A 121,896-nucleotide genomic window follows, 5' to 3' on the forward strand; every position below is an offset into this window, starting at 1 on the left:
AACTGAGAAAGCAAAGAAGGAGTTGCAGGCACAACGCGAAGCGCGAAAAGCCCTTCAAACATGATTTATTCACCATACAACAGAGCCTCTCATAACTTATTTGCTTATTTTAATGCTCCTTACCTGATCAAATGAATTACTGGATGATCGATCAGACGCTGTGGAGGCCGTAGCCTTGTTTTAAATGCGAGCGGAAACAGTTAAGCAGCGCAGTCAAGTTCAGAAACATGTCAGAATATCCCTACACGCGGGTTACTGTGCAAGCCACACCGAATTAACATTAATCGGTTAAACAGCAACACCTAGCCTAGCACACCCAAGTACCGGTAATAAGGAGCGAGAGGACGCGGAAGATAAAATGTCACACATAAAAGTTAGCCTATTGTCAATTTTCGTATTAAAAAATACAAATGTGACGCAAAATATAACGTTACTGTTGCTCATCACTGCTGTTGTTCATTCAGTTGTCCGAGTGAAAATAAAGAAATGCTTGTGAAAAACATTGTCGAATACTTATATGTCGAAAAAGACAACCTGTCTAGAAATACACGACAACCTAGTAAATTAGGCTACTGAACGCTGCAAAACTGTTCTAAAATACAGTGACATGGACCCTAACATTAGCTAAACATATATGAACGAGAAATAATAATAAATATATAATATAAAACATTTAGAAGACAATTAACTTTAAACATACCTGCTTGTGTGGATGATATCCGCTTCCTCAGAAACGATCCCTCATAAACGACCCCTGAAATGGCGGGAGTTACGCGCATGCGCATTGATGAATCCTTAGCCAATACTCTTCTGTAATATATCTGTCTAGAAAATATCGAACTAAATATAACAAAATAATTTGACATTCACTCGTCTGACCAAAAATGTTAAAGTACATCGAAAAATATTTCGAAATGACACCATTTTGGTTTGTTCAGGTGCGCTGAACTCTACAACGTTTTTTTACGTTCTTATAAATACTTGAGTAATCAGTGTTAATGCAACAAACATTACATCTTAGTATTTATTTATCTTAATCAATACATGCACGACATAAACACCATTGTAGGTTTTACTCAACATTTTAAAGTTCACACATCAACTAACTTTTTTTATGTAGAAATACTTTAGTTTTTTAAATAAAGTCTACTACCCCAAAAAATCATTTTTATCAGTGCAGGAGAAGCTGACATTAGATATTATTTACTAGAATAATTGGATTTATTATATAACACACCATGTAGTGTGTTTTACCCTTTCTTGGGTTTTTTGTTTTTCCCCTGTAAAGCTGCTTTGGAACAATGCAAATTGTGAAAAGCGCTATATAAATAAAATTGAATGAATTGAATGAATGAATTAATCTACTTTCTCTCTTTAATCTGCCTTCCTCGATTTCCATCTTGACTATTAGCTTTAGTGCACGGTTGTGAGTTGGATACCATCTGCTTTACTGGCACTTGAATGAGAAAGTTCAGCTCTGTCACACTTTAACAGACACAAAGATGACTCTCTTCACCGTGGTAAGATTACTATCAAGTACCCTGGCTTCAGTATTTCCAGGTGCCAGGTATTTACATCCCCTGCTGGCTTTGTGCCAGACAGTGCCACAGAAGTACAAGATATGATTGACCTTTTCCTACTTGATCTCAGCTTCTCAATGGATTTAAGGATCTGGCATCCAACAACACAACTTGCCCTTTTAACTGGGATTTGGGTTCAGCTCTGGTTTAACGCCAAATTCAGAAGATGCATCCAGATGTAGTTTAAATGTAATCATAAAGAAGGAAAAAAAACAAAGCGTTTCTCCTAGACAGCATAACCCCAAAATAATCTCAGCAATAATTGTTACTCTTTATTTGAACAAATATAAATTCATCTATGCTGGGTTGTTGTACCCAACCATGGGTAGAAAAAAAGGTCTGTTTTTATTATCTCCTAGGGATTATTAGGTGAAATACACTTAAGAAATAGTTCATTCGATCTATAAAAACGCAATGTCTATGCTAAGTTTTCCAATATCCATGTCTGGCATGGTTGATCCAGTAGCATGTTCTGCTCTTTAACATCACAGTCACTCCGGAAAATGTTTCCGATGTTTGTGCTTGCTTGTTTCTGACCTCATCCTCAGTTCTCTACATGACACAAATTCCATGTCATAATTTTAAAATAGTCTTGAGCATATGGTAATGATGTGATCTATTCTTTACTACGAAGAACTGATTGGGGCTTGACACTCGTCACTAAGGGCCTGAAATAGCACACTGATCTTCTTTCTGCAATTCACAAGAGACTCTTCAGACATGTAAACGTCTTTGTGCGTGTCACGGCGAACAATGGATGGAGGGGGTTGGTATGTGGATAGGTTGGGCAATAAATAAAAAAGATCCACCCACTTGCTGTCCACAGTACCATAGCAACCAACCTGTGGATTTTAGTGGCAGATGGCTATAAGGCGATTTAATCCAATGTTTCTAACCCATTATGTGAGCAGAGCTGTAATTGCTCAGGGTGCTGCCAAACATGAAAGATGTAATCAAAGCCAATACTCCCCTTAAAGATGGATCAGGGGTCAATGCAACAATTTTTAATGCTTTCAGACGGTTTTAACACTTGGTTTGATTGCTCCGTCTGAACCCAAGTTTGATCTAGCGCCCTTTCGCCTGCTCTTGCTACGAGATCGTTAGAAGGCGTTGCTAGCTTTGGTGGCTCTAGTAGCTTTTATAAACCAATTCTGCAGTAACTGACGAGAGACGGATGACGCCCCCAAAAGTCACTCATCATTTGCATAAAGTTGAGCAAATCTCAACTTTGTTGCGTCACTAGACACGCCCACTTCCTGTCGCCAAGGGTCACTGTCGCTCATGTCGCCCGAAGTCACCAGCTCTCCATTGAAATGAATGACATCGCCTCGTTTTGTTGCGGTCTGAACGGGACGTAATACCAGTGTTATTTATTGCAGCATCCAAAACACATTTTAACTATATGGAAAATAAAACATTAGAAAACTAAATAATTTAAAGCTGCAATTCACAACTTTTGCCTCTCTATCGCCATCCTAGTTTAAAACATAAAACAGCGGTACTTGACGTACTTAATTGAAATTTCACAAAATTGTACCATACAGCTCAAGTCTACAGTTGTGAATCGGGGTAAGGTAAGGAGACAGTTTGAACAATTGTTTATGTACTTGAACTTACTTTTTAAACCAAAAGTGGTTCAACGCGCTACAACCGAGTCGTAAAACTGCTTTCTCACCACCCAAACAACCCAAATTCTTCTTCTAAAAAACTCTTTTGAATTCAAAGCTGGTTAAATCTATGCTGGTGATTTGAAAGTGTAAGCAGGAATTTTTAGAGAGAGTTATTAATAGACGTAATGACTGTGGTGCAGATGCTGAGCAGAGGCGTGAGATTCATACTTTTCTGGGTGATTTGTGACATATTGTCAGAGTATTAGTTAGCGAGCTGCGTGGTGAGCAATAGGTTCTAGGCAGCCCTGGCCGTATTATGTCACCTGCCTGGTCTCAACAGCACCAGTGTGGTTCTGTATGACATGTCCATCTGCAGAGGAAACAACAACCTGAATGAAACCATCTGAGGAAAGAAATGACAGAGTGAGGTGTGCTGTTGGGGAATTCATCTGTCACTGGACCTGCTGGCCAGCTGCTGTAAGTTGTATTAGTTGCTATGGTTTCCAAAGCTCATTATTATTTCAGAACACTGTATGTATTTAGATTTTTGGAAGGATCAAAGGGTCAGTAAACAGAGGTCAAGGAGTAACTGATTATAAAGACACTATTTTATATTTTATAATATAATAAATTATAATATTATCATTATAAAATATTGAATGAAAAGTTGAACTAAAATATTTACTTTTTAAATACATTTTACTTTTAGAATTTTAGCTTTTGGAAAAACCACCATTTGCTTTAATGATGACATACACTTACGCTGGCATGAATTCAACATGTTTGTACAAAACCTAGCATGATTTGATAGTTTTCTGAAGAGCATCGAAAAATGAAACTCTGACCTTTCATAGAAAGATGTTTGCTTGGCGAGTGTAAGACATTTGAATAGCTACCATAATTTTACCGGTTTTCGGTCTCAGGACTATAAAATAACGTTTCTGCACAGTTTCAGTGGATGACGAAATGTACACTTATGCATTTGGCTAATGCTTTTATCCAAAGCGATTTACATTGCATTATATTATACATTTGGTTCTCAGTATGTGCAATCCATTGGATCGAACCCCGAACCTTGCCATTGCTAGCGCCATGCTCTAACCACTGAGCTACAAGAAATGAGCTTATTACGTATCCAGCGGTTTGGATTTCAGATCATGCCTGATTATATTATTTACAAAGTAGTGGTGTTGAATTATATTATAACAGGGCAAAACGAGAATTCACTCAAACAGAAAAGGTTTTGCACTGATACACCATGAACTACAGATGATTCGGTGCTAATCCATATTCATGACATTTTGCATTCCATTAGCATGATTTAAAAGGCAAATCTCTTTTAAGTGAACCAAAAACAAAGCCCTGTAAAAATCTGTTTTGAACAGACCTTTTTTATTTAGTCGTATTTAAGCCTCACAGGAGATAATTACAATAACCAAAAAGTAGGCAAATACAATTCTAAAAACAAAAATATAGTAAAAGTGCTTATGAAAAAGTATTTCCTCTTACCTGCACTCAAATGCAGTGACTCAAAACCACCCCGGGAAAAACATCAGAAATCCATTAGAGTTCATCCATCCTAAAGGAGTCAACACAAAGGTCAAAACGCTGTCTGTGTCAGCCTCCAATTGTCAGAGCTTTTATGTTATTTTCCAAAAGAAAATGTTGTCTTCTTTTTTCTATGTATCACCTAATAACAATCCCTGGTGGACTAATACTTCTCAGAAAGTTTCCAAAGGTAGCGGAAATCTGGTTTTATATCGGCAGTCTCTCTCTCTCTTTGTCTCTCTCTCTCTCTCTCTCTCTCTCTCTCAGTTCATTAGCTGCTGTCTGTGGATTGGACGAGAGTACGTTTCCATTCGAGGCATTTCTGTCTGCATGCTATGTTCTCTCTTTCCATTACTCTCTCTCTCTCTCTCTCTCTCTCTCTCTCTCTTCTCACCTCTCTCTCTTCCCTCCTTTATACCTTGTGACTTCTCTCTTGGTCTATTTATGTTCTCCTGCTAACTCGGTTTCTCTTTATACATGTCTATCTGCCTGTCTGTCTCACCCTTACTTGTCCACTCTCTCTCCCATGTTTAATTGGCTGTGGTTCACCTGTGCCAGCCGTGATTGGTTGATACACGAGTGACTTAGACTCCCTCACTGTGATGCGTGTCAGGACAGCTGTTGACCAATCACTGACCCAGAATCAGTTTCTGGTTCCGACACGCAAAACTGCGGGTCTCAATCATGTCCTTCATGTTTCACTGGTCGCTTTCAAAGAGAGAAAACGGGGGCTGCTCTTTTGACTCCCCCGTTCAGTTGCATTATTTATCTGATAAGAACCAATTATGTCTTGTGTGCTGTGGTCGTGGCCGCTAGCCCTGTGGTGCCCCTTTATGTCTGTTTTATTTATCTCTGCTTTGAGCTTTTAGAACAGTAAATGTTTTTGAACTTGAAGTACAACCAGTAATTCAAACAAAATTGGCCTTATTTTCCCTTGAGTGCATTTTTTAGGAGATAAAAATGTGTGTACAGGTATGTGTGTGCACGGCTTGTTGCATAAATGAGCTTGACAGAGAAACATTGTTTGCAGAAACTAAATGGGTGGCTGGAACCTATTATCCTCCAGCCAATGTATACACAAATACAAAGACATCATAAGACATGGACACAGTCCACTAAATGGAAGAAATCATAATACTCAATATTTTAATATTATGATACACTACAAACTAGTTACTTAATGAAAAGAGCTGCGAATGGCACAATGGTTGAGCTGGAAAAAAGGCTTAGGATACCCAATTGTGCAAACAAAATTCAATCCACTATGTCTGCTGTAATATGAACAAGACAATTCGAGAGCGAGTTAGTAAATGGGGGGATCAATCCCAAACACTGACTAAACGCAGCTAGTCTCCTTTGTGTCGCCTCTGGGTTGTTTCCGTTGACATGTTCACAAAGTGGAGATTTAATTAAGGTTATCTGGAACACCCTGTCTAGCATTAAATATCAATCCGGTCGTCCTCAATTGATCAGGCTGTATATTTGCGCTCAAAAAACGTGAGTGGAAAAGGCTGTGTAGTTTGTGTAATTGGCTTCTCTCTTTAGAGACAGCTTCCAAGTTCAGTAAGGCCGTTGCAATAAGTAACTTGTGTAAATCCTGAAACTGTAATTACCCACTAATTACACTGATTGGATGAGCACTCCTTCGAAAACATGGCACACAACACCAGTAGTGAATGGGAAAGAGATACACCACGTCCTTAGCAAATGATGTGATTAAGTTACAAAAAAGTTCAAACAAACTGTTCAAAAGTTGTCTTTTAAAATGTGAGCAATGTTGATGGAACATTTTGTCATTTATTGCATCACATTGAAAAACCTCATCGACCCAAAATTACACCATATGTTAAAAAGAAGGTCAGTTTGATTGGCTGTGATTGTCACGTCACATAGCAGCCTCGTTTTATCTAAGAAATTTTTCTAAATGTACATCTGCCATTTCTGTTACTCTGTGATTTCAACCAGCATAGAGGTATCTCGTGTGTGATGTTTGATCTTTGGCACAAGTTTCTTTCTTTTATTCTGTTTGTCTTTCTTTCATGTTTTTGTGCAATTTAAGGGCCATACTGTCTGGCTAGAGTGACTCATGCTTGTTTTAGCATCTTAAAGCCTGAAATCAGCGGCCGACGGCCCTTCTGCACACACACCTAAGAGCTACTTTTATCTAACCTCTCTCAGCTTGCTCTCAGTCTCTCTCTCTCACACTTTTCCCATATCTCCTCTCTCGTGAAAAATTAATTGAGTTTTCTTGAGGTTTTGACGCTGTTGCCATTTCAGTATGTGTGAAATAGAGAGAGTGTGGGTCCTGTGTGAAGGTGTTCATAACCTGAGTATATTTTTTTGTTAACTGCACATAAAAACTGTGCTTGTGTCTACATTCTCCTGAAGAAGAGAAATTGTTCATAATTAAATTTCCAGTTCAGTTATTTTTGTTGGTAATCTCTGTTATGAGATGTGTGTGTTCGTCTTTCTTAACCTCACCCATGCAGATGCAATGGTGCAAAGATGCATAAAGAGAGAAGCATTCATTTTGTAGAAGGGCTAAAAGACAAAAGCCAGCTTAGTGTTATGGCAACATCAGCTCCAGGAAGGTGAGGAAACTAAGAAAGGGATAAAGAGAGTAAAAGGGAAAACAAGTCAAGAAATTACGAGAGTTACGGAGCGAAGAGGGCAAAAAAAGAGGGATGAAGAAAGTAACATGGAGGAGAGTAAAGAAGATGGTGGATGAAGAGGGTAAAAGAGAATGAAATTGAAGAGTAATAGGATGGAGAGGAGAGTTGGAAAAAACAGGGATGAAGAAAGTAAAAGGTAGGAAAGAAGAGTAAAAAAAGGAAGAATATGAGAAGGAGGAGAGGTGAATGAGTCTGTGACGCTCCTCTTTCAGCAAAGCACTCAGCCCCGTTTCCACAGAGATCAGTCTTCATTTGTCCTTTCTCTGCCCCTTTATTTTTCACTCTTTTACCACTTACATTGAATATGGCAGGGACCCAAAAAAAGAGCATTGAATTCATCCATCTCTCCCTCTCTGTCTTTCACGTTGCCACACACAGCAGTATCTAACACAAGTGACATACACAGACCCACAGCCGACCTTAATTGGGTGACTATGTTGAAAGCCCTGAAGTCCGACTGCACTTCAGGGGAGAGTGATGGTACATTTTACTCACTTAGATCACGCGCCCCTTCATTTGGAAAGACAACAGTGGACATACATGAATGTGTGTGTGTCTGTGTATGACTGTGTTGCAAGGATTGTGGTTGAATTTAAACAGTGAGTAGAGGGGGGATAAAAATGTGCTCCTGTTGTTTATTACAGGCACTGTGGTTTTCCGCATGGAGATTTGGTATTGCTATTTTGGTTTTGATTTTTAAATATTCTTCTTTAAATCTTCTTTCTCCCTCAAGCATCACCAAATATTTCTCATATATTCATGTGTTTCTCATGTAGGTCAGTGTTTGAGCACACAAAGCACACAAAAACTTTTAATAATACAGAAGAAGTAGTAAATATAGTAGTAACATGAATCCAATCGTTTCTGCCACATACTTCCAGCAAGACGGTGGCAGAGATAGAGAAACGATCAGTTTAAAGAGAGAAAAATAAGAGCTACAGGCACATATATTCTTCAATTTCTGTTGCCTCACTTTGTTTATAACCATAGCGTAGCAGTGTTAATAAAAGTGAGAGTTATGAGCTACATAAAATGTATAGATTATATATACTATATTTAGTGAGATACATTTAGATTTATTGCTTTTATCCAAAGCTACAAGTAGGAGAGCATATAAATATTTTGTCACCACGCTAAACAGTACCTTCAGTTTACAAGGCCATGCTACTAGGAGGATTAAAGCTGGAGTGAGCAAGTGAGATAATTAACTAGATGTATTTTATACACAAAACATACAGTTATTGGTTAGTCAAATAAATATGGAACAGGTATGTTTTGAGCTGGAAGGGATGTTGATCTGGAGCAGTGAGTTAAGGTAAAGGGGCAAATTTGCCATTATCCTTCTGAAGTCCAGTTTTAGCAATTTAAACTTGATGCAGGCAGCAACTGGCGGCAAAAGTGATGTGAAATCAGGAGAGTTATTTTAGGTTAATTGAAAACTAGACATTCAGCTGCATTCTGGATCATTTGAAATGTAAATCATTTAAAGGAGCTTGAATGCATTGGTTGGAAGGCCGGCCAGTAGAGAACTGCAGTAGGCCAGTCTTGATATGACCAAAGCTTGGTTTAGTAGCTGAGAGACATGCTCCGACAGGAGTGACCTGATTTTCCTGGTGTTGTACCTGCAAGTTTGAGGGGTTGCTGCGATGTGAGAGGTGAATTTCAGCTGGTCGTCGAACATCAACCCAAGGTTCCTAGCAGACTTGGTGGGTGTTGTGAGTTATTATGAGTTGAGGATCAGAGCTGAATGGTAAGGTGATGTTCAATTGATGGGTGGGCTGGTATAACCAGGAGTTCTGTCTCTGAGTGGTTGAGTTGAATGTGATGCTGTTTTATCAAAGCTGAGATGTCCAGAAGGTAGAAAGAGACAGGCAGAGATGGTTGGTTCATCTGGCTGAAAGAGAAATAAAGCTGCATATCATCTGCATAAAAATGGTATGAGAACCCATGTGCCTAACTATTTGGACACAGGGAGGTGGTCTAAATAGAAAAAAGGAGAGGAGCAAGAACTGATCTCTGAGGAACTTCAGTTGTCAGCTGGTGAGATCTGGATGTCTCACCTCTCCAGGATATCTTAAAGCATCTGACTGTGAGATAAGACTCAAACCAGTTGAGTGAAGTTCCAGAGATGCCCAGTTTGGAGAAAGTGGAGAGCAGGATCTGGTGGTTCACAGTATCAAATGCAGCAGAGAGATCAAGCAGGATAAGGACAGATGACAAGGATTTAGCCCGTGCATGCCGTAGGTTTTTCGACGACAGACAGGAGGGCGGTCTCCATAGAATGTCCTTTTTTGAATACGGTTTGTTGACGGTCCAGAAGGTCATGCTGTGAGAGATAGGCAGAGATTTGGTTAAAAAACACCCTTTTGAGGTTCTTGGAAAGGAAAGGCAGGAGTGAGATTGGTCTGTAGTAACTGAGTGGTCGAGTGTTGGTTTCTTGACTAAAGGTGTTACAAGGGCTTGTTTAAATGAGGTTGGGACAGTACCAGGGGTGATGGAGGTGTTTATAATGTGTGCGAGTTGAGGCAGTAGAGATAGAGAGATAGCCTGTAGCAGGTGGGAAGGGATCGGGTCGGGTCAGTCAGTGCCAGAACATTGAGATTAGACTGACTGGCGAAGACCTGGATGAAGTCTGCCTTGTTGACAGATGACTGCCAGTTCCAGAGCCCAACATACAGACTGTGGAGGGCTAGTGCAGAATGACCGAAGATGGTACTGAGGTCTCTGCTGTGTATGTTTGTAAGTGCATCTATGGTGACCACCCTGAATGTACTGGAAACACATGTGAGCAGCAAAAAATTTATAAAAAATATACTATATTAAAGTTAGGGAAATGTTTTTTTTATAAAAGCTTAGCATGGCGTGCCCTGCCAGTGTTGCTGCTCGGTGGAGTTGCGCAGGTAGAGTCGCAGGTCTTTACCTCGTCTTCACACGAGGAGAGCTGCCACATCAAAAATCAGTGCTAATATGATACATGCTCCATGATTCCTTAATGGGTCAGTGACTGCTTCAGAGCTGAGCCCACCTACTCAGTTAACAGCTCAAGGCGTCAAAGTGACTAAACGTGCTAGGAGAAAAGTAACTCAAGCTAAATGGCTACGTGCTAACAACAGTTACTAAACAAACAACAGTTTACCTTAAAAGCAGTGCAGGAAGTTCAATAGTCCTTTGCTAACAAACAGCTACTTGTCTAGTTCAAGCAAACGCAGCAAGCTCGCTACAGCTACAGCTAGCTAGGCAGACAAAATTAGGTCCAGTACATATTATAAATCCAGTGTAAAGATTTGTTAATGATCTGAATTATCATTTAATTTATGTGCCTGAACTAAGATTTTAATGTCACTGTAATGAGATCCATAAAGGGGAAAGAAGGAGGCGGGAACCGGCGAACGTATAACAAACTTTAATAAAAATAAACAAACAATAAACACGGAAGTAAAAGGCCATAAAACAGAAACACAAACTTAACACATGTCCGGGCCCGGTCCTCTCTCGTCAACAGTCCTGCCGCTTGTCCTCTTAAGCTCCGGATCTCTTCCGTGAGATGCGGGACTGGTGCACTCACAGCTGATTCCAACTATAACTCACGCCACCGACCCCGCCTCACGGCTCTAGTCCCGCCTTCCTCACCACAGTCACCAAACACATTTTTATTTTAATATAACAGTTTAGCAAATTACGTCTATATGGTATTACTCAACTCTCAGTAACGTATACAAAAACCCTTTTTGCAGTTTTTAAGCCTGTCATACATAAATCCGGCGTTGCTGTGTTTAAAAATGTTCACTCTGTCGGAGATGACCCTAAAACACACACCTGCTTTTACTGATGAGAAGACCATTAAAGGACACAATAGACAGGGAGAGGTCAAAGACGCAAAAAGCACACCTGGGTGTTTGTCATCCCTCACTTAATCCCCATATCTGAAGGACATTACAGATAAACCGCATCTCTGTTTTCCTGATTGCCATGTGTGTGTTCGACCTCCATCTGCCTATTGTGTTTCGATCGCTGCCCCTGTTGACGCCAGCTTCACTTTGCTGACGTGGACACCTTCATCAAACCATCTGGAAATGACACCGTTTCATTTGCCACGTCACTCAAAAACTGTCCGTTTCAATCCCATATTCCAGCATGTGATACGAGCTCAGCGTGAGGATATGTGGCTTTTCACTCCCCGTACGGTTTCATAAAGACATGTCGAGTTCCTTGTTGACATGCTGAGAGCGTTTGGAAGGCACGTGTGGCAGAGAGTGCTTAATGCCATTTAAGTGGCATCTATTTCAGCCATACTGAGAGATTAAAAACACACATGGTCCTTCTTTACACAGTAGGTCACAAATTCACTCACAAGGCTGCCAAGATGAAATGAACATGGTATAGTTATAGCGACTATGTCATGCACATACACACACAAAAACACTAATATTACACACATATACTGCATACACAAATTATTTTCAACTGGAAAGAGAACATGCAGTTGTGGCTTTTATACCAGTGTGTGGCCACTTAACCAAACAGGAAGTGCAGCCCATCTGTTTAGCCATGTCCATCTGATTGTCCTAATTCAATATTCCACAGCGAAACCCAGCAAAGCTAAAGGTTAAAACCTTAATGCCATTTTCATAGGAGGATAGTGACCTAATACAGGCCAGAGGCACACAAGCTGCTCCGATATCTGCTTCATGTAGAGCCTGGTTTGCTTTAGAAAGAAAGAAAAGACCGCTTTGGGCACTAAAAGGCATGAGGGTGGTTTTATGTTTCTTAGAACAAATCCGGCTTGTCCAGTAGATGGTCTGCTTGCGCGCTTTAAACTCTCGTACGAGCAGACACGTTTCCTTTCTGGAGAAGTGTCTGCTCTTCTGAATTCCGCTGTGTAAATAGCAAATACGCCATGGTGCGAGCGCAACTGGCTCTTAAAGGGAATGGAAGATAACACTCTGATTGGTTTATTGCACGTTACGGCCAAAACGTTAATCATTAAGAGAATCGGGACAACCCATTTAGACCATGCGTGCCGACCTTTTTCTCGCTGTTATTCTTTCAGAGATAAAGGGCTCTATCGTACATCCAGCACAATGCGGTGCAAGGCGCAGAGAAAGTGTTGCTAGTTTCAGCCCGACGCAGATCAAAATTTTCTGTCCTGCGCCACCTTGTTTAAATAGCAAATGTAATTGCCCTAATTTGTGCGGCCATGGCCATGTTGGTCTAAAAAAGAGGTGTGCTCAGGCGCATTGTTGGCGCATAGCTATTTTGAGCAATGCGGCTGTCGGCACTAAAACCACGGGCACACGCGGGAAAGTGGCCACTGTCATAACACAGTTTCTCTACTGTCGAATACCGCTACAGTCATTATGGAGGTTACTAATGCTACATTGAGTAACTTAATTGGAATTATCCAACCGTACATGTTTGAGCCTCCTGAGCCAGAATCCAGTTCAGAGGACATAGACCTGCTACACGAAATTTAACCTTGTCCCTCTTGGTCTGCTACAGAATGGTTATTGTTTTCTTCTTTTCCTGCAAGTTAGCAATATGTAACTAGCATAACCTTAGCAAAATAAGGTTATCAACCCTGATGTCCCGAGCCGATTGCAAAGATCGGGATTAGGGGGCGATCAAGGCATTTTCAACCTGATCGGTATCAGCTATTTCACAAGATATCGGCTAATTCATAAACGAGAGCGCCAGCTGTGACAGCTGTGTTTCCAATGTGTAAATACAAGAGGAACAGCGGGACAGACACTTGTAATGACTGCAGCGCGAGCATTCCACGAGACATTAGCAACGGAACTTCGTTCAATAATAACAATTTAATACGAAAATCATAAAAAATGGACGGATTACAACAAGTTCACTCAGCTCTGTGACGCTGTGATAGAGAACACAGGTTAGCGTTTGGTTTCTTTATTCATAAAGCATTTTACCAGAGCTTTACAACTAAATTAATGACACAGATGAATAGTTATACATGTCAATAGCACAGAATGAATTTGAAGAATTGTGTTGAGTGTTTTAGTTTTGAGGCAGTGTTGAATGAAGCTCTGTTATTCTGTCTCCTCATGAGTACTAACTCCAGTCCAGCTCCGATAAAAGCAAGGAAGGCATAAAGTAGCTAGGTAGCAAAATGTAGACTGTACGAACGGTGACTATAACTCGAAATTGACAGCGAGAACCACTGACCGTTGATGCTAATACTCAATAGTTACTTTACTCTTAGGGGCGGGGCCATGCATGCTCGGACGCCCGTTTCGTCATCGAGTAACCGTTTCAGGTCTGTCCAGAATATCTCGAGAATATAGAGACCTGCTAATATTAAGCAAGCAACTCTTAACCACTTCAGCAACGGCATAGCAATGCACTTGAAATGATTCAGAACACATTAGCCATGCTCTTGCAACCACTCTACACTGAAAAATGGTGACAAACACCATTCATATTTCCTTCAAAAAACATTAAAATCTAAAAAAAAAAAAAGAGTAATTATGTCAGACTGAAGAGCTGTGACAATTTTCTTGATGATTCTATTGATTTTTTCTATTCGTACACACATTCCTGTTCTATATGGCTATTTTGAGAGATCAATGACGATTTGTTGCGAACATAATTTCCTATGGGATTTTCCAAAGCTCTATCTGTATGTTCCTTCACATTTCGATTCCCTGAGCACCGACCCATCACACAGTTCAGCTATTACGATTTTCACATCCCACAGGTAGCAGAGCCGTAAGCTGCAGCAAATCCTTTACAAGAACTCCACATTAACAATACCTTCTTCAGTAATAAAGTAATTATTGCACTGCAATATCAATGCCATACCAATTGAGCAACATTAATAACTTTATTTGAACAGCATGGTATAACAAACATAAAAGGTACTAGAGGAATAGATTCAAATGAAGCCAAAAAACAATCCAGGAATTAGGTGGCATGTTACGCTGATGTTGCGTTTTATTTAGAGCTATGATTCAAGGAATACATATGACAGAGGCCCGCTTATGTTTTATCAATTTTAAAAAACGACAGGTAAAAAAAGAACATTTGCACAAGTGTATTTTCCTAATATCGCCGCTGTCCTTCTGAAACCTCACATATCCATATTTCGCTGGTCACCCTTTATGTTTATCACAGGGTTTTGCAAATATCTAACCAATAAAAAGTATTAAAAGGTTTTTGTCAACTTTGACAACACAGTATGCAGTCATGTAAAAGTAAATTTTCTGAAAAACAGCAAATTTGGACATACAAGGTTTCAGAAGGACAGTGACAATATACTTTACATGTATATGAAAGCTATCCATCCAGCCGTTCAATAAACTATAAAAATAATAATTTGAGTTCAACCATTTTTAAAGAGGTTGTCATAAGTCGAGCCAAAAATAACCCAGGATTTTCTTTGTAATCTTCTTCTGAGGTCTTATCATACTCAACAGTGGTCATGCAGCGCGAGGTCGGGGTTTAGGGCTTTTGAGGATGTGACAAGTGCTCATGTAACACTGCATTTAGGATAGAGTGTGTCTCTCAAAGTTCCAAAAACGAATAGAAGAAAAGTGAGAGAGAGAATTAATAGACTTACACTGCAACATCTGTTTTGTCCAGCCTGACAGATGAGTGCATTACATCATTCCTTTTTATAAAATGCTATTTGTGGCCTTTTTGTCAGTTTATTCATAGGAGCAATGGGACAGGAAATGAAAGGAAAAAGTCAGACTCAAGGTTGCGTTACTAGGGATTGTCATCACATTGTATACCTGTCTTTTTGGTGAAATAAACCAAAATTGTGAATATGAATATTCTTTCTTTTTTTAACAATTTTAAAACAGTATAAAACTGTTTATAGGCTTTTTAGCATCTCTGATTTACAATTAAATTAAGGCATTTAGCAGACGCTTTTATCCAAAGCAAATTACAGGAAACATAAGGAGGCAATAATAATCTAAAAGATGCTGGGTTATTTTCAACCCAGCGTTGGTTCAAAAAGGGACAAACCTTGCTGTTGGGTAAAATTAACCCAGAAAATGGTTAACAATTGGTTAAAACAATCAACATTTTTGGAAGAAACAACCCAGCATAGGTACATTTACATCCCATTGGTCAGGTTTGTCCCTTTTTGACCCAACGCTGGGTTGAAGATAAACCATCATTTATGGGGTTAAACCTATTTCTGTGGAAAATACACATCCAAACGTATGTTAAATATATTATTATTATATTATTATTTTTATAGACAACTATTATTAGTTCATAATTATTAATTTGAGAAAACAGATATAAACTCCACAGAAATAGACCCTATCGCCAATCTGAGCTCAACCAAATGCAATGTGTTGAAGCATGTGACTGAACCCTCAGGTCCCATTTCTCTTCGATTTGATTTCTCTTGTTATCAGTTGAAGTTCTGGACTGTATGTGATAGCAAGTCACGCTCGCGCTTTTAACAAGATGAGCATCAATGATTCGCAGCAATGTATCTCCAACAGCTGCTCTCTCTCTCTTGCGCGCAAAAACAGATTCATGCCGTCTTTGTTTCTGACAAAGCTTCGGATGTGAGAGTCTAAACTTTAGATGAGAGAGTTAAAAATAGGATTGCTAATGAAGGCATCTATGCAAAGCCTGAATGAAATCACGCAGTGTGATTCAGTGGTGGCGGGGCCTGCGTGCTTTAGTATGAAGTTACAAACTTTTCTCACACATAAATTTCACTCCTGATGGTAGTGATGCTGAGCACTGTGCAGTTATTACCTCATCACTTTAACACTTTCAGGGCTCCATACTGCGACCTTTCATTTAACATTGTAAACAATTAAATATATACTTTTTGGCAAACACAATTTCTGTTGGTTCAAATGAATTGATAAAGTCTCTTTATTTAGCACCAATCAATAACAAAGCTTCTCTGTAGGTTCTGCCTCGTTTTAGATAAGCAGAACCAAATTTCGTCGGGCAAATGTGAATAATTGCATTGCATGTTGAATTAAGATGTTAGTTCAGTCGGGGTCTACAGTGCTCCTAGTAAAAAAAGTTATATTTTAATATCCCTGTTGTAAAGCCTATTTTGTAAAACAACACAGACTGTGAAGACATTGTGAATACAGACAAACATATGAATGGGTCCTTTCAGTAAAATTAGCCTTTTGCCTCAGACAAAGTATAGAACAGAAAGATGAAGGCTATAGCTGTGATTTAGTCCAAAAAAATTGATAAGATAAAAAGGTCTAGCGTTAAGTAGAGGTTAATACATATACAATGGCCAAGGTTATAAAATCACTGTTTGCCACATACAGAGTCGCCTACATTAGCTGACGGCCCCTCATCACCATGTCTGACATTCATCTAAATTATATAATTCAAGGCGCCTGTGTCTGGATTTATGGCTCTCAAGTCTGAGCTAGAGTACATGACAATATATAAATTCACCAGGAACTTTATCACTCAATATTAACCCGAGACTCACAAGTGCTACACACACTAATGTCAACACATAATATTAAAATAATTGGATCATGTAAGCTTAGTTAGTTTATCTTAAGGAACATATCCAAATTTCTTAACACTTTATGACAACATGCAGACCTCTTCAACACTGTCATAATAAACCGCTTGTACAAATGACTTATGGGGTTCCGTATAGGAGGAAAACAGTCTCAAATATCTATAATTCCACAAAGCCACAGTACAATATGACAATACCAAATTAAACAAAAATATGATCCTCTTATTTAAAAAAAGAATTCATTCAAATATCTTGCAAATTGGTACATTCAAATTTCCACTAGCATTTGGTTCCTTTGTCAGTTTAGACTCTGCTTTCCATTATCTCCTCAAAACAGACATTTTGAAGGACTGTTTTTACTGAAGATATATTGTTATACTGTATGATGTTTTCTGAATAAGTCTTGAGTGTGTGACTGCAGCAATAAAACAAAGACACACAACCATCCACAACATTGAAAAACATTTCCCAGAATAGAACGTACCCAAAGGAAGCCATTGAAACACACCCTCCAAACACCAGTAAATGATGTTGGCTTCCGGCACAAAAAGGGTTCCGAATTCATATCTATACTTCCAAGGAACACATGGCGGAAGAAAATGAAGAGGTGAGAGGAGGTGAGTGGAGGATCCGCCCTCGTATTCCATGTTGATTTCTGACATGACACCTGTCTCTTACATTTTTACTGCAAGCTACAAGATAATATGAGGGTTTCAGATGTAATTAGGACCATTCCCAATGGCTCTGTCTGCTTTTACGAGCGGCTGTATAACAACATCGGTAAACAACTATAAAACCGCCTTCAATTTTATTGGGCAATAAATTAAATATATTGACTGTTTTGATGGATTCATTAAATCGTCATTCAGGGTGCATGAGCTTTCGAAGCATGTGTGCTCTGTAAAAAAGATCCCTTGACATTAACACATCTGCTCTTAAAAATAGCGAGAAGTCCCTTGACACAGATAATTGCTTAATAAGGTTTATCAGGCTTATATACAGCACATTACATTCACATACAGTGACATGATGGTAATCAGATAATGTATGTGACTAAACAATGATAATAAGTGTTATAATGAATCTTAATCTTTAATAATGTTCAAACATAAAATTTGTTTGCTTGCCGTGTATATGTTTGCAGAAGGTGTCTGCACTTGATTACAGGTACTAAATTTTTTATTTAGAATTACCATTTCGGAGAAAAATAAATGCTGTTTATTCAGGGATAAGGAATAATCAATAAAAACTACTAAGTCTTTAAATACCTTGGCTGCCAAGGTTCAAAACAGACGGTAAGTTTGTGAAGTTGTTTTGTGATCCATGGAGAGGTTGTGACATTTCTCTATTAACCTCACTTGATCCTTTTCACCTTCACCCGAGACGTTTTTAATGTCACACCTATTTTGGATGATGGCATTTCGCGTTCCTCTCACATCTCAAGCGCTGCGCTCGAAAGCTTGCTAATTATTTCTGTAGCGCAGCTCTTCCCTTGTTGAAGAATCAAATAAACACATTTTAGCTTCCCATCTGTGGGAAAGGTATTTTGCTTAAGCAATATAGTTCGATCTAACATAAAAAATACTCCTGCTATGTGTAATATTAAAATTAATAGTTTACTCTTCGACATAACTTAATCCATTTGTGTTGAGACAACATAATTCGTTATCAATAAAAAAACAAACAGAGCCAGGATGTGCAGGGAGAGAAAGTTGTGATGTTTCTTTGTGAATCGCCAGCACTATTACTCATAAATGTTTCAAACCTTTATGACTTTAGGAAAATTAGACCTTTGCTGTCCGAGCAAGCCGCAAGTCCTAGTCCAGGCTCTTGTCCTGTCCAGATTGGACTATTGCAATGCACTACCGAAACCAACCACATCTAAACCTCTACAGATTATGCAGAATATCAGCAATAGTGGTCTTCAATGACCCGAAGAGAGCACACGTCACTCCTCTCTAAATTAAGTTACATTGGCTCCCTATAGTCGCTCCATGAACGTACCCACGTACGTACATAATGTATGTACCCACCAGATCCCTACGCTCTCCCAAAAAAGGAAATAAATCACTCTCACGTACCTTCTCTGGATCTGTCCCACATTTGTGGAATGATCTGCCCGCTGCTACAAGATCAGCAGATTTTACTCTTTCTATCCTTAAAAAAAACGTAGCTTTGTATACTGTGGTAGGCTATATGAGACCAGTTTTACTGCACTTATGTTTTTTGTTGTCCTTATGTTGTTCCAATTGCTTCCATTGTTTACCTCATTTGTAAGTCACATTGGATAAAAGCGTCTGATAAAGGAGTAAATGTAAATGTTATGAATTTCAAAGTTCTTTCTACTTAAAAAACATAGTTCTGTAGTAGTTCTAAACTCTATTTACATTAATTATAAATTATGAGCTTTTTATTACTGTTCTGAAAATGAAGAAAAAATATTTGGAACCACATAATTGTAAATAAAAATTTATATTTAGGATTTGTATTTTGGGGTTAATTATCCTGTTAAATGAAGCATCATGACTTTACATATCGAACCATAACCAAATCTGAATATCAAACATCTTAGTAAAATTGAAAATATGTCATGTTTTCTGGAATAGTGTACTGAATTGTGGGTCTCGGGCAAAGTGTCTTGTGATAACGCTTGAAAATGTTTACTTTATTTTCCTTATCTCTTACCTGCCTCTCTGTCATCTGTGACCCTTCAGTGTCTTTCTCCTCGTTTGGCCTTCGTCATTTAACACACGTTGTGTATCCATCTATAAAAAAAGCAAGCATGAATGTTTTTGTGAGGTCTACCTGTTTTGCATTCAATTATATGTCGGCCGTTATATTATCCAATACTATTGTTTGATAACTTAAGACATAAACATTGACTTCGTTTTCAAGAAACGTGTCATGCATGGCTGTAAATAAAAACGCAATTACTTCAGTTAGCAAGCACGAGCAAACAATCTTGAACAATAAACGGTCACAAATAACGTTAATAACCGCTAGCTTATTCGACGCGGTATATGAGACTTTAAATGCATTTACGCACGCTTGCAAAGAAGTATAATCAAATACCTTATATATTACGAGCGTATTCGTTAGATATTTATAAAACAGTGCTTTGAGTTTACCGCCTCCGTCTGACGTGCGCAGCAGCACTGCGTGCGTGCTTCTGACTGGCACCTGGCAGCGATCACGAAGGGTACCACGCATGCGCAATCGTGGGTGTTTGTTTGAAAAGAAGTAAATTGCACCCCTAGCTAATCCACATCCTCCAAATCATTCACATTTATAATGTATTAATGTAGAAAAGACATTGGAATCAATTCATTATGAGAAATATAGGAAGCACTGACCATTACAGAGACCTCACTAAATTATTAATGCTTGCTCTGTTTGATTTGAACCTACACCACTGTTCTCTATAAAGAAGGCTTGAAATTTCAACGATCCACGGCCAGCATGCATTGCATTAAAAACATTTTGAGATTTGATATCGTGTTAGAGTTAAAGAAAATCACATTAACAACAAAAATATGGAACGTTAACATGTAAAAATCATGTTTGTTTAACAATTATAAAGTAAATTGAACTTTATTATGTACATCTGATCCAACAGATTGTGTTTCAGTGTGGGATGAGAATGTGTGTAGACAGAGAAGGGTCTTGCAATTGAACAGGCATATTTTTTCTGCGTATTGATGATGGCTGTTAAAGCCATTGGTTTCGTGTGGCTGGAGTTCAATGCCAGATGTTCCTACGAAATGATGAGCAGAGTGGCAACCTGTTTAGGTCTGAATGCACATCTTGCCTGTGTACGTTTATGGCTTTTTTGTGTGTGTGTTTCTCAAACTTGGCAAAAGCCGTTTTCTGAAATGCCAGAACCACCTGCTTCTCCGCTTACCCCTATCTGTGCTGATAGTCTTGGCTGAATGTGCTGAAGGGATAAGTACATCTCTCATCTCCCAGCCGTTTTAATCTCTCCATTTACTCTCTCAATTTCACACCATCACAGGTGCTGCATCTGTCCAAAATGTGCCGTTTGGATGGCGAGCAGCGGGTGGTCAGTGCCACAGGATACTTTATTACTAGCTTCTTTACTAAATCTAGAATCTTTTTGTTTAGAAGATATCAAACAAAGTTTGTGTGAGGAGTTTATCGAGCAGTGTCGGTCAGTCAGTGTCCTGAGAGGTAACAAATCGTAAATGAGACCACTTTAATATTTTATTTGTTTATTTTTATTTTGGCCGCAATGAGATTAAGAGCAAATGGAGAATTAAGTGTTCTCCATGTCTTTAGAATTTAGTTTAGAATTTAGGTTTTTAGAGGATATGCTTCGCTGTAACAGGATTTGGTCTGGATTTGCAATTGTCTTTATTTTTAGCCATATAGCTGAACTGAGAAAATGGCAATGCTATGGGTTCGATTCTCGAGGAACTAAATAATTGAAAAAAATATTGTATAGGTTGTATAGAAATGTATAGGTTTATTCAATTCAGCATTGCTTTGGATAAAAGCGTCTGCCAAATGTGAATGCCACACATTCTTTAAATTTTAGTTTAAAACCTGATGGTCAGATCATAATTGTCTACTCTATTTAGTCTCCTGTGAGAGAATTTCCTCTCTGGTGGTATTAAAGAGGTTTATAATGAAGAAATTACATCATATGATGTTTTCGGACAAACAATAAGTGCCAGACGCTAAACCCCATTTGTTCCCAAGAATACTTTGAAATTCACAACAAATCAATTACCCTTTTCCTTTTATTCTGGAATCAACATGACTGACCTTCACATATGAGCCACGTACTCCACGCAGACGATATCAAAGAAAACAATTTGCCTGCTTTGCAGTCTTTCCAGAAGAGCATTAGTTTTAGTGGTGTTTTTAAGATCAAAGCAAAAGAAACTGATATCTTGCAGAGTGCTTCATGACTGCTCTGTGATGTTCTGGAGGGCTTTTAGTTTCGGATCACCCAGGGAGACAAATCTTCTTCTCGAATCATCTTCATTTTGGGGAAACGTGAAGAGCTCTCAGGCTCCAAGACTGAAGTGGAGAGGCCTATTGGAGAAGATGTGAAGGAAAGTAACGTAATTACGATTGAATGTTTTCAGAAATGACACATGCTTTCTTATTATCTTAATGTTTGTGTGAGTTGTTGTGTAACCTTTTGTCTCTCATGGTTGCAGTAAATCTTTGAAATGACCATTGACTTTGTGTCAAGTGACCCTATAGATAGGTAAACGGCTTTAATGTTTCTCTTAAGTTTCTCAGTAAGAAAGACACAGTCCATTGAAGACACTATGAATTTTAAGATGAACATAGAGTTGTCACGGATAGGAAGATACAGCGCCGCCGCTCCCACAAGGCGCATCACGCGCTGTGCGTAGGGCACCAGGTGCTGAGGGGGCACCAAAAATAGCCTGATAAAATGTATTTTTTTAATCTAATATTATATCATTAGGCTATAGAAAAATGATTAGGCAGGCACATTTTAGCCATGTATATGTAAAAAAATGGTCGAACAAATGTGTAGTGTGTGTTGGGTATTCTACATATGTTTTATACTGTGATGCTGCTATTGTGTTATTGGTATTGAGTTATATGTTTGGTAATAAAAAGTTAAACTGGCAAAAATATATATTTTTTCAGGGTGGGGGGGTGCATCATAATGGGATTATGTTAAGGGGGACCAAAATAGCTAGCAGCGGCATTGGGAAGATATATTTATATTATTTATTCATAAGAGCAGATCCACCAAACCTCTCCTTTGAGAAGTGAAAATGATTTGTATTCCATTTCCGTCTTTTTCCCAAAATGTAAAGCCCTTTTGATGATGTATTTTGCTGTTTAATAAAACGTTGTTCTTATCATCAGATTAGATTGCTTCAGGTGATCCTATCAGACTGTACAGGTCAGTTCTGATGTTAGATCATGAGTCATAATAAATACCTGGAGTTATGGAGTGTGCAGGTGTATTAGAGGCAATACAATTCTGCCATGGCTTACAGAACTACCATAAACATGTCCTGGCATTAAACTAAATTGTTTTTCAACAAAACGGCTTTGAGTAGTTGTTTAGAAACAAATAAACAAATATTTACGCATTGTAGTATTTATTTGAAAACATTTTCTCTCTGTGGTGTAAATAATTTTTCCAAATTGTATTCCTGGTCTAATTCAGCATTTTTCATCATTGTTTTCCCCGTTAAATTCTATTCTGCTTCTACTTTTATATGAAATCTGTTTCTAGTGGATTAAATTAAGTTCCGCCCTGCATCTTTCTTATCAAATTTCCGATTTCACTCAGCAATGTTTCAGATTATGCTTTGCGAACATTTAATGCTAACTTTACAAAGAAGCAAAAGTGAATTGGAGCTGTAGTGCCAATGTAGTACTATGGTACTATGATGTCTGTGATGCGAGACGGAATATGCAAATAATTGAACAGAATTTTTGTATAATGCAGAATGATATGGAATCTGGAATAAATTTCGAATTTCTTTTTTAGAAAGTGGATAGAAAGCTAATAAAATTCAAACTGCTGTCACTTTATTTGAGAAAAGCTAGTCAAACACAGTGAAAGGGACTTTGCGTCGACCCATCATGAATCCGAAAGTCAGGTTAATTTAAACAAATCATGACACGCCCACATTACAAAAACTGTAATATACTATATTATTTACTTTAGTAAATTAAAGTAAATGTTTAAAATTATAAAATATATGACCAATAACAGGTTTAATAGAACAGTACACTATGCCCTATCTGTTTAAAAAAATTCTGTAAGGTTAAAAAACGGAAAACAGTCTAGACAAAATCTAGAAAAAACAGTGTTCCTACCTACAGTCTGTCTCATTGAGTTGTGCTGCTCATACAAGCAATGTTTGAGTTTGGCTCAAAATATTTCCCAACTCGGTTTCCTCCTCTCCCTCCTCATCATTAACAATGAATAAAAAATGTTGAAAAGGGGTCAATAAGTACAAACAGAGAAAGAGCTGGTGAACAGATGCCAGTCTGGCTATGGAAACTAAATCCTGGAGCAGATTGGATCATAGAGCCATTAGCTGTCATGGTGTCCAAGTCTCAGAAAATTTCAAAGCCAGCAGGAGGAGCTATGATAAGCTTGACTGAATGAATCACATCTGGACAATTTAGCAATCATCGCCACATAAACATAACATGCATGCTCAGCTAATGACCACACATTGCATACAATGCATCTCCCTACAGTATTTGCACACAGATGCTGATTTTTGCATGTATTCTGCACACATTGTCAGATCGTGTCATTACAAATTTGTCCTGTAAATATATTTAAAAACTAATTCACATTTTGTGTTATTTGCAAATGATAAAATATTTTGTGGCCATGGAGTTACAATTACAATTGTAATGAAATCTACTTTTTCACAATTGGTATTCCACAATAATTCTAATAAGGGTTTGATGACCCTTGATGCCTCGAAGGGTTTAGCAGTTGGTCCATTCATACTAGCACAAAAACTCGCCGTCAATCGCAGCAGGTTTGTCATTTATGTGCAATCATTTTCTGCCAGAGTTTCTTTCATGAGCTTCCAAATTCTGGTCACACCGCAGCACGTCCATTATTCGTCCTCCTGTGGTGGCATTATTGACAGCCATTTAAAAATCCCCTTGTGTCAGTCAATGGTTTCCCCAGCAAATCCATTTAGCAGTGATTGATGGTCATACACGTTTCCTTTCATTTATTAGCAGTGAGACAGACAGCAAATTGGTCTCTCTGTACCAATGTTGGAGAAGTTGCTGTGAAACTGCAGTTTCAGAGTCTCTGTTACCTATCAGTCAATAAAGTAAGCTAACTTTCCGGGGAAGTATGTGCTACATAGAAAACAAGCACTGTTTTTGTTGTTGTTACAATGCCCCTGTGCAGAAAGCACGATTTGTATCCTTCATTTTTATTCATACATAAAATTAGCAGATTGAAGTGTCATGATTCTGCCTTCCTAGCAGCTGTATCTCTTGTTCTAGCCGACAGCATCATGACAGACCCATTTTCCGTGCACGTGGCCATTGTGCCTCCTTCCCGTCCTGCGTCTTAGCCCTGCCCCCTCATTTTCTTATTCATTATCAGTTCACGCCCTTCACCTGTTGCCCTCCTAATGCTTCTTTCGTTCCTCTTCTATTTAATGCCCTTGTGTAAACTGTCCTGTGTTGGATACTTTGTCTTCATCCCTGTCTTGTCCTGTTGCCATTAGGCTGTCTTTAAGTTTTGTTTTGTTAAAGTATATTGTTCTTGTTTTCCTGCTCAAGGGTTTTTGAGTCATGTCCTATGTTAAATAAAATGTCTTTGGTTGAGAGCTGTCAGTTTCATGACATTAAGTCCACCGAACCCATGAACATCTAGTGTGATGATACAATTTTCCGGTCTATCAAAAATCACCTAGAAAATATATATTTGTGGATTTCTGGTCAAAGTCAATTGTCACTTGCTACCTAATATAAAAATATTCATATTATTTAGCACAATCTCAGTAAACAATTTGAATCACTTTCATATTTTTTTTCACATTTAAGAATAATAGCAAATACATAAATATGTAACAACTTCTCTTTGCACCTAACGTTGTTTTGTTTGTATTTGGTGTCTACAGTAGATGTTGTGTGTGTTCAAATCACACTTTCCTGCTTGTTTGCCTTCCATTTGGGTCCTAATCCAACAACTCTTTACATCACTCTGCCAGTTGGACGTAGTTCCCTGTGCAGTGATGCAGCGAATGTTCAGTCCAGGCCATGTTCACAACTCCCCATGGAAGTGTCTTCCTCGCACCTGCTGCCGTCTCCCCCTCAGGCACGGCTGATTGCTCCTGGAGCTTCCAGCTCCTGCAGATAATCATCTAATCAGCCAGCCACGGTGGGCTGTGATTGCTTTTCCAATCAGTTAACCCTGTTTCACCCTGGTTCACTCTCGGTTCTCCTGGTACCCAGAGCAGCTGCCATCGGCACCACAAATTAAAGCAGGAACACCATGACAGAGCACGAGAAGAGATTAGATGCCTGGCAAGTGCTATCATATTGGAAAATTGCTAATTAAAAGATTGTATTATTTGTGTATGTGTGCGTTTAATTGACATGCAGGTACGGCCTATGGTACTTTCCACATACATTGTATGCTGTTTTGGGATACAACGTTATAGCAAAACATATTAAAACCATCCTATATCCTGTAAGATAACTTTTTTACAAGGTGGCTGATTCGTATGTCTTCGTATGATCTCATTGGTGCGCTTTAGTATGAGGTTCAGGGGTGGGGCTTTATCATTGTTTTTATTGTTCAATACGTTTTTTAAATGATTTTACAAATTGATGTGTCTGATGCACCCCTTGTGTCTGATGCACAGAAAATAAACAGCAAGATCATTTTTACAATGTAATTTTGACAAACATAAGACGAATGAACAAATTCAGAAACTGCAAGCTGGGTCAACCACAAATAAATTGTTTTGGGAAAAATATATTTTTTGATATTTTTTCAATTGAACTGAAGTCATCATTTTTATACAGGTCGCATTAATATACATTTATTTAAAAGGACTACATATAGCCTACATGATATGTTATATACATGTGTTGTTGAATTACATAATGACCTAATATGTTATTGATCCATCTACATAAAATATTGACGCTAATAGTTCTAAAGTCAAAATGTTCTTAATTGCACTTTCTGTTGTTCACATTTGTTTAAAAGGCAAAAATATGTTGGAAAGTTCTCTTCAAGTTCCAAAGTTATCTTTGGAAAGTTGATACAATATGTATTATACAGAATACAGATAATTTCACTGAATGAAAAAACTTTACAAGACATTTGACAGTTTTCTTGACATTTGGATAGATAAACTGCTTCCATTCATCGCCTCTACCTCTGGAGGTCTGTCAGAGGATGTGACATGCGAACAGGACCCTCTGTTACGGCACGTCCGTAGGCGGGACCGCAGACACCTGAGGAGGGACAGATATCTGGCTGACAGTTGTTTTGGCAGAGCAGAGTGACGGTAGTAGTTTTTTTCCCCGAAGTAGGACTCATCCAACAGAGCTGAGAGGCAACACCTTGACATTTCACACAGGGACATCACACAAAAGATGGAGAATGAGAATGAAAGGCCATGGATTCAGCATGGGGATAGGAAAGCAGATTAATGAATAACCAAACAACAGATGAATAGGAGTAAAATAAATGTAGAGAAGCAGGACAGATTGAAGAAGAGATTGATGCTCATTAAAATACATATACGTTTAATTATCAAGGTTTTGCAGATGTACGTACAAGTCCATTTTCTGGATCATTATTAGTCTTTTTAACTTACTTATACTGAAGAAGACTATAACACCCCAATGTCTGTGGGCATATGACTGTCTTCTCTGTCGCTGTAGAATGTTTTCCGTATTTCATATGTGGGAGAGAGATGGAGTCTCACTTGGCATGGACGTGCGTGTAGGGTGTGTGAAGGCATTTGGCCGTTTGATTGCGAGCCGTGCAAAATCATTGCCAGGGTGGCCGACAGCCAGCTGCTTGTGAGATTCATTTTCAAAAATAAGCTATAATTTGTTTCCATCTCTCGCACAATTACCCTGCTGATAGTCCAGGTTTTGCATAAGACAGACCACAGGGTTTGAATGCAATTAAAGTCGTGAAGATGGGATGAAATGTGATGAGTTGAGATGAGATGATGAGATGAGTTGCTCTAAATAGAGCTGAGTTTAATTGGGAAGAGATTGAATGCAATGAGATAAATTAAGGTAAGATTTTAGATTTCGTCTGAGTTGCATTGAATTGAGTTAGGATAAAACTGAATGATATGAGATGAATGAAGGTAAGATTATTTAAAGCAGGGGTCTCCAACCTTTTTGTAAGCGAGGGCTACCAAAATATCTAAAAGGGCTACTTGTTGTTAACATGCGTTCAAACTTTAAACATGTGATGCCTTATTTTTACACTCACAGCACCAAATTGAGTTTTCTTTCAGATATTTTTGCACTTGAATATATTAAAGCTTAACTTTCATGACGGCGTAGCACTTGGCAGATCAGTAGTCACAGATTTGTCAACTGTCTTGAGCATTATTGGTGAGCCCTGTGTTTAGCGGGCACCTTACAGAGTTCATGCGGGCTACTAGATGCCCACGGGCACCACGTTGGAGACCCCTGATTTAAAGCATTGAACTGAATTTAGATTAAGTTTTAGAATTAAGTTAAAATGAGTTGAGTGGAGCTGATGTCTTTTTATTTATGACTATTTAGGAAAAAATTGATTGACGTAACAAAAATACAGGTAAGAGAAGTTACAGTAAGTTTAAAGTTGAGTTGGCGCTAATTTTAATCAGGAATATGAATTATTATATGTGATAAGATAAATTAAGGTAATCAAAGTTACAAAATGTTTAGAGTTGAATTGAGGTAAACTGAGATGAATTAGGTTTAATCATGAAAAATGATATCTTTCAGGTCTCGGGTCTAGCGCCTGTGGGTTTTTTTTCCACTTATGTCTTGATGTTTTTTCTGCCATTCACCCACTCACCTCGTTACCTTGATTGCTCCTTCATTATTAGTTTACACACTTAACCTGGGTTTTTCTGATTTTCCCGCTCTTTGGCATCGTCTTGGCATCGTCTTGTCTTGGCTCCAGAGCTGTTAGTCTACACCAGATATCTATCTCTGCCTTGCTCCCTGTTTAATCTGGAGTCCCCGACTGCCATTATCTCTGCTCGAGGGACCTCGTTGCTACCTCCAGATGCCCGTGGAATCTGCTGGTTTGCCACACAGAATCACACCAGTAGATACGCCGTCCTCAAGTGGATTTGTCCGTGGCCCTCGCTGGGTGGAATTACGTTGCTTTGCCTTGCTTTCAGCAGGTGGATTTTCCTTTGACCACTCTAGGCGGACTTTTTTTGCGTTGACCTGCATTTAGGTCATGATTATTTTCCCCCCTACTGGAATACGCACCTCTTGGTGTAGTCTCCTGGCCGAGCGCTCGAGCCTAATTGACTGTTGCTATTTTTGACTTTCACCCTTACTGTCTGTGTCAATTATTCACTGTGCGGGCTTTCTGTGCTGGTTTAATAAAGTCTCAATTCTCCTGCATTTGACTCTTGAGTCGTTCATAACAGATATCAGATCCTTTGAATTAATGTAATACAAATTACAGTATGTTTAGAATTGTTTCGAGCTAAGTGGAATTAAATTTTGTTTGGTTAAACTGAGTTGAAATGAGTAAATTAAATTTAATCAGGAAGAAATTATATGAGATTAAGGTTAGAATATTTACAGTACATCTCGAGCCGAGTCGAGTCAAGCTGAGATGGGTTGGGTTTAGCTGAATTGAGTTGAAATAAGATTTATACCATATAGATAAAATGTTCATCTTATGCTATTAAAAGCACAAAAATTTGATTGGAGATGATCTCTATTGTACTCAAACAGCTAAACCTTATGTTGCTCAATGAGACTTTCAATGTAGTAAGTTAGTACACAATAAGTCAGATCGGATGGGAAACCATCCGCTCCATGACAAATAATACAGCATCTGTAATGTAATGACAGGATCTCGCACAGAGGGTTGGCCTATTCTTCACACAATGTAGAGGGATTCAATGAATCAGGGTGGATAGAGGCACATCAGTGGCTTTGAGCGGAGACAGGAGGTGATGCTGAAACACTCTCATTATATAAGCCCTAAAGATCAGCCTACATCGACAGCTCATTCAGCCAGTGAGCGATGAAGATAAGAAGAGAAGGATGGATTGATAGAGCAGGGTACGCCAATGATGAGGATCATCGACCCCCCAGGATTTATGTTTAAACATGGTGGAAGATCTTGGGTAACTCAAGTGATTGCCCAAGAAGTATCAAATAGTGATACGAAATGAACTAGTCTTGATTACAAAAAAACTTATGGAGAAATGGTGTGTGGGGGAGGATGGGTTGTTGGTGGGTGGTAAAGCCTTTTTTTGCAGTTTTCAGTGAGCTTATGGGGACATTTTTTGGTCCGCATGAGGAAAACATCTTTTGTGTGGGTATGTGTGTGGCAGAAGTCCACGTTCACGGCACAGCATGAGGTTTCCTCTTTGATTTTATCCACTTTGCAGTAACCTCACCACTGTCAGAAAAGCTGTTGTTTGCAGCAGAGCAAACCATTAAAACCTGACAGACAACCGTAATGTTTACTGAAAGAAAGGCAGTGACATAAAGAACATAACAAGTGTAGTGAAAAAAGTAGAAGACATAAAATCCTTCAAACAAAGTTCATCTACCTGCTGTTAAAAGTTAACAGTCTCCCAGTGAAGGGTCGCCACTAGGAGACCAGTTAAACCCAGTAAAACAAGGAAAAGTCAAGCAAACGACTTTAGGCTAAGCGTATTTATGTCAGCACGGCAATTTTCACAATTGTCAGAGGACAGGTGCAAAGAGAGAGGACAGGTGCAGTGGTTACTTCTCATAACTCAAATTGCATGTGTTCTCAGTTATGTTCAATGTGTCAACAAACTTTACATTAAGTGAAATAAAACATAAATTTGACAAAAAATGTTGCTCCCTTTAGTCAAAATAAGAAATAAGTTTTAAATTGAATTCTCTGTGTTCCCAAGGCAAATTTTAGGTGTTAAACAATTTGTGAGATTCTGTTAAGATGCTGATTAATAGATTAAGAGACACATTAGAAAAGCTGAACATCTGAAGACTCCCCTTGGTCTCCATGTATTATCTTCATTTATTATAAAAAGTTGGTTTGTTGGTCTCTTTTTTTCAAAGCGGTAATAAAATGTATTTAATATCTCATTGTAATCTTACTTGCCTTATGCCTCCAACAAACACAACACCTAGCATCTTCACCAAAAGCTACTGCATCACTGTCTTTATGACCGACTCGCCCTTTGCAGAGGACGAACAGGTGGGTGGAGTAGTTAGCAGTCTTCCCTCGACCCACAGAAATCATTAAAGGCTTATTTTGTTTCCTTAAGAGGGCGGTTAATGGCACGACATGACACGCCACGTTCCAGATTGATTGACGAGTGGATGTGATGATGGAGAACCTTTGATTAACGTGAAGTCATAACAGATAAAAGTATCTTTCTTCTCTGACAACACAATATTCTCTAAAGCTGCTGGCCTCGCGAGCTTGTGAGTTGCAGTGGAATTACTGGACTCGTTCGGAAGGTTGGAAAGGGGTGGAAGTGGAACTAATAGGCCAGAACTAATTCTTCCACGGCGCTCATCCTCGTCAGTCTGGAGTCCAGTGCAGGGCTTCAAAAATATTGTGATCTCGGCTGTGATTGAGACAAAATAAAGGACAGTTAAAGGCCATTGTATATTTATTTTTGAATCTGCATCATAACATCAGATTAAGTTGAAGTTTATTGTTAACAATATTAGCTGTTTATATGTTTTACATTTTCTTTGGATTTGTAAAATAAATAAAAACATTACACATGTATATAGTATGGTAGTTTTGAATTGATTATTGTGTTTTAAGAAGTAATAAATGGACACATGCGTTTGGCATGGCTCTAAACGTTTCAACGGTCACGCCCTCCTAAAGAACTGGCGCATCGGGATTTGCGCTTATTCTGAAATTACAGTCTGAAAGACAGAATCGTTCAGTAGGACTATGTGTTATAGTTACAATATTTCAGCACAGTTTAATTGCCCAATAAGACATTTCCTACACTATAAGCGTGACAGAGGAGCAGTCAAGAATATGGGGGGAAAGGAGGTCCGAGGCTTCAATGGGTTCGTCAGGTGGGCATCCTCTGTGTTTGGGGAAATATTACTATAAGCACATAATATATTTATAAACATACATAACTTATATGATCTACCTGTGTCTTAGGATGATGTAGAGGTAATTGCTGCTGCTTTCTGAGTGGACGTTTGCCTACTTTGTAGATATTAAGCTTTTGTGCGCAAGCTGAAATAGCACTGCGCAGGACCTACAATGAGTCTGCGTGGCCGCTCAAGCGTGCAGCTTCAGATGGAACATTTCCCTCCATCAATGTGCATTCGAGATCGAGCAATGGTTGGGGTTTCGGGGGAACCGTCGCGTCCCACTGTAGTACCTCTGCACCTCCCTGGTCGAGAACCATCTCAAAAAAGTAGTTTTGTAGACACTTTTCTATGTGGAAACAGGATTTTTGTCAATTTTTATTATAAGTTTCACTTTAATATTTCTTACAGGGTTGAAATGGAAATTTGGCATTACATTTTGGTGTAAAACACTGTCACACTGTTTGCTTGTACATTTTTCTCATACTATAGTAAAACTTGAAGGACATTGACACACATAGTTGATATATATATATATATATTCTCACTGGAAATGATTGTTTTAGTATATGTATTGTTATCCTTGAATTGTAATAGAATGGGGACCTCTGCTGGTTTCAGCTAAACATTTACTACCTGGAATGTATTGTGGTGCCCTGTACATTATTTAGCATAACGTTGTTTTTTAATGTATTATACATTAAAACTAATTAAGCTAGATACCTTGCGTGCATTTTATTTCTAAAATAATAAAGGATTTTTTACGGTTTGGAAACATACAAAGATACAAAAGTATTTTTCAATAAACAACAAAGGGTATCAATTTTACAAAATAAAATGAAATCATTTATTAAGAGTATTTTATTAATGTTGTTAAAATAAAAACAGAATCAGCACTACCCCATTCTGACAAAAGGCAATGTGTCTTATGACATTACTTATGGCATGTTTCCTGTTTTCACCATCAATAAAAACTACAGCACATCCAAAATGAATCAATTCACTGTAAGATATCATCAAACTTCCACATTCTGCCCACCCTTCCCCATTGTTTTCACTTCTTGCCTAAACCCATCGGATCACTGGCCAGGTCTCCAGCCGTCTCATCCCCTGTCTGTAAAGACGAAACCAGGTTCGACAAGGAACAAGTTGGCAAAAAACAAAATGGTGCATGAAACCTTTTGAGAAAACAAGAAAAGTAGATTTAAGTAGATAATTATTTTTTATGATAAATTATGAATTATTACACAGTAATACAGTAACACATTACATTTTAGTAATAATATTGTGAATTGTCAATAATATACATTTTTATGGTAAATATGTGCCTGATCATCTGATCATCTTATTTCTATTGGATGAAACAACATTTTTAGGGCACACTTTTTATTTTTGAAGAAAATCTTAAAGACTATAAAGAACAGAAACAATATGTCAAATAAAATACATACTATTGGAGGCTGTAGGACATTTAAAGTTCCCATAAGAATTATAATGTGTCATCGAAAAAACTAAAAAACATACATCATTATTTCAACAAGAGCTCAAAATATTAACATTCTGTGAAAAATCCAGTTGTAGATTTCAGAGTCTTGTATCATCTTAACAACAATTTATGATTTTATGATCCTAATATACTCACCCTGTAAAGTTCTTTGCTGTGTCGTTAAGAGTGGTTCCCATTTCATGTCCACTGGTTAAAAAAAACACAATTTCTAAATCTGTCACCATTTTGTGTCAACTTCAGACTGGCTTTGCATGCGTTAACTTTTCGTGCACTTGCAGTTGAATTGGCCATAGCACCAAGATCACCACATGCAGAGAAGCTACAATCTATTTTTTATTATGCTGTATATTAATTAATTAATTGCACCCCTAACATATTTTTGCATATGTAGTTATACATTTTCTGTATTATTTTATAGAGAAATTTAGTATTTGTATCAAAAAATACCTTGTGGTATTGAAGATGGGAAGCCCAAGAGTGTAGTTCAGGAGAAGAAAGCTCAGAGCCCAAACAGGAATCATGTTGTCCAACACTTGAATGACTGAGTTTAAGGCATATATTCTCTCCCCTGCCCATTCAAATGCTCTTTAATCTGTTGATATATGAATGTCTGAATGATTCCCAGAAGCCTGAGTAGATTTGGTCCTTGGATAAGACATGAACAAACATTGTTTAAGGTTAAAGAATTCAAGCCATTAGTTCTGCTCAATGTTAGAAAAATATTTTGGTCTAAAGTGACAACAATGAATCAATTCACAATGTCACAACGTTGGACAGTAATCATGGGTAAACATTACAGTCAGTTTACTCAAGTGGGTTGATATTCAGTTTTTTTTCACAGTTTTACTTTGCTTAGCAGCTTTATCAGGAATGTTACTGGAGTTGGGAATTGTTACTAACAGCCACCGTCTCTCTTTTGCGACAAACCAAGCTGAATAATAATGTTAATGGTGGTACACCATTCAGACACACTAGCTATTATTAAATTCCAGTTCGGATTCAGAACAAGCTAAAGAAGAAGTGATGCCTTCAGAATCATTTTATACATTTCGTATACTTTCATGTTTTTTCACAAACCTGATTTCGACATGGTGGATCAATTTGTTGAATGTATTTTTTGTGAAATGAGTATCTTTAAAGAGACTGTCATATGAATTGAATTAATGCGGTATCGTTTTTTGGAAGCTTTATTGCTAGCAACACCAAGGTCATGGGTTTGATTCTCGAAGTACATATATAGCTTTAATGACCTGTAAGTTGCTTTGGAGAAAGTTGCCTGCTAGTGAACATTTACATTCAGGCATTTGGCAGACGCTTTTATCCAAAGCAACTTACATAGCATTATCCAATACATTTTATACATAGGTGTCTGCAATCCCGTGGGATCGAACCCAAAACATTACGTTGTTAACGCAATGCTCTTTCTTACCACTGAGCTACAGGAAATTCATTATGTATAGTGAAACGAGCGAGGCGGGAGGGAACGGCGTGAGGACGGTGACGCGAGTGATACTGAGTGTCAGCTGCACGTTGCACCAGTCGGCGACTGGAGGGTACGACGAGAGAGGACCAGGCCTGGATTATATGTGATGTTTTATTGTGTTTGTGTAGCCGGCAGTCGACCGTGAGGGAGCTACTGACATTTTACTTTCATTTTGTTGTATTTTTTTTTTAAAACAGTACACTGGTTCCCACCTCCTTCCTTACTTACTTGGAACATTACTACATATAGATAGCAGTTAAATGTGTTTTTGTAGCTTTGAGTTTTTTCTACACATCATACAGTCATAAAAAACAAGTGCCAGGTAAAGATACAAGTTGACATCTACATTACATCACAATGCCAGTGTTTTTGTTGCATTTCTTCTTTGCAAGGCCAACATTAGCACCTCACTCATGCTTGAAAAATTATTACCTTGTGACATTGCGTATAGAAAGCCCAAATGTGCTGTTTAGTAACAGAATACAAAAGCCAGCACTGACTGAATCTGAATGACTCAGATCCGTTTGGAGCACATTCTTTCCCACGCCCATTTAAATGCTATTTAATGATATCTGAATGTGTGAGTGGTTCCCACAAACCTGAACAAATTGTGTCCTTGGATAAGCCACGGCCAAACATTGTTCAAATGACACACATGAGAAAAGAAAGTGAAAAGTTCTATTCAGTGTGGATCTGTGGGTTTGTGATGTGAAACTGATCAATCGTTTGGTAAAACTGTTTCAGTTTATTTAGCTGAGTGTACTGATATGATATAGCTATAGAGAATCGTGTTTAATGTTCCATAGTTTATGGTTTTCAAGGCCAAATCAAGCTGTATAATTTAACTTAGGACACTAGAGTGGGAAAATGAATGGTTATCGGACAAATATTGCTGTATAGGATTTTCATAGTGTTTCATATACACTCACCCAAAGGATTATTAGAAACACCTGTTCAATTTCTCATTAATGCAAATATCTAATCAACCAATCACATGGCAGTTGCTTCAATGCATTTAGGGGTGTGGTTCTGGTCAAGACAATCTCCTGAACTCTAAACTGAATGTCAGAATGGGAAAGAAAGGCGATTTAAGCAATTTTGAGTGTGGCATGGTGGTTGGTGCCAGATGGGCCGGTCTAAGTATTTCACAATCTGCTCAGTTACTGGGATTTTCACGCACAACCATTTCTAGGGTTTACAAAGAATGGTGTGAAAAGGGAAAAACATCCAGTATGCGGCAGTCCTGTGGGCGAAAATGCCTTGTTGATGGGTCGACTGATTCAAGCTGATAGAAGAGCAACTTTGACTGAAATATCCACTCGTTACAACCGAGGTATGCAGCAAAGCATTTGTGAAGCCACACACCTTGAGGCGGATGGGCTACAACAGCAGAAGACCCCACCGGGTACCACTCATCTCCACTGCAAATAGGAAAAAGAGGCTACAATTTTCACAAGCTCACCAAAATTGGACCGTTGAACACTGGAAAAATGCTGCCTGGTCTGATGAGTCTCGATTTCTGTTGAGACATTCAGATGGTAGAGTCAGAATTTGGCGTAAACATAATTTGAACATGGATCTATCATGCCTTGTTACCACTGTGCAGGCTGATGGTGGTGGTGTAATGGTGTGGGGGATGTTTTCTTGGCACACTTTAGGCCCCTTAGTGCCAATTGGGCATCGTTTAAATGCCACGGCCTACCTGAGCATTGTCTCTGACCATGTCCATCCCTTTATGACCACCATGTACCCATCCTCTGATTGCTACTTCCAGCAGGATAATGCACCATGTCACAAAGCTCGAATCATTTCAAATTGGTTTCTTGAACATGACAATGAGTTCACGGTACCCCACAGTCACCAGATCTCAACCCTTAGAGCATCTTTGCGATGTGGTGGAACGGGAGCTTCGTGCCCTGGATGTGCATCCCACAAATCTCCATCAACTGCAAGATGCTTTCCTATCAATATGGGCCAACATTTCTAAAGAATGCTTTCTGCACCTTGTTGAATCAATGCCACGTAGAATTAAGGCAGTTCTGAAGGCAAAAGGGGTCAAACACAGTATTAGTATGGTGTTCCTAATAATCCTTTAGGTGAGTGTATAACCATTGGCTGGGGCCAAACAAGATGTGATGCCTCCATAATCATTTTATAAATTACTTTTTATTTCACAAACATCATGTGATTTCGACATGTGGATCAGTTTGGTGTGTTGTATTGTAAGATGAGCATATTAAAGAGAATTCATTTTTCATTCATGTGGTATCAACTTCTAAAGCTTTATTGCTAACAAAACCAAATTCATTTGATTCCCAGTACATGTGATAGGCCACAGCTTAAATGATCTGTAGGTTGCTCTGGATGGAAGTGCCTGTCAGTTAACTTAAATTATTGTCAAACTGAAGGTCTTTAGTGGATTGTAAATAAAACATTTTCTGTATCATGTCATTTACAACAGGTTAAATCAAGATCAGTGTCAAAAAAAAGAAACCTATTATAAAAGCAAAACGTTGTGCTTGTTTCTACACTATTTCTATTTTTTCCCATGCCCATATGGGTCCAGTGTGGATCCCCCTGCCGTCTCATCCCCCATCTGCAATTTGCTGTCCAGTTCATGCATGACACAAGAAAACACGTTGCATCCCCTACTCCTAAAAAGTACGAAAACAAATCGTCATAACATTTATTTATATCATGTTCCCTAAAGTTTGTTAAAAAGTCATTTGTTTTGTTCACTCTCAAAATTCTGTAACACAAGAAATGTGAAATTAATTAAGACATCCTTTTTGAGAGTGTTCCACTTAAAAGCCTCACTAACCACCATTTACCAAAACAGAATGTAATTACAGAATATGACACAAAATTAACCCTCACATAGTTTTTCAATTATCATAGATACTATAGAATAGTTAGAAAATTAAGTAGTCTATTCATAATTTACTGAAAAGGAAAGTGGAGCAAAGATTTTTACACTTATTTTTTCATCCATTTTCTGTTAAAGCATGAAGCACAAAACTGCACAGAAGAACTCACCCTTGGGGATATTTGATGCCGGTTTCATATTGGATCATTCTAAGTCTGGTAAGAGATCAAAATAACATTATAAAACATCAAACATTAAAGTCAGACTTGAATTTACCTTGCATGTATATTACACTGAAATACTCACAGTAGTTTTGCCATTTACATAAATCAGTGTATCAAGGTTTGATGATAAAGGATTAAAAATGCAGAGCAAAGATTTTACTATTTCATCACATTTTTGTGCATATGTTAAAGACGTGAAACTCCAAACTGCACTCACATATTATTTAGGTCGGGAGTCCAGTAATGGGTGATGTTTTGCACAGAATTGAATGGTAAAATTTAGCTAGTTACAAGCCACGATGTAACCAAGCTAATGTTCTGCTTACCCGTCTGTGTTATTAATCATATACTCAGTGACGTTCAATTCTGTCCCATTCGAAAGCATCTTGACATTATCACTTCTGAAACAGAACACATTATATAATCACACCTAAAAAGATTTTATACAAATATAAATAGTAAGATATATAAGCCACAATGTTTTACTTATGTTGTATACCTGTCGTTGTATACCACCCCTAACATATTTTTGCATATGTAGTTATACATTTTCTGTATTATTTTATAGAGAAATTTAGTGTTTGTATCACAAAATACCTTGTGGTATTGAAGATGGGAAGCCCAAGAGTGTAGTTCAGGAGAAGAAAGCTCAGAGCCCAAACAGGAATCATGTTGTCCAACACTTGAATGACTGAGTTTAAGGCATATATTCTCTCCCCTGCCCATTCAAATGCTCTTTAATCTGTTGATATATGAATGTCTGAATGATTCCCAGAAGCCTGAGTAGATTTGGTCCTTGGATAAGACATGAACAAACATTGTTTAAGGTTAAAGAATTCAAGCCATTAGTTCTGCTCAATGTTAGAAAAATATTTTGGTCTAAAGTGACAACAATGAATCAATTCACAATGTCACAACGTTGGACAGTAATCATGGGTAAACATTACAGTCAGTTTACTCAAGTGGGTTGATATTCAGTTTTTTTCACAGTTTTACTTTGCTTAGCAGCTTTATCAGGAATGTTACTGGAGTTGGGAATTGTTACTAACAGCCACCGTCTCTCTTTTGCGACAAACCAAGCTGAATAATAATGTTAATGGTGGTACACCATTCAGACACACTAGCTATTATTAAATTCCAGTTAGGATTCAGAACAAGCTAAAGAAGAAGTGATGCCTTCAGAATCATTTTATACATTTCGTATACTTTCATGTTTTTTCACAAACCTGATTTCGACATGGTGGATCAATTTGTTGAATGTATTTTTTGTGAAATGAGTATCTTTAAAGAGACTGTCATATGAATTGAATTAATGCGGTATCGTTTTTCGGAAGCTTTATTGCTAGCAACACCAAGGTCATGGGTTTGATTCTCGAAGTACATATATAGCTTTAATGACCTGTAAGTTGCTTTGGAGAAAGTTGCCTGCTAGTGAACATTTACATTTAGGCATTTGGCAGACGCTTTTATCCAAAGCAACTTACATAGCATTATCCAATACATTTTATACATAGGTGTCTGCAATCCCGTGGGATCGAACCCAAAACATTACGTTGTTAACGCAATGCTCTTTCTTACCACTGAGCTACAGGAAATTCATTATGTATAGTGAAACGAGCGAGGCGGGAGGGAACGGCGTGAGGACGGTGACGCGAGTGATACTGAGTGTCAGCTGCACGTTGCACCAGTCGGCGACTGGAGGGTACGACGAGAGAGGACCAGGCCTGGATTATATGTGATGTTTTATTGTGTTTGTGTAGCCGGCAGTCGACCGTGAGGGAGCTACTGACATTTTACTTTCATTTTGTTGTATTTTTTTTTTAAAACAGTACACTGGTTCCCACCTCCTTCCTTACTTACTTGGAACATTACTACATATAGATAGCAGTTAAATGTGTTTTTGTAGCTTTGAGTTTTTTCTACACATCATACAGTCATAAAAAACAAGTGCCAGGTAAAGATACAAGTTGACATCTACATTACATCACAATGCCAGTGTTTTTGTTGCATTTCTTCTTTGCAAGGCCAACATTAGCACCTCACTCATGCTTGAAAAATTATTACCTTGTGACATTGCGTATAGAAAGCCCAAATGTGCTGTTTAGTAACAGAATACAAAAGCCAGCACTGACTGAATCTGAATGACTCAGATCCGTTTGGAGCACATTCTTTCCCACGCCCATTTAAATGCTATTTAATGATATCTGAATGTGTGAGTGGTTCCCACAAACCTGAACAAATTGTGTCCTTGGATAAGCCACGGCCAAACATTGTTCAAATGACACACATGAGAAAAGAAAGTGAAAAGTTCTATTCAGTGTGGATCTGTGGGTTTGTGATGTGAAACTGATCAATCGTTTGGTAAAACTGTTTCAGTTTATTTAGCTGAGTGTACTGATATGATATAGCTATAGAGAATCGTGTTTAATGTTCCATAGTTTATGGTTTTCAAGGCCAAATCAAGCTGTATAATTTAACTTAGGACACTAGAGTGGGAAAATGAATGGTTATCGGACAAATATTGCTGTATAGGATTTTCATAGTGTTTCATATACACTCACCCAAAGGATTATTAGAAACACCTGTTCAATTTCTCATTAATGCAAATATCTAATCAACCAATCACATGGCAGTTGCTTCAATGCATTTAGGGGTGTGGTTCTGGTCAAGACAATCTCCTGAACTCTAAACTGAATGTCAGAATGGGAAAGAAAGGCGATTTAAGCAATTTTGAGTGTGGCATGGTGGTTGGTGCCAGATGGGCCGGTCTAAGTATTTCACAATCTGCTCAGTTACTGGGATTTTCACGCACAACCATTTCTAGGGTTTACAAAGAATGGTGTGAAAAGGGAAAAACATCCAGTATGCGGCAGTCCTGTGGGCGAAAATGCCTTGTTGATGGGTCGACTGATTCAAGCTGATAGAAGAGCAACTTTGACTGAAATATCCACTCGTTACAACCGAGGTATGCAGCAAAGCATTTGTGAAGCCACACACCTTGAGGCGGATGGGCTACAACAGCAGAAGACCCCACCGGGTACCACTCATCTCCACTGCAAATAGGAAAAAGAGGCTACAATTTTCACAAGCTCACCAAAATTGGACCGTTGAACACTGGAAAAATGCTGCCTGGTCTGATGAGTCTCGATTTCTGTTGAGACATTCAGATGGTAGAGTCAGAATTTGGCGTAAACATAATTTGAACATGGATCTATCATGCCTTGTTACCACTGTGCAGGCTGATGGTGGTGGTGTAATGGTGTGGGGGATGTTTTCTTGGCACACTTTAGGCCCCTTAGTGCCAATTGGGCATCGTTTAAATGCCACGGCCTACCTGAGCATTGTCTCTGACCATGTCCATCCCTTTATGACCACCATGTACCCATCCTCTGATTGCTACTTCCAGCAGGATAATGCACCATGTCACAAAGCTCGAATCATTTCAAATTGGTTTCTTGAACATGACAATGAGTTCACGGTACCCCACAGTCACCAGATCTCAACCCTTAGAGCATCTTTGCGATGTGGTGGAACGGGAGCTTCGTGCCCTGGATGTGCATCCCACAAATCTCCATCAACTGCAAGATGCTTTCCTATCAATATGGGCCAACATTTCTAAAGAATGCTTTCTGCACCTTGTTGAATCAATGCCACGTAGAATTAAGGCAGTTCTGAAGGCAAAAGGGGTCAAACACAGTATTAGTATGGTGTTCCTAATAATCCTTTAGGTGAGTGTATAACCATTGGCTGGGGCCAAACAAGATGTGATGCCTCCATAATCATTTTATAAATTACTTTTTATTTCACAAACATCATGTGATTTCGACATGTGGATCAGTTTGGTGTGTTGTATTGTAAGATGAGCATATTAAAGAGAATTCATTTTTCATTCATGTGGTATCAACTTCTAAAGCTTTATTGCTAACAAAACCAAATTCATTTGATTCCCAGTACATGTGATAGGCCACAGCTTAAATGATCTGTAGGTTGCTCTGGATGGAAGTGCCTGTCAGTTAACTTAAATTATTGTCAAACTGAAGGTCTTTAGTGGATTGTAAATAAAACATTTTCTGTATCATGTCATTTACAACAGGTTAAATCAAGATCAGTGTCAAAAAAAAGAAACCTATTATAAAAGCAAAACGTTGTGCTTGTTTCTACACTATTTCTATTTTTTCCCATGCCCATATGGGTCCAGTGTGGATCCCCCTGCCGTCTCATCCCCCATCTGCAATTTGCTGTCCAGTTCATGCATGACACAAGAAAACACGTTGCATCCCCTACTCCTAAAAAGTACGAAAACAAATCGTCATAACATTTATTTATATCATGTTCCCTAAAGTTTGTTAAAAAGTCATTTGTTTTGTTCACTCTCAAAATTCTGTAACACAAGAAATGTGAAATTAATTAAGACATCCTTTTTGAGAGTGTTCCACTTAAAAGCCTCACTAACCACCATTTACCAAAACAGAATGTAATTACAGAATATGACACAAAATTAACCCTCACATAGTTTTTCAATTATCATAGATACTATAGAATAGTTAGAAAATTAAGTAGTCTATTCATAATTTACTGAAAAGGAAAGTGGAGCAAAGATTTTTACACTTATTTTTTCATCCATTTTCTGTTAAAGCATGAAGCACAAAACTGCACAGAAGAACTCACCCTTGGGGATATTTGATGCCGGTTTCATATTGGATCATTCTAAGTCTGGTAAGAGATCAAAATAACATTATAAAACATCAAACATTAAAGTCAGACTTGAATTTACCTTGCATGTATATTACACTGAAATACTCACAGTAGTTTTGCCATTTACATAAATCAGTGTATCAAGGTTTGATGATAAAGGATTAAAAATGCAGAGCAAAGATTTTACTATTTCATCACATTTTTGTGCATATGTTAAAGACGTGAAACTCCAAACTGCACTCACATATTATTTAGGTCGGGAGTCCAGTAATGGGTGATGTTTTGCACAGAATTGAATGGTAAAATTTAGCTAGTTACAAGCCACGATGTAACCAAGCTAATGTTCTGCTTACCCGTCTGTGTTATTAATCATATACTCAGTGACGTTCAATTCTGTCCCATTCGAAAGCATCTTGACATTATCACTTCTGAAACAGAACACATTATATAATCACACCTAAAAAGATTTTATACAAATATAAATAGTAAGATATATAAGCCACAATGTTTTACTTATGTTGTATACCTGTCGTTGTATACCACCCCTAACATATTTTTGCATATGTAGTTATACATTTTCTGTATTATTTTATAGAGAAATTTAGTGTTTGTATCACAAAATACCTTGTGGTATTGAAGATGGGAAGCCCAAGAGTGTAGTTCAGGAGAAGAAAGCTCAGAGCCCAAACAGGAATCATGTTGTCCAACACTTGAATGACTGAGTTTAAGGCATATATTCTCTCCCCTGCCCATTCAAATGCTCTTTAATCTGTTGATATATGAATGTCTGAATGATTCCCAGAAGCCTGAGTAGATTTGGTCCTTGGATAAGACATGAACAAACATTGTTTAAGGTTAAAGAATTCAAGCCATTAGTTCTGCTCAATGTTAGAAAAATATTTTGGTCTAAAGTGACAACAATGAATCAATTCACAATGTCACAACGTTGGACAGTAATCATGGGTAAACATTACAGTCAGTTTACTCAAGTGGGTTGATATTCAGTTTTTTTCACAGTTTTACTTTGCTTAGCAGCTTTATCAGGAATGTTACTGGAGTTGGGAATTGTTACTAACAGCCACCGTCTCTCTTTTGCGACAAACCAAGCTGAATAATAATGTTAATGGTGGTACACCATTCAGACACACTAGCTATTATTAAATTCCAGTTAGGATTCAGAACAAGCTAAAGAAGAAGTGATGCCTTCAGAATCATTTTATACATTTCGTATACTTTCATGTTTTTTCACAAACCTGATTTCGACATGGTGGATCAATTTGTTGAATGTATTTTTTGTGAAATGAGTATCTTTAAAGAGACTGTCATATGAATTGAATTAATGCGGTATCGTTTTTCGGAAGCTTTATTGCTAGCAACACCAAGGTCATGGGTTTGATTCTCGAAGTACATATATAGCTTTAATGACCTGTAAGTTGCTTTGGAGAAAGTTGCCTGCTAGTGAACATTTACATTTAGGCATTTGGCAGACGCTTTTATCCAAAGCAACTTACATAGCATTATCCAATACATTTTATACATAGGTGTCTGCAATCCCGTGGGATCGAACCCAAAACATTACGTTGTTAACGCAATGCTCTTTCTTACCACTGAGCTACAGGAAATTCATTATGTATAGTGAAACGAGCGAGGCGGGAGGGAACGGCGTGAGGACGGTGACGCGAGTGATACTGAGTGTCAGCTGCACGTTGCACCAGTCGGCGACTGGAGGGTACGACGAGAGAGGACCAGGCCTGGATTATATGTGATGTTTTATTGTGTTTGTGTAGCCGGCAGTCGACCGTGAGGGAGCTACTGACATTTTACTTTCATTTTGTTGTATTTTTTTTTTAAAACAGTACACTGGTTCCCACCTCCTTCCTTACTTACTTGGAACATTACTACATATAGATAGCAGTTAAATGTGTTTTTGTAGCTTTGAGTTTTTTCTACACATCATACAGTCATAAAAAACAAGTGCCAGGTAAAGATACAAGTTGACATCTACATTACATCACAATGCCAGTGTTTTTGTTGCATTTCTTCTTTGCAAGGCCAACATTAGCACCTCACTCATGCTTGAAAAATTATTACCTTGTGACATTGCGTATAGAAAGCCCAAATGTGCTGTTTAGTAACAGAATACAAAAGCCAGCACTGACTGAATCTGAATGACTCAGATCCGTTTGGAGCACATTCTTTCCCACGCCCATTTAAATGCTATTTAATGATATCTGAATGTGTGAGTGGTTCCCACAAACCTGAACAAATTGTGTCCTTGGATAAGCCACGGCCAAACATTGTTCAAATGACACACATGAGAAAAGAAAGTGAAAAGTTCTATTCAGTGTGGATCTGTGGGTTTGTGATGTGAAACTGATCAATCGTTTGGTAAAACTGTTTCAGTTTATTTAGCTGAGTGTACTCATATGATATAGCTATAGAGAATCGTGTTTAATGTTCCATAGTTTATGGTTTTCAAGGCCAAATCAAGCTGTATAATTTAACTTAGGACACTAGAGTGGGAAAATGAATGGTTATCGGACAAATATTGCTGTATAGGATTTTCATAGTGTTTCATTTACACTCACCCAAAGGATTATTAGAAACACCTGTTCAATTTCTCATTAATGCAAATATATAATCAACCAATCACATGGCAGTTGCTTCAATGCATTTAGGGGTGTGGTTCTGGTCAAGACAATCTCCTGAACACTAAACTGAATGTCAGAATGGGAAAGAAAGGCGATTTAAGCAATTTTGAGTGTGGCATGGTGGTTGGTGCCAGATGGGCCGGTCTAAGTATTTCACAATCTGCTCAGTTACTGGGATTTTCACGCACAGCCATTTCTAGGGTTTACAAAGAATGGTGTGAAAAGGGAAAAACATCCAGTATGCGGCAGTCCTGTGGGAGAAAATGCCTTGTTGATGGGTCGACTGATTCAAGCTGATAGAAGAGCAACTTTGACTGAAATATCCACTCGTTACAACCGAGGTATGCAGCAAAGCATTTGTGAAGCCACACACCTTGAGGCGGATGGGCTACAACAGCAGAAGACCCCACCGGGTACCACTCATCTCCACTGCAAATAGGAAAAAGAGGCTACAATTTTCACAAGCTCACCAAAATTGGACCGTTGAACACTGGAAAAATGCTGCCTGGTCTGATGAGTCTCGATTTCTGTTGAGACATTCAGATGGTAGAGTCAGAATTTGGCGTAAACATAATTTGAACATGGATCTATCATGCCTTGTTACCACTGTGCAGGCTGATGGTGGTGGTGTAATGGTGTGGGGGATGTTTTCTTGGCACACTTTAGGCCCCTTAGTGCCAATTGGGCATCGTTTAAATGCCACGGCCTACCTGAGCATTGTCTCTGACCATGTCCATCCCTTTATGACCACCATGTACCCATCCTCTGATGGCTACTTCCAGCAGGATAATGCACCATGTCACAAAGCTTGAGTCATTTCAAATTGGTTTCTTGAACATGACAATGAGTTCACGGTACCCCACAGTCACCAGATCTCAACCCTTAGAGCATCTTTGCGATGTGGTGGAACGGGAGCTTCGTGCCCTGGATGTGCATCCCACAAATCTCCATCAACTGCAAGATGCTTTCCTATCAATATGGGCCAACATTTCTAAAGAATGCTTTCTGCACCTTGTTGAATCAATGCCACGTAGAATTAAGGCAGTTCTGAAGGCAAAAGGGGTCAAACACAGTATTAGTATGGTGTTCCTAATAATCCTTTAGGTGAGTGTATAACCATTGGCTGGGGCCAAACAAGATGTGATGCCTCCATAATCATTTTATAAATTACTTTTTATTTCACAAACATCATGTGATTTCGACATGTGGATCAGTTTGGTGTGTTGTATTGTAAGATGAGCATATTAAAGAGAATTCATTTTTCATTCATGTGGTATCAACTTCTAAAGCTTTATTGCTAACAAAACCAAATTCATTTGATTCCCAGTACATGTGATAGGCCACAGCTTAAATGATCTGTAGGTTGCTCTGGATGGAAGTGCCTGTCAGTTAACTTAAATTATTGTCAAACTGAAGGTCTTTAGTGGATTGTAAATAAAACATTTTCTGTATCATGTCATTTACAACAGGTTAAATCAAGATCAGTGTCAAAAAAAAGAAACCTATTATAAAAGCAAAACGTTGTGCTTGTTTCTACACTATTTCTATTTTTTCCCATGCCCATATGGGTCCAGTGTGGATCCCCCTGCCGTCTCATCCCCCATCTGCAATTTGCTGTCCAGTTCATGCATGACACAAGAAAACACGTTGCATCCCCTACTCCTAAAAAGTACGAAAACAAATCGTCATAACATTTATTTATATCATGTTCCCTAAAGTTTGTTAAAAAGTCATTTGTTTTGTTCACTCTCAAAATTCTGTAACACAAGAAATGTGAAATTAATTAAGACATCCTTTTTGAGAGTGTTCCACTTAAAAGCCTCACTAACCACCATTTACCAAAACAGAATGTAATTACAGAATATGACACAAAATTAACCCTCACATAGTTTTTCAATTATCATAGATACTATAGAATAGTTAGAAAATTAAGTAGTCTATTCATAATTTACTGAAAAGGAAAGTGGAGCAAAGATTTTTACACTTATTTTTTCATCCATTTTCTGTTAAAGCATGAAGCACAAAACTGCACAGAAGAACTCACCCTTGGGGATATTTGATGCCGGTTTCATATTGGATCATTCTAAGTCTGGTAAGAGATCAAAATAACATTATAAAACATCAAACATTAAAGTCAGACTTGAATTTACCTTGCATGTATATTACACTGAAATACTCACAGTAGTTTTGCCATTTACATAAATCAGTGTATCAAGGTTTGATGATAAAGGATTAAAAATGCAGAGCAAAGATTTTACTATTTCATCACATTTTTGTGCATATGTTAAAGACGTGAAACTCCAAACTGCACTCACATATTATTTAGGTCGGGAGTCCAGTAATGGGTGATGTTTTGCACAGAATTGAATGGTAAAATTTAGCTAGTTACAAGCCACGATGTAACCAAGCTAATGTTCTGCTTACCCGTCTGTGTTATTAATCATATACTCAGTGACGTTCAATTCTGTCCCATTCGAAAGCATCTTGACATTATCACTTCTGAAACAGAACACATTATATAATCACACCTAAAAAGATTTTATACAAATATAAATAGTAAGATATATAAGCCACAATGTTTTACTTATGTTGTATACCTGTCGTTGTATACCACCCCTAACATATTTTTGCATATGTAGTTATACATTTTCTGTATTATTTTATAGAGAAATTTAGTGTTTGTATCACAAAATACCTTGTGGTATTGAAGATGGGAAGCCCAAGAGTGTAGTTCAGGAGAAGAAAGCTCAGAGCCCAAACAGGAATCATGTTGTCCAACACTTGAATGACTGAGTTTAAGGCATATATTCTCTCCCCTGCCCATTCAAATGCTCTTTAATCTGTTGATATATGAATGTCTGAATGATTCCCAGAAGCCTGAGTAGATTTGGTCCTTGGATAAGACATGAACAAACATTGTTTAAGGTTAAAGAATTCAAGCCATTAGTTCTGCTCAATGTTAGAAAAATATTTTGGTCTAAAGTGACAACAATGAATCAATTCACAATGTCACAACGTTGGACAGTAATCATGGGTAAACATTACAGTCAGTTTACTCAAGTGGGTTGATATTCAGTTTTTTTCACAGTTTTACTTTGCTTAGCAGCTTTATCAGGAATGTTACTGGAGTTGGGAATTGTTACTAACAGCCACCGTCTCTCTTTTGCGACAAACCAAGCTGAATAATAATGTTAATGGTGGTACACCATTCAGACACACTAGCTATTATTAAATTCCAGTTAGGATTCAGAACAAGCTAAAGAAGAAGTGATGCCTTCAGAATCATTTTATACATTTCGTATACTTTCATGTTTTTTCACAAACCTGATTTCGACATGGTGGATCAATTTGTTGAATGTATTTTTTGTGAAATGAGTATCTTTAAAGAGACTGTCATATGAATTGAATTAATGCGGTATCGTTTTTCGGAAGCTTTATTGCTAGCAACACCAAGGTCATGGGTTTGATTCTCGAAGTACATATATAGCTTTAATGACCTGTAAGTTGCTTTGGAGAAAGTTGCCTGCTAGTGAACATTTACATTTAGGCATTTGGCAGACGCTTTTATCCAAAGCAACTTACATAGCATTATCCAATACATTTTATACATAGGTGTCTGCAATCCCGTGGGATCGAACCCAAAACATTACGTTGTTAACGCAATGCTCTTTCTTACCACTGAGCTACAGGAAATTCATTATGTATAGTGAAACGAGCGAGGCGGGAGGGAACGGCGTGAGGACGGTGACGCGAGTGATACTGAGTGTCAGCTGCACGTTGCACCAGTCGGCGACTGGAGGGTACGACGAGAGAGGACCAGGCCTGGATTATATGTGATGTTTTATTGTGTTTGTGTAGCCGGCAGTCGACCGTGAGGGAGCTACTGACATTTTACTTTCATTTTGTTGTATTTTTTTTTTAAAACAGTACACTGGTTCCCACCTCCTTCCTTACTTACTTGGAACATTACTACATATAGATAGCAGTTAAATGTGTTTTTGTAGCTTTGAGTTTTTTCTACACATCATACAGTCATAAAAAACAAGTGCCAGGTAAAGATACAAGTTGACATCTACATTACATCACAATGCCAGTGTTTTTGTTGCATTTCTTCTTTGCAAGGCCAACATTAGCACCTCACTCATGCTTGAAAAATTATTACCTTGTGACATTGCGTATAGAAAGCCCAAATGTGCTGTTTAGTAACAGAATACAAAAGCCAGCACTGACTGAATCTGAATGACTCAGATCCGTTTGGAGCACATTCTTTCCCACGCCCATTTAAATGCTATTTAATGATATCTGAATGTGTGAGTGGTTCCCACAAACCTGAACAAATTGTGTCCTTGGATAAGCCACGGCCAAACATTGTTCAAATGACACACATGAGAAAAGAAAGTGAAAAGTTCTATTCAGTGTGGATCTGTGGGTTTGTGATGTGAAACTGATCAATCGTTTGGTAAAACTGTTTCAGTTTATTTAGCTGAGTGTACTCATATGATATAGCTATAGAGAATCGTGTTTAATGTTCCATAGTTTATGGTTTTCAAGGCCAAATCAAGCTGTATAATTTAACTTAGGACACTAGAGTGGGAAAATGAATGGTTATCGGACAAATATTGCTGTATAGGATTTTCATAGTGTTTCATTTACACTCACCCAAAGGATTATTAGAAACACCTGTTCAATTTCTCATTAATGCAAATATATAATCAACCAATCACATGGCAGTTGCTTCAATGCATTTAGGGGTGTGGTTCTGGTCAAGACAATCTCCTGAACACTAAACTGAATGTCAGAATGGGAAAGAAAGGCGATTTAAGCAATTTTGAGTGTGGCATGGTGGTTGGTGCCAGATGGGCCGGTCTAAGTATTTCACAATCTGCTCAGTTACTGGGATTTTCACGCACAGCCATTTCTAGGGTTTACAAAGAATGGTGTGAAAAGGGAAAAACATCCAGTATGCGGCAGTCCTGTGGGAGAAAATGCCTTGTTGATGGGTCGACTGATTCAAGCTGATAGAAGAGCAACTTTGACTGAAATATCCACTCGTTACAACCGAGGTATGCAGCAAAGCATTTGTGAAGCCACACACCTTGAGGCGGATGGGCTACAACAGCAGAAGACCCCACCGGGTACCACTCATCTCCACTGCAAATAGGAAAAAGAGGCTACAATTTTCACAAGCTCACCAAAATTGGACCGTTGAACACTGGAAAAATGCTGCCTGGTCTGATGAGTCTCGATTTCTGTTGAGACATTCAGATGGTAGAGTCAGAATTTGGCGTAAACATAATTTGAACATGGATCTATCATGCCTTGTTACCACTGTGCAGGCTGATGGTGGTGGTGTAATGGTGTGGGGGATGTTTTCTTGGCACACTTTAGGCCCCTTAGTGCCAATTGGGCATCGTTTAAATGCCACGGCCTACCTGAGCATTGTCTCTGACCATGTCCATCCCTTTATGACCACCATGTACCCATCCTCTGATGGCTACTTCCAGCAGGATAATGCACCATGTCACAAAGCTTGAGTCATTTCAAATTGGTTTCTTGAACATGACAATGAGTTCACTGTACCCCACAGTCACCAGATCTCAACCCTTAGAGCATCTTTGGGATGTGGTGGAACGGGAGCTTCGTGCCCTGGATGTGCATCCCACAAATCTCCATCAACTGCAAGATGCTTTCCTATCAATATGGGCCAACATTTCTAAAGAATGCTTTCTGCACCTTGTTGAATCAATGCCACGTAAAATTAAGGCAGTTCTGAAGGCAAAAGGGGTCAAACACAGTATTAGTATGGTGTTCCTAATAATCCTTTAGGTGAGTGTATAACCATTGGCTGGGGCCAAACAAGATGTGATGCCTCCATAATCATTTTATAAATTACTTTTTATTTCACAAACATCATGTGATTTCGACATGTGGATCAGTTTGGTGTGTTGTATTGTAAGATGAGCATATTAAAGAGAATTCATTTTTCATTCATGTGGTATCAACTTCTAAAGCTTTATTGCTAACAAAACCAAAGTCATTTGATTCCCAGTACATGTGATAGGCCACAGCTTAAATGATCTGTAGGTTGCTCTGGATGGAAGTGCCTGTCAGTTAACTTAAATTATTGTCAAACTGAAGGTCTTTAGTGGATTGTAAATAAAACATTTTCTGTATCATGTCATTTACAACAGGTTAAATCAAGATCAGTGTCAAAAAAAAGAAACCTATTATAAAAGCAAAACGTTGTGCTTGTTTCTACACTATTTCTATTTTTTCCCATGCCCATATGGGTCCAGTGTGGATCCCCCTGCCGTCTCATCCCCCATCTGCAATTTGCTGTCCAGTTCATGCATGACACAAGAAAACACGATGCATGCCCTATTCCTAAAAAGTACGAAAACAAATCGTCATAACATTTATTTATATCATGTTCCCTAAAGTTTGTTAAAAAGTCATTTGTTTTGTTCACTCTCAAAATTCTGTAACACAAGAAATGTGAAATTAATTAAGACATCCTTTTTGAGAGTGTTCCACTTAAAAGCCTCACTAACCAGCATTTACCAAAACAGAATGTAATTACAGAATATGACACAAAATTAACCCTCACATAGTTTTTCAATTATCATAGATACTATAGAATAGTTAGAAAATTAAGTAGTCTATTCATAATTTACTGAAAAGGAAAGTGGAGCAAAGATTTTTACACTTATTTTTTCATCCATTTTCTGTTAAAGCATGAAGCACAAAACTGCACAGAAGAACTCACCCTTGGGGATATGTGATGCCGGTTTCATATTGGATCATTCTAAGTCTGGTAAGAGATCAAAATAACATTATAAAACATCAAACATTAAAGTCAGACTTGAATTTACCTTGCATGTATATTACACTGAAATACTCACAGTAGTTTTGCCATTTACATAAATCAGTGTATCAAGGTTTGATGATAAAGGATTAAAAATGCAGAGCAAAGATTTTACTATTTCATCACATTTTTGTGCATATGTTAAAGACGTGAAACTGCACTCACATATTATTTAGGTCGGGAGTCCAGTAATGGGTGATGTTTTGCACAGAATTGAATGGTAAAATTTAGCTAGTTACAAGCCACGATGTAACCAAGCTAATGTTCTGCTTACCCGTCTGTGTTATTAGTCTTATACTCAGTGACTTTCAATTCTGTCCCATTCGAAAGCATCTTGACATTATCACTTCTGAAACAGAACACATTATATAATCACACCTAAAAAGATTTTATACAAATATAAATAGTAAGATATATTGCCCACAATGTTTTACTGTGTTTTGTATACCTGTTAGTGCCGTTCAAGTTCAAACCATCAGATTTATTTCTGAAACAGAACACATGATATATTACCTAAAAAGATTTTATAAAAATATAAATAGTAAGATATATAAGCCACAATGTTTTACTTATGTTGTATACCTGTCGAATAGGTTCAAGATCAAATCATCAACATTACTGCTAAAAAAGAACACAATACATCGTAAGCATCATGAATTAATCACCATTATCAAATTCACTCCTGAAACAGAACACATTATATAATCACACCTAAAAAGATTTTATACAAATATAAATAGTAAGATATATAAGCCACAATGTTTTACTGTGTTTTGTATACCTGTTAGTGCCGTTCAAGTTCAAATCATCAGATTTATTCCTGAAACAGAACACATGATATATTACCTAAAAAGATTTTATAAAAATATAAATAGTAAGATATATAAGCCACAATGTTTTACTTATGTTGTATACCTGTCGAATAGGTTCAAGATCAAATCATCAACATTACTGCTAAAAAAGAACACAATACATCGTAAGCATCATGAATTAATCACCATTATCAAATTCACTCCTGAAACAGAACACATTATATAATCACACCTAAAAAGATTTTATACAAATATAAATAGTAAGATATATTGGCCACAATGTTTTACTGTGTTTTGTATACCTGTTAGTGCCGTTCAAGTTCAAATCATCAGATTTATTCCTGAAACAGAACACATGATATATTACCTAAAAAGATTTTATAAAAATATAAATAGTAAGATATATAAGCCACAATGTTTTACTTATGTTGTATACCTGTCGAATAGGTTCAAGATCAAATCATCAACATTACTGCTAAAAAAGAACACAATACATCGTAAGCATCATGAATTAATCACCATTATCAAATTCACTCCTGAAACAGAACACATTATATAATCACACCTAAAAAGATTTTATACAAATATAAATAGTAAGATATATTGGCCACAATGTTTTACTGTGTTTTGTATACCTGTTAGTGCCGTTCAAGTTCAAATCATCAACATGATCAACATCACTGCTAAAACAGAACACAATACATCATATTATATACTAACACTAAAGGGTATACACTAACACCTTACTCATGCTTGAAAAATATTACCTTGTGATGTTGCGGATGGGAAACCCAATAGTGTAGTTTAGGAACAGAATACCCAGAACCCAAATAGCAATCATGTTGTCTATTAAACACCACCAATGACTTGCTGACAAAAAGGGAATCTTAATGACATATGATCAGTCTTAAGCATTTATTCCACTCCCTGTCCAGTCAAATCCTGTTGGATGGGCAGGGAATGGAATCCAGTTGGCATAACTATGTGTGAATGGTTCCCATTGAACTAAACAGATTTTATCCTTGACTAGACATAGACAAACATTGCTATCAAAATATTTGGCTGCTCACAGTGATGGAGGGCATTACAGTAAATTTTGAAAGAGTTGAAAGAGTGATAATAAGACATAGAGAAAATATCAGATTTTTGTTTAAATAAGTAACTATTGTACAAGACGGAACATCTTACTGAACATTTTTGAACTAAGCTGTCTTTTATGTATTCTGTGTATTCTTTTTGTCACTATTATTATCAATATCAAAATGAATATAACTTAAAGCCTCTTTGCAAGTCCGCAATGAAAAGCGCTATAGAAATACACTTGAATTGAATATAGAAAGTTGCTTATGAATCAAAGGATATATCAGCTTTTATCTTTCTTTCCAGTTAAATGTTCATTGCGTTCAGCATTGCAATTTCCAGGAACTGCATGGGGCCAAAGAGGGAGTATCGTTTTCCATTTGTTTCATTGTAAAGTGCTTTTCAAAGTAGACTTCAGTTAATCCGAAGCTATTTTAGACATTAACAGTCCTCAAACAAAAACACCAAAGGTGTCAGACTTCATTCATTTTAATAATCTGCAATTCATAGTTTTCAAGATGCACATTAATATTTACTTCTTAATTACATCATATCATAAGAGGTCTCATGCTAACAGTGCCCAAAAAAATAACACAATTCTTGAAAGCAAAGTAACAAACTTAAAAATCTAAACCACAATGCAACAGAAATCGACCTGACCTTTACTCTGAAGAATTTGTGGACATTAGTTTACTTTGTAAATTTGGTTGTGTTGTGCACCTCCCAGTTACTGTAAAAGCAATTAATGATCGAACACACTTTTGTGTGAAACAGATTAAAGTAGTTTTAAGTAGGAGCCAAACCAATCCAATATATCAGCAATATTACCAGAACTTTACAAATTATACTAATGGTGAAATATATAATGTCTATTAAACATTGGCCCGGGTGAAGTAGTCTGTTTCTATTTGTTTACGTGTATATGATATTATTATAAACAATTATGACCAGGGGCATTTACAATACACAATACAGACACAACATCAACACTGGATACAAATAAATTATATAATCTTTATAATCTGGTATCCAGTTTCAGCGAGATGAAGGAGAACAAGAAGTAAACCACATGGTAGACCATCAATTAAACAGCCACATTGTGACTCCATGGGGGTAGCTGCTTATCGGAAGTCCTCTGCAGAGAACATGCCCTTGGCCCTCCGCAGGATTGAATCTTTGGAGGCATCGTACGGATGCTCTTTGGAAGGAATTTCCAGCACTGCAGGGATAGACTCCATGTGGGTGTCTATGGCGTGACGAATCATCTCGGCAATAAACTGGTTGATGAGGATAATGCCAATGTCATTGCGAGCCAGGAAACTCCTGTAAATGAAGAACGGATCTTTTTCAGTTTGTAAGAAAAACACACGTTTCATTGTGATATATGTAGCCAAGTAGACGTGAATGTATAATAAACGGGAAGTATATAAAGGAACGTGTGCGTGTGTATATGTATGTGTGCGTGTGCGTGTATGAATGTGTATGAATGTGTGCGTGTGTATATGAATGTGTGTGTGTGTGTATATGTATATGAATGTGTGTGTGTGTGTGTATGTATGTGTGCGTATATGCCTTTATTTATATTTATGATAAGTACGTTGTATCTATTCACGAGACCTTTAAAATGCTAAGATATGCAATAAATACACACGTTATAGGTTTTATATCTTTGCTATTGATGTTAGGATCATAAGGTATAACCTTAAATTATTACAATCTTACTTGAATGTCTCCTCTATCTCCGCGATGCTAGTGTCCTTCTCCACAACCAAGAAATTAGGTTTTCGGTTTTTATTGAGCTCCCCGATACCACCAAGCAGAAATCCGGTGCATGTATCTTCATCCCCGATAACAGCGATTAATTTCCCCCGTCCTGGCATCGCTAATTCGGCTTATATTTTCTTAAATAAACGAAAGAACGAATGAAATGTTTTCCAGTCCTCCAGGATCATATGCTTTAATCAGCTGACTGATGCACTTCCGCTTTGCTCAGACGTCAAGCTTAGTGTACAGCGGCTGATCTGAGATCGGTACTGCTCGCAATATAGACGTACGTAATCATGATGATTGTCATAGTAAACCTGATCCTAAATTAGATTGTCAGTGCTCATGGGCAAAATGTAACCTATAACTGTGAGAAGTGTCTGATGTTATACGTTTGCGAGCCCATATTTACATTAAGTTAGATTTGCGAAGCATCCAACATGAAATAAAGCTATTCGTCAGCGATAAGGAAAAGACTGCGCCGCTTGCAATGACGTCATATACACGCGACACTCGCTCATGTGTCACGTGAGACGGGAGGTGTAGGAACACAACAGTAAAACTTCTTCTCAAAATGGTATGTTTTTGGTCAATTTGTTATTGTATTTGTATGATGGGGTTTTGATTTTACAGTTTTTTTTTTTTGTGACGCGATCAAGCGTTGTTGTATTGTGGTGAAGATAAATATTGTGGTGAAAGGCTTGTCATCGTACGTCTATTTTACAATAACGTTATCTGTTTCTTGAATTTTAGACCACGGCTTTGACCCAGGGTTTGGAGAGAATACCCGATCAAATTGGGTATTTGGTTGTTAGCGAAGACGGTGTACTTGCGGTGAGTAATGAAATGTGTAGTTAGAATAATTCAAGCCATATCTCATTGAAAGACTGCAGGGTGTTGACTTGGTCAGTTGCTAAAGAAATAATATAGTGCCTGAGATTGAATTTCCTGCTGTCATACAGTATCAGGAAACGCATGGAAAAAAAATTCTCTACAGGATAGAAAAAGAAATAAACTAGAACTAGACTTTTTTGTGAATGTAATATAAAACGACTGGACATCCTCAAATCTTGCAAAATAATTGGTAAACATATTAAATGGTAAAACCCAGAATGCTACCCATTTGTAACTCGGTGTTAAGTGAATTTATTTGGGCATTTTTGATAACAGTCAGCAGGAGAGCTGGAGAATGATGAACACACAGCAGGAGTGATCATGCAGATGGTCAGAACAGCTTGTCGGTTTAGGTTACATGGTACAGCAGATCCTCCTTTCAAACGCATGTCAGGTAAGACACATACATGTCTACGACATATTTCGCCACAAATTTAAAAGAAAAATGATTTGTGATGTTGTTTTTTAGTACTGTAGTGTCAAATTAATAACATTCTCATAGACCCAAATTAATAACATTCTCATAGATAAAATTGTTTAGTGTTTACTTTCAATGCATTGTGTTCCAAAAAAATCACCTGGTTGTTGTGAGAGAGTCTGCTGACTGCTTCCAACCTTCATTTAGTAAATATTCTGCTGCTTTTCTGTGGTTTTCTTCAAAGTGATGTTTGAAGACTACGTTTATGCTGTGACCATCTCCGGGCAGAAAGTTTTTGTTGTCAAGAGGCAGAACAACCAACGGGAACCTGTTACTGTCTAAGAGAGGAAATTATGAACTGGCATGCCAATACACTCTTCTTCAGGCGTGAAATTGCGCCCTCATATGGAAACGACCGAGCAATTACAACTATTTGCCATTCAGCACAAACATACTCAATTACTTTTGTATGAAAACCCTATTACACAGATTTGTGACCTGGGCAATCTCGGGTGTATTTGGCCTGAGGTCTAGTAATCTTGTGTGTTATTCTTGTAAAATGTCACAGACTGTGGTCACAGGTTGGATTTGTTATCTTTTTGACACATGATAAGATACTGTCTATAATTAAGCCCCGGTTACCTGTTTTTTGTAATTGGTGTGTATTAACATTTTAACGCATGTAATTGAATAACCATCAGCTTTTTGTGACTCTATAGGCAGGTTTAAGGAAGGACCTGATCATTCTGATTTCTTATTATGTTTATGCATATTTACAAAAAGATTGGCGATGTATACATGTTCACAAGGGTGTTATTGATTACAATGTGTGGTGTGTTGTCAGGTGTGAGATGCTGTAATTAACAAGAAACAACAGGGGATTTACAGGTGTTATAAAATATGGTCTCACTTTGATCTATTGTATGAAAGCAGAACCTAAAATGACCTTAACGCTATTTATGATTGATCTTTTTTTGTTTAATTATCAGGCTTGAAATCCCCTTCCAGTAGTTGCATTAACAATAAATTAAATAAATACTATGCATATTTTTAGTCACTGTTCATTTTTGAGGTTTTTAATACTTAAATTATACATATTCTATTCTAATTTAAACATTTGTAATCTTTTTTGTACATTTTGTAGCTCTTTATGTTAGAGATAACATGTATATATTTAACTAGTAACTATTTTTATTTAACTTAACATACATGAAAACAACATATCATTTTATTAGGTAAGGTTTTATTTAAAATACCAAATAACATGGTGCCATACATTCAAGTAGAAGATTGCAAGCAAAAGCTTCATCGCATCAAAAAGCCCTTGAAATGGTCCTTCATACACAAAGATTTCTCCAGTCTGGCCGTTCTGTGATAGATTCTGGTATTAATGTACATGCTCCATTACAGGTACTTTGGAAAAGTAAAGCTAATCCTTTCAAAGGCCATTCTTTTCAAATCATGTACGCTTTGAAACCCAATATACAATATTTATCATACTCATTAAAACCATCTAAAGACCCATATTTAATTGTGTATTTCTTAACCGCACTTGAACTATTACAGCCTTTTAAGTAAGTTTTAAAAAGGGGGAAGCATAAATGGGGAAGAAAAGTGCTTTAGGACAGGAAACGATTGCTTAAAGTCAAGTTGAAACCAGAACATTTCAAAAGGTTTTCCAGCAATGTTCATTTGGCATCATCTGTTTCTTTGTTTCTCTATATTCTGTTCCTGTTTTCCTTCCAGGTTAACGCTTTGATGGTTCATTGGATAGCCAGTCCAGACCTTCGTAAAGTCCTGATCCTTGGGTTGCACACGTGGCCTAAACGTACAACTGCAAGGTCAAAGCGAGAGAAATAAAATAACAGCTTAGTAACCCAACAGAACATTTGTAAGAAAAAAAGGAGCTTCAAGAAAAGACAAAAATCTTACAGTCTGACTCCGTAGATTGTGTATATAATTTATCCGTCAGGTCACGCACTCCCGTGGCATTTGGCAGGTCATGTTTGTTAGCAAACACTAAGAGAACTGCATCTCTCAATTCATTCTCTTGCATCTTATCACAAAAAAGATGGTTTTAGACAAAACCAAGAATTTGGTTGTCAATTCCATAAACTGAACCCAATGGAGTGATAGTCATTTTTGTCTTTAGTGCATCCTAAAAGTGACTGTATTTTGTACACCAACTAATGCCAGTTTATGGGATTCACTCCCTCCTTTCTTGCTCCCACTGTTCAGCAACTCTGTAGATTTTTAGATTACTAACCATTTTAGAGAGCTCTGATTCTTCTATTCGTTCTCTGTCATTACTGTCTACTACGAATATAAGGCCCTGCTAAAGACCACAGTCAGCATGGATAGAAGAAAGCCAAGGATACAAAGAATATGCATTAAGCAGAGCTGAAACCTAATACAATAACTCTGTCCTGACACAATGGAAAACTACAGAAGAGGTAGATGGTCTGAAGTCATGAGACCTCCTTCATACCTGTGTGTTCTGAAACTAATGTCTCCATAAGGGTCTGATTTTGTCCTGACCACCAACATCCCATACAGAAAAGCAAATATTCTTATATTCAACCGTCTCCACATTAAAACCTGCCCAAAGTCACATAAATTAATGTTGACAACTTCATTTAATTTGTGATATGGTGGGGATGATGTCATTCTTTGTATGTGATTTTTTTTTTGATTTTCTATGAAGAACATAGGTTATTGTGCAACGCTGGTTTGATTTGATTTATAACTCTCATGAATGAGTATTTCAAATGACGTACGATTGGAACGTGATTAGAAATTGACGAACTCTTGTAGTGATTGTTGGTGTTGTTATTTTTATGGGAACTTGTATTCACACGTTTGTATATGCCTGATAAAGGTCATGAGACTATACTAATTACATTTATCTTTTTTGCAAGCACTGATAGTGTGCCGGATTTATTTTCTTTTTGCTTAATTCATTAAAATGGAAATGCTCACCAATGGTTGGGAAGGTGGTTATAATTTCCCCCAAGCTTCAGTTTGTAGAGAATAGTTGTTTACCAGTGGCATCCAGACCAACTGAAGCAAACCTACATAAAAAGTGTTAAAACGTGTTAGTGTTTTAAAGCACCTGGCCACTTAAACTATGACAACATACTGCATATAAATAAACCAACAATACATACTATACTTTTCCTAATAATGCATTCCAAAAATATCTTAATAATGCATTCCAGAAACTATTTTACAGTGGTTGGCTCCTTTACAATCCAGTCCAACTCACCCAACAAAATACATTTCAGTTTTAAAAATCATACATAATTGACATGTGTATGAAAGAATGATGATAGGTCTAGGATTACAACATTTAAGTAAAGTGGCAAAAACAACGGCTTCACCCAACAGGGAGATAAAATAGATTTCTACCATGATGCTTTTATAAGTCATTACGAAATAAACGTGCTAGTAGTACGTTATTTAAGTTATAAGCATAAATAATTTACACTAAATCATCAGTATTCTCATCGGTTTCTTGCCGAAGAGTTTGAAAAAAATGACAAAATAGTGAGCCCCAAGTTAAAACTCACACAGTCAACAAGATACTATAGAAAGAGTCATTTAAATGCGAAACAAACATGCACACAACAATACGTGACCTGTCGAAAATAAAATCGTTTTTTTCCATAATTATTTAAATACAAATACATGCATGTAATTTCGTTTTTTTAATAGCCGATTAGATTAGAGATAAATTCTGCATTTTTCAAAGTTTTTCTTACAACTGCGCAATTAGTAACAAAACATTTAATAATTTTACATTATAACAATGCAATCACATCGAAACACTTTCAATTCATCTTTAAAAACTAAATGTTTTTTTTTTTTTTTTTAAACTAAACTTTTATTTTTCACGCATACGTCACTTCCCATTCCAACCAGGAAACGATTGTAAAGCAAGTAAACAGGACACGTATTCATGAAACTGCGGTAATTCTCTTTTTAAAAATAATAACGTGAACACCAAATGTACCAAATATCACATACAGTTAATGCTGTATCCACAACGCGTTTCGTGTCGTGTCGTGAGATGTGCTTTTATGTGATCATTTTCTGTGACTTCCAAGTTGCTAGCTAGTTAGCCAACACAATAATATGATCAGTAAACCTAAAGCTATATTTATTTAAATGTTTATGTCAGCTTATTAATATTAACTTGTAATTGGCCTTAGTATTGCAGGAACAACACTGTATATTGGTCATCATTTAGCTGGCTAGTGTAATACTATTGGATATGATACATTGCATGAATTTATATTGATGTGTCCAGGTGGATTCATTCATAATACGTAAAATATTACAATTCTAGTGTTTGCTTTTTAATATAATTTGTTTTGCTATTTTGCAGGTGAAGATTATATCTTAAAGTATGAAAACTGACTGACACTGATACAACATGGATAAGTTTGGAATGAGCTTTGGTGGAGGCCCAAGCAAAAAGGAACTGTTTGAGGCCATTGAGGTTCAGAAGAAACAACTTGTAAAGTACCAGACTCGTTTTAAAGATGTTGTCAGAGCATACCAAAGCCTACTTAAGGAAAAAGAGGCCTTGGAAGCCAGCCTGAAAGTACTGTCCATTTCTCAAGAAGTTGACCTAAGCCACCATGGTGATAGCCTTTCTTCAGGTGGAAGCTATGGAAACGCAGAACGACCTCTGTTGGCTGACCTCGGGGATGACCGCTGTTCCCTTCATAGCGAAGATAGTCAGGACACAGCAGCTTCTGCTGATACAGCCAATAGTGTGACTAATAATAGCACCAAGGGAGACCTAATAGAAGATGACCAAACCTGTACTGTAGATGGAGCTGTTGGTGCTGTCGTGTCCATCTCGCCCCAGCAAACTGAGGAGGCGAATGGATCCGAAAGTGGCATCAGTACTAGCAGCAGTGGATCTCTGGATCAACCAACTGCTGTTTTCGCTGCAGTAGACACAGACCGTCGTATCATCCAACTAAAGTCGCAACTATCCACCCTGACCAGTTCTCTGGCCACCGTCACTCAAGAGAAATCCAGAATGGAAGCTTCGTTCCAGGCGGACAAGAGGAAGATGAAGCACGAAATGGAGGAGCTACAAGACAGGTTGGAAGAAGATCACAAGCAGCACCAGACAGAGCTCCAGAGCTTCCAAGAGCAACTGGCCGAGAGCAAAGCCCGTGTCATCACCCAGCAGCACGAACGGGAGCAGGAGCAAGGTGACCACGCTCACATGCTCAGAGAGCTCCAGAAACTCCTCCAGGAGGAGAGGGGTCTGAGACAGGATGCAGAACTTATGCTTGAAGATGCTCGAGAATCCCTAGCCGAAGCAATCCGGGCAGCAGATAGAGGGCTGGATTACGAGGTGCGACTGAAAGAGATCACTCTGGAACGTGAGCAGCTGAGGAAGAGCCTGAAGTCTGCAGAAGTGGAGAAGAGCACACCCGACCCGCGTGTGGAGGAGCTCCAACAGGAGACTGCTGAGCTGAAAGCCCACTTCAATCATCAGCTTCAACAAGAGATCCAAAAGGTAAGTTTAAACCAGATTTTCACTTTTCTCGATTTAGGTAATACTCAGTGTCAGGGTAAACTACATTTGTGAAATTGAGCATATAATTTATTCATAAGCGTCTAAACAAGAATTTTTATTTCGTGATGTTTCTATGTAGGCGGCACAGGCAGAGGAACGTCTTAGAGACCAGGCTCAGATGGAGGAGGCACGAGTTGCCAGCCTTGAGGAGAGAGTGTCTGAGCTCTCAGAGTTGCTGGGTGCCTGCGAGAAGGCCAGACAGAAGGACCAACAGAACGCTCAGAGGCTGCGGGAGCGCATCCTTCAACTAGACACTGAAAACAAAACCTTAGCTATCGCAACAGTTAACAGGACAACCTCCGATCTAAACATTGATGACACAAACTTGAGCGTGGACGTGCTAAAGGACAAACTTGAGAAGGTGAAGAAATTACTGCTGTTGGCTGCACAAAGATCTCAAGACCAGAATCTGGATATTGAGAAGCTCCTGGAGGACGAGAGGGACTTGGAAGCCTCAGATGGTGAAAAAGCCTCCGCACTCCACTACCAGCACGAGCTCCGGCAACTGAGGGAGGAGTTTGAACGCTACAAAGCAAGGGCCCAAGGTGTTCTGAAAACCAAGAACACAAAAGATGGCAACCAGGCCAAGGATCTGGAGGAAGCACGAGACCAGCTGGCCGAACTGAAGGAGAAGTACATCAACCTTCGAATTCTTTCTGATGAAGCAGAAGCACGGCACAAACGTGATCTGGAGGAGCGTCTGCAAGGGCTTGTGGTGCTCCAGCAGACCCATAAACAGGAAGTTGAGAGGCTGGAAGCACAACACAGGGAGATCTTCCTGCGGCTTGAGGTAGAGCTGCACAAACAAAGAGACCGAACAATGGCCCTGCTGGCTGAGAAAGACCTCGAGCTGGAGCGGCTACGGGCTGCCGCGGTGGTCGGCTTCGGAAGCCATCAGAGGCATGCTGCAAATAACGCAACATTGATGGAAGAAGGTGACTTAGAGGGGGATAATCCAGCAAATGACGAAAGTGACATCATCGCCCAAGCGCTCAAACTCGCCGGGTCAAATGAACCAACTTTATTACTGTACGCCGAACAGCTGGCACGCAAGGAGGTGGAGGTCGTCGCCTTGCGCAAACAAAAGCATAGACTCGAGGAAGACCTGCACAAGCTACAAGGGAAGCTGATCGCTAATGGGGAGAGACACGAAGAAGAGATTTCTGAGCTACGTTGTCAGCTTGACAAACGTATTCGGGACCAGGGAAGAGATGGTGCTAATCTCGAGTACCTGAAGAATGTAATTTATAAGTTTCTCACACTTCTTGATACCAGAGGGCGCCAGCAGACTCTCACGGCCATTTTGACCATTTTGCACTTTAGTCCTGAAGAGAAACAAGCTGTGCTGAAGCAGCAGGCTCACAGTTGGTGGACACCAGGGATGCGATAATGCAAAAGCTAATAGAAAGAGACACTTTATGATTCTACTGTGCTGAGAGAAATATTGTGTTGTTTTTATTGACCAACAATTTAGTGTGCTAATTTAAAGAGTACCAAAAATACAAGATTTTTACACTGTGTTTTGACTCTTGTACATGGGTGCACCAAACAGTTTCAATTCAACTTGTATAATATTTAGGGATATGTAATATAGTCTCTGCTGTATAGACTTATATAACACATTTTAATTAAACACTATTTTGGATATGCTTAAAGGTTCAAATCTACAGAGTGATTTATGCCAAAGAAGGCCCTGTGAAATATTAGTTTTTCCTAATGAAAACTGAAACGGGCTGTTAAGAGGCGAAGCTATTATCAATCTGACATTTGCTTCCAGACATAAGGACATTAAAATGGTTCATGAACTCCATTCATATATTTAACACAGAACTTATTCCAGTCTGCATTGAATTTGTAAGCCTTCAGTACCTTTCAAGTTTTCTTAGTATGTTTTAGTTTTTTTCGTGATATATCCTGACGCTTTTGATGACTGAACTGTTAGTAGTTCATTTCTACAAGCTGTATGCATATAAATCATTTGAGAAACTTCATCACCATGTCAGTCTTTTTTAAATAAATTCCTGCAGTCATACACATACAAATAAACTAATGCATTTGGAGTTGATTCAAGTTTTATTTCCATACATTGTAGGCACAACAGAACTTGCCATCGTCTAATACTAACATTTTAAACCTCTGACTTGTAATATTATTTAAATTAGGAAAAGTCAGCTCTTATTTAGGCACAAAACTAAATGGCAAAGGAAACTTATTTAAAAAAAGCTTTTGTCCACTTACTTGATTACTCCCAAGAACAGTTATGCATCCATTTCTTCAGACATGACTTCGATAAGCATGTAGGTCAAATGTCTTTACAACATAAGATGTCTTGCTTGTTTGTTTAAACAGACTTTGATATAAAACACGACAATGAAAACAAAATAAAGCCCTTTCAAAATTAAATTGTGTGTAAAAGTGGATCTGTAGCAATAGTTTAATTTCAGCCTACTAAACATGTAACTGAAAGAAGGTTAATAAAACTGCAAACAGTCAGAACTGTAAACACAAACTATTGCTTAAGAAAGTAACAAACTTTCCCCCCCAAAAATAAATAAACATTCGTTTGTGCCCAATACAGTTACCTTACACTAAACTTAACCAGCTCCACATTTGTTGCGATTACATTATGCAACACATCACTTAACTTTCATGTGACTGAATCTCTCTTGAAACCATGCAGACATTATGCTCACCTTCATTCAAAAAGCCTGGTATATATTATACTATCAATTAGGCTTTTGAATTAAAAATGAATTTTAGTCTTGACTAATCTGTATTCATTAATCCAGCCCTGAATTACATAAAATCCATATCTCATATAACAACTGGATACAAATTGACCAAAAAAACACCGTATGCGAGGTGATTCTGTGCTGAGGTTAGAGGTTACTGTGTCAAAAACTGTAACCAAAAGTGATGCTGTGAGTGTCCTTGACCCCAGAATAATACCACTGTTACAGAACTAAAAGCTTTGATATTTTATAAATCATTTTTAAAAACCCTAAAATCACACTTACAGATGAGAACCCAAAGTTATTGCACTATGAATTGCAGTCTTCCTGTGTTCTTCACGTGTTATCTAGTGCTGTGTCAAGCAGCATCGCCAGTTATCTCCTGTATATCTATAATGAAAGGCCTCTCAGGTAGTGTGTGTGTTTTACTGGTAAAATAGTTGTTTTATACCTTTGCAGGTGTCGGGTTCATTGATAGCTGGTATTCTGAAATATTGGAGCTGTGGCACAGAGAGCCTGTGTATATGTCAGTGTTCATGTGGTTCTGACTGTGATTGTCTGTGTAATACTGTCTGTAGATCTTCTGGCAGGGAGCCTATGATGGTCTGAATGGACTGCTCTGCTCTCTCCAGTTGTTCTTCTTTGACTGGAAGCTGGTGCCTTCGAGCTTTTGCCTGGACAGGAGGTGCAGAGATAAACTTCTTTATGTTGTGTAGCTCAGTCGGTAGAACATGACGCTAGCACCCAAATATCATGCGTTTTACTCATGCTATCACACAGACCTAAAAAAGAACTAACCAGTTTTTCTCTCAGCTTCAGGATGAGGTCAACAATTTCTACCTCTGATTTGTCTCTGGTCCAAGCCAACAGATCCTGAATGAGTGAAAAAAAAATGCAGAAGAAAACAGGTCATATTCTTGTAGTGCAACACTGATTTGATGTAACTACTCCAGTAATCTTTCATTTTGGTTTTTATTTAATATTATGCAGAATTACAGATTTTTTTAAGTTTCAATGGTCTTTTGAAGCAGAGATTACTTTAGGGCATAGGGATTAATATACTCACAGCTAAACAGATGGCCTCTAAATGGAAACATTCCACTTTCTGAGTCATCTCTCTGTGCCTGAGACGATACCAGCCGTCAAAGTTTGGAGAACGGAAGAACCTCCTGAAAGTCACAGACATTACTTCATACGGACAACTGAATAAAAGGTTTGGGTTTTAATTCTGATCTTCCTGGTGTGTCACCTGTACAGTCCCATCCAATCTCCTTTGAGCACTGAGGTAAGCTGAGGCCCTGCTTGGTCCAAAGTCTTAATAAAATCCTCTTGACTGAAGGGCCGGATCTGTGGCGGAGTCTGAGAAACATGAAACAATTTAATATCTAAACAAGCTTGGGAACTTTGTGTTTGGAAACGGGCTGAAAATTCTGATGAAATGAGGTAACCGATCCACGTCTCCTATTAATGAAATGGATCTCTATCCACTAAAATCTGACCATATCATCTTGAACCAACCTTCCAAGGAGACACGGTTCTCTGCGGGGGCATGAGACTGGACAAGTACTGCTCCTAAAGACAAACAATGGTGTGAATTCAAAGCTGAGGCCTTTTCTATGAATGAAGTAGTAATAAAATAGTAAAACTGTCATTAGGTACCAGTGGAAAAATGAAACACTGCGTCTGATCCAACAGATGCCGCCTCAAGATGGAGCTCTGCACCTCTGATGGTCTTTTTTTCTGGATACCCTGAAGGCAAAAAGAGAACACTTAACATTTTTGCTTTTGTTTCAATTCAATACCAAACAAACAATTGCAGCAAACCTTTAAGATTCGTTTGATGAGGGCTTTGTCTTTCTGTAGGAAAGGCTTGTATGCTGTGTATATACCTTAAAGAAGAACAGGAATAAACTCAAAGATACAATTTTGTATTAAAGGGATACTCGTCATCCTTTCCCCAAATCTGTGTCTAATGAACACAGAAAAAGATATTTGGAAGAATGCTTATAACCAAGCAGATTTTGCCCCAAAAATGTTTGCCGTCCTACATTCTTCAAAATGTCTTCTTTTGTGTTCAACAGAACAAAAAAAGATACAAGTAATTGTTCCTACTATTGGAGTCAATGGGATCTGATCGGTTTTAAACATTGTTCCAAATATCTTTCTCCGTCTTCATCAGAACAAAGATATTTATACAGATTTGGAACAACTTGAAGGTGAGTGATGATAGAATTTTCATTTTTGGATTAAGTCTCCCTTTAAACTATACGATATCCAATATCTTGTTGCGTACCTGGTTTTGTATCCAATGTTTTCAACTTAGCCAATTTCTTGATCTTCACCTGCTTTGGCAAATCACCTGCAGGAAAGAGAAACCAAACTCAAACGTCATGCATGAACACATCATCTATAAGTCATAATGGGGTTAAAATGCAGTGTTGTTTACCAGATATCTTCAAGTCTCCGAGGCGAACGATGTGTGGCCAGCACTGAAAAGTCTTTATGAAGAAAGGGTTTGTGACACCCAGTATCACATTAGGACTGTCAGAAGAAAATACAGGCGTCACATGCATTAAAACATGTGGAGGTGGTTCGCATATTAGAGAATCCATCATGACATTCTTAAAGGAACAGCGTCATCCAAAAATGAAAATTATGGCATAGTTCACTCTTTCATAGACAGAGTTTTAAAAAACGTAGCCAGCCAATGCAAACTTTTTATTATCAAGAAAATTCTTAAAAGAAAATATTATGGCACATGCAATAGAAACAGAAAATACAAATGCACCTCATATTGTATAACACTGAAAACATGGAACAAAAACTTCCCAATGGTGGGAAGCATTGTGTCATGAATGATGGAAATCTTGTCAATGTTGGGAATTGTGTGTATAACAAAAATGGTGTGTCTACCAAATGTCATATACCAAAGGGATGAATTTAGTTCCATTGAATAAAAAAAGAAGAAGAATATGAGGCGAATAAACACAGGTTTTCATTTATCAGAAAAACTGTCCTCTTTAAGAGTGGCTGTGTGTCTTTGCTTACGGAGCCTGAGTTCTGGTGGTATACTCCTTGAATTCACTGTCATGAATGGTGAAGTAGGGTCTGTAATCACCACAGTACCGCAGTGGGGCGATGGAGCTACAGCAAAATAACATCTCATGTAAACACAAAAGTTTAAAACTGCTTTAAAAACTGCTTTTTGACAATTTATTAACTAATTAATACTAATTATTAACTAATAATTAATACTAATTAATAACTAATTAATTGTTTTGCACCATAAAAAATAAAAGATTTTTACGTACTAAGTTAACAATAACCATGTGTGCGCTGCTGGGAACTGTGTAATGAGAACACAATGTTCCTACCTGACCAGGGCCAGTACAGTCTCCGAGGAGCCAGTTGGAGAGGGTGCCATGACAACCACTGGCTCTCCTAGCAACATCAGCTCCCAGAGCATCTGCACGTGAATCAGGACTGACTGGAAACATCTAATCACATGAAAGGTCAGTTAGGGTAATCTGTAGCTATGGTGCGCTTTCACTGAATGCTGTAAACTCGACAGATGGTTTAGTCATTACAGAACACATGTAAGCAGTATCATACTTGAAAAGATCCAGCTCGTGAACTGATGGAAGAATCATGGGGGCAGGAAGCAGATTCTATAAAAACAACATCTTCTGTGGTTATCTTTGAACACAGACACATTCAAAGACAAGTTATTATTAGGAGAATGCATGTGCGAGGTACAGTAGGTACCTCTTGTTGTGTCTGTTTAAAGGGGCTTCCTGCTGGTGTTTCAACGTTTGATGGAATATTGACCTGCAAATAGAGCTCTGGATTAGTCTGTGAAAGAACTATCAAAGTTATCAAAAGTTGATAGGTCTCACCTGCATCACCACACCCATCACAGGTAAGTTAAGTGTTTGCCCTGGTACTGGTGCAGGCCACTGATCAATCTCATTGCACACTACAACAAATTATATTACATTAGGTTAGCTTAAGTTCTGCTCTATATGGAGTTAGAAACTCCAAAAAGAAACATATAGGCCTGTTTCACAGACCATGCTTAAGGCTAGTCCCAGACGAAAATGAATGTTTGACCTGTCTTTACTGAATATAACTTGCCCTGAAATATCTTTAAATATATTAGCGCATTATATATACTAATATACTAAGAGGACAGTTTTTATGAAAAATGAAAATCTGTTAGTGTTTATTCCCCTCATGTTATTCTATACAGTTATATAGAATACGTTGGTTTTTTTTTTCTTCAATAATATATATGTATGTATGTATGTATGTATGTATATATGTATATACACACTCACCTAAAGGATTATTAGAAACACCTGTTCAATTTCTTATTAATGCAAATATCTAATCAACCATCATGGCAGTTGCTTCAATGCATTTAGGGGTGTGGTTCTGGTCAAGACAATCTCCTGAACTCCAAACTGAATGTCAGAATGGGAAAGAAAGGCGATTTAAGCAATTTTGAGCGTGGCATGGTTGTTGGTGCCAGACGGGCCGGTCTGAGTATTTCACAATCTGCTCAGTTACTGGGATTTTCACGCACAACCATTTCTAGGGTTTACAAAGAATGGTGTGAGAAGGGAAAAACATCCAGTATGCGGCAGTCCTTTGGGCGAAAATGCCTTGTTGATGCTAGAGGTCAGAGGATGAGATGAGAACATGGATCCATCATGCCTTGTTAACACTGTGCAAGCTGGTGGTGGTGGTGTAATGGTGTGGGGGACGTTTTCTTGGCACACTTTAGGCCCCTTAGTGCCAATTGGGCATCGTTTAAATGCCACGGCCTACCTGAGCATTGTCTCTGACCATGTTCATCCCTTAATGACCACCATGTACCCATCCTATAATGGCTACTTCCAGCAGGATAATGCACCATCTCACAAAGCTCGATTCATTTCAAATTGGTTTCTTGAACATGACAATAAGTTCATTGTACTAAAATGGCCCCCACAGTCACCAGATCTCAACCCAATAGAGCATCTTTGGGATGTGGTGGAACGGGAGCTTCGTGCCCTGGATGTGCATCCCACAAATCTCCATCAACTGCAAGATGCTATCCTATCAATATGGGCCAACATTTCTAAAGAATGCTTACAGCACCTTGTTGAATCAATGCCACGTAGAATTAAGGCAGTTCTGAAGGCAAAAGGGGGTCAAACACAGTATTAGTATGGTGTTCCTAATAATCCTTTAGGTGAGTGTATATGCAGACTAGTAATGTATTTTTATAAAAGCGACATAAATATCTTTATTCAACTAAGGCATAGTCCTGGCTTAAGCTAAGCCATGTCTGTGAAACCAGGCCATAAAATCAAATTGACCTCACCAGTCTCTAAACAAGGTTCAAGCTTTTCAAAGTACTCGGGGGCGATGACCTGCAGCAAAGAATGGAACAACTGCACAAACGGCAGTCTGGACACCACTACCAACGACTGGAAATAATATTACATATAATTGCGATTACATGATATTCTTATATTCTGAACAAACTACCAAACGGCTATTCATCCACATTTCTTTTTTTTAAATAATGACATTATTTTAAATACAGTAATTAACAGAAGACATTAGATTACAGGGTTCTAAACCTTTGTTTGCGACAGAATTAACGTGTATATTTCAGTTGAGTTACACACCTTCTGAAAGTAGCCTCTTTTGACAGACGAATCTTTCACTTGTCTGAAATAGACATATCCATTGAAATGTGCATGCTCCTTCTAAAAGAGAAATGAAATCATATACATGTAATTTTCATGTAGATTCTGGGTTCAGGTTGTTTTACACACATCACATTTTTAGAATGCATTGCTTTAAAGGAGGCCAGGGACCACTAGTAGGCCTAAACAAACTTCCAAGGGTGCTCTAAGATTACTTAAAGGTTTTCAAAACAAGATAAACCTAAAGGCTTAAATAAAAAAGATAAAACAAATTCAAATAAAAGTCATTTCTTTTTTTATAACAGATATACATATTTGAAGTAATGCCAAACTCTAGATTGTCTTGTAGAAGAAATTGAGAGTGGGGGACTTTCATGGGGTCCAATTGTGGACAATGGGGGGGGGGTTAGATACACTGGTTAATCAGTGGTCGCTTACATGATATTATAACAGATTAATTATCTATTGCATTATGAAATTAATTTTAGTCCGTAGCATGGATCTTTATTCTTCAACCTTGGAGAGCTACAGTCCTGCTTAGTGCAGCTCCAACACACCTGTTTGTAATTATCAAGCAACCTTGACCATGTTGATAAGCCGTTTCGGGTGTGTTTGATTTGGGATGAACGCTCACATTTTCAGGATGGTACATGGTAGCTTCCCTGGAGAGGGGTTGGAGACCCCTGGTCTATTGTTTAAAACTGATGCTGCCTTCACATGCTCTCGCAAATTGAATAATTCCCACTTCAACCTGTAAATAATCTATAGATGACATTGATGTTACTAAATACATACATTATTTCGTGTTGAAGTGGGAATTATCGAATTTCCAAGAGCACAAGAAGGCAGCATAATTCACAGTCTTCAAAATAGGGATATAAAGTGCTGTTGATTAGTTCTAATGAAATATATTTTAGGAATATTTGTAATGCCCACACTACACCAGGGGTCATTCGACCCGAAGTTTGTGTTAGTACACTATCAGTCTGGTCCAAGTCTAGTAAACATTTTCTGGCATGACAGTCGTCCACTAGTGCTGATAGAGGAGACGGAGGATGAAACATGAACATGAAAATGTCTAAATGCAAGTATATTTCCTACATGCAAAGTCACAGGTGCGGCCCGGTTGTATGCATCTTCCTGTCCAAACCAAGAGCCCCTGCGGCCCACCGACTGCCGCAGTCTGAAGCTAAACTGGGTGTCTCCAAGGCATCCTGGGAAAGACATGGACTCATGTGAATGAGCTGGAATTATCATGTTTCGTATATCACAACAACATCGACAAAAGACTCTTAATGCGAATTACCTGAATATGAATCAGGAAAGGATAAATAACAGATGCTTGTTTTCTAAACAAAACAAGGGAAAGTAAAACATGTTATTTAATGTAATAAACAAGTGCATTTTGATACAGACAGCCATTAGAAATACAATTCACGGGAAATATGCACATCTTTACTTTTAAATTCTTACCTCCTTCTCCGTGAGCTTGACATCATGTGGGTAAACGAGCTGATGATGATAATAATAATAAGGTTAACGTCACATTGCTACAGAGAGACATGTTCTTCTATAAACAGCGATATAAAGAGGATCGCAAACAAGATAGGTGCTGTGTAACTGACAAAGAGACGCCACTAACTTTAACTTATCAGTCATATCAAGGGTGTTGTACAAAGCAAACAGATGTACGGGGTGCATGCACATCATCTCTGTACCTCAATGGCTTGCCCGAGCTCGAGGTCGAAGGTAACCACGCACACGCACTCGAGCCAAGCGGAGAACCGGGACCACGGCTCCGGTGTTTGTGAATTCGTATCCGCAGTTTTGGAAGCTCCTTCCCGAGAATCACAGCTGTCAAATGGGTCCATTGCGAATTAATCCATTTCATTTCCACTTGCGCATATGAATCGTCGCGTCCTCGGTCATTCTTCAATAAGGGACGTTTTAACAGCGCCCTCGCGCGGGGAGGACTGACGTATGACTATCATGATTTGTACGTAATCAATCGAAAATATACCATATTGTATGTTTCTGGTTTTAAATGAATGAATTAAATACAGAATTCACCAGTTTTAAATGGATGTAAAGAGATTAAGTTCATACAAGTGAGTTAAAGTTAAAATATATTTTGATTCATATTTTATTGTTTTGGTCTTATCATTTTGTTAAAATAACTGAATACATAGCACCTTATAATGTCCCTCAGTTTGCACTTATTTCATATAATTATTTTCCATATTTACAGTTCAACGGATTTGACATATTCTTAAAGGAAGTAAAAAGGGACTTTATGTCAGATGAAAACATTCTAAAGTTAGGTTTGCAATGGACGGCTCTGGCTTTATGTAGGTGAAATTTACCCAGAAGACAAAGCAATAAAACAATATGTTCCATGTTAACGTCCTTGGAATGAAAATCGGACACAAAAATAATAGATTCTGTTATTTCTAACAATTTGTTACAGCAAGAAAAAATGATGGTAACTTCTGACCAGAAACATTTTTGTAGAATGGGCAACGATAATAGATTCTTCATCAGAATTACAAAATGAACACATTGAGGATATATTCTGAGAAAATCTGCTCAAATGACAAGGGTGGTACTATGAACCATTTTAAAAAGGACTTTGTTGACTCTTTGTCTAGTTGAGGGGAATGCGCTCTGTGCGCACTCAATAATCTGACAGCACGCGCACGCGCTCTTTTATAACAGAGTTTCGCCATTTTGAATAGAAACACATCAACGGTTTTTATCCCCCCGACTCTCGCCGTGCACGAGAGCGCCCGAGTCAACTCTGCGTAGTGATTTACGTCAAAATATTGCGTAAGCATTAATCATTTAATACAATAAAGGAAAAACACAATAACTTTAATGGGCACGATGGCTCGCGCATTGGCCAGATAGTCGAGAGGAAAACGGTCTCGTGGCAGCTGCAGGGTTTCGCACAGCGCGCGCGGGGCAGCAGCAGCGCCACCGCTGCTCGAGCCTGACCAACACTAACAGATAACCAGTCTAGCAGCCTGGAGACACTTACAGTGGGGGTAAGTTAAAGTGGAAACAGCCTGTTTGTATTCATAAATAGCCCTGAACGGGCCGACTTTGCCTGCTTTGTAACGAACCCGGCTCGTTAAGGGGTGTTTTGGGCGAAGAACGTGTCGGCATAATTGCTTCTCGGATATAGAGAAACTTCTGGGAGAGATTGTGTTGAAGTTAGCCAGGCGAGCTAGCAAACAAACAAAAAACATCTCGACGCGAAATAATGACATGCGCGTTCTACACGTCCGACGTCGCGTTGAATTTTAAACGAGCGTGTATTTCATTGGTTTTGTTTCGAGTTTGTGTCTCTTATAAAACACGGAAACCAGTTATGTTGCTAATGTTAGCCACCGATGCTAAGGGCAGCTAGCGGGGCCCAGCGTAAACATGAACCCACAGACATTTTCTACTGAAACTGGTATTCTGCACTTTTAAACGCGTCTCGTGGTTAGGCTTTGTGTAAGTAAACATGTGTACGCCTCTGCTTTAAATCTCTGCCCTTTAAAGTGCAAAAAATGCGCTGGCATGTTGTTGACTTTGTAAACACTTAACTGATGTTATCATTGGCAGCCACGATTGAGTAGTTCATATGTCAGTTCATCCTCTCCAGCTGTTTGACTATTGACTTGCACACCGTCATTATATTCATTCAGTGTGATAAATGCAATCTCTTATTGAGTTTTGTAATACATCAACACCCCCTCGAGGGTCCAGGGTTCAGCACAAGTTGCTGGATCAATTTCCTAAGTAGGCAGCTTCTGGACAATTGCGCAATCAGAATATCACCGATTTATTTTGACCTTCCGATATTCCCTCCGACATCCTTTCTAGTCTCTCCTGTGTGTGGCAGCTTATATTGTTTGTAAATGCAACCCTTGTTCTATTTTTGATGGATTGTAGAACAGAGACTAAGTTTCTTTCCTGTTTAGAGTTCATCGGGGAGTTCTTTGTTGCACTGTAGAGTTTGAGTGCACTAGTTGAACGTCTCCGCACGTACACACAATGGTGTGCACATAAAAGAAGGAAACAAGTCCTGTCGTCTTTTTTGGAAGCTTTTTCCCAACTGAAAGATGTGTTTGTAACTTGCACAGCTGCAGATCAATGATAGAGCTTCTTTCCGGTGTAGTGCGTGCTCTGTGTTTGTTGTCAGATCAGTATGCAGTGTTTAAGGAAGCTGTTACCAGCTGCTGTCTCGAGTATGCCAACTGCTCCAGAGATGTGGCATAGGTAGACATTATTCGGGGGTTGGTGGGAGTATGATGGCACCAAGTGTCAGCTCCCTAGTCGAACATCCTATTCAATTTAATGCTGATTTTAACGTGTGATTGTAAGATTTTCTTTGATAAGTGAACTACGAGTGTGTCACTTGAGCAAAGGCTTAAAATAACTGTTTACGTATCAGCTAGAGAGGCAGCATGGGGGTAAATTTGAGTGTGTATGTGTTTGTTCGCTGTTGGCAAGGAAATGCCAATTTCTCATTCTTGTTTCTTTTTCACAGTGTCTGTTCTTCTGAGGCGTGTATTCGAGGAGTTCCTGGTGGGAAGTGGACCTCATGCAGATTAATGCTAGGTCATTCTGTGCTGTTTGCATCTTGCCACTCAAATGCCTGTCTGCCTGTGGAGGAGGTGTAACTAAGGATTCACGCGTTTCATCAGCTGGTAAAAATATATTCATTAAACTAATGCAATAAAAAGGTTACATTCATTCCTAAGGAGTCTACACAGGTGCTGGATCTCTCGCAGTTTTTTGAGCGTATGGACTGTGTGAAATATATTGCAGAGAATGTGATGCGTGGGAACCAGTTTTAATGTAGGAATAGGAAAGGTCTAATATACCAGCTTTGTTCATGAAGGAATTGTCGCTTTTTATTTTGTGTCATGTTTTGTTTTGAGTAGGATGTGTTAGATGCTTTAAAAGTATTTTAAAATAAAATAAAATGTTGTTCCCTTTGTTGTTCTTCTGTTGTCCAGATTGTCTTTCATCTGGTAGTTCTGCTTTCTGTCGTGTTTCTTCCTCTCTCCCATTAACTCCAAAATTTATTTCAAAACCTATTCAGCTGTCTACTACATGCAAAGCTGCCTACTGTCTGTATAGCTGCCATCAGCTGTAACTGAAACCTATAAGGGGCTAATATAGAATGCTCTATATATACTACAAGTCTAAGCAAAGCATCACACACACATTGGTGGGCAAAAGTGCTTTGACTCAAATTTATGATGTAAAAAGTGATATTTACCCAAAAATGAAAATTCGGTCATTATTTACTCACCCTCTTGTCATTTCAAACCTTTATGGCTTTCTTTCTTCCACAGAACACAAAAGAACATAATATTTTGAAGAAACTTGGCAAGCGAACCACACTGCCCCCATTCACTTCTTTTATATAGACACAAAACCAATGCAAGTGAATGGGGGTCAGTTAACAACCCTCTTCAAAATATCTTCTTGTGTGTTCTGCGGAAGAAAGAAAGTCATACACATTTGAAATGACAAGAGGGTGGGTCACTTTTTAACAATGCGGTACACTTTGCCTTATTGCTCGCTCTCCCTTTTTGACGTTCACCTCATCCCGTCTTCAGGTCTGTGCTTCCTGCTACAGCCACCGCCATCATGTTCTGGAAGTTTGACCTGAACAACACCTCCCATATTGACCAGCTGCTGGATCGAGAGGATGTGACTCTGAGAGAGTTGATGGAAGAGGAGGATGTTCTGCAGGAGTGCAAAGCTCAGAACCGCAAGCTCCTTCTTTTCCTCTCCAAGGATGAGTGTATGCAGGAGCTGGTCACTCTCATCACCGAGGAGCCACCTGCTGATCTGGAGGAGAAAACACGCTTCAAGTAAGGAAAAGAATGCCACACAGCTTCAGCATAGCTTAATAGTGGTTTTAGTAGTGTGTCTATGTGTACTTAATTCATGTGCTAAAATTGCACATTTTCTTGATGATAAGCCCTTAGCTCAGCCAATATTTTGCTGACCAAGGGCAGATGGAAAAAGGGTTTCAGGATCCTGTTGAAAAAAAGAGATAATTTGATGATAATAGCTGTGCAGCAATGACACACCATCATCGTAAAGGATCCTTCCATTGCAGAGTCCCTTTAGCCTATGTGTACATATGCCTGGCAGTAAAAAGGTATTCTGACTGCTACTGAGAATTGTTCAATTAAGACTTTAGGGTGTATGTGCTGTACATTAGCTGACCTGCATACTTGGAGCTCCTAGATACAGGAGTGCAATATAAAATGCAGGTAAAGACTTAAAAAGTAAGAGATCAGATATGTTAGGAGGCAAGAAACGATCCCCAAAATGTGCAGATGGAGCAGGAGTAATTGAAACATAAATGAGAAATAATATGGAATATGAAAAGAGAAATGACTTCTGAAAGGAAAGGACACATGTAAAATATTAGAATACTGATATTAAAATTGGAAGAGTTGTTGTGTTTGTGAAGGCAGTAAAATATAAAATGTGTCTTGCAATTCACTCCAGATTTGACAGGCTTTAATGTCTCCATCGGTTTTAGCAATGTGTTCGACCATACGGTGAGAGAGAGAGAGAGAGAGAGAGAGAGAGAGAGAGACATCATCAAAATTATTCTGTTCTCGTTATGTAGACGGCTGAATGTCTTGAAATGAGCAAGCAGATGTGCTAAACTGTTTTCCTCATGTGTATAATGGGTGGAACGTGTTCAATAACATCTGTTGTATCAACCGCCTGATTCATATTTTTACATAATATGTTTATCAGATGCAGTACCATACTGCAGTATATAAGGCACTAATGCAGTGTTTTGCCCTGCAAACCATTTCATTTGTGCCATTGATTTGCCCTGTAACACTGCAGCACAGACTTAACCAGTATTTACTTTTGTGTGAGTCACAAATTAGATCAAAGGTTATTCAGTGCAACTTTGTTTGAAATTAATTTGCTGGAATCCTCAAAACGTTATTAAAATGATGTTCTGCCACACATGTAGGTAAAATAAACTTGTCTGGTTCTATTCATTCAGGTATCCAAATATTGCCTGTGAGCTTCTGACCTCAGATGTGGCTCTTATCAATGATAAACTGGGTGGAGAAGAATCCCTTTTGGAGAAGCTCTACCACTTTCTGGAGCAGGAGCCTCCCCTTAATCCCCTGCTGGCCTCCTTCTTCAGCAAGACCATCGGCAACCTGATTGCACGGAAAACAGACCAGGTATACACAAAGCGTGGGAGAGATACACACACAAACAGAGCATTATCTGATCTCATGCAAAGCAGATCAGCAACAAACGTCACACGTGACATGCTAGACTGGACCAGTAAAGTCAAAGATCTCCCACATGTACCATGTAGTCAGTGTTTTTAATTAAAAAAAAATTTAAATACCTTTGGGTGTTGGGGGTTGTTAGGGCAGTAGTTTGATTAGTTTGGTGGATAGTAATATTGTGTGTTATTTTGCAGGTAATCTCTTTCCTAAGGAAAAAACACAACTTTATCAGTCTGGTGCTGAATCACATTGATGCCTCGGCCATGATGGACCTATTGCTGCGTCTCATCAGCTGTGTAGAGCCTGCCCCCTTGAGGATGGAGGTCCTCAATGTAAGCATAATTGTATACATAAATAAAGAGAATTATCAAAACAGAATACAACTTGGCATCGTAAAATTCTAATGCTCAGTGGTTATTAAAAGAATACTTTACCCCAAAATGAATATTCTGTCATCAATTACTCACCTTCGAGTTGTTCAAAATATGTATTCATTTCCTAGTTCTGATGAACACAGAGAAAAATATTTGGAAGAAAGCTTATGACCAGACAGATTTTGTCCCCATTGACTCCCATAGTAGGAAAAATGCTTTATAAGTTCTTTGTTCTGTTGAACACATAAGACAATTTGAAGAATGTAGGACAGCAAACCGTTCTGGGCCACTTTTGACTGTTGATAGTTCATAATAGGACAGTTTTTTTTTCTGTAAATGACAAGAGAAGCATATTGGACAAGTGAGATAATGTCAAACATCACTACTCCAGTGATTTGATTGTTTAAATCAGACATTGGCCCACGTTTGGCCCGATAAGTTATTATGGAGTCTTGATTCTGATCTGTAGTCAGTGTGTGTTTGTGTGTGTTTATAGTGGCTGAATGAGGAGAGGCTCATTCAGAGACTCACAGAGCTAATGCATACAGGAAGAGATGAAGAGGTACAAACATCACCATTGAACTTTTCACCTTCATTTCACATGATTTTGTTTGTCTAAAACATTTTGTTCCACCTCATTCGGTGCAGAGACAATCTAATGCATCCCAGACTCTTTGTGACATCATTCGACTCAGTAGAGACCAGGCCAATCAGATGTCAGAGGTCACAGAAGCAGACCCCTTACTCGCTGTCCTGGAGTCGTAAGTGTAAAATTTGATTAGCGTTTTTGTGAAGATCGTCTTACTTACATAGATGAAGATGGTTTCTTTGATCGCTGTGTTTGCAGACAAGACAATGTGGAAGAGCTTTTGAAGAACATGTTTGAAGGCGAGAGGACTGAAGCGTCCATCGTCAATGGAACGCAAGTGCTTCTTACGTTACTGGAGTCACGGAGGTCAGGGTAAGTTCACGAGAGGGTCTAATTGTCAAGTTGTATTGAAATAACAACTTTACTCTTTCATCCTTGTTTTTAACTTGCCTCAATTTAGTCTGATCTGTTCTGTTGTTCTGTGTCTGTTGTTAGGCTGGAGGGTCTGATGGACCTGTATTCTCAGGGATGTGAAAGGTCTTACACTGTCAACAGCAGTATTTTATGTGCTATTGAGCCTCATCTAAAGGACTTCCAGCAGCTCCTACTGAACCCTCCAAAGGTACGAGAAAAAACACAACGTCTAAACTCCCGGACATAAATGTCATTTGAGGGTTTTAAAACATTTGATCAATTCCAATAATTTTTGTAAAATCATACTTTCAAAATAAATGAACACTCCCAACGATCACCGAGTGTGCCTTTGTATGCTGTGCTGTAGGCATCCGCTCTTTAAAAATATTAATTTATTTTGCTGTTGACCAGAGATGTGCAATACTCACTACGGTGGGCATTCTGGAGCAGCCCCTGGGGAGCGCCCGCCTACATGTTGCCAGACTGGTGGCTTCTCTGCTGCAGACTTGCGACCTCAGCATCTGCCAGGAGATCTGCAGACTCAACATCATGGCCCTGCTGTTGGTAAATCACACACACACACACACACACACACACTAAATACTGCCGACTCAACACTTTGGGTCGACTGTGGGTGGGGACCTATGCACAATGATCTTGTTTCCATTGCTTTCTTTCTGTCCTTCTAACTTTTCCCCTCTCTGGTTACAGGATTTATTCTTTAAATACACCTGGAATAATTTCTTGCACTTGCAAGTGGAGCTGTGTGTGGCGTCCATCATGAACCATTACACCCACACGGATCTCCAAAACCCAGGCCTGCAGAACCACGAGGAGAGGCAGGCCGCAGGTGCAGGCAGCCCTGTGGAAGAGGAAACACCTGGCCAGAACAACACCTCAGACTCAGCAACTACACCCGTTCAGGATGCTCTTGTTACCAATGTACGTTTAGGGTCATCATTTGTTAAAAGCAACACCATTTTGTCCTGCTGTAAATTTTTGTTCTACTATCTACTTTCTCCAGCTCTTTCAGCATTGTCGGCTGGTGCAGAGAATTCTGGATGCCTGGGAGGAAAATGACAAAATCCAGTAAGAGACTCTCATCTGTTTCCTTTCATTGGTTTATATACAGTGACTCTAAACACACACACACCTCCAGACACTTGAGCATGACATAACCAGGGTTGTTTGATATCTGTCTGTCTCTGCAGGGCTGAAGGGGGAAGACGAAGGGGAAATATGGGTCACCTGACGAGAATCGCTAACACTGTGGTTCAGAACCTAGAGAAAGGGCTGGCTCACTCGCAGATTAACGGGTTGATTAAAGGTTTGTAGTTCAGTTAAATAGGTTTATGGACTTATTGCTGATGTGAGAACGTTTGTGTTGATGTTTACTGGGTTGGTAATGTGCCTGTACATCCACAGAGCTGCCAGAGGACTGCAGAGGTCGCTGGGAGAGTTTTGTGGGGGAGACTCTGAGGGAAACCAATAGAAGAAACACAGTGGACTTGGTGAGGAAAAGCATAATGAATGAAGTGCTAAGAAAACATGTTCCTTATCAGATGTCATCATATTTGTAGTACATGTCATATGGCATGGTTCTGCTTTCTGATTGGTTGTGACCTTGTTTTCCACAGGTGAGCACTCATAATTTACACTCATCTAGTGAAGATGACGATATGGAAAGCCCCTTCCCCAATGATCTGTCCATTCAACAGGTGAAAGAACTTCCTGTTAGAAAGTAAAGCATGTGGACATCATAAACAGCCAGCATGTTAGAAAAACTTTGCTTGTTTAAACATTTAAGCTTTATCATTGTTTTTTTTCAGGCATTCTCAGATTACCAGATTCAACAGATGACTGCCAATTTTGTGGATCAGTTTGGCTTCAACGATGAGGAATTCAGTGAACATGATGAAAACATTAAGTAAGTTAAATATATTTACATGTGTCTATTTCTTACATCAATGTGAAGAGTGTGATGTGTATCAGTTTGGTAGATATCACAGTTTTTTATTGACTTGTTTTGATATACAAGTGTGAATCTTTTGTAAAGTTTGTGCTGTGAACATTTTCATTCTTTCAACCTTTCAGTGCTGCATTCGATCGCATTGCTGAAATCAACTTTAACATAGATGCAGATGATCATAGTGTAAGTGATTTGCACCACCAAAAACATAAACATTTCAAACCATTAGTTCATTTATTATTATTATAATTTTTTGATGATTTAATTTGGGTTGTTGTGTTCCTGTAGGCCAATGCTGCAGCTTTTGAGGCGTCTTGTAAAGAGCGAATCCAGCAGTTTGATGACTGCGAGGAAGAGGAAGACATTTGGGACGAAAAAGAAATTAACTATGCAACACAAATCAAATCCAGATCGAGGTACAAAATGTAACCGATATCCATTAAGAAATGAGTGGGCTGTTTTGTTTGTTGTTTGTTTGTTTGCATTACATTTAAGTTTTTTAATAAAGTGCTATGAAATCAAATTTTTTGTCTCCCAGGTTTGGGGTGTCTCTTTCTTCAGACGGCTCACCCAAAAGTGCAGTAAGGAATGGAGGTGGAGGCTGCGGGTCGGCCTCTGAGGATGAGGATATTGAGGAAGAGGGCAGTCCTCCCTCTGAGCACACATCTGCCGGCAGGGCAGCAGAGTCTCAGTCGGCTCAAAGTAAGAGTTTTATTAAAAACAAATGTGTTAATGTGAAGGAAAATTTTCAGTTAAATCTATTCTCATTTTTGTTCTGTCTTTCAGACTCAAGCTGGACAGCAAGTTTTGGGGAAACAGAGGCGAGTTCATCCAGTGCCTGGGGTGGGTCACCTCAGAAGGGTGGCGAGGGCCCACAGGGCACAGATTGGGCCTCCTTCACAGAGTTCCAGCCATTTAGCAGGTGAATAAACGCTTGTATCTGCATGGAAAGAGCTTGGAATTAGCTGTATCATGCTGCTTTTTGGATGTTTCTTGAAAACAAACCGTTATTGATTGATTGTTTATATTTATGATATGCTAGAAATATCGGTTTACTTTAACACATGGATCTCTCCATAACAGCAAAGAGTCCAGCCAGACAGAGGGACAGTCTCAACAATGTCAAGAGAAGAACTGTGAGTGTGCTTTATTTGCATATGTCTGAATATTAGCTAACATACCCTTGTGTTCTTTGTATTAGGTCATTCCTGTTCTATGACAACATACTCTCCGCATTCTTCCATAGAACAACTATTGAAACTGCTAGTCAAATAAATCTGTAAATTCCAAGCACAAGAATTGTAATGCATTAATAGAATACATTTCCCAATTTATTCTGTGTTAAGAAGCTTGGTCTGCCTTATCTTAAACGAAGCTCTCTGCAAGGCATGTAGGCGTAAGGGTGCATTCTGTCTCGTTTTTGTGTAGTGGCCGCTAGTGGTTCGGCTACAGGAGAGTGGGAAGCAAGTCCCGAACAGAAAGCCCCTCTCGTGGCCTCGGACAGCAGCTCATCGGGAGGCTCAGACAGTGAAGAGGACCCTGGAGAAAATAAAAGTGAGGGTTCTCCTAAAACACCTGCCAACAAGACAACAACACCCACGAGGTAAGAAGTTCTGCCGTCCAAATATGCCACTCCCGAATTTGGACTTTACATTTTACTGGTTCCCTGCATAAGCTTCAGTAATTTCTGTTAAAATAAAGGGAAAGCGATTTATTTATGATTTTTGAGGTATTTGATGGTATGTGTGCTGAAACTCCCTCCTGTGCCAGTGAGGTGTCCACTGAAGCTCTGGAGAAGCTCAGCATCACAGATACGGCTGAACACAACAGCGAGTCTTCCGCACCTACAGAAGACTCCGACACCACCACTGTGATGGAGACGAGGTAACGCAGTGAGTCAAGGCACGTGACAGTGACTTTAATTGTTCAAAGTATTAAACTACTCTCTCATCCACAGAGTCAAGTCATGTTTAGCTGAGATCACACCTAACGGACCCGTCTGAAGGTTCCGGATTAGAGTCCGACAGAGACCTGGCCCACTCTCCACCTCTTCCATTCTGAACCCCCAAACCTCAATACCACTTTTGGTGTTTAAATAAAGAATGCTGCCATGTTATTGGTCCTGGATACTGCCAATCAGCCCATCATTGGAGGAAGGAGCCAGGGGCATGTAACACAAACCAGTAACCAGTACAGTTCTCAGAGGTGTTAGTCTGTTAATCCTTTCAACTTTGTATGAGATATGCACAGTTTTAATGTAGCAGTGAACCGTGTAATTACAGGATCTGTCAGGACTTTATTTTTTTGGGTTTGTCTCCCTGCTATCATTTTTCTGGATTATTTTTCGCTCGCAGCTTGGGACGGTAAAAACAGTGATGAAATCGGAAAGCACAGGCTCATCCTTCGCCGCACCACACGTAGACACATCATCACGCAAAATCAGATGTCGCGTGACGCAGCCTCTGCAACAATTTACTGTATGTTGAAGCACAACTGAAGTTGTCTGTAACACTTTTCTGCACAGGTCACCGCCCCGCCAAGATTTTTAAATCCTTTTTATTAATATTATGGCCTGAACTCATTAAATCATATATTTGAATGTTCGGAAGTGCTTGGGGGAGGTAATCTATGAATATTTTAGCTCTGAAATGGTGCCAATGGCGGCACTTGTGCAATAACATTTAGGCATTTAATTTAATTTGAATCATTCGGAAAATGTACATTTAGTGGTGGGACTGTGCCTGTTAGAATTACTTTGGGTTCTTTTTCATTGCATGCAAAGCATTCTTTTTCAAGCATATACGAGCAACCATTTTTCTGGCGACGTTCTGGTTGGTTAGTCGAGACCTTTTGATTGTATTGAATAACATTCATCATTATACGTTATTCCCCTCAGATCAACCAAACAGTATCTACCTAATTTCTACTCGATGATAAGCTTTCTAAAATGGGAATCAAGGGTTTAAAGTAAAAATCTAAAAGTAATCATAGTAACCTTTGCCTTAAGTTCCAAATCCTTCTAAATCTCTGTGATGGGAAAGAAGGCTTTGCTTCAAAAAATGCAAACAGACTTCTTTCGTCTGTTTTTAGATGACAGCGGGTCATGAAATAACTCCTCCCCACTATTTTACCTGAATCCATATCCAACATGAACATGTTCCAGAGGCCAAGCTATTACATTCATCCCACACTATACCCTATAAATTATTCCATGGGACAGTGTTATGCATCATTTAAAAGAAAAAAGAAATCTTACTATATGCTGTCATCAAAAGATTTTGTCTCTGAACCTTCCGGTAGCTCTTGTATTACTTCATACTGAATATCATGTAATTATTTTCCTACAGGATTTTATCACGTATCATTTCTCTGCAAGCTTTCGATGGTACCAAATCTGTTGGATTACAGGATTGGGATATTGCGTTATTTATTTTGCACTTATTGAGGTGTTGGTGCGGAGACCTGGTCTCCCATCATGCATTGGAACACCCTTATTTTTTTTTTTGTCTCCCGCCGGAGTGTAAATTCTCCGTTGACTCTGCGTCTTATATCTATGACATGTTCAAAGGTTTGTTTCCAAAGCCAAAAGTATGTATTTGCCTTTTCTTTAACTGTTTAAAAAAATCTTATTTTTAACTTTAACCAATATTATTTTACATATTGTAGAGATTCTAATTTATGTGATCTTCAGCAACCAAAATATTGCTCTGTTCAATTCTGTTCATGTGTCTGGGTTGTTTCTTTGTGGTCATCTAAGTCGGAGACCTCTACCAAATGTGTGATGATGTGGGTCCCCAGAACATTAAATAGTTTTTGAAGGTCACAGGTTTAAACCCAGGGAACAGACAAACTGATGAAATCTATAGATTACTGTATGTTTGTACATTGTGTTGCCTACATCAGTACTTTTATATTTGGATATTTTCAGAATTGTCAATTTGTTGTCTGGTTATCAGGTCAGCTACAAGTGGGGTCTTTTTAAAATGGGTGTTAAAATTTACGATATCTTTACTTTCTACACTAATACTTGCTTGTGCAGTGGTGTACTTTGAAACCTCTTTAATGTGAACTGAAAGGTCGCCTTCCAAGAAACTCCAAGCTAGTTTGTAAACACATGTACCATTTTGGATTGGTACGTCACGTAGTGCAGAACAGATGTTCAAAGTATTCTTGGGGTTTCTAGGTCCTCATTTAAACAAAAGATAAAACCCAGAGCGCAAACCTTTGCTCAGGTTAGTTTTAATACGAAAACTCTTACAAAATAATGTTGAGACGCACAATAAAAGATATACCTCAATTTAAATGATTTAAAATAATTTATACATCAGAAATCGTAAAAACTAGTGGATTTAGATTGCACACAAAACTGAATTCGTTTGTAGTATTCTTTAATAAGGCCCATGGGTTTTCTGGAAGAAACAAGACTGCAGCCTCACAGTATTTAAATCGTGCATAACATTGGAAAAACGGTATATATTCCACATCCTACATTAACTGTGAGACACTGCTATATGTAAATGTGGCATAGCACTGTATGATATCAAGAAAGCACAATGTGGAATATAAAAGCCAAGCTGTTAAATAGTATTGATGTTTAATGTGCATGAAAACAGCCTATGTTTTACCACAGCTCTAATAACTACAAAATAGATTAACAGATAAAAACTAAACACAAAAACAAATCAATAGAAATCTTCATATGCGGTACCCTTCCAAATGTAACAATATTCACTGAAAATACAATTTCATCAGAAAGTAAAAGCAGTAGTCCTAAATCACACTGGAGCCATAAAGTATAAAAAAGTTAGTAACCCAAAATTTTAAAAAAATATGTAAAAACAAATCAATTGATAACTTAGCAAAAATTCATTTTTCCGTGTTAATGAGAAAATAAATCACTTTTTAAGGAGACCAAAAATAAATTAAAAGTACTGCAAGCAGTATAGAGAGTGTTTGGTAACAGCAGATGTCAGCCATACATCTTTAATTCAACATACCCAGTCATTCAGTGTTTTAGAAAATGAAAAATGTCTCTGGACAAGATTTCTATGCAGTACATTAGCAGTATAACGTAATTCAGGTTTCCCACACTCATGGAAAACTTGGAAATGTTAGGAATTTACACATCGCAAGGCCTGTTTGAATTGTTCAATGTTATTGAATGTTATTCAAGTCTTAAAATATTTCATCTGCAAAGAATTGCTCTTTGTGAGTTCATGCTTTTAAAAAAAACTGATTAAATGACTGGCGTATGAACTATGCACACATGTAAAAGTTTAAAATACAGAAAGACGGCCTTCATATTTTCACCGTAAAGTTTATATTTTCCTACTTAAACCGTAGGCTATTACCTTGTTTATATATTCAAATTAGCATAACAGAATTCCTTCCATAACCTCTCACGCTTTCACAACCCTGATAAAGGTTGTTTTAGAAAAAATCTGGAAAAGAATTTGAAGGGAGGATGCTTTCAGTCGTGTTTCATGGGAATGCATCCATTCCATCTTCAAAAACTCTGGCCAGGTGTCATACTTGTTGGTCTCTGCATTGTTCTTGATATGCTGTATGCTTCAGTCATGTTTCATGGGAATGCAACCTTCCATCTCCAAAACCTCTGGCCAGCCTTCATACTTGTCGGTCTCTATATTGTTCTAGATATGCTGTATGCTTCAGTCGTGTTTCATGGGAATGCAACCTTCCATCTCCAAAACCTCTGGCCAGCCTTCATACTTGTTCGTCTCTGCATTGTTCTTGATATGCTGGAGACATATGACATATTTAAGGTACATATTTTAACCTCTCTTAAAGGGATAGTTCACCCAAAAATAAATATTTTTTCATTTATTGACCCTCACCCATGTATTTGACTTTCTTCTGTGGAACACAATATTAGATATTCTGAGAAATGCCTCAGGGGTTTTGTGTCCATATGATGGAAGCCAGTGTTGTTTGGTTACTAAAATTCTTCAGAAAATCTTTTGTGTTCAGCAGAAGAAAGTAAGCCATACAGGTTTGTAATGACATGGGGGTGAATAATTTGAGATGCATGAGCTTTTCAGCTCACAATGCCTCCTCCTGACAAGACCTATGGAATAAAAAGGGCAAATTTACCTGTTCAAAGGGGCTCTTTGATTTAATCCCTTTACCACCAACAAACAACCAGTTATCTCTGAAGCCCAAAGAATTGATGACCGAGCTGCCCAAATCCGTTATCAGCTGTCTAGCTTCATCATTCAACCTGTTTATAATGAAGATCAAATAAATGAGCAAGTCAAAGAGGACGACATATGGTTCTTTCGCTTTCCAGAAAACTCACTTTGAAGCAGGATCATCAAACGTTGCCATCATGACGATGGTTCCATCTTCTATCTCTTTCAAGAACTTGATAAGCAGGTTGACATCTAGATAAGAGAATCAGTGTCATATCTACAGTGACTCATTCATCTTGAAAAGTGGAATGTCATACGCTCAACAAGAATTTACCTCCGGCCCACATGTCAAAGGAATCAATCCTGAGGACCTCGCCATTCTTTCCTGCAAACAGAAGAACGTTGATCGGATCAGTCAGACAACGTGAGTTAGCATGGGTGAGTTTAGGGAGGTCTCGGTCCAATCAATAATAGAGAAGGGGAGGTCAAGATTAGTGTCTTTCCAAAGTTACAAAATTACCATACCGTTGATCAAAGCGATGTTAATACCCCGTCCGATGTTGTTCTTCACTCCACTCATTACTCTGATGAAAGAAGTAGTTGAAATAAGTCTTTCACAATGACGTCTCTGTTTTCTATATGTTTTCAAAGCCATTGCAGCGCAAAGGGTTATGCAATAAGAGATATGAATCAAACCTACATGTTGTCCTGAATACACATTTTAGGGCCGACTACACTGGCTGCTCCGCTGGTGATCTTAAAGGCTAAATGGTCCTCAGGACACGGTTTAGAAAGGCTGCATTTGTGGCGGAGAGGTTTGGGGGCTAGAAATGACATTGCTTTATATTAGTGTCTATTAGATTGGATAAAACACACATTTTTCCTCATAATAATCTATTAAGTATTAAATGCATATCGTTGCTGTATCTCTGCTGTACCAATTCACAGTTTTGGTAATGATTCATTTTTTAATGATTACATACAGAGTTGCCTAAATTGCACTTTTAATACTTTTTATTGGTTAGATATTTGCCAATATTTAGTGACAAACATAAAGGGTGACTAATATTAATGATTTACAAAGAATTTTAATATGGAGATATTGTATGATGTTTCAGAAGGACAGCAGCGATATGCACAATTTGCCATAAAACAACACAGATTTTACAGCTATTCACAAAAATCTGTTTAGATATTTTCATACTTTACATAACACTTTACAACACAGTTACATTTGTTAACATTAACAAAACCATTTAACGTTAACAATAAAATATCTAATTAATATTAAAAAATAGAACCACACTTATATTATCAACATGAATGTCAGGAAACAACACACCCAGTGTCCCAACTACGAAACATTGTGCTTTATAGTAAAATCTAACACATAGATACTTTTCAGCACGTCTCGCAATACGTGTTCCACCACAAACACTATTAACCTAAATACCCATCATAAATATTCTTAGTGCTGCACATAGATATGACAAAAGCGTTCCACGTTCTGCAGTTTCTATCTAGTCAATGCATTTTTCTGTGTAATGACAACTGTAGCTTGAGATGGTAAATATAGTTAATGAAAGTAAATATGTACTTACAGTTCGTCTCTACAGGTGCAGATCGTGCTGTCGAGAATAATACGCCAGTTAGCCAATAAAAATATGCACTTTGAGTCATGCAGAGAGCAAAAACACACAACTCTAAACAAGCATACTGTATTGTATTACTTTACTAACAGAATAACTGAGCGATCAATGATGATGATGTCGACCAAACTTACCGAACACTTTTCCCAAGTTTCCCAAGTTCATATTATTCTCTAAAAGCTCAAAGGCAAGGAACACGGCCAAAAACAAGACCGAAATCAAGGCCGCCAGTTTCAAAAGTCCTGTAAAAGTCAAGGCCGCAGATAGCGAAGAGATTGTCTTAGTTGAAAGAAACACTTAAAATGTTCTTCAAACATGCATGATATAACAAAGACACATTCTGCATTCTTTTTTTCTTCCTGTTCCATAAACCAGTTTGTCCAATGAACAGTAAATGTGTGCCCTGAATTGAAACCAGTTAGGAAGAACTGCTGAATACAACATATTTTCTAAATGACAAATGAGCAATTGTTTGTCTTTGTTAACAACACATTTACAGTAGAAGACACAATGCTAGGGTTCAATCGAAAAGAAACGTAACAGACCTCCGGCTCGAATCATCTTGTTGGCTCAGGCAGCTACCGTCACCACAAACCAGATCCAGACACCTGTCATAAGATAAAAAAACACATAGCATCTAGATAGAATTTGACATTCTGAATTCATAAATATTCACTTATACGGTATATTAGGCATATAGCTGCCTGCGCTTTTCAAATACGATACCAAACAAACTACGCATTTTGGTCGTTCTTGTTGAAAAGTACATAATGTGCTTAAATGTTTGCTTAATGCTTAAATGTGCTTAAAGGACTATTCTCTATGTGAAGTATAGGAACTCACGCATTGTGAAGCACTTTACATTAATGATACTTCTTTCATCTTTAAAACGCATTTAGATTTGTTCTCGACAATATATAATGTACACCGTAACGTATATTGTCGCAATGCAGTATGATGTTGCAATAACCAGTGCTCAAATCGAACGGGGGCTGGGGAGATCCGGGACCCCGTAAGAGGTCAAAAATAGACTTAGACTATAGACTACTTAGACCAGTAAAAATGATAATGACTAAATCCAAGGTATGGTAAATGCGTTCATTATTTATTTACAATGATCCATATTAAGTTTGTTTATGGGCTAGTTGTCATATCTCTTTAAATTTTAAACGCCCCGCCCACGTCTCGAGGCCGCTAAGCGCTGGACATCGTTGACACGACTGCTGGATCGGCGCCGCTCCGGTGAAGCGAACTTCGTTTAAAAAATGTATAATAAACCTGCACTCGCAGTCGGGAAGAGAGGTAACTTTTTCTCTATGTATATATTTCCAATATATTTATCAACTCCATGTCGGTGCTTTTGTGTTCCTTGCGTAAATTATTATTAGGCCCGATACTGGAGTGCCAGAGATCTCGATGAAGATGAGTGACAGTTTTTATAGGGAAATGCTCGTCCTGCGATTAAAGTGCTATATATAATCCATTCCGAGTTGTATAAAACTTGTTTTTCATGCTGTCAAGACCAACGGCCACATACGCGAAAAGTTTCGGGATGTACATCAGCATATTAATGCGGAATTCCCTCTTGAATTAGCTATGATTGACATATTGAAAGCCACAAAGCAAACATTTGGACGGAAATGGTTGGATAGTCTGCTGACTGACAGACTCATAACAGTCCCTTGCCGCCACCTACTGGACGTATCTATATAAACTGCACTGAAATCGTTGAAAAATTCCAACAACACTAACACACAGACTGACAGCCGGTCTTGTCACAATTTATAATTTTAATATCTAGTTTCTTGCGTTTAAACAAGACTTTTGGAACAAACATTATTAATCACAAAGTGTCAATCATTCCTTTGTTTTTAGGGAAAACAGTAAATACTACATTGGTAAATAATGCGTTCAAAAGTCATTTCTGTTCCAAGCCTGCATTGACTTGATTCAAAATACAGTAAAAGAATAATGTTATTTTATGTAAGCCTGTTTTTAAATACATATTATACATTTACGCATATTCTGATCAAATATATTGTGTATTGTGTAGAAATTCTATATTGCGAGACTAACCCCATCAACAAAAAGTGTCATGGCACCCATATGACTTGATTTAATTCCAGCACTGGTTATAAGCCTCAAAATAACTTCATTGTTTCGAACACATCAGTTTAAAAACACATCCCACATAAATGTTGTGACTCACGTCCTATAATATATCTTTCGGTCAGTAACAGATCCTGCATCAACCTACTTTTAACTTCAACCTAAAGCATCTAAAACAAACGAATATATCCGAAGAACGTAACATTAGACAGGCTAAATTATTTTCGAGGTCTTAAACACGAATTAAGTTGTACTTTTAGTAAACAGATGTAGGTGGCAGTAACTTGAGAGAAACATACGAACATAACACAAGAACGTCACTTTAAACCGACACGAAAGATTCCGAATAAAATGGTTTCGTGTAAGCAAGCAGATTCACTGTAAAAACTCATACGCAGAAATAAGAAAAGAAAGGTTAACGTACCTGATGCCACGGCGACAGCGGCGAGTCTCCTCACATCCGGGTTTACCAAAACGAAGGCGTGTTCAGTTGTAGAAAAGCGCTGGGTGAGTTTACGTTTGTGTGGCGTAAGGTGAAACGTCAAAACAGGGGGCGTGTTTTACAGGTGACCCGCCCACGCTGCAAAGAATGTCGTGTGTCCGCACAAGGAAACATTTTGATTCAAGACGATTCACTTGTCAGTAAAGGATCGTTGTATATATTATGGGTATTTGGGATCGTTTTTAATAAATGGTACGTTTTAAAATATACAAGTTGTATTCGTCAAAGATAATAAATGCTGAAAAGTATTTCTAATTGTCAGTTCGTGTTAGCTAATGTATGTATTTACTAAGTGTTACCAAACAAGCTGATTTAATCATTATGATTTAGTTTTCAACTATTATTATTATCATTATTTTGTAATTGTGGTTTAATGTTAAATGTCTATATTTGAAGCTTTCTAAAGACTTTTTAATCATTATAACTTTTTGTGTAAATAAATCAAAGGTTTATTCAATACTGGCAAGGTGAAGCTTGACCATGTCATGTGTAAAGATTCCTGAATTTCGTGTTAGATAGGGTGTGTAAGTGTAGTCTGTGTTACAGGTGTGGTGTGTTTTAATGATAAGGTGGGATAATGTGGGGTGTGTTAGGAAGTATGTGTGAGTGTATATTACATGAATCTCCCTTTAGCACACGGTTTCATAGAAAGCTAACAACTAATGATGATCATCTCACGTCTCATAACAGCCAAGCCTTCACATATTCCTACAATTAAACGTTAAGATAGAGCAGTTTTTTAATGTTAGAGTTACAGTGTTTTTGTGGATTAGTCATTTGAGCATACAGTAGGTGTGTAGACATCCACCTCAAAGGATCTGTCGTTGAGGTAAGTGACATGGTTTTGTTTTTGCTACGTTTTTGAGTCTTGATCATTTCTCTGGTCAGTGAGGATTTTAACCTCAAAAATTTGAAATTGTATCACAGTTACACACTATATCAACCCCTATTAAACTAGTTTGAATGTCATATTTGAGAGGCTATTTGGGAGATCACAAATTCCGCAGACTGATTTTATGCATTGTGATTTATTTACAATTCCATCAGCAGCCTCAAAGAATATCAATGATTCCAGTGCAAAAGACAAAGAGGTTAGAAGTAAATTAATGTATGACAATAAATTATCTTATGATTCCTGCATATAACATTTCATAGTTATGAATTGCTTCACAGACAGATCACAGTCACGTTCTTTTTTTCTTGTCCAGTTGTGTGCTTGAGTGCAGATGTTGGTTTGCTGAGTTTAAATGATGTTCATTCGATGAGATCCTAAACAAGATATAGATATGGTCAGAAAGCTAGTTTTAAGCGTACACATGTATGACTAATCCACATAATTAAACATATTTATAATATTCATCTTCACATAAATAAAACAGGCCTAAAAGAATAGATGCAATGAAGTATGATGAAATATTTGAAGCAACAAAACTCACATCATCTGAATCCTCCGGACCTTCTAAACTGTGCCGATTACTGCTGGGGCCACTCTGACTGTTATCACACATATCATCTTCTTGAAGTTGCAGAACAGTGAAGCGATAAACATGTGACCTGCAGAGGGCAGAATTTCATCAGAAGAGAATGACAAAAGCAGAGATGCCAGATTGAGGTCTTTAGCTTATTTAAAGCAGATGTACATATAGTCTGCAAAAGAGGTTAAACTGGGGTCGATCGTGTGACCTCACCTGCGCCTGCGGTTTGTTTTTCTTGACATTATGATTAATGCTGCAGCTATCACCAAACCTATGAGCCCTATTAAAGTACACACCACAATGACAGCCAGAATGCCCTTCTGCAAATAAAAAGATAGACACGTGTCAAAATGAATCCAAAAATGTAAATACAAATGTAATTTCTAATTATTAATTCCTAAAACTGATGATTCTGTTTTACAGTAAAATAAATGATGTAATATATTTCAACCTGCATAAAGGCAGTACAAAATAATACTATTGATATCTATAAGTATTTAAAAAATCCTCAAGGCAATATATTTCTTTCTACCGTAAAATAACAAAAATTGTGGGCTTTTGTGTATTATTTATTATAAAACATCCGAAAAACTTTGTTAATAATCAAATAAGATAAACTGACAGGTCACTCACTGATCTCTTAACTGGTAAACTCGATGAAGAGGATGGACTGGCTTTCTCACAATGCTTTTTGGTAATGTCTTCTTTTCTCGGAGGACTGAAACCACCTTCACATTTATCACCGGGAATCTTACGATACCTGCGTGACATAATAGTGTAACTGTAACGTGTGTTTGAGAATGTGTGAAACAAACCAAAAGATGTATGTTCTTTACCCTATCGTTTGAATATCATCTAGATTTCCATTTAAGCAAATCTCCAGAGTCTGATTCAGGAGGCCAGGCTGTGGCAGACATTCTGAAGCGTTTTCATGCCGATAGAAACCATAGTCACTGTTGACAAAAGAGATGTTACAAACAATAATAATAAATATATAATAATTTTCTTGTTTTACATAAATATTTGACTTTTTTATCAATAAAATATACTGTACATTTGCTTGAGAAGCAACATTTGCTGTTATCAGGATGTATAAGTAGCAGTTTTATTTTCACTTGTTTCAAGCATAAACAAGCAAAGTCTGACTATCTTATCAAGTTCAAATCATAATTACACAAGATCACTTAAATAAGAGCGCTTGCAGTGTTTGGTCTACATGAAGAATTTCGGCCCTCAGTGCTGTGAAATGCATCAGCAGTGTTTCCTACCACATGTAGTCTTCTCTAGTACAGGGACATGGGCTCTGCTGCTTGCTGACCACATAGCCTCTTCCATTTCGACAGGCGGACAGTTTTCTGAGTCTTCTAAATGTTTCCTTGAAGCCCAGGATGCATCCGGCTGTTTCTGAGTCACTTCCGTACTCAGAGTGAGCCAACCACATCACATAATCCTGTTCATCACCTTAAAGTTAAGAAAAATCCATATTACTTCCACTATAGATAGAACAAGATCTATAATGCATGCGCCAATAGAAAGAGAGTTATGTAGTCAGAAATTACACATGACTTTTAAGCCACAATCTACTATAGCAATGGCCAGACAACTACTCAGAACACCTAAGCAACTCAAATCTCAATGCTGTGGCAACCACCAACAAAAGGTGGAATAATACTGTAGTTATTGTAGACTAGCTTACAATCTCTGGTTAGCAGATGATCAAAGTCGACGGTGACTGCCACCCACATGGGCTGATCATCATCATCTGGTCGGTAACCAAAAATGCTGATGTTCATTGTCTTAGTGCCCGGCTCAGATGCCAGGCCTGCCAGGAAGATTGGGTGATCTGTGAAATTAAATGTGTTCCAGCACTGGCCTTCATCTGTGGAAAATCTGAAAACATACAGACATACAAGAGCACAAATATTGATGCATTAAAGTATTAGGACATCTAAACAAAAAACCAAGTGGCATCTGGAACAAAATATGCTAGAGATTGTCAGAACAAACTTTACTCTTACTTCCTTTTTTAAATGTATTTTTGCTTAGTAGTGTTATCATTACATAGAAATGAATTGTGTACATTTCGTTATGTCACTTAGCTTTATATTCCATCTTCTTATGTTATGATTCTTATTCACTTTAAGCATCATTTAGCTGTCTGAATTATTTTTGTAGCCAATCCAGTATTGATAAGAATTATTAAATTTTTAGAACATAAATTACAAACACACACAGACCAGTAGCTGTGTCTTACTTTAAAGAGTTGATTTGTTTGTCTCTGTGTGCCTCCACAGCCACTATCAAACCTCCAGAATCCAGGATGCTGTAGAGATGTGGTCCTCTCAAAGTCCCCCACCAGGTGTATCCTCCATCTCCAGATACATACACATCCGGCCGGGCAACTGATATGGAGTCTCCGACACTACCTGCAGTAACATTCAACTTACAGTCATTCATAGAGCATGTGCAGTTTATTGGTCAAGGAATGTTTTGAGTTTTTAAGGGGTATTTGTACATGTGAGGGCTCTTACCATGAGCAATGATCAGACCAGTGGCTGTGGGTTCAGAGAGAGGCAGCATGGGAGTGATTCCACTGAAGTGACTGTGCTCTCCGTGTATATGAAGGTTACACTGCAACAGGAAACACCAACAAATTGGCCCCATTGACGTACATTGTGTGGAATCAAAACCACCAAGACATTTTTCAAAATATCTTCTTTTTGTGATTTACAGATGAAAGAGTCATATATAGGTCTTTAACAACATGAGGATGAATAAATGTGACATACATTTTCTTTTGGGATATAAGAAATGAAAAGCATTGAAAACAAACAATTTATTCAGCATCACTTGATCCACATCTGTTACCTTCTTGGAGTTTTCTGGGCATTCCACATTCTCTGGCTTCTTCAGAAATCTCCACTGTCCACCTCTGTCAAACGAAATGACTGAGCGAATGACTCCATCTACGGCCCGAGATGATAATGACATCATTTAGTGATGACATCAGCACCGTTACAAGCGTGATAGTTTATTATCGACCTAAAACAAGCATTCGTACCTTCCTTCAGTATGTTGGTAAGATAGACCCCTCTTAGAGAGGTCACGTTAGTAAAATCGCTCTTCGCCTCCCCACCGAACAGGTGGCGCTCCAAAGACTTGGAATACAGGATTCCGCGATCATCCGAGGTGTAGATTGTCCCAAAATATGTGTCTAAGCATGTGGGATCACATCACACACAAACAATCAAACAGCTGACATTGCTTTTCTCTAGATGAGAGATAAGAAATTGCCACCTCGATAGCAAACCAACCGGCTTTGTCTGGATTTTAATATTGATAGAGATTAATTTCAATCAAATATCCAATTGATGAAGAGACGGATGGGAAATCCGATTGTTTTCACATGACCTATACATGTTAGTACATGACAATACAATGAGGGGTGTGTTTGTGTCAGCTCTTCTATAGAAGCGACTGCAAAAAAAAACATGCTACTTCCTGCTGAAAGGCAACACCATGATCTCTCTTATCTGTTTCAAGTCATCGCCACAGCACAAAGACCTCAAGACTCTAGCAGTACAGTGGCTTTTGCAAAGACATTATATTTTATGTCAGCACAAAGCGGTACCAGCTCGACAAGTCCTGCATCTTGAACACTGTTAGACTGACAGCAGTGGTTGAGCTGTTAAATAATAGTGAGAACTTCTCTTTCACAGAGGAACCAAAAAAGCGTGAATCCGTACCTCCTGGGTTGTCAACGTGCATGAAGATCATATCCTCGTCACCATCCAGAACTGAGTAGAACTGTGAATAAACATATTGCGTCTAAAGTAAAAACACTGTCAGGAAAGTGTCGAATCTTTCAGAGATATTGTGACATTTGCAGACAGTATATAAAATAAATATTCATAGGGTAATATATCAAGGAGCCGATTTATATTTGTGTGTTGTTCTCACCTGTTCTGTAGTGGCTGATGGAAGCTGAGCTTTATTGAAATGGTCACCCTGGTCTGACGACACATAGATTACTCGAGGAGAACCCTGTAAACACATGACAAACGCTCAGAAACAGGCAGTGGTGAAAATTCTCACAGACAAGAAATTCAAAGAGGCTGGGAAACAGAAACAGTGTGTGTGTTTGTGTGGGTTACTACATGCTTGGGTGTGCATGTTATCTGAAGAATCCCGTACCAGGTTTTCCATGACAGAGGTGAACAGGAAGCCGCCTATGTAGCCGAAGGAAAAGATGTTCTTGGCGATGGTGGTGAAGGTTTGGCCAAAATCCTGTGTCCGTCTTAGAATAAGCTCACCTCGTCTCGCTGCTTCCACTTGTTCAAATACAAATCATAACATTTCCGTACATACTGTTAGCCAAAAGGTGCAGATCTGCCACAAATTCTTTCAGATTGACAAATCACAGAGGAAGATTTTTTAAAGCTCAGTTGTTGCCCTTTCATAACTCCTTAGATTGACAGTTGAGTTTTATTTAAATATCATATTTGTATGAGATGTTTCTTCCTTAATGAATAGGGAAATAAAGAAAAAACACAAATGAGACTATTGTTAAAATCTATCAAATCAATGTAGACTTTATAGCTACTGTAAAATAATCTCTTTTCTTGAAAAATATGAATTTTTCATTTGAAAAATCAAATATGAATTGCAGTTTTGGCAATTTTGAGTTCAGTCTCCGTTGAGAAACTCTAGTTTACAATCTTTAAAACAAAAGTTCCCAAAAGGTTCATTCAACATCCACAGAACCTTTTGTAGGAAACAGATTTTTATTGGCTCTCTGTTTAATTCAAAGACATATCAAAATATCTGAAACCATTCAAACATTGCATTATAAAAGAGCACCTTTATTTATAAGAGCGTACTTTAATGAAAACTCACAAAACAAATGCCTTACCTGTTCCTTTTGGGCTTGAACTGAAGAAAAGAGTGATTCCAGAACCCCTGGAAAAGACAGAATTTTAACTTCAGGGTCATGAATGTGTCTGAATTTGCATTTGTCTAAAAATGCAATATTCATGAAACAGGCCCCATAATGCTGGCCCTGCAACACATCTGCATCCTTTTGAAATATATTTTGTTGTTGTCGACAAGTAGTTAATTTTATATAGATTGCAAATTCGGTCACAGCAAGTGTTTGACTAATAGAAGATTGTTTTCTTTTTAACAATGTCAATATATTATCTACATTTCTATATACAAACTTTGACCTCTAGCACAGACACATTTTATTGCAAATTACATAAACAAGGTCTTCAGAAATGTTCTTTGTTATTTGAAGCTCATCCAGACCTTTGCTGTGTGTTCTCACCATGTGAAAGTTTGAACTCCTTTGTGAACTTCTGACCACGTGTTCCCAAAGTCTTGTGAGAGCCATAGCCCATCCTAAAAATCAACATCATATAAAAAAAGTCACATAATGTACATTATGAATTTATTACAGAGTGGGGTTGGTAGAGCTCATAGATTACTAATAAGAAATCTTACATCAATGTTGATGGCCACAAGATATTTTGGGTCTTGGTAATGGAACTGTATCGCCTGTGCTGGGTGAAATGGAAGTTGCACTGATCTAAAGGTTTTGCCTGCATCCATCGAGGTGAAAATGAGTCCTCCTCGGGTCTCTGTAAACGGTACGTTCGCCGTCAGAATCACCTGTGATGTCAGCAAACATCAAAATGTAAAACGCACAGAAATTCTGAACTCAAGTAACCCGAGTGGGTTTAACTTTAACTTTTGTTCTGATACTACAGAAGAATGTCAGATTAACACTTCAGCCCCCTTCGGAGGATGTTTTAAAAAAATGTGGTTTGTGGTGCATTTTGACACAAATGGTTTTTGCCATTAGCAATATCTGCTTAAACCACAACATGTCTTCATGGCCTTTTCTGATAGGGTGGAATCATTCTTGTGTTGGAACGTAAAAGGACACATTCTTCCACGTATCGACAACCGCACAATTTATTGCGAAGTAAGCAAGCTTTCTTTACTATTGTCACAAAGACTTCCTTAAGCATTATTTCTAATACATAAATTGACTGCACACTTGTTTACCTGCTGAGGGTTGCCAGGTCCAGCGCTAATCCCAAAGTCCTTCTTTATAAATGTTTTGTTGATGGCATGGGAGATGTCATGGAAAGACTTTCCGTAGTCTTCACTAGAATGATGCAAAATTCTCAATACGAAGAAGACCAATCATCTAAATATATCTTGTGATTGCGTCTGAATATAGTGCTTATTCACGAATGCCAATAGACGCCCAATTTGGTCACGTCATATGTTATCTGAGAACAGGTACAAAAATTCACCACTGACCTTCTGTAGAGGCGCGTGGAACCGCCTTCATAAAATGAGTCTGACGGTACGCTGACAGTGGAAAGGACCAGAATAATCTAAAATGGGCAGAAAAGGGTTCGGCGCAAATATTTCATTTAATGATTGGACTGAATATGACAGAAATACTATGAATTACAGTCTGTTTTTCGAGGCTACATATCATAAAGAACAATAGAGGAAAGGCTGTTATTAACACAAATAGCCTTTGAATTACTTATGAAGATTGGCTTACCCCAGTTCCATCTCCAACCCATGTGAGCGTAAAACTGGATCCGTCATCGCCATGAAAACCAGTCTAGAAGAAAAAAAACCGAGTAACTATATGTTTTAGTGTAAGTTGACAATCTGGTTCCACTTTGAATTCTGTGTCTTTTAATTATTGTGTACTAGTACTTATTCCGCAGTACATGTTGTTCTTGGTAGGATTAAGGAGTGTAATATCATGTAAATACTTTAATGTTCTTTATGTAAGTACTACATTGTGACAGCACCTGTATTAGACATTTTTAACCAACCAAAGATGCAAAAAGTTCCACTATATTTTTTAGTGTGAGTACATGCATATGCAGTAGTAGTTAAAGAAACTGGCATAAAGTGATACCAACCGTTATAAGAGACTCTGAAAGTTACTTTCCAATTCCCCTTTACATGACAATTTTTTTCATTGTATCCATGTTAAATGGGTAGTCTGGAAGTCATGTTATTGTCAAATGATCATAATTGTTTCATTAATCCAAATGACGTCGTCCTACCTCGTGTGTATGGTCGAGCAGAACCTCACGGTCTTTTGGAGACAGAGGTGACTTGCACGCTGTGAAACGCGCCTGTCCCGACGTCCAAATGTCCCGTTTGCGTCTCCAGTAACCGCGCGTTGTCCGGGAGAAAGTCAACGTTTTCGCATTGCGCTTCCCATGGGCGACAGCATCCTCAACCAAAACCAGTAAGCACACACCGAGAACGAGCAGTCTCCAGTTCATTACTGTACTGTATGTGAGAGAGGTAGAAGAGACATAAGTTGTAAAGAGACAAACCTGTTCCTGGTCATGAGAGAGCGCGGGTGATGCGCGGGAGGAGGGGTGTAAGACACTTTTCATTGCCAAAACTCGTGTTATCAATCACAAAAAACGAATACCTTTCATTTTGATAGGAACTGTACTGGTTTCATTGAAAGCTATTATGGTCTCCTGGGTTTCTGCTGGTATGTGTTGAGGGATGGGAACAAATATAAGATCTTTAATATTCAGTAACCAAATGTTACTGGAAAAAGGCACAAATCAAGCTCCATAAAGTAATTTTATAATTGTTTTAATGGTTCTTTAAAGTTTGAAGTACTTTGTATGTATCCGAAACATTGTATAACCACAAATTTGCATGAATAAAGTAAAAAAAGTTGCTTTTTTAATGAAAAACATCTGAATTTCTAAAGGTCTAGTAGTGAATATAAGAATGTGTTAAACATGGCTTTTTAGGTTAGTAAATATTTTCAGTAAACAGATTTTCAGACAAAAAAAACAAGATGTTCAGGATTTAAATTTGTGGAAGATAACAACATGAAGCACGAATTATGTAAACTTTAAAAAGGTGCTCACAGTTGATAAAAATACCACCAGACAAACAATAAATGATGCAACAGGTTTTATCAAAACATCAGACATTCAGCACCGCAAGTTATTTGCTACAAGACAAGCTCCCAAATAAAACACAATACATGGGAGTTTTGGCACAGGGTGAATGTAATCGCACAGGTAGTGGTCAGGAGAGGTCAGAGGTCAGAAAGGCTGTCCCATGGGCTTGAGAGTCTCTTTCTCTGTCCAGTGGAGGAGCCAGCTCCTCCAGCTGCTGTTGCTGACTATATTCCAGATCTTCCAAGCGTCTTCGAAGCACAGAGAGTTCCCTCTGATGCTGTTCCTCCTGACAAAGGGAATGTGTAAATGGATGAGCAACAAATAACTTTATTTATGTTTATGAAGCAACTGATAATATTAGGCTTGTTGATGGAAGTTTTGTGGTTACCTGTAGGTTTGTGAAGATGGACTCTGCTGGCATGAGGAGGGATGGGGCCAGGGGGGTGGAGGTCATCTGGTTACCCAGCAACAGACGACGAAACTCATTGTGTCTCCTCTGCAGCTCCTTTAGACGCTTGTTGAGCTGAGCATGTTCTTCAGAGTATGACGATTTCCTGCGCGCACACGCATCAACAAATTAAGACAGTCGTCTTAATAGACACAAAATAACACATAGAGCAACTGAATTAGTTTGAATAATTCTGGAAGTACTTTTGTGCTGCGCTCGCTTCTATCTCAAGTTCTTCTATTTTGGCTTCCAGCAGCTGAATCTTGTCTTGGAGCTTCTTCTGCTTAAGTTCAGTTATTGTCTTCCTCTGAAATCAAACGAACAGACGAATGCAACTTTTTGTAGGGCACATTTTAAAAACGTTTTCTGATTTAAACGTGAGACGTGCTTTATTTTGTGAATGTTGCAGCTGTTTAGGTGTTCTGGTTGACTGCTTGTCAGCCTAAGGAGGTTTCTTTTTTTTAATGAGTCCAAAGTGCTAAAATACAAATGGTTGATGCATAAGCCGGTAGCTTTAAGGTTCATTTACACATTGGGTATAATGCACAATACCCAATCCTAGTAGGAAACAATCAGGATGTGTGCATACTGTGTGTAGAGACATGATCAGAACGAAGTAGAGAGATGTGCTAGGGGAGGCACTGTACCTTTTTCTGAGCAAATGCCGCCCTCTGCAGTCGCTCTTTAGTCTGGCTGTATTTTTCCCGCAGCTCTGCCTCTCTTTCCTGTAGTTTGTGCTTCTCTTCCAACCATTCCACTCGCCTTTCCTCTACCAGTCTGCAGAAGATGAATGAGAGGCTCGCAATTCAATAATGTAATTGCATTTGATTTCCCAGTTTAACTGGGAGAGAACAGGAAATGATGGGCATAGGCCAGAGATGCTCAATGTTTGGGAGCACATACACTATCAACCAAAATCACCCAAAAAGCTCTTTCCGTATTTGTCAAGGAAGAGAAAAATGTCTTTTGCACACGTCTATACAGTATACATTTTGCTTCATAATCGTATCATCTTACCGGTAAACATAATAGCCTCTTATCCACAGAAATGCAAAAATGCCACGTTTTGGTCCTTTGTTAGCAGGTAAAACCATTAGCTGTCTCTAAAAATACTTTGTTTAAGAAATTTCTGTGATATGAATATCTCAGGAATTGTGTGGCATACCTCTCGGCCTCCTGTTGGGTTCTTTCCATCTGCGTGCGAGTGCTCCGCAGGTCCTCTCTCACCCGCTCCAGACTTTCTCTCAATCTGCTGATGGTTTCTAGCAGCTCACTCTCAGAGTGTGAGAGAGTCCCAATCTGTAAGTTCAGCTCAGCACTTTGCTGAAAATAATAACAGACAGGCACAAGTGAATATTAACTTACATTCAAGTCGATATCCTTAAACACTGCAGTATTAAAACGGTTGTTGATTTTGGAGAAAAAAAGCTATAAAAAGCACTTACTCGTCTCAGATCTGTATTTTCCGCTCTCAAGGTCTCCAGCTCTTCCAGCTGTTGGACCTGCTGCTGAACTTTAGCTCTGCATCACACAAACAGGGAGATGAACACACAAGAATCAACAGTCATATCTGCATCTAGTTCACAGCTACTGAGAGTCTACACATACCACACACATATCTTTAAATATCATTTGCAAGATAAAAGATTATCAAGATAAGTTTTTGAGCTTGCTCTGGTGACTCATGCATTACGGAAGTAAACTGGGTCAATTATGATTTGGTGGCTTTGCACAAAAAAAAACCTCAAGTAAATAAAGAATACCAACCTCAGGTTCTGTAGCTCCTTACGGACAGACTCCTCCCCCAACTGGGTGGCACGGATACGCTCCTCCCACTCTTCTTTCTGAGAGTTCCCTGTTGCCTCCTGAAGAGCCCTCTTCTGTTCAAGCTCAGATAAACGGTTCTCCAGCTCCAACCTGAAAAATAAATATAAACGCATAAACAAACAAACATACAATCCCATGAGACTCTAGATCAGTTCAGATCTGACACCAGTGTGCCTACTTCTCCTCCTGAATGGCAGCCATCCTGTGTATCTCCTCTTCTCTTGCCGCCTGAACCCTTCGCACCATCTCACGCTCCTTTTCAGATATCAACTCTTTAGATCTCTCCAAAGTGGCCTTCAGGACCTCAACATCTGACTGCAGACCTGGGATTGATACAGAAAGCTTGGTTACTACAGTAAAACGGGTTAAAACAGAGTAGAAAAGAAGGAAGAGGATGCTTACCCTCCAGTTGGTTGTGCAGTATGTCTCGCTCCCTTTCAATCTCTCCCTTGGTTCTGACACAGTCTAGTTTTACATCACTCAACTCCAGCCTGTGAGTGTGCTTCATTTCTTCAACCTGGTCAATAAAACACAGATGCACACCAACAGAAATTATTACTATAGATCGGAAGAATCTGATTTGTCAGGTTACTCTGAAGCTTTTCCACTACGTTATCTACCTGACTTTTGAGCGAGTTGATTTCTCGTTCCGCTTTGTGCAGTTTTCCTGTGAGGAGTGTGTTTTGTTCCTGAGATAGACGGAGTTCACTTTCTGTCCGGTCCAACTGCATACGAATAGACTGCTTTTCTGCCTAAAGGGTCACACATGCAGTACACATGTTCAAACATCTACAAGAAATCTAAATATTTTTTTCAAGCAAAATAACTACAATTAAGGCTCTAAGTCAAGCATTGTGTATATGTTTAGTATATGTCATACAGGTTTTGAACAACACGAAGGCGAATAAATCATGACAGAATAAGGAATTTTAGGTTACTACCCCTTGAATTTTTTTTATTTCCATTTAAAGGAACAGTTCGCTCACAAATGGTCACCATTGTGAAAGTTGGTGACCCTATTTGGGTGAACTATTCCTATAAGATCATATAGAAAGTATATTAACATCAAATAGCAATTACATTTAAGTAGCTCTAACGTGCATTCACCTCCAGCGTCTTAACCGTAGCCTGGGACTCGGCTAGCTGTCGGATTTGTATCCGCTGTACATTATCGGCTTGTGCACCCGAGTTGTTCCTTTCGGCTCGGAGTTCAGTAACTTCGGCCTCCAAACCTCTGAGTCGCTGGTGGAGCTGAGCTTTCTCCCTCAGCAGAGCTTCCACACGCTTCCCATCCCGTGCAGGATCTCCACTCTGAAGCCGAGCGGCCAGCTCCTCCTTATCACGCTCAAGATTTGCCACCTGCAGGATCACACACACAGTTCAGATACAATGCTTGAAAAATCTCTTGTATATAAATGTATGATCTTCACACTCTGAATACACATACATCTGCTTCATGTCGTATTCTTTTCTCCTCTAGAACCTGGGCGTGTTCCTCTTTTTGGTGTTCAAACTCAGATTTAAGGAAGGTGAGGTCATACCGAACTTTATTGTACTCGGATCTGTAATTCTCAGCTTCCTGTTAAAGAGAAAAAGGAAGGTGCAACATACACATTTTAAAGAAGCTAAGCTAAGTGAAAGTCTCCTTCAAAGCCACTTAGATAGTTTTTATGTATTTATGTGAAAATGTTGTCTAAACCCAATTCACCATTATTTTGTACAACACCATGAGAAAATGTAAGCAACTCAGTCAACCATTAATTTCCATGGAACGGAAAAAAGTGGAAGCAACCAAAAGTCTGTGTTTCACAAAAATAAGCCAGTAATGTCTGGAATATGATGACGTATGTATGTGGTTGTCACGGGAAGGGGAATCAGGTGTTGCACAGGGGCATCTGTTACCTCCTGGAGTTTGTTGAAACGTTCCCTGATTGGAGCTTCCAACACCTGCTGCACCTGTGCTCTCAAGAGCTCCAGTCGCTGTGGGGTCATCACCTTAAAAAAACACACACAATAAAAAAGATCAACACCTCACAACAAAAAGTGCCACACTGTCAGCAAAATGTGTGTATCGTACAAACATGACTAGAATAATAAATAATAATTATTATTATTATCTGTTCATATCCACCTGTACATTAATGTTCATATTATATAGTCATCTGTATATATTGTATATACCTACTGTCATATTTTCATAGAACATACCTACTGCAAAATATTTTTATAGTCCATGCCCACTGTATTATATTCTCTCATATTGTATTCTGTATTTATTCTAACTGTATATCCTGCACTTGCTAACTGCACTTCTGGTTAGACCTAAACTACATTTCGTTACACTGTACTTGTATATGTGTAATGACAATAACGTTGAATCTAATCTAATCTAAAAAGAAGCTACTTCATCAGCACAGGGTCATTACATCACAGTTATTAAAAACAACTGTGTTTATATATTTCCTTACATTTCGAAATAGACGAGTTGGACTAGATAGTGAAGGAAAAGCATAGAAATTATATTTTATTTAATTATCATATTTCGATTAAATATTACAAAGACGAAAAAAAGTGGTTTGCCCAAATAACTAGTGATGTGTAGTAACAAATTAAAAAGGGGTCAATTTTGATTTCATGGGCACAATACAAAGTTATTGTAAGCCATGACCAAACTTTTGACTAGTAATGCTTAAAAGGCCAAAAATTTGAATGTAGGGATGTAACAATATCAAAATCTAACTGTACGACAATACCTCGGTATTAAGTCCAAGTATGGTGTTTAATGCAATATTTAAAATGATGATGACTTGGAAACAAACCATGAGCATCCTCTTTTCTTTATCCTCAAATCATAATGGTTGCTTAGAGGTAAGAGTTATAGTATGAGATGGGCCAAATGACCCTTGCCAAAGGTAACATCTATTATTTTTTCTAACATTCTCCATGTTAGGCCCAGAAGACCTATCGTTTCATACAGTCATGTGACCGCGATAATATTGAGACAATTTTGATGTTGACACGATATCGATTATATTGTTACATCCTTATTAGAATGTCATCAATAACCGATTAAGGCATGCCATGTATATCACATACTAATAAAATAAAAGTATTATAACAAATACAATACCCTCTTGAATTGCAATGTAAGAAAAATTGTGATTAAGCGTTGCTCCCCAAGGGGTACAATAGTTTGCACCTGCAATTTGAGCTCCTCCAGCTCACGTGTTTTATCCAGCAGTTCTCCTCTCAGCTCAGCCAACAGTAGCTGCTGTTTCTCCCTAGACACTTGACGATCGCCGAGCAACCGTTTCAGTTCATTTTGTGCCCGAGTATATTCATCCTGTAGCCTGCACACACACCAAAACAACATTAAGAACGAAGTAACACGAATCATCAGTGTGCAATCTACAAACCTAACCCCAGGAACCACCCCACACCTTCAGATCTGGTCGCCACCGAAGCTCACCGGAAAATATACAGTATAATTTTTGACATGTTACATGGTAGGAAAGTTTCTTACCTAGTATGCTCCACTTTCAGCGTCTGATAGTTGGTTTTGTGGTTCTCACAGCGCATTCTCTCATCGATGAGCATTTTCTGGAGCTCCATATCAGAGCTGGTGAGCCCCACTGAGCCACCCAAGAGGACTGCGGCTTTCCCACTTCCAGCTGCAGGCTCTGGGTTAGGGAATAGGACAGTTGACTGCCCTAACGCTGGAGGGTTCATCCTGTTCACAATGCAGAGAGCAAAAACGGGCGAGGAAGCAAAAGCAAGATATTTGTGTGCCTCCCTCTGTGAGCACTAAAATGTCAAGAGACCACTGGAAGCGACTGAGATCTCAAACGAGACTAACGAGTCCACTTCAATCACCAAAGTCAAGAGATATGACCTCATTGACAAACGACCATCTGAATGCAAAAACAAGGCAAGGACGTGTTTTAAATCACGTATGAAAGAAGCTGATTGCTACATGGGTAGCAAGAGTGTCCTTGTTTCCTCTCAAGTGAGTAGATGCTCAGGCTGAGGCTGGTCCCCGGCGATTCACTCTCAGTGTTGTGGAAACATACCCACGACACACCGTAAACACACAACGGCTTCCCATGTTGTCAAAGCAACTGCACCGCTGGGGAAACTCATACACTGCAATGACTTCATGCATTTCATGATCTCTCTGATTGTGGATCGGTGCAAATATCGACGTATCGCTAGTTTGATCCGCTTCTGTGTTTAAATGACTCGAGTTCTAATGCAACGGTGGCTTATTTAAAAAAGAAACACATCAAGGTCACCCAACCTTCTGCACGCGATCGACACAAAGCATTAACGCAATTCACAAACAAGGACACCATATAGTAATAATTTGGGAAGTTTTAATAAAGTTACCTCCAGAACTGACAGCAACAGACTGTTTAAGCTAATGCTGTGACGTTCTCATGATGGCGACCAAAGTGCGCTTTCAAAATAAGAGCATCGATCGCTTTTGCATGTTTTATTTATTCGTATTTGTGTGTGATTTCTTTCACATCGTTTATTTCAATTCGTGATATACGTACATTAAGCGTAATATATTTTTACGTAGCATACATCCTATAAAATGTCACACACTCGTTAGCACCGTTTTTCTTTCTTCAGAAATGACTATATTGAACCCTGTTATGCCAGCAGATGGCGGACAATGACCATATTTGGTCTATCGTTTTTTGTAACGGTACACATTATCCAGATCAATATTTTCTGTCACAAATCCTTCACAGATATCTGTGTGTTATTTTACTGGTAAGCGCTGGGTTGAATATATTGTGTGTTTAATGTATTAACAGTACGACAACAGACGCGAAGCTGTGCTGAACATTTGTTTTAAAGTTGCCTATTTAATTATGACAGTTAACGTTAGCATTCCGCCAGCTAACTTCATAAATACACAGTTTATAGAAGGATTTGTTGAGATTGGCACTTATTCTGCTTTGGCATTGCAGGGCTCGTACAACCTTGATATCTCTGGGCACGAACCAGCCGTCTTGCAGTTATTTATAGTTTTGGTAAGTGTTTTAACTTTAAAAGGAGAATAGTTTAAACCAGTCCTAGAATAGCCATCATTTCATCATCATTTTCCCAAAGCATAATATTGTATTTGTGTGAGTGAAAGAGCAAGTGAGCAGAGAAAGAGAGACTTTTCTTATTTTAACCTTCATTGTTTCACACAGGTGCTGCAGAGAAGTGAGCTAAGCTGTTTTGCTGCTTGCAAAGGTACATGCATTTTAGGCCTATTTTGCCAATATAACATAAATATATGCATATCAAATACATACAGGATAAATCCGTGTAGGCTACTTAAATGTGTTTTAAGAACAGCACATAAAATACAGCATGTACCACTTTGCAAGATGCACAGACTGTTTCATGTTTGACCGTACATATACTGTACGTATAGGTCACTAAATAAAGCTTAAAGATGTTTGGTTTAACATTTTGATTTGGTTATAGATGTTATATTGGTTGTGTTCTGTTCAAACTCTAGTCAGAACGTTTGCATCTCTGTCAGCATAATATAACAAAGTGCAATGTACTATGACTGTTAATAGCAACAGAGTCAGGAAATAGATTTTTGTAGCCAAGCCAAAAATGATAGAGGGGGTCATTGGATTGCATTGGATTTGAATGCATTTGATCCGCAGAAACGTGTAGAAACAGAAACTGTAGATACAACCGAAATGACACACACACAACCCTTAACACAATAAGCCATAGTGTTTGGATCAATTTTTATAATCGTGCATTTATAACTGACACTTATAGGCAGATTTGACTGTGTCGTGATGAATTGATATATATTCTTTTGTAAGCCTGTTTCTCATTTTCTTGTGAATCAGCTTTCCATTACCCACTCTGTGGAAAATGTAACCGCTTTCTGTTTTTTGTTTCTGCTCTGCATTGTGGTATACAGTATGGTGGGAAATATTGGCTCCCAAGAACTTCTTACTTTTCACTTACTCATGCATTTATCAGTTAGACCTCTCATCTGCGTGGCATGGGAAAGAACCTTTCTGATGGCAGGTTGTGTTTTCCGTCGATCCAAACACCCAGAGTATTTGAGTGACATCCTAAGAATGAAAATAAGCGACTGTGACAAACAGTGTTGAAAGAACAACAATTCCTCGAGATAAGGATTGGTAGATATGCAGAGTCATAGTGCTTCTCAATCTGGCTGAAAACATGCATCTGTGTTGCTGTGAACAAGTATAATTTAAATAGATGAGCTATTTACTTAGATTTCGTGCCATGTATACTTTAAAACCCGAATGCAAAATAGTTTTGCCAGATTTTCACTGCCGCACTGACCAAACCTGAAGTTCCGTCCTTGATTTTCATAACATCTGTTTTGAATTAGGCAGAATGGAGATAAAAAACTAGGGTCTGGGGAAATGCAGTGGTACTACCCCTTCCCCCTTTGAACATACACATCGCATGTGTGTGTTTTGAAGGGAAAACTTTTAATAATTAACACTTTAGCTTTAAATATACTAAATGCAAGCATATGAATGATTTCCTGTGGTCCAAAGCATATCAGAATGTGCAATGTGCAAAAGGATTCTTAATGTTGCATTTGAAGTACAGTATAACTGATTTTATGGTTTTCTTGTTTATATCGACTACTGTCATGGCAGAGCAGTAGGATTATAATCTTGCTTAGCATGTTGGTCAAAGTTAAACTGTTGACATTTTTCAAGTAGGTAGCTATAAATGCAACACATCTTGTATATCAGCAAGCACAGAGCTTTGAAGGTAAGCCCGGCCTTGAATACCGAGGTTTGTCGCCACCGCGATTACGCAGGAATGCATGTTAAAAGGGTCATGAACTGGCGAATTCAATTTTCTTTTAAGATATAAGAAGTTGTTGACAATGAGAATGCTAAGTGTAGGAAGTTTACCATACAAAGTTAATGGACAAATATTGCACCAGTCTGTGAAAAAAGGTTAATATCTATTTTATTAATAATAATTCAATTTTCCAAATGACTCATAAAAACATTCTAAAATACGTAATCATCAGCTCCTCGAATTCTGATTGGACCGAAACAATCTATAGATGTGAATTAAAGTTTAATCTCTGATTCAATCAGCATTTTGCAGGAAAACCTTGTGTTCGTGAAAAAACAACAGTTTCCCCAACATCACAGTTTGCGCCTCAAGTCAGACGAATGATCTCATATTTGTCTGGCCCTTTGTGAGGTCTAGGCCCCAGTTCTTCTTCCTCTGTCTCAGCAGTGAGCTCTTGAGCTGTGAGGCCCGCCGGGTCCACCGTCTGGCCAAACTGTAAGTCTTTAGGACAATCTTCGTTATAGGTCTTTACATAATCCTCCACCGGCCAACCTAGAAACTCCTCTGGTTCACTGCACACCAGACCTGTGTGGTGGAGACCACGATGGTGCTTGAGCCAGTAGATCAAGTAGTGAATGTTGTAATCACAGATCCAAGGGTTGTTCCCCAAAGAAAGTCTCTTCAGGAAGTAAAGGTCCTCCAGAACACCGTACTGGAAATTTTTTAGGCTGTTGTTGGAGAGGTCCAGCTCGTTCAAGTACAGAAGGCCTGCGAAGGCAGCTGGACAGAAAAATATTTTTTATATTACATTTTTATATTCACTTTTTACAGCATATGTGATAAATGTGTTTGTTTTCATAGTTAACGTGATTACGGTTTCAGTTTCCTTTACACAAATAAGCAATTTTTCTCAAATTCCATAAAAATTCTGCCGTTTACCTTTCTTTGAATGACAATTTAATTCATTAGTAGAAATAAAGTAGAATAAGTTTAAGACACTACAATTATAATAATAAAGGAAATAAAACGTAATTAATTTGATATAGAAACATAAGAAATAAACAAATAAATAATAAAATGACAAAACGCATAATTAACATAAATACGAAACAACAAAAAATAAAAGTTTATTCAAACCATCAATAAAGCTAAATAAAACTAAAAACAAAACTATAATAACTATAACAATACATTGAAAATATGAATATTAAAGTTGCATCAACTTTTAAAGCCCTACCTTTTTTCATTACATCAAAAGCATACACTTAAAACAGCTGTGGATGTGTCCAAATGCATTGCATAATGGGGACACCCCTTATGTTCCAATAAAATGAGAGCGATTTGAAAGCTGTTTCCCTCCCTGTGATCTCTCAAGTGTGACTGATGAACTAACCAGAGGGCATCGTCCTCTTCCTGTGCCTATATGTGACTGAATATGTGTTACCATCCCTCGCATGGGAACTGTTGGATGACACACCCTGCTGGTCTGTTCATTAGAGCACGAACGACACCGATTAAGTGCATTTTTGAGGCAGTTTAGAACAGCTTAAATGTCCTCATAATTACAGCGACTTCAGCAAATGTTCATCTGCGTTTGTTTTATCGAGGCAAGAAAACAAGCTTATTACTAAAGACAGTTGTGAGGAACGTTCGGAGTTGTATTTCCATAACAACGCTGCCAAAGGGAAATACTTCAAGACCAGTTGTTTACATGTTCATCATTTTTACTAATAGTAAAATGTTAATAGATTTGCCTAGAACCAAATTCAGTTCTGATTATGAAAGAAATGAAACTTGAATCCAACCTTCTCGAAGCCAAAGCGGTTTTAAAGTGTCTGCTCAGCACGAAATTGCATACAAATTTTACAAGCAATACTGGTGTGTTCAAAGAACCCCCTGCTCTGTTTCATAAGCTTGATATAATGAAAGCGCTGAGGGTTTTTGGTTTTCTCCAGACTTTTGGGGTTTTGATGGTTGAGCTGAGCTGCACTGTGTTCTTTACTTTTCTTTATTCAATCTTATAAATCTTTCATATCCTTTCATTCCCCCATTGCTTTGAGGGATGGTAGTGAGATACTGTATATCATACTCTCCTCCATGAAGCCAAAAGTGATTCAATCCCAGTGATTTATTAATGCAACATGGATTGAACACTGCACATTTCCTGATTCTAACGGTCAAGATACTGACAGATATAAGGATTCAGGAAGACCTCAACATACCTTATAATGTTCTGTGTTTCTATTCTCTACACACAAGATGCTACAATACTGAGCTTCCAAACTCATTCTAAAGACTTATCTAAAACTATTTTTTTCTGTCTTTCTTCAACAAATGGATACATTGATGTCTTGGTGTTGTTGTGTACCACCGGCTCACCTGTGCCAATTGTTTCTAGACTGTTTCCACTCAGGTTCAGGAGTTTAAGGTCTTTAACAGTCACAAACTCCTTGGGTCTCAGCTGCTTGATGTTGTTTATGGACAGATCCAGTCTCACGATATCCACCGGTATATCCGCTGGCACGGTTTTAAGTTCTGCAGAGGAATGAGTTTGCATCAATGCATTTATCAGACATGTTTAATGTTATATTAAACTGACAAAGCATACAGTGTGTAAAAAACAAGTTACTAAACCAGCATTGACCTGCATGAACTACAGTTGTGTTTGCAAGACATTTAGAAGGACGTTCTGTAAATTATTTCCAGCCCAGCAACCATACGGCAGTATTTGTCACAGCCATTGTTGAACATTCCCTACAGTCAAGTCAAGTCAACTTTATTTATATAGCGCTTTTTACAATTTTTATCCATCAATCAGTTCAGCGTTGGTGGTCCGTAAATCTCTCAAACACTAAACGGCACTAAGAGTTGCAAAAACAAGCTAGTATCTGTGTATGAAGCTTAAACTCTATGCAAAGCATGTGTGACAATAATAGCGACAGAAGGAACTATTTTGGAAGATTCTGGCCTTGAGTGCTTATGCCCTCAACCCAAATGGCTCCATCAAACCACATCGGCCCATTTATTTATATCACAGCAGAGAGGACTATTAAAACCTTGCACAAGGCGCATGTTTGGTTGTAACCTTGGAGAATTTATGAGACATCGCTGTGTCTTTGATAATCGGAAATGCTGTGGAACTTAGCTTGACATGTGCAAGAGCTATGCAAAACAGATACTTTTGCGTGTCCTTAGACCAACCAGAGCACCTGTTTCAGATCTCAGAAAGCCATAGACGTTTCACACATCAGGAAGATGTGAGAACATCTTGCTTTTGTACTGTATATTACGAACACATATTGTGTCCGTAGTTAGTGCTAAAATGTTTTACGACACAGTACGGTACGTCTACCGTCTGGATGCTTTTAAATTGTAACCTAACTTTTGTACATGTTATTCTTGTGACTAATGCAGTGCTTGGCGTCTGTTTCTGCACAGGGGTTTATGGGTTTACTGCTGACAAAAGATAGGCAGTTATTATCCCTAAGGTTCTTGGAAAGATGACATAACCGAACCAGCGTGTGAGTCGGGTACATGTTTTCGGGAAGGAGAGATTCAGAATGCCTCACTCCGATTCAGAATGCTGACTCAATGTTTCTGGCTATGGGAGAAAAAGCCCAAATCCCTGACTTAATTAGCTAAACATGAACTGTATTGTATCTTTTTTATTTGTTGCTTGACTCATCTTACCCCAGCAACCGTGACCTGGCAAGGTCTCATCTTATTATGGATGTCAAAATAATTTTTCTAGTTTGTCATAAAAATGGCAAAACAAACTTTGCTTTCCAAAAATAATCATCCACAATACAAATCGAAATGTTAGTTTGTGTTATTCCAAAGTGTGTTTAGAAAAAACAATAACATCCTTATTTGTTCAATCTGATTGCCAAGTATCAAGATGTTTGCGTCTGTAATGGAAAACATTTAACATGCAATGTTATTTATTCATTTATCATGAGCTTCCTCAGTTTTCTGCACTGTGGTTGCATTCTATCCGAAGACAAAAATGTTCCTTCATGCGTAAGCTAAAAGCAGAATGTACACTACTCATCTTCCTGCATGAAATTTTATCCTATTCTTGTTCAAAGTTCTTCCCCAAGACAGTATGAGACATACAATAAAGACCAACACTGTCCTCGGTTTTCCATGGAGATCATGTATAACTGATGCAATGATGAATGGAAAGTTCTTTTTAGAAGAGGCTTTTTAGGGGACAAAATCACAAGGAAGTCTTATGCGAGCATGCCTTTGGCTATCCCTCAGTCGCTTTCCGCTAGTTCTCTTATGTTTCTAGACGTTTGTTTCCAACACATGCTGACTAAGTAAAATTACGGAAGTTTTCAGAACTGTTCAGACAAGTGGTCCAAGCAGTTTCTGTCTATAAACATCAAGGAAAGTGTTTTGTAGTTTTTCCCCAATATTGGTTATACATTGATGTACAGTATGTCATGATTCTGCCTCATCTTTTCATGCCTTTCTTAGTCTAGTGGTAGAATCATGACAGAGCCTCATGTTTTGTGTGGAGTGAGACATATTTTTGGTTGTTATGACATGCATTCTCTCTCGTCATTGCCCCCCCCCTCGTTTCCTCGTTTATTTTCCCCGCCTGTGTCTCATTACCCACACCTTCCCGTTGTTGTCTTCCTTGTTAGTTCCCTCATTTAACACCCTTGTTTTTGCTGTCTTGTAAGGTACGTTTGTCAATTTCTCATGGCTCATGATGTTACGTCATAGGTTTGGTTCTTGTCCTGTTACTGAAATGTCGAGTCGAGTCGAGTCAGTGTTTTGTCAAGTTTTTTTTAGTTAGTCTAGTCAGTGTGGTGTTCTTTGCCTTGTATCCGTTTCTGTCTTGTTATTTTGCATCCTCATTGGTTTTTGTTTTGTCTTTTAATTTATTTAAGTCTTTTGGTTAACCACACGCCCCATCACTCTTTCGCAGTCAGCCACTACCCTTGTAGGACTGTTGACCCAGTCCGGTCCAGCTGGCATCTAGTCCGGTGACCCAGTTGGCGGTCCAGCCAGTGCCCCAGCCGGTGATACAGTGGTGATCCAGCTCGCACCCAATCCTGTCCAGCCAGTGTCCAGCCAGCACCCATTCCGGTCCTCCCTGCTACCCAGCTGGTGTCCCAGCTGGCAATCCAGGCGGCATCTCAGCCAGCATTTCCCCCAGGCTTTGGTTTCCACATCTTCCACATCTTTTCCCCCTGTAAACTCTGGACCTCCCCTTCTACAGTCTAGTGCCCCAGGTCTCGCCCTTGCTTGTGAGGGGTGATCCCCCAGGAAAGGTTTCCCCACCTTTAGACACCACCAAGCCCACCCCTGTCAAGTCCCCCTAGACTCTGCGCTCTTGAGCGTCTCCCACCAGAACTAAGACTGTTCTCCCCCGCTATAAGCCATCTGGACTTCCACCCATGGACTCTGGCGTTCGCCCACCCCTCCCCTGTTTTTCTTTTTTACTTTGTCACCCCAGCCAAAGTCTGCCATTCATTTGATTTGCCATGTTTTGCTGGTTTTTGTCATTGTCACAGTCTGTCTCGTCTTGTCTGTCACCTTGAGGAACACCAGTATGTCGAGTTAGCCATGTTATTGGTTGTTATGACATAACATGTGCTTTCTCTGGTCTGGTCATCTAGTCAGTGCAAGTGTTTATTTTTTATTTAGTCTAGTCAGTGTGTTGTTCTTGTATCCGTTACTGTCTTGTTATTTTGCCCCTCGTGGGTTTTATTTTGGCATTTTATTAAAGTCTTTTGGTTAACCCTTACACGTCTGCACTTAGGTTCTTTACACACGCATGACAGATATTATTAACCAAAAAAGCTACAAAATCTACTAAAGCTACAATACACTCGGAATAAAGGTAAATTTAAGTGAAAAACTTTAAATCCTGTGTGTTTGTTGGGATATAAATAATATTTTTGTCTTGACTGCAATTGCTTGAGAAACCACTATAAAGCACGTCAACATTGTAAATCCGTTTAACAGAAACTGCACATTTTTCAAGCTTATTTACAGATTTATCTGTTTTATTGCCATCTGACTCGTACAGACTCCCTCAGAAGATTTTTCATACTCATATTTCATACAACCGTAGACGTGATTGAAAATCAATGCACTAGTGAACTAATAATCATAAATTAGACAATACCTTAAAAAATAAGCACTGTGTCTTCCTTGAGCTTTTGGGAATTACCAGCAAAACAATCTTTCTTACAAATCCAAGTTGCACACGAGAGTTTGTTTATGCTTATGCGTATTATATTTTATTGTGAATATTGGTTCTTCTTAGTTTAGGGGTTATAACATTTTGGCACATAACTAGCCCAGCTATTTGTTGAGGAGAGATGCACTATTACTTTTTAAGAAAACTAGCTAAGGTTAATACCATGAGTAAGAAAAGCCACCTTAACAACTGCATGACAAAATGTTAAAAAACATAGCAATATCCTTTACACCACGCACAACATCCTAAAATCATTGCAGTACGTTTTGCATGTGCAGAAACCACATATATTTACCCTTTAAAATGTAGCTGTGATTTTTTTGGGTTGTATGTTTATGGACACTCAATTTGATCATTTGCTTTTCTCACCTCTGTTTCTGCAGTCCAGGCGGGGTACAGGATGCATGTAGGTATGACACAGAGTGGTCGCGTCAGATTGTTTTATCGGGGCTGGTAGCTTCTCATTCTCTGTTTGTGGGATTTCTACATTTTCCTGCTGTGGGGTGCAGAGCTGATCCGCATCCAGCTTCTTAAGTTTTCTCCCCCAGAATGCAGTAGGCTCTGCACACTTGGCGTAATTGCCAATATTACGGTTACTGGGCACCTTTATAAAACGCACCAGGCTGTCCAGCTGGCAGTCACACCTCCAGGGGTTGTCATGGATACGCAGGTACTTAAGTTGCGGCATCGGAATTAGCACATCCTCGCTTGCCACCTGCAGACGGTTGTGCTGCAGCAGTAAAGTGGTAAGTTTGCTGAGGCCGCTGAACGCGTTCTCCTCTATGCGTGAAATTTCATTTTGCTGCAAATCGAGGCTTTTCAGGTTCTGGAAATTGCTGAAGGTGTTGTCTCGCAACACCTGGATCCTGTTCCGCGCAAGCAGCAGGTGGTCGATATCATCCGGCCAACCCAACAGCACTGCTTTCAGCTGGCGCTCTTGGCAGTCTAAGAATTTTTCCCCATTGGCCGAATATTCCTTGCAATCCTTCGCAAAGCGCTTGATGACACGAGCCCGGTCTCGGCCCCGCATCCAGCGCCCGCTTTGTCCCTCGCCCTTTCGCGCTTCGGCCGCCCAGAATACCGGGAAAAAAAGAAGCAGCAGACCGCGGAGCAGCCGCATGGCAAACAACAGCAGCTGGATGAATTAGTATAGAGAGGACTCTCAGGGTAACCTTGAATAGCTGGGAGCTTTGGGAAAAGTGAAGGGGTCCAGCTGCCGTCCCTGAGAAAAGACAAACCAACCATAAATAACCACCCAACCAAGAGCTGCAGCAAGCTCTGTAACAAAAACATGGGGCTAGACATCTAGCAAGATGCATTGTGTATCCAACTTGTACTTGACTGTAAAATCAGTTGTATGTTTTTGTGTCATTGTGTGTGTGAGTGTGTGTGTGTGTGTGTCTGTCTAGAACTGTATGAGTAATTTGTCGGTTGACTTCTCATTGATATATGTTGAAAATGCAATATATTGCCCAACCCCTAAGTTGCGGACAGGATAAATAACATGGGAGGGGTGCTTTTAAAAACACATCAGCTTGAATGCCGATCCCCAACTGGTGCTTGTCATCATCTTAAACAGAGATGCTCTACTATTCTCTTCGACCAGTCTGAGCATGCATTGTGCAGCGAGTCTGGTAAGCATCTGCCCATTGTTCTGGTATGTTACAACCTCGCTGCTAGAGCACTCAACATTAGCACCCCAAAGTACTCCTTATCTCAGTTTAACATTGAAGATGAGTAATTTAGAGATGATTTTGGGGGCTCACTATAATCAGTACATCATAACAACATTTGCTCACCTAATGCTTTGAGTTTGGGCCAGACTTGTGTTTAGCTGACCAGAAACAGTCAGATGGAAAGATGGGAAATCCTATTTAAAAAACAATATTATTTTTACAGTTCTGTCACTCTATACATTTTAATTGCTTTAATGCGTGTTTTACTTTCTTTTCTTGTTGCAAATTTGTTACACTGTTCTGTAACAAATTGTATTGGAATGGCAAACAGGAACAGTTGGATTGCATTGGCTCACCGAAGGATGACTTGCCTTGTTGGAATGCATTCTTGATCCTTTCCATTCAGCCATACATTCTGAAGATGGCATGATCCATTCTTTAGTCACCCCACTACCGTATTATTGTTAAATTGTTTAATAAATGATAACAGTCGATAGGTTTGTTCAATTTCCCATAACATATTTGAAAGTCATTCTAGATCATGTTAACTTTGCTAATAGAGCAGACATTAACAGGAAGCACTCCGGGATTCAGGTGAATGAATCAGCGCAACACAGACCTTATGTGAAACCGGGGTTGCCATTGGCTTTGGTTTATAACAGTAATACCAACTAGAAATGAAAACGTCAATGGTAAATGGAGCAGAACTGGACCATGTGGAACGCAGAGTGTGCATTTTCAATGCCACCCAAACTCCAGGTTATCCGGTCTGTCTGGAAGAATGCTCCTGATTATTTCATGGCCAAAGTTAACAACAGGAACCCCCTGCATACCCCCACCATCCCCACCACGAATCCATTAGGAAAACACAGAGAGAGGGAGAGGGAGGGGGATGGCCAGCAGTGCTTAATTAAAACCATTGGAACCTTCTTCATTGGGAGGAAAAGTCTCAAACACAAGCATTCTTTTGTTCTACATTTCTTCTACAGTATCCCACTCCTTAGAACAGTTGCAAAAAAAAAATCTCATTAATAATAGGTAAACCCCCCAAAGAATAAATATAAAACAAGACACATGAGGTAAAGATTGCACAACTTGACTCAGCACATTTACTGTGTCATCAACCAACAGTAACCTCTGGACTGACAAAAATGAATCTTTCCAGCTTAAAAATTATACGGTATATAGTAAAAAACATGCATTCCGAACATGCATCAATAACGCTGCTTTTAATTTGTACCTACAACTGCTAGACAAACTTCACACAAGCCGGCTCCATTGAATGAACCACATCCCAGCCAGAATTAAGATAGCAGGAAGCGTTTCAGACCAAGTGTATCTGCAAGAGCGCAACATACTGTACGTTCGCTTTCGCTGGCATTGACGAATAGATTTTCCCATAAAAATTATAATAATAAAATTCCTTAGGTACCTGTGCACAGGGCGTCACATCAAAAAAGCTCATCCAAACTGGATATGTCCTGTAAGCCTGTTATCTTTTTGTCCTGTCATTAACCCTTGGATGTCTGATTAACTAACTGGATGTCTGAATGGAGCGTGCCGTTCAGCGCGCTGTCTGTATGTGCATGAGTATATGTGTGTGTGTGTGTGTGCGTTAGGCTCAGTGCAGCCCCCAAGCTTGTGCCTGGTTTTAAATTACATGCTGTGTCTCTGCAGGCAAGCAAACTCGCATTTCCGTGTTACAACTGTACCGCCTCCAGGCTTCCAGCACTCCTGTGAGTCTCTTTATCTGCTTGGATGAGGCAAGCTCATTCAAAGTTTTCGGAAAGTGTTTCTAGAGTTTTTAAAGGGATAGTTCATCCAAAAAGGACAGTTCTGTTATCATTTACCCTCATGTTGTTTCAAACGTAGTTTGACTTTCTCTACTGTGACTGTGTTAAAAAATATCCGATAGGTTAGTGCACTGACGTATGACGCTGTTGCGCTCCGGGCGCCCGGAGTTAGAGTCCCTGCTTGTTGTCCTTTCCCGATCTCTCCCATTTCGCTTCCTGTCCTCACTCTCCAGCTGCATTAAGAAGGGCAAAATTCCTCAAACAAATCTTAAAAAAGATCCTGGTGATGTATAAATTTAAAATTAAGCAAAAATAAGAAAAGCAAACATATTTTTTTTATTAATAGTCGTTCTGTTTAACGCCAAAGGTTTTATGATATTTTATGGGGTTTTTTTGTGCATGTTGGGTTGGGTCATTTGCCTTTGCATTCACTTGAATTAAACGAAGATTTAGATTAAGATTAAAATGTATATATTCAGCTATACAGAAGAATAAAATGTAAAGTAACATGAGAATAACTATTCCTTTATGGTTTATGAGATGGAAATTGTGGCACGAATGTCTTTCATCTTGTGCAACTTGACTTTGCAACTTTGAAAATCTTTAGAAGTTGCATTGATACAATTTATATTGAAACATGAATGAAATATGGATTGTTTAAAACACTGGGTTAATGATCCGTCTGTTATCTTTAATCTGTCAGTGTCCTCGAGGATGTTTTTTAAAAGCATTCCATAAATGAACAACTTCCCCCATACCAGGTCCCTGTGCTAAAAAAACAAAACCTGCCCTGCAGTCAGAATTTTGTTTTCTCTGAATTTAACCGGCGTTTGCATGTGTTGTTTTACTAGACCAAATAATGACATGTTCTTACCAAACAATAATGATGGAGACCTATAACATCTGTAACGTTTCATATAGCGTAGAATAAAATTCAGAATGGTTAGTTAACGCTCAGATATGATGTATTCAAAGTTTTTTGCTATTTAAGGCAATTATTAGATTTCCATCTGATGTTTATCATTTGGCTGAAGGAAAATGAATAATAAATACATGAACATTTTGTTGCTTGCTTGCAAAGATGCAGACATTTTATCTTATCAGGTTATATTTTTCCTGTTAGTATCATGTTTCTCTGGACTTCTTGAGGAACATCCTTTTTGGCATTTGACCATGGTTGGATTGGACATGCGTTTTGTTTCTGCTGTTGGCGTGGATACAGTGTCTGCATAGGGATATGATTACTCTATGTAGTCTGTATTAATCGTTATTGGAGGTCAGTAGAATTTACACATTTATGGGAATCCACACAGTAGACAGCACAAGTCCGTATTTATAGTAATAATTTAATGTTATAATTACTAATGTGTAAAAATACACTGTGGGTTTATACTGTGGCTGGACCCCAGCTGGAATGAAAACAGATTCTTGGTCTCGACAAGTATAAGTGCACAAGACATGATGTAATCCAGCATGCACTCCCAGGAATAGGAATATTTTGGCGTGGAGATTAATGTGACCATTCCCTTCAATCCCCGTGGTTGATCAGACCTGGACATTGATGATAAAGAGCAATTAAAGTGGATGTTAGACGAAGCCAAACTTCTAACTAAGACCATATTTACTA

The 121,896-nt window shown here is 38.5% G+C and overlaps 14 protein-coding genes and 1 pseudogene across 27 annotated transcripts; 3 read left to right on the forward strand and 12 right to left on the reverse strand.

Annotated features, from left to right (window-relative positions):
* Positions 1-31,232: 31,232 nt before the first annotated feature.
* LOC306893550 (uncharacterized protein) lies at positions 31,233-33,851 on the reverse strand. The gene is made up of 4 exons (XM_079455451.1): positions 33,654-33,851; positions 33,342-33,392; positions 32,765-32,877; positions 31,233-32,048 (listed from the first exon to the last, which is right to left on the reverse strand). Exons 1-4 carry the CDS (start codon positions 33,725-33,727, stop codon positions 31,867-31,869), a joined length of 420 nt encoding a protein of 139 aa, XP_079311577.1. The 5' UTR covers positions 33,728-33,851; the 3' UTR covers positions 31,233-31,866.
* A 3,099-nt stretch (positions 33,852-36,950) lies between these two features.
* Positions 36,951-38,985, reverse strand: LOC306893551 (uncharacterized protein). The gene is made up of 4 exons (XM_079455452.1): positions 38,377-38,985; positions 38,106-38,180; positions 37,726-37,770; positions 36,951-37,343 (listed from the first exon to the last, which is right to left on the reverse strand). The coding sequence occupies exons 1-4, from the start codon at positions 38,448-38,450 to the stop codon at positions 37,226-37,228; spliced, it is 312 nt and encodes a 103-aa protein (XP_079311578.1). The 5' UTR covers positions 38,451-38,985; the 3' UTR covers positions 36,951-37,225.
* A 2,687-nt stretch (positions 38,986-41,672) lies between these two features.
* LOC306893486 (uncharacterized protein) lies at positions 41,673-43,707 on the reverse strand. Its single transcript, XM_079455326.1, has 4 exons — positions 43,099-43,707; positions 42,828-42,902; positions 42,448-42,492; positions 41,673-42,065 (listed from the first exon to the last, which is right to left on the reverse strand). Exons 1-4 carry the CDS (start codon positions 43,170-43,172, stop codon positions 41,948-41,950), a joined length of 312 nt encoding a protein of 103 aa, XP_079311452.1. The 5' UTR covers positions 43,173-43,707; the 3' UTR covers positions 41,673-41,947.
* A 2,687-nt stretch (positions 43,708-46,394) lies between these two features.
* On the reverse strand, positions 46,395-48,429 carry LOC306893279 (uncharacterized protein). The gene is made up of 4 exons (XM_079455052.1): positions 47,821-48,429; positions 47,550-47,624; positions 47,170-47,214; positions 46,395-46,787 (listed from the first exon to the last, which is right to left on the reverse strand). Exons 1-4 carry the CDS (start codon positions 47,892-47,894, stop codon positions 46,670-46,672), a joined length of 312 nt encoding a protein of 103 aa, XP_079311178.1. The 5' UTR covers positions 47,895-48,429; the 3' UTR covers positions 46,395-46,669.
* Positions 48,430-49,045: 616 nt separating this feature from the next.
* Positions 49,046-53,794, reverse strand: LOC306892929 (uncharacterized protein). Of its 12 annotated transcripts, none has more exons than XM_079454342.1 (11): positions 53,570-53,767; positions 53,438-53,485; positions 53,239-53,277; positions 53,105-53,143; positions 52,906-52,941; positions 52,772-52,810; positions 52,573-52,608; positions 52,439-52,477; positions 52,265-52,339; positions 51,892-51,936; positions 49,046-51,509 (listed from the first exon to the last, which is right to left on the reverse strand). In XM_079454342.1, the coding sequence occupies exons 1-11, from the start codon at positions 53,641-53,643 to the stop codon at positions 51,392-51,394; spliced, it is 588 nt and encodes a 195-aa protein (XP_079310468.1). In that variant the 5' UTR covers positions 53,644-53,767; the 3' UTR covers positions 49,046-51,391. The 12 variants fall into 12 exon arrangements, 11 of the variants coding, with proteins under 11 accessions (XP_079310468.1, XP_079310464.1, XP_079310471.1 ...); XM_079454338.1 differs by having other exon boundaries at positions 51,002-51,509; positions 52,573-52,611; positions 53,570-53,794; XM_079454345.1 differs by having other exon boundaries at positions 51,010-51,509; positions 53,239-53,274; positions 53,438-53,482; positions 53,570-53,790.
* A 561-nt stretch (positions 53,795-54,355) lies between these two features.
* Positions 54,356-55,788, reverse strand: atp6v1f (ATPase H+ transporting V1 subunit F). The gene is made up of 2 exons (XM_079454347.1): positions 55,605-55,788; positions 54,356-55,205 (listed from the first exon to the last, which is right to left on the reverse strand). Exons 1-2 carry the CDS (start codon positions 55,760-55,762, stop codon positions 55,004-55,006), a joined length of 360 nt encoding a protein of 119 aa, XP_079310473.1. The 5' UTR covers positions 55,763-55,788; the 3' UTR covers positions 54,356-55,003.
* Positions 55,789-55,821: 33 nt separating this feature from the next.
* lamtor4 (late endosomal/lysosomal adaptor, MAPK and MTOR activator 4) lies at positions 55,822-59,877 on the forward strand. The gene is made up of 4 exons (XM_079454348.1): positions 55,822-56,223; positions 56,400-56,480; positions 56,817-56,934; positions 57,203-59,877. Exons 1-4 carry the CDS (start codon positions 56,221-56,223, stop codon positions 57,298-57,300), a joined length of 300 nt encoding a protein of 99 aa, XP_079310474.1. The 5' UTR covers positions 55,822-56,220; the 3' UTR covers positions 57,301-59,877.
* LOC306892971 (ADP-ribosylation factor 4-like) lies at positions 58,706-60,870 on the reverse strand (annotated as a pseudogene). Its single transcript has 8 exons — positions 60,859-60,870; positions 60,446-60,542; positions 60,207-60,218; positions 59,938-60,029; positions 59,447-59,556; positions 59,225-59,290; positions 58,891-59,014; positions 58,706-58,792 (listed from the first exon to the last, which is right to left on the reverse strand). The product of its transcript is annotated as an ADP-ribosylation factor 4-like (transcript).
* Positions 60,866-64,551, forward strand: gcc1 (GRIP and coiled-coil domain containing 1). The gene is made up of 3 exons (XM_079454867.1): positions 60,866-60,927; positions 61,346-62,500; positions 62,640-64,551. The coding sequence occupies exons 2-3, from the start codon at positions 61,394-61,396 to the stop codon at positions 63,948-63,950; spliced, it is 2,418 nt and encodes an 805-aa protein (XP_079310993.1). The 5' UTR covers positions 60,866-60,927; positions 61,346-61,393; the 3' UTR covers positions 63,951-64,551.
* A 1-nt stretch (position 64,552) lies between these two features.
* dennd6b (DENN/MADD domain containing 6B) lies at positions 64,553-73,722 on the reverse strand. Its single transcript, XM_079454868.1, has 20 exons — positions 72,710-73,722; positions 72,465-72,503; positions 72,298-72,340; positions 72,093-72,205; positions 70,971-71,051; positions 70,661-70,766; positions 69,189-69,268; positions 69,058-69,120; positions 68,905-68,960; positions 68,667-68,789; positions 68,341-68,436; positions 67,739-67,833; positions 67,586-67,651; positions 67,117-67,181; positions 66,952-67,041; positions 66,811-66,864; positions 66,542-66,651; positions 66,359-66,461; positions 66,091-66,165; positions 64,553-65,966 (listed from the first exon to the last, which is right to left on the reverse strand). The coding sequence occupies exons 1-20, from the start codon at positions 72,860-72,862 to the stop codon at positions 65,820-65,822; spliced, it is 1,758 nt and encodes a 585-aa protein (XP_079310994.1). The 5' UTR covers positions 72,863-73,722; the 3' UTR covers positions 64,553-65,819.
* On the forward strand, positions 73,705-85,343 carry ppp6r2a (protein phosphatase 6, regulatory subunit 2a). Its single transcript, XM_079454866.1, has 24 exons — positions 73,705-74,035; positions 75,529-75,688; positions 76,610-76,867; positions 78,037-78,223; positions 78,472-78,609; positions 79,148-79,213; positions 79,300-79,412; positions 79,499-79,612; positions 79,736-79,862; positions 80,066-80,218; positions 80,366-80,596; positions 80,679-80,743; positions 80,866-80,981; positions 81,080-81,165; positions 81,292-81,372; positions 81,484-81,581; positions 81,749-81,806; positions 81,912-82,039; positions 82,162-82,325; positions 82,410-82,545; positions 82,707-82,759; positions 83,052-83,226; positions 83,394-83,507; positions 83,581-85,343. Exons 3-24 carry the CDS (start codon positions 76,641-76,643, stop codon positions 83,624-83,626), a joined length of 2,676 nt encoding a protein of 891 aa, XP_079310992.1. The 5' UTR covers positions 73,705-74,035; positions 75,529-75,688; positions 76,610-76,640; the 3' UTR covers positions 83,627-85,343.
* An 857-nt stretch (positions 85,344-86,200) lies between these two features.
* Positions 86,201-92,121, reverse strand: fam3c (FAM3 metabolism regulating signaling molecule C). Its single transcript, XM_079454869.1, has 10 exons — positions 91,955-92,121; positions 89,967-90,029; positions 89,556-89,663; positions 89,374-89,400; positions 88,473-88,596; positions 88,298-88,356; positions 88,107-88,157; positions 87,940-88,024; positions 87,735-87,861; positions 86,201-87,382 (listed from the first exon to the last, which is right to left on the reverse strand). The coding sequence occupies exons 2-10, from the start codon at positions 89,980-89,982 to the stop codon at positions 87,293-87,295; spliced, it is 687 nt and encodes a 228-aa protein (XP_079310995.1). The 5' UTR covers positions 89,983-90,029; positions 91,955-92,121; the 3' UTR covers positions 86,201-87,292.
* A 920-nt stretch (positions 92,122-93,041) lies between these two features.
* On the reverse strand, positions 93,042-100,897 carry LOC306893184 (sortilin). The gene is made up of 21 exons (XM_079454870.1): positions 100,611-100,897; positions 100,091-100,153; positions 99,838-99,914; positions 99,577-99,679; positions 99,010-99,177; positions 98,834-98,907; positions 98,420-98,466; positions 97,702-97,838; positions 97,468-97,551; positions 97,254-97,314; positions 96,569-96,721; positions 96,376-96,473; positions 96,039-96,138; positions 95,762-95,933; positions 95,204-95,397; positions 94,776-94,968; positions 94,344-94,460; positions 94,141-94,267; positions 93,721-93,827; positions 93,469-93,586; positions 93,042-93,301 (listed from the first exon to the last, which is right to left on the reverse strand). The coding sequence occupies exons 1-21, from the start codon at positions 100,833-100,835 to the stop codon at positions 93,287-93,289; spliced, it is 2,433 nt and encodes an 810-aa protein (XP_079310996.1). The 5' UTR covers positions 100,836-100,897; the 3' UTR covers positions 93,042-93,286.
* A 572-nt stretch (positions 100,898-101,469) lies between these two features.
* On the reverse strand, positions 101,470-108,213 carry cep83 (centrosomal protein 83). The gene is given in 16 exon segments (XM_079454871.1): positions 101,470-101,659; positions 101,662-101,769; positions 101,872-102,037; positions 102,135-102,238; positions 102,579-102,708; positions 103,097-103,254; positions 103,377-103,452; positions 103,699-103,848; positions 103,937-104,081; positions 104,161-104,275; positions 104,379-104,510; positions 104,866-105,117; positions 105,206-105,337; positions 105,661-105,753; positions 106,958-107,108; positions 107,282-108,213. Coding segments are annotated over 16 exon segments (2,157 nt in total). The 5' UTR covers positions 107,488-108,213; the 3' UTR covers positions 101,470-101,620.
* Positions 108,214-110,731: 2,518 nt separating this feature from the next.
* lrrc17 (leucine rich repeat containing 17) lies at positions 110,732-120,084 on the reverse strand. Of its 2 annotated transcripts, XM_079455450.1 has the most exons (5): positions 119,909-119,983; positions 118,600-118,670; positions 117,170-118,022; positions 112,960-113,115; positions 110,732-111,360 (listed from the first exon to the last, which is right to left on the reverse strand). In XM_079455450.1, exons 3-5 carry the CDS (start codon positions 117,918-117,920, stop codon positions 110,948-110,950), a joined length of 1,320 nt encoding a protein of 439 aa, XP_079311576.1. In that variant the 5' UTR covers positions 117,921-118,022; positions 118,600-118,670; positions 119,909-119,983; the 3' UTR covers positions 110,732-110,947. The 2 variants fall into 2 exon arrangements, with proteins under 2 accessions (XP_079311576.1, XP_079311575.1); XM_079455449.1 differs by lacking the exon at positions 118,600-118,670 and having other exon boundaries at positions 119,909-120,084.
* Positions 120,085-121,896: the final 1,812 nt, after the last annotated feature.

This window comes from Barbatula barbatula (assembly GCF_947034865.1).
Source record: "Barbatula barbatula genome assembly, chromosome: 4".
Classification (NCBI taxonomy): domain Eukaryota; kingdom Metazoa; phylum Chordata; class Actinopteri; order Cypriniformes; family Nemacheilidae; genus Barbatula; species Barbatula barbatula.

Bases quoted from the DNA above. Each gene is read 5' to 3' on its own strand.
- LOC306893550 (XM_079455451.1), bottom strand. From the start codon at position 33,727: ATGATTCCTGTTTGGGCTCTGAGCTTTCTTCTCCTGAACTACACTCTT. The intron at 32,878-33,341 runs GTGAGTATATTA...TTTTCTCAAAAG, and splicing joins ACAGCAAAGAACTTTACAGG to GTTTCATGCACCATTTTGTT. The intron at 32,049-32,764 runs GCAAGAAGTGAA...GTTTCCACATAG, and splicing joins CAGTGATCCGATGGGTTTAG to AAAAGTGTCTACAAAACTAC.
- LOC306893551 (XM_079455452.1), bottom strand. From the start codon at position 38,450: ATGATTCCTGTTTGGGCTCTGAGCTTTCTTCTCCTGAACTACACTCTT. The intron at 37,771-38,105 runs GTAAGCAGAACA...ATCTCTTACCAG, and splicing joins ATGATTAATAACACAGACGG to ACTTAGAATGATCCAATATG. The intron at 37,344-37,725 runs GTGAGTTCTTCT...CGTACTTTTTAG, and splicing joins GGCATCAAATATCCCCAAGG to GAGTAGGGGATGCAACGTGT.
- LOC306893486 (XM_079455326.1), bottom strand. From the start codon at position 43,172: ATGATTCCTGTTTGGGCTCTGAGCTTTCTTCTCCTGAACTACACTCTT. The intron at 42,903-43,098 runs GTATTTTGTGAT...GTTCTGTTTCAG, and splicing joins CCCATCTTCAATACCACAAG to AAGTGATAATGTCAAGATGC. The intron at 42,066-42,447 runs GTGAGTTCTTCT...CGTACTTTTTAG, and splicing joins GGCATCAAATATCCCCAAGG to GAGTAGGGGATGCAACGTGT.
- LOC306893279 (XM_079455052.1), bottom strand. From the start codon at position 47,894: ATGATTCCTGTTTGGGCTCTGAGCTTTCTTCTCCTGAACTACACTCTT. The intron at 47,215-47,549 runs GTAAGCAGAACA...ATCTCTTACCAG, and splicing joins ATGATTAATAACACAGACGG to ACTTAGAATGATCCAATATG. The intron at 46,788-47,169 runs GTGAGTTCTTCT...CGTACTTTTTAG, and splicing joins GGCATCAAATATCCCCAAGG to GAGTAGGGGATGCAACGTGT.
- LOC306892929 (XM_079454335.1), bottom strand. From the start codon at position 53,643: ATGATTGCTATTTGGGTTCTGGGTATTCTGTTCCTAAACTACACTATT. The intron at 52,945-53,104 runs GTATACAAAACA...GTTCTTTTTTAG, and splicing joins AACTTGAACGGCACTAACAG to CAGTAATGTTGATGATTTGA. The intron at 51,937-52,264 runs GTAAGCAGAACA...ATCTCTTACCAG, and splicing joins AAGACTAATAACACAGACGG to ACTTAGAATGATCCAATATG.
- atp6v1f (XM_079454347.1), bottom strand. From the start codon at position 55,762: ATGCCAGGACGGGGGAAATTAATCGCTGTTATCGGGGATGAAGATACA. The intron at 55,206-55,604 runs GTAAGATTGTAA...CTTCATTTACAG, and splicing joins GAGATAGAGGAGACATTCAA to GAGTTTCCTGGCTCGCAATG.
- lamtor4 (XM_079454348.1), top strand. The intron at 56,481-56,816 runs GTGAGTAATGAA...TTTTGATAACAG, and splicing joins GCGAAGACGGTGTACTTGCG to TCAGCAGGAGAGCTGGAGAA. The intron at 56,935-57,202 runs GTAAGACACATA...TTTTCTTCAAAG, and splicing joins TCCTTTCAAACGCATGTCAG to TGATGTTTGAAGACTACGTT.
- gcc1 (XM_079454867.1), top strand. From the start codon at position 61,394: ATGGATAAGTTTGGAATGAGCTTTGGTGGAGGCCCAAGCAAAAAGGAA. The intron at 62,501-62,639 runs GTAAGTTTAAAC...GTTTCTATGTAG, and splicing joins TTCAACAAGAGATCCAAAAG to GCGGCACAGGCAGAGGAACG.
- dennd6b (XM_079454868.1), bottom strand. From the start codon at position 72,862: ATGGACCCATTTGACAGCTGTGATTCTCGGGAAGGAGCTTCCAAAACT. The intron at 70,767-70,970 runs GTGTGTAACTCA...TATTATTTCCAG, and splicing joins AAAGAGGCTACTTTCAGAAG to TCGTTGGTAGTGGTGTCCAG. The intron at 68,961-69,057 runs GTACCTACTGTA...TTGTTTTTATAG, and splicing joins TTAAACAGACACAACAAGAG to AATCTGCTTCCTGCCCCCAT.
- ppp6r2a (XM_079454866.1), top strand. From the start codon at position 76,641: ATGTTCTGGAAGTTTGACCTGAACAACACCTCCCATATTGACCAGCTG. The intron at 79,214-79,299 runs GTACAAACATCA...CATTCGGTGCAG, and splicing joins ATACAGGAAGAGATGAAGAG to AGACAATCTAATGCATCCCA. The intron at 80,597-80,678 runs GTACGTTTAGGG...TACTTTCTCCAG, and splicing joins AGGATGCTCTTGTTACCAAT to CTCTTTCAGCATTGTCGGCT.
- fam3c (XM_079454869.1), bottom strand. The intron at 89,401-89,555 runs GTAAGTTTGGTC...TATTCTCGACAG, and splicing joins AAACTTGGGAAAAGTGTTCG to CACGATCTGCACCTGTAGAG. The intron at 88,357-88,472 runs GTAGGTTTGATT...TTCTTTCATCAG, and splicing joins ATGTGTATTCAGGACAACAT to AGTAATGAGTGGAGTGAAGA.
- LOC306893184 (XM_079454870.1), bottom strand. From the start codon at position 100,835: ATGAACTGGAGACTGCTCGTTCTCGGTGTGTGCTTACTGGTTTTGGTT. The intron at 99,680-99,837 runs GTCAGTGGTGAA...GCATCATTCTAG, and splicing joins TCCACGCGCCTCTACAGAAG to TGAAGACTACGGAAAGTCTT. The intron at 94,969-95,203 runs GTAAGCTAGTCT...CTTAACTTTAAG, and splicing joins TCATCTGCTAACCAGAGATT to GTGATGAACAGGATTATGTG.
- lrrc17 (XM_079455449.1), bottom strand. From the start codon at position 117,920: ATGCGGCTGCTCCGCGGTCTGCTGCTTCTTTTTTTCCCGGTATTCTGG. The intron at 113,116-117,169 runs GTGAGAAAAGCA...ATTCCTCTGCAG, and splicing joins CCTGGACTGCAGAAACAGAG to AACTTAAAACCGTGCCAGCG. The intron at 111,361-112,959 runs GTGAGCCGGTGG...TTTTCTGTCCAG, and splicing joins TCTAGAAACAATTGGCACAG to CTGCCTTCGCAGGCCTTCTG.